Below are 144,179 nucleotides of genomic sequence, written 5' to 3'. Positions count from 1 at the left end.
TCAGATCATACTGGAAGGTTGTCGGGAGGAATCTGATCCAGCTATCATTCCCCTCTGCAGTCACAAGTGGGCGGCTTCTGCATTCTCCACCGGATTGTGGGATAAAAGCAAAAACAACTCATACACTCATTTCAGTTTATTCATTTACAAAAAGCAAAGTGAAAAATTGTTAATCAAATGAGCATCAAACTCTAACCTCACTGCAATATGCACAACTTTTTTATGTTTTTATGGTCATATTTGGCAAATACAGTGAGCAGATACATGGAATCAGTCTTGCACTGGTCCAATGAGTCAGAAGCAGCCAACAAGTCATCAACGTGCAGAACCAACCTAAACCCTCCTGGAAAAAACAAAGGTATCCTGGTCTTTAAGCACCTGTGACAAGATGGAAAACAAATATGTGTAGTTCTGGGAGAGCCTTCTCCACATAGGTTGGGACCCAGAAAAATAAAAGCAAAAATAGGAAAAGGCAGAGCATAAATGAATAACCATTAACCATGTGGCTTTCGCAGGTATGTATGACAAAAATAGTCGCTGAGTCTGGTGCAACAGCATTTATGGCGGGCACCTCTTGCACTAATCAGTAGGGTCACTTTTTTATGTGTTTTTACAGGCAAAATTGGAGTGTCAAAGATGCTTACCAAACTCTTGTTATATCAGACCAGCAATAACTGGGACTCGAAAGGAAAACTTGCTGGTTATGAATGTGATCAAAGGAGAGAGGCAAGGGAACATGTAATGTGATGAACAACACTTGTGTTAGAAAGGTCAACTGAATGAATTGTTTTGCCCAAGAGAGAAAGAGTAGAAAATGTTGAGGCTTTCTAGCCAGTATCAATAAGGCATTAAATTGGCTTTCTGTTAATGGCATATCGCAAGTACAGCACTTTCTGATCTAAAGGGATCAAGGCATATAAAGAGCAGTCTGCTGCCCTTGGGCTGTCCTCATTTCTTTCTAGTCACATTTTATTGGTTTTAATAGAAACTTAGACATTTGTAAAACAGTAGAATAAAAGTTTGCATCCATCCCACCCACTCAAATTCACATATCTCCCAAGGAGCCCACAGCATTACATAACTATGCCTGTGATATTCATCAGTCCATAAAATTCCCACCATCGCCACCATATCTTCTGATGTTTTTCGACGCATATTTCAGTTCTTCTTGCTTGGTGCACCAGTCCACAGCTGTCCTCCAGTCAGTCAGGGTAGGCAGGCTGGGAAAGTCCCACCTATGGGAATTTCCCTTTTGGCAATGATTGTTGCCGTACCCACCAGTGCAGGACCCCTTGTGCCACTCACGTCCTCCAGGAGACCCAGCAAAGCCGATCTAGGTGATAATTCAATTGGTCTTTCCAACACCTCTAGAAGGATGGTGACTATCCGTTGCCAGTATGTGGCAACATGTGCACACTGCCAAACCATATAAAAAATGGCCGTTCCCACGAACACGGAGCGGGTGCAAGTGGGTGCGGCAAGGATACTTGCGAGCCAAAGATGTTGTGGTGTGAGTTAAGTCATATGTAGATAATTCAGCTGAACTAGCTGCAGCCGGGAGGAGATCATGATTTCTCTGGCGGCCATACATACTTCTCTTTATTCAGTATCCTCCAGGGTACCCAGCCATCGTTCCCACTTATGTCTAAGGTTCTCGAAAGTGTCAGGGGTGTTGCAGACCAATGAGCTACATCTGGGAGACTCCACCACTTTCAAGGTAGCCCATCAATAGCTTGGCCTCCATCAGTCTGAAGTCCGGTAGATGTAAGCGTTGTAGTTGGTAACTAGCCTGGATGTGCTGGAGCTGCAAATATGTATTAAATTGCATGTGCAACAGGAGAAACTGGAGCTGTAGGTCTTGGAATGATTTTATGTGGAAGCCACTCAAAATGTCCCCCAGAGTGGGAATCCCTATTCTATCCCTCTTCCCAAAGCCCTCCAGCCGGGCAGTCTGATACAGCCAGCAGTCATTCAGAGGGAAGTTTGTTAAGTCAGCTTTTTATCCCACCCTGTGAACCTACTGGCAGCCCGCAGGTCAGAAGAATCATTTTCGTAACCTCCAGGGTGCAAAACGGAATGCAGCCACCACATAACAGATTCAACACCTTATCAAGGCCCAAAATGCCCAGCTTTAGCTGGTAGGCGGGGGTCACTTCATCCCCCAGTAATCCAGTCATTAATGGATACGAGTTGAGTACTGCTACACAAAGAAAGTTTTAGGAGGGTCCAAGGGAGAGTTTATAGACCTCCAAAGAATTGTATCCCCAATTCTATACTCACATACAGCACAGAAAATCCTTGGGTCTGAAGTAAAGAGGTAAACAGTGAGAGATACTGAAAAAATCACACAGAAATATCCGTGGGATGATCCCTTTCAGGACGTAATCACTCACCCACCAAAGGTGGCATGCTTCATCATCTGGGATTCTCCTCTTGGTGGAAAAGCTTAGTCCCACCAAGGGCTACATCCCCCCTCTCTGAGAGGGAGGAGCTCAAGGATGTTTTTTGTATCTACTCTATAAAGGATATTCTAGATCCAACAGATGAGAGGAATACGTTGGGTGAGGGCACAGCACAACAGAAAAGTACTGTTTAGGAAGTGATGTTAAAACTAGTGAAAACAAATTATGTGCTTTACTTTATTACAGACCCAAGGATTTTCTGTGTTGTATTACGAGTTGAGTAGCCCAACAGTACAGCCGATGTGTACGGCCCATACTCCTCCGTCATAGACCGATCTATGGCACTTGTCCAGTGTAATACGTGGAGGTCGACCCCTCCGAAGGAAAGACCGAATCAGAGCTGCCACGCTGATAAACCAAGAATTATGGATGTGAAATGTGGAATTCTGTTATAAATACAGGAAATGAGGCAGCACTATCATTTTCACCAGGGCAACCCATCCCAATCGGTTTAACAGGAGTTTAGACTAACTCTAAAGGTCTGTTCTGGTTTTGTTAAAAATAGGATGGAGATTAAGACTTTTACATAAGGTCTGGCATTGCAGATATGTGTTTCAGTAGGTGTAGGAAGGTGGATATCTGACTATGGTTACCCCCAACTTTTTGCCTAGTGTCTAGCTGGTTTTTCGACTTAGTTGGCCTGAGATCCTGCCATTCAGGATCTCAGCCTGTCTGCTCTCTCTTTAAAATGGACTCCATGTACCCTAGGTACATACACAATTGGTAAGGATCACCTTATTGGACCCTGTACAGTGTACCCTAGGTACCCAGGGCATAGGTGTACCCTAGGCCTCCCAGGGGCTGCAGCATGTATTATGCCACCCCTGGTCTGGCCTTCCAATTTGACACAACTGGCTGATCACTCAGCTGGGGTAAGATGGTGTATCCACCTCTTACTTAGGTGTAGTATACCTATACCTAACCTTAGATGGAACACATGTTAACCTATAAGTCACTCCTATGGCAGGCCTTAAACAATCCTGAAGGCAGAGTGCTTGGTTTCATGTGAGATGGTGCTCTGGCATGAGCTGAGCCTGTCTGCAGTAGTCGGAACAACTTCCTTCTACCGTTTCCAGATATTGCCATACCATATACTCTTAAGTGCATTATGAACCTCGCGGTTAAATGCTATCTTTGGTTTGGCTTTATCAAAACATGTCGAGTAAGGTGTCATAAGAATTGGAATACTAACCCCTCGCCAATTCTGGCGGCGGGGTTAGCATTCCACCCTTCTAGAGGGACACGACATGTACAGAACCTGAAACCCGGGTAAAATCAGACATAGCCTCAGCTCCACAAAATGGACGCTGCCACCACAGACACAAGTCTGCCCTCCTGCTGCTGGGAGTCCTTCCAGCTTGGGAGACGTGGACAAAGGGTTTCCTGCCAGGGGAGGTGCGAGCACCACCCCAGACAGGATTTTGTGTATTGGTCAGGTAGGGCTTGAATAGAAACAGACATGCCTGAGGCTCACAAGGAGCCTCGGTGCATATGCCAGTTCAAACCGGTCCTGGGGCACACCAGCCCCGGACCTGGGGCGAGCTGGACAAAGGATTGGGGGTGTAACCACCCCCCTTCCTGGTCCCACCCTTAGGGAGGGACCTAGCAGGTAGTCCAGCCCCTAGAATCCGCTTAAAGGTAGGAGCTGTGTCCTAAGACTTCAGACATCCTGGAATCAACTTGAAACTAAGAAGAAGACAGGAACTTCGATGTTCTGCTGCACAGAAGACTGAAGGAAATCTCCCCTATGGTCAGGGAGTGACCATCTTGCTAACGCAAGCACCATCCAGCAAATCGACGTCTGCTTTGCCGCCGCCTCCCGCCGGAGCCCGAGCTCAGAGACCAACAAGAACTGGACCTCCAGACCTCTCACAGCCCGATCCACAGTCCCTGCAAAGAAGGAACCCGTGGAGGCACCGAGACACGTGGAGCCAGCCATCTTGGAAGTCACTTGACAAGCTGCAAGCGCAACAACAGAGGCTCCCTCCAAGTTGTGCTTTGGGTCCAGAGAAGCCCAACATCCGAGCAGCATCTGCACCAAAGGTGAGCCCTCCAGCATCTCCACGATCTGCGTGGTGCCCCTCTGCACTTTGCGACTCGACGCCCCTGCCCGGTCCCTGGCCCGTTGGCTAGTGGCCATCTTGGCGGACCTTTTTGAAAACTACAATGCTGGTCTGGTTGCTCCAGACTGGCCCCTGCTTCCCTCCAAAGGAGCAGCCCCTCTGACCTTGCTGGTCAGAGCTAACAGCTTTCTTCGATTCCTGCGACTCCTGCTTTTGCCAAGGCTTGTTTGCTTCTTTTGAGTCGCCGACACTACCGACAGTGAGAGCCTGCGTGGGACAGATCGTGAACCAACTCCTGGACGTCGTCAACCTTCAGGGACCACGTGGCTGCAGAGACAAGCTACACCTCTTCACCTGTTTGCACCCGACATCACCTGGTACCTACCTGGTGCCACGCCGGTCACTGGCTAGTGACTGTGAACACTGTCCCCTCTGCTTACAGGTCTTCTACACTTCCGATCCACCCTTGGATCCACCGCATCTCTTCTGGACCGACCGCCTGCAGCATCTTTGTCATCAGGCTCCATTGAACAGATAGACGAAACCCGACGCACTTCGAGCCCTATGCACCCGCTTCCTGTGGGTGAGGTAAAGCTGGCACTCCGGTGCACAAGTGTAGAGTAACATCTCTAATGTCTAGGTTTGAAGTCTTAAGTTCGTAGTCCATCCAGAAGACCCTTCTAGCAGTAACTTTTGAACTTTTACGCACCCATTGAAAACCTATGGGCGCCCGCGTGTAACTTTCCTCACTGTACACGCGACCCGTATACCTCCTGGTCACCAACTGAAGTTAGCTCCTTGTAGGCCCAGCGATTCTAGAGGCCCTAGGCCTTTTCCCTTTCCTGTTCGTGGTACTTATACCACTATTTTAGTATATGGTTTGAGCGGCCACTAGGGCCTATCCATATAAAGTGCAACTTCTGTATATTGTGATACTTTCTTGTTTAACGATTTGTGCTCCTGTGCTCATAAAGAGTCTAGGGGATACTTTGAGTAATAAATATATATATATTTTGAATATATATCTGTGTGGTGTCATTTCATTGGTATAAAGGGGGGTTACATATGGTAAAACAGCCTGCTTAACATGCCTAAACGAGTTTAGCCTGAAAGACTGCTTAGCCTACGCTACCACTAAGGCAGCTAGTCTGAAAAGGTTGACTTACAACCACACCATAAGGGTTGCTTGGCATGGTACAAGGTGGTCACTTTAACTAGTGAACATCATGGGGGCGTGGCCAAGCAGCATGGCCGACAGGACGTGAGCTCCGCCGGCTCCCGACACCTTGGCCCTGAAATCCTGTAAAAGAGATCCTGCCAGGGCCCCTGTGCCGAAGGTTGGAGGGCGCATCGACCCCCTACGGCCTGGGGATCGCCCCGGTGGGCAGTGGAGCGGGAATCTTGCGGAGACGCCGAGGTACGGCCCCTGCAGTCGTAAGCCCGGATACGGGATCACGTGAGGCCGGGGTCTGGGGCCTACTCCCGGACGCTGGAGAGGGCCGGAGCATGGCTAAAGGCGGAGATCCGGAGGTGGGGATGCCGACGCCTTGACCGGCAGGAAGAACATCCTCGCGCCTGCACGGGAGCCCGGGACGGGTGCGCCGGGGGCCTCCTGTCGCCCGGCGGACGAGTCGGAGTGTGGCGGGGCAGCTGGCGGATCTGACCCGGCCTACCTTCTTGACGAGGGCGACATCCTGGTGCAGAGAGTGGAAGGGGGCTCGCGGTCAGGAGCCTGCACGAGCAACTGGCGGGGACGCCGGAGAACGGACCCAGCACTTCCCAGCCTGGGTACGGGACGACGCGAGGCCGGGGTCTGGGGCCTACTCCTGGACGCCGGAGAAGGCGAGACCGCAAACCACGACGGAGAGCCCGAGGTGAAGGCACCACCGCCTTGGCCGGAAGGAGGCTCACCCTCGGGACGCTGCGGGAGGCCGGGACGGGCGCGGGGGGCCTCCGGCGGGCCTGAGAACGTGGTGGAGTGAGGCGAGGCGGCTGGTGTGTCGGATCCGGCCCACCACCATAGCGGGGACGGCAGCCTGGTGAGGAGGTTGGCGGGGAGGCCCGTGGACAGGAGCCTGTGTATGCGGCAGGAGACGGCGTGGAGGGGCTACCGGGCCCGACCGGAGAAGAGGTGAGGACGGCTCCATTGCTGCGTGGGAGTACCTGGCGCCTGCACTTGGCGGCGAGAGCCCGGACCCGTGACGCCGGGGGGTCCTGCGGTGCAGAGCTGCAAAGGGGACTTGGGATGGCCTCGCTGTGGGGAAGCTGGCGGTTCCCCTGAGCCGCGCTCTCACCGGAACGCCCGGAATAATCCTACGTCTGCCCCAGACCTGAGAGGCCCAGTGGGGACTGACCGGCGACGTCCGGGCCGGCTGGGAGGGCATTGGCGCCCCGGGGGTGAGAGACTTGGCCGCTGCGGGAGGAGCGGGGCCTAGCAGTGAGCGGCGGAGCACGCAGCGTGGTGCCGGGAGACGGCCTGCTCCGGATACTCTGCCTGCCGCCTGGTTGCCACCGCAGAGGTGACAGATGAAGGAACGGCCGCTGGGTTCGGGCAGTGACTCCCGGGAGTGGAGGAGGGGGGAGTCAGTGCAACCCCCGGGGACATAAGCCATCAGACAGCGCCCGAGCACCTCACACGGTTGGGAGAGCGTAACGGCCTTGGGCGCTACCGGAGGCATCGGGGATGACGAGAGGTAAGATGTCTCGTTCGACGCAACCGAATATGATCACGCAATATACCACACAGAGACTGCCATCCCAGCGGCTCACATGGCAGACGGGCCTGGGCGGGGCGGAGGACGACCCTGTGGAGCCCTCCCGAGCGGAGTTGCTAAAAGCAATACAGGGTTCCCACTCGACACTGGAGCGACAAATCGAAACGGTCTCAATAGATGTGAATTTGCTCAGGACAGACCTCCGGAAAGTAGCGGATAAAGTGGCTGATGCAGAAGGGAACATAGAGCAACTAAAGGGAGAAGTGACGACCCTCACACAGACAGTCGCGCAACTCAGGGCTACGACAGGTGCCCTGGAACGAAGGGCAGAAGTTGTGGAAGGGAGGGCACGCCGCAGTAACATCAGGGTCGTTGGTGTACCGGAACGGGCGGAGGAAGGGAACACGGAGCGGTTCCTAGAACGCTGGATTAGTACGAGTCTGTGCCCGAGGGGGCTGTCGGAGGTTTTCGTTATCGAGAGGGCACACAGGGTGCTGGTGCCGCCGCCAAGACAGGGGGCCCCTCCACGGGCCATCATCGCCAAAATCCTTAATTACCGCGACAGGGACTGTATTCTAAAGGCGGCGAGGGAGGGGGCGAATCTTATGTATGAGAACAGCAGGATCTCCATTTACCCGGACTATACACAGCAGGTGCAGGAGCAACGAAAGTCATTCCTGGGGGTTAAACAGAAACTACGGGTGATGAACCTGCAATACATGCTGCTCTATCCCGCCAAATTGAAGGTACTGTGTCAGGGTAAGGCTCACTTCTTCGAGACCCCGGGAGAGGTTTGGGAATGGTTGGAGGCCCGGGTAGAAGATGTCCCGTTGGGAGCGGGGAGAGGCCCCCGTGGGGCGTGGGGAATGCGGCCACCGAGGAAACGTCCCAACAGGCGCAGGTATTCAGCGGGGCCGGTGGCAGGCCAGGATGGTGGCAGAGTTACAGTGGGAGCTGACGGGGCTCTGCAGTTGGGACAGGCGGGAGCAGAGGAGGGGCCGGAGCCTTCCGCAGTGCGCCCGGCGGGCCCCGAAAATATTTTAGTCCCGGACACGCTGCTGGCCTCGGAGGGAGAGGTCTTGGCCGCAACCTTGGCGATCCCGGAAACTGTGGGGGTTGGGATTCCTGGCTGGGGGGAGCCCTCTTGAAGCGCAATGTTGTCCAGGCTTGGAGAGTCTGGGATGGGACAAGACACTACCCGGGGTTGAGGTGCCTGTAATAGGAGGTGTGGGGCTAAGACATGGACCCGAGAGGGATTTGCCGTTCATGTGGAATTTGAGCAATGGGGTGGGAGTGTGTTAGGTGGGGGGAGTGGGTGTATGGGGGAGATTCGGTCAGGTTGCGCCTGGTATGCATGGTTGGTAACGGGGTCAGAACGGGGGTCGGGGCGGGGGGGGAGTGGTAGTTTTAGTGAGGGGGAATAGTTTGGGTGTGTGAATGGGGTGGCTGTGCACGTCCTGGCACCAGCGGGGAAAGGGCATATGGGCATGTTTGGTTGTTGCTGGCATAATGCTCGTGGGTGGGGGGAGGGGGGCATTGTTGGGGGGGATGTTGATGGGGTACGTTGATGGCATCAGTTGTAATGCAGGCTAGGTATCGGAGTGGGGTTACGTTGGGACAGGTTGGCCGAGGTGGGGTGGAGTGATTAAGAGAGCATGGGATATAAGTTTTTGAGCTGGAATGTGAGGGGGCTCGGCACGTGCACGAAGAGATATAGGGTCCTCTCCTTCCTCCGACGGCACAAAGTATCGATAGCGTGCCTACAGGAGACCCACTTAGTGGATGAAGGGGCGCAGAAGTTGGGGAAGAAATGGCGGGGACAGCTGTTTCATGCGCCCTTCTCTACATACGCCAGAGGGGTCCTGATTTGGGTGGCACCGGGGGTGCCGTTCGCCATCCAATATATGGAGGCAGACATCGAAGGCCGATATCTGCTCCTCCGGGCGCGATTAGATGGCAGGGACATAGTCATTTTGAATTCCTATGCGCCCAATATAGATGACCCCGCATTTTTTAGGGCCTTGCAGGACGTTTTGACTTACGATCTGGGGACCCCGATACTCTGGTGTGGAGATTTCAATTGTGTCCTGGATCCGGTACTGGACAGGGCGCCCCCTCGGGAGGGGACGAAACCACGTATGACTGACCAACTCAAAAGGGTGATGGCAAACATAGGGGTGGTGGATGTTTGGCGCCAACAGAACCCCACACAGAAGGTGTTTACCTACTTTTCTCCCACGCACAACACCTATAGTCGGTTGGATCGGGTCTTGGTGGCGGAGGAGAGGCGGGGTATGTCAGTGGAGGTCACACACCTGGCTCGCTTTTTATCGGATCACTCGCCAGTGGCATGTGTGGTCCAGTGGGGACCTCCGGTGGTCCATCTTCGTACTTGGAGGCTGCCGGCGGACCTCCTCCGGGATCAGGTGGGGAGGGAGCGCGTGGCGGCAGCCATAGGGGACTATGTGGCCCTCAATTGGGGAGCGGAAGACCTGGCAGTGGACTCAAAGTGGGAAGCCCTAAAGGCAGTTGTGAGGGGCGCATGTATGGGGCTCACCTACGGGGTCCGGAAACAGCTTCTCCGGGATTTACAAAAAGAGGAGGAGTTCCTCCAACAGATCCAGAGGGTGGGGGACCCCAATGCGGCGCAACAGCAGGAGGAAAGGGAGGCTCGGGCACGGGTGCAGGACACCTTAGATAGGTTGGACAAATTCACTCTGGGCCAATATAGGCAACGCCTCCATAGAGAGGGGGATAAATCGGGACGGTTGCTGGCATGGATCCTGCGGAGAGAGCAGGCTCCCGAGCGTATAGTGGACCTGCGGGATTCCACCGGACGCGTGGTGTACTCGGAGCAGGAGCTACTGGGGGTACTCCAAACTCATTTGCGGCGGGTGTACGAGGCGGCCCCAGATATCTCGGAGGCCCAATACTTGCCATATTTACAAAGGCTGAGTATGCCGACCCTGGCGGACTCGGATCTGGAAGGTTTGGAGGAGGGCTTGTCATTGGCGGAGGTCCGCGGAGCGCTGACCCGTTTGCCGCATGCTAAATCACCCGGCAGTGATGGTTTTCCATCAGAGTTTTATCAAGAGTTCACGGATGAGCTGGCCCCGCTCCTGTTGCAGGTGTTCCATGCGGTGTTGGAGAGGGGTGACCTCCCACGGACCATGGCCCAGGGTGAAATTTGTATGATCCTCAAACCAGGGGGTGATAAGTATGACCCGTCGTCCTACCGCCCGATCACCATGTTGAATACGGACGTCAAAATCCTAACGAAATTGTTGGCCACCAGGCTGGCTCCCCATATGGGGCATTTAGTGCACCAGGACCAATGTGGGTTTATCCTGGGGAGGAATACGGCAATGAATCTTAGACGCCTGAACCACATCCAGCATGAAGTGAGAAGTCGGGAAGAGCGGACGGTGTTGGTCTCTATTGATCTCGCCAAGGCGTTTGACACCGTGGATTGGGCGTACTTACAGGAGGTCCTTCGGAGGGTGGGCCTAGGACCCAACTTTCGTCGGTGGATACAGATCTTATATAGCGCTCCGAGGGCAAGGGTGCGCCTGGGTGCTGCGAGATCGGAGGAGTGGCGGCTGGGACGGGGCACGAGACAGGGATGCCCCCTCTCGCCGCTACTTTTCGCGCTGGCGATTGAGCCGTTCGCTGTCACGATCCGGGCGGAAATGGAGCAACGGGGAATTCAGGTGGGGGATACGCGTAATATCATATCGCTCTATGCAGATGATGCCTTGTTTTATTTGAGGGCACCGACAGAGGCACTTCCAGTCTTGCTGCACCACCTGGACCGTTTTGGGGAGGTGTCGGGTCTGAGAATTAACCAAAGCAAATCTCTTATATTCCCGCTTTCGGGCTTTGCTGCAACGCCCTGCGAGGACCTGCCAGTGCTGGGGTTGCGCTGGGAACAAGCAAGGTTCCGGTATTTGGGTATTTAGGTGGCCGCCACGGAGGGATTGGCGCTCGCACGGAATATAGATCGGGTAATTGCCTCCCTTCGGCAGTCTGTGACGTTTTGGAACGCCCTGCCGCTTTCCCTGATGGGACGCTTGGCTGTAGCCAAGATGGTAATGCTGCCACGGACTTTGTACGTCCTTCAGAATACGCTATGCCCTCTCCCTCCTAGGGTTTTCCGGACCCTCAATTTACTGCTGACCTCCCTGCTTTGGGCGGGGGGACGCAGCAGGGTGGCCCTCAGGACGGTCGTGCGCGCCTATGAGGAGGGGGGATTGGAAGCCCCACGCTTCGATTTATATTATTATGCAGCGCAGCTCCTCCCAGCAGCCAGATGGTTTGCAGACACAGATGTGTGGGAGACGCGATTACTGGCGGGCAGGGCTACGGCGAGGGACCTTCAATTGGCTTTGATGCGGGGGTCGGGGGCGGACGCTGCGTTGCCCTACGTGGTGACTCATACGGCACGGGTATGGCAGCCGTTTGTCGAGCGGGTCTTGGATGCGGCACCCTTCCATAGGGATTTACCAATCTGGATACTGGCCCCCATGGTGGAACTAGAACGCCAGGTGTCCTACCGGGAATGGAGAGAGGGGGGTTGTGAAGTGTTGGCAGACCTGTACCCCTCGGAGACCTTCCTGTCATTTGAGCAAGCGGAGGAATTTTATGGCCTTAGTGGGGGACAATACCTACACTATCAAGGACTGCGTGCGGTGGTGCGTTCGGTTTAGCCGCAGTGCCCGGAGATGCCCCCGATGACTCAGACCCTTAATGTAATCCTGACGTGCGGCCGGGGCCGCAGATTTATTGCATTGTTATATGCGGCAATGAAACACGATTCGGCTCCTCCGGAGCCTCCGGCGTGGGCGGCCTGGGAAGGGGACTTGGGAGAGCCATTAGATCAAGGGCAAAGAACGCGAATCGGAGCCTTGACGAGGAAAGTATCCTGTAACGCGCGGTTTAAGCTCACCCATTTTAACTTTATGCATCGCACCTACCTTACTCCGAAGGCGCTGAGTAGATTTGGAACGGGCAGGGGAGACGACTGCCCTCGGTGCGGCGCAGCAGGGGCGGGATTTTTACACCTGGCCTGGGACTGCCCGCTGGTAGAGAGGTTCTGGGTAGGAGTGGTAGGCCGCATCGCGGCCGCCACTGGTCTCCGCATCCAACGGACACCCCTACACTGCCTGTTAGCCCTGGTTCCCAAGTCGAGGAAACGGAAACTATCCTATAAATTGCTGCAGTTAATGCTGGTTTTGGTGAGGCGTAGGGTCGCGATAACCTGGATGGGACGGAAGGCCCCGGAGCTTGATACTTGGCTCAGGGATGTGAGGGAATGGACGCTGGCGGAAGAAACACATATGCAGTGTTCTAGGAGAGACGAAAAATTGCAGGAGGACCTTCTGGCGTGGCGAGTTCTGTGTATGGAAGGGTTGGCGGAGGTGGGGCAATCGACGCAGAGTGAGTCGGAGGGAACGAGTGGAGAGTTGTATTCCCCGCTAACTTCTGAGGGGGAGGGGGGAGGAGAGGAAGACGAGGCTGCTCCTGTACAGCACTGAGCGGGGCTGGGCCGGATACCCTCACGTTATAGCCGGTGACCTGTCTCACTCTAAGGTACTACGTATGTATATGTTTTCTGATTGGACCGGTATGTACTGCTTTTCTCTGATGTCGGGGGGAGGGGGGAGAATTAAGATTGTTTGTTTTAAAACGAAAAATAAAGTTAAAAAAAAAAAAAAACTAGTGAACATCATATACCAGGCCAACTTCTCACAGTAGGTACTAAAAACTTACACGATGGATGGGAATAGAGATCTGCTAGTTGATGGTATCAATGTCCCCTTGTATTGGGCTCAAGAGGGATTTGCCCCAATTAGCCTGCGATGTATGGAATTAATTTGGAGCCATGCACCCACGTTGCCAACCAGTACAGGACTTGTCGCTTTTATCTCATTCATATACGTGCATGATAGAGGCTCTCAGCGCGAGCTTCCGTAATGAGGCTTGATCAAGCTCAAATTGCCTATGAAGGAGTACTGAGCTGTCTGAGGGGCATTGTGCCTCCAGCTCGAGAATATGAGTTTCTAGTTTAGCTAGTTGACTATTTTTCTCTGCTGATATGCTTAAGGTATGCTTTGACTACGCCCCTGATCATAGCCTTGCTGGCCGACCCAGTACGTTCCCGTCGCTTCTACTGTCGGTGACTGCAGTTGGGGTGGTACATAAATGCTTTAGATGTTGTAAGGTCTTCCCTCCAGCAAGCCTTCAATTCCTACACAACAACCAAGTTGGTCTCAGAAGGTGTACATCACCATAAGGCTGAAGAGTTTGTGTATGAGGATGGCTACCCACCTGCTGCCCCTGGTGAAATCTGCGTGGAAAACTGTCATAGCCGAATCTAATAAAGAAGGGGCAGTTAGAGCCAAAAGAGGTGGGTTTCCTGCATTAACAGTATCTCAAGTGTGATTTGCTTTGCAAGGCTGGCAGTGCGCTTTAAGTGGCCAGCGATTGTTTAACCTGGTCAACTAGAATCAAGCCATATAGCAACACATATTAGCAAGGTGGCAGTTGGGCAATACCGATTGGATTGCTAGGTAAGAAGCCGCTTCAGTGGAAAATCAAGTATATTGAATGACTTGAGTTTCTTGTATGGTTAAAACCTTATCTTTAATAATTTCAAGGAGGACCCATTTTAAGGAATACTGTGGGAACACCGTTACAAGCAACACCATAATAAATATGCTGTCTTTGTGATTCCATCGTAGGTGAGTCCTTGTGTTTTTAGAGGAGCGTATTTGAAATGAGAACAGTATGCCCTTTGGGTTAGGGCAAATATTTACAATTTGTGTCTTTGCCTTGCAGATATTCTCTACACTCTACCTCAACGATTCGGATTAACTGTATAACGTGAGAAATCAATTAACGATGTTAAAGTGTGTGTCGTGTAAATTCTATCGATGACCACATAGGTGAGTGATTTAAAAAGATCTTTATAGATCCTGCTAAAGTACGTCAGTATCTGGGCAACAATGTAATAGCTCTCTATCTTTCTGTAGATTCCCATGATCAGTGGACCACAGGATGAACTTTGTCTAAAGATTCTTTGTAAAACTTAACTTTTATGAACAAGGGTTAGGAGGGATTCAGTATATCTGCAATTGTAGGTGGATTGTTTGAATAGCCAAAATAAATGTGAAGTTAAAATACAGTTAATGTTGCTGTTTCAAGAATTGTGTTGCAGATACAAAATGTCTGTATGTACTCATAGTTTTGAAATTAAATGTTTCTTATTGTCATTTAGATAAAATGAAATAATTTCTGTCCTGAAGAAGGCGAATAAACTTTTTGCCGAAATGCCACGTCGACAATTTCTCCGTTTTTTAATGTGACATTTTTAAATCTGTATTTTTATTTGTTGTTCGAAATAATGAAGTGAATATAAAACATTATACCAATTTGTTAAGAAAATCACTGTTTTGAAATATACTGGTGACTATACGAATTTGCACTTTATAAAACTGCACTTGTAGGATTTCGAGACAATCTGGTTTTTGTTTGTGTTTTTATAAGGGTTTTAAATAAATAATTGAAACTTGAGTACATTATTGATCATTGAGTAATTATTGTTACACATGACAGCAACTTGTAATTTCATCTAAAACGTTTTGTCATTTCTCTCTAGTGACAATATTAGTAGTTTTTGGCCTGTGATACCACAAGTACTTATACCACATGATCCAAACCTTGGGTAAATTTTAACATCTACTTGCATATCCATTTTGTTTATATTTGATCTCTTTGAAAATTGAATTCTTTTTCTTTGTGTTTCACGGACCCGTCCCTTTTCCTAGCATCAAGGTACCTCCCTTATATTATTGGAACATGCTTGGAAGTTAGCAAAGGGAACCATAGGTTAGTAAGGTGAGTGGACGATTGCCCAGCCGGAATCCCAGGATGGATGCAAATACAGGCCTCTAAATGGAAAGAACTAAAACGTACAAAAACTAAAAACGTCATCATTTTCCCCAAGCCCCCTCCCCACAATTCCACCCCAGAAGCATCTGTTGCCCCTAACCACCCCAAAAAAGTATTTGCAATGCAATTGGTCTCGCCTTTGTGAAAGTTGGAGCTATTTGCGTTGTAAATATTGTTTTTTACTTTAGCTTTTTGTTTGTAGTGGAGTGGATGTATGTTTGTAGTGGAATTATGTGGTTTGCATTGGAATTGTTAGTTGTGTAATTGTGTGGGGTGGAATTATGTGGTATGTAGGGTATTTGTGTATCGGAAATATTTGGCATGGGGAATAGATAGGGGTGAGAGCTATATCAAATAGATGGAAAGTAAGATTGAGAGGGATAGTTAGTTTGTATATGTAATGCTGAATGAACTCTAGATAGAGTAGTAGAAAGAGTGTGTGAGAAAGAGAGAATGAAGGGGAGAGAAGGTTATAGACGCATAAAGAGATTAAACTTGTGTACAAAGAAGACACTGAAAGAAGAGTAGAGAATGTGTTTGCGGTTTGGATTATCTAAAAAGTTATGGTAAATAAACTGTGCTGAAAGACCTGAAGTGAACCAATATAAGCAACGCTGTATGAGTGTGTGCATTGGAATTATGTGGATAGTAATTATGTGGTAGTAAGTGTAGTGGACTTATGTATAGTGGTATTGTGTGTTGTGGAGGGACATGTATTGTGTGGAAGTATGTGGTGTGGTGCTGAATTATATGGCATGATGTGGAATTGTGTGGTGTGTATGGAATGTATGTGGTGTGTAGTGGAACTGTGTTGTGAAGTGGAATTTTCTGCAGTGGAATGGAATTGTGTGAAGTTGAATTGTGTTGTGTGAAATTGTGCGTCATTGAGTGAAGAAAAGTAGAGTGAAATTATGTGCCTGGGTGTGGGTTGTATTTATGTGGAGTGTTACGTGGAATGAAATAGATTTATGTGGAGTGTAATTATGTTGTGTGGTGTGGAATCGTGTGATGTTGAATTGTGTGGTGTGGCATTGTGTGGAATTGTGTTGCATGGTGTGAAGATATGTGGAGTGTAAATATGGGGCACATTGCGGAGTTGAAGTTTGTTGAGTGTAAAACATGTGTTTTGGAGCTGAGTGGATATATGTGGAGTGTAAATATGTGCTGTGAAGTGTAATTTTGTAGTTTGGAGTGTAAATATGTGTAGTGCAATTATCTGGAGTCGAATTGGGTTGTTGTGGAATTGCGTGGTATTTGATTATGGGATGGTGTTGAATTATGTGGTGTTGAAGGATTGTTGTCTTTGAAAGACCTGAAGTGAACCAATATAAGAAATGCTAGATGAGTGTTTGCGTGTGTAATGGAATTATATGGATAGTAAATATGTGGTATTAAGTGTAGTGGACTTATGTGTAGTGGAATGGTGTGTTGAGGAGTGGTATGTATTGTGTTGAATTGTGTGGTGCTGAATTATGTGGCGTGATGTGGAATTGTGTGGTGTGGATGGAATGTATTTGATGTGCAGAGGAATGATGTGTTGTGGAGTGAAATTTTCTGCGGAAGTTGAGTTGAGTTGTGGTGTGTGGAATTGTGTGGCACTGAGTGAAAATATGTACAGTGGAATTATGGGCAATGGTGTGGAGTGTATTTATGTGGAGTGTTATGTGGCATGAAGTAGAATTATGTTCAGTGTAATTATGTGGTATGAGTGGAGTGTAATTATGTTGTGTGGTATGGAATTGTGTGGTGTGGCATTGTGCGAAATTCTTTTGCATTGTGTGAAATTATGTTGAGTGTATTTATGGGTCACGTTGCAGAGGTGAATTTTGTGGAGTGTAAATATGTGTTTTGGAGCTGAGTGAATATTTTTGGAGTGTCAATATGGGGTGTGAAGTGTAAAAATGGAGTTTGGAGTCTAAATATATGTAGTGGAATTTTTGAGAGTTGAATTGTTTTGCGTGGTGCATAATGGAATTATGTTGCATGGTGGTATTATGTGAAGTGGAATTTTGGAGCATGGAGAGGAGTGGGAATTTGTGAGTTGAATTGTCATTATGTGGCATATGGTGGAATGATGTAGTGTTGAATTGTGTGGCGCAGAGTTGTGAGATGTTGAAATAGTTTGTGTAGTGGAATTATGTGGTGTGCATTTGTGTGTTGTGGAATTGCGTGGTATTTAATTGTGTGGCTTTGTGTTTAAATATATGTATTTGAATGCGTGTTGTCTTTATAAGTAATGGTGTTGAGGTGGATGACGTCAATACTTTAAATCTGAGCCACATGGACTCCTGCTGGAGCTGCGATTTCAAAAGATTACATGCATTCTCCTGGAGACCAAGTTACAGATCTCTCTGGTACTAGCAACACACACCAGCCCGTCTCACCATTTGATACTGTAGCCGCTTCAGCTTGGCTTTTTTAGTTGGAGAGGAAACGCAGGAACAAGATTGTGTGTAAGGATTGGGTAGATGTGACTCTTTGAGAGTCACGTTCTTGTTTAGCCAACCTGTTCAAAATTGAAAATGTCTAAAACTGGCTCCGTCCTCATGGCATTTCAGTTTAAGGAAGAAACAGACGGGCCCCGTTTTTAGGTCTCGCCTGAGCCAGCGCATGCGCTGTCACAGGCGAGAAATTTAGCATACGGGATTTCAAAGTGCTACCAGCACTGGCTTAACGCTTGCGTTCACGCGAGCGTGAACGTGCACAGCTGCCAGCTTTCAGCGCCAACTGGAGCGTGATTGCATTGCTTTCACTTTTGGCAGTGCTGCTCGCGCACCACTCGTGTGTTTGACGGCACGCGCGCATGCGCGCACCCCTGCAATGCTTGTTTGTAATTATGGTGGCTCAAATACAATGATTAGAAATATTGCATGCAATGCAACAGGATTATATTCCACTGGATCTGGAGATTTCACCAAAAATGCTATTCTGTCTGTTTGTAATTTTTGCATGATGCTACTCATTATAAAATCTCATCTATTTTGATTCTACTTGATTTACCCTAATCCTTTCACATTGTCGACCATTGTTCTTGCCATTTCTTCCTTCGTTATCTCTAGAAAAATGTTGCATTTATTTACTTCTTATTTTTTATGTGCCCTCTTGTATCTTATAAATGCCCTTATGTTACTTTGGCGCTGTCATCTACATTTTACGTTTTCACTCTAAATATTCTACTTTCATTCTTATTTCTTTATTTAGAAGCAAGGCTCATATTTATGAAGGCGATTCACAAATATGTTTTTTTTCCTAATTATCTGCTTCTTTCCATAATAACATGTCAGCTTGATTGTGTCCTGCTTGGCATCTTCTGTTTTTCAACCTGAAACAGAAGAAAACTGATATGCTCTTTTTCTTGTCTCTATGAATATATTGCCACCAGATTCTGTTTTCTTTTTTCCAGCTCAACTGTTTTTTTCAGTGTCTGCTCATACTGATGGTTTTGTCTTTAATTCATTTATGAATATATTTCTCTTTGGTTACTTCAGTTGAAAATGTTTTACCAAATCCCATTTTATTTGCTTTTTTGCCTCGGGACCCGTGTTTGCAGCAGGATGCTGCGTAGGAAGACGAATTGACAAAAATGAGCTTTACTGATACTCTTAGGGACTTTATCTGTATTTATATTGAAAAGGGGAGTTGCTTCAAAGTCATTAGGGTGCCTGTGCCTTATTTCTGTGGCAGTCCAACACTGGCCCCATCATGTAACTGATAAGAGGGGTCATTCAAAAGGTATTAATATGGGATTTACCTTCAAGAATGGTGGCCTGTTCCACTGCACTCTCCTCATGGTCGACATGCACATATGAACTTCTTTAGTCCCTTAGCATATGTCAGATTAATTCAACGTGCATCTGTCTGATCCATGCAATGCAATTCATTGAGCCAATCCGGATTAATTATTGGGCTTCCTCTCAAATCTATGCCGGGGGCAGCTACAAGAAGGGTCCTGACAAAGACCCCTTTGAATGCTCTTGAAACGTCAGTGATTTTTGTTTGCACTGACTTTACAAATTAGTAAAACTAAAAACAAGCATTGACAAAGCCAATAGATTTCGCCAACACAAGACTCGGTGACTTTCTCAATGTTTTTTTTTAAAATGTTCCACAGCAGCCCATGCTGCAACATGGCTCAAAATAAATAAAAACAAAATGCTATGGCGTCCAGCATTGATGATGCCATAGCGCTTTGCTTTTATTTATTTTAAAGCGGTACAAAAGGGGGTGGTGATGGACGGAGCATCAGAACCAATCAAACACTTACACCCAGTCAACAGATCTGGGTTTGATCCATCACCGGTCTTTAGCCCACTCTGCCACCCCAGTTCAGACATGGATATATGCAAATCAGTCTGACCCTGTGCCTCATGGGAACAGTCCAGCCCGAACTGCCAAGCCATGCCTTCTCTGGACCGGAAACAAGTTCCTAGGACCGGTTTCTGGCATTTCAGCCGTCTTCAGCCAGGCTTGCTTGAATCCAGTGGCAAAGTGAGCAAGGGACTCACGTCTGAGCATATGGACTGTTCCCATGAGGCACAGGGTCAAGACTGATTTGCATATGGCTGGGTTCAAACTGGAATGGCATGGTGAGCAAAAAAACGATGGATTTAGGCCCAGATCTCTGTACTGGGGTGAATGTATGACATTGTTCTGCATTCTGTCCATCAACTGTTGTTTTTGCATTTGTCACCCTGAGTGGGACGGGTATGCTCAGACGTGAGTCCCGTGCTCTCCATGCCACTGGAATCAAGCTATCCTGGCTGAAGAGGGGTGAAACCCCGAAACCGGTCCTAGGATGCCTGTTTCCAGTCCAGGAGGACCTGGCTTGGCAGTTCGGGCTGGACTGTTCCCATGAGGCACAGGGTCAAGACTGATTTGCATATGGCTGGGTTCAAACTGGAATGGCATGGTGAGCAACAAAACGATGGATTTAGGCCCAGATCTCTGTACTGGGGTGAATGTATGACATTGTTCTGCATTTTATCCATCAACTGTTGTTTTTGCATTTGTCACCCTGAGTGGGACGGGTATGCTCAGACGTGAGTCCCGTGCTCTCCATACCACTGGAATCAAGCTATCCTGGCTGAAGAGGGGTGAAACCCCGAAACCGGTCCTAGGATGCTTGTTTCCAGTCCAGGGAGGACCTGGCTTGGCAGTTCGGGCTGGACTGTTCCCATGAGGCACAGGGTCAAGACTGATTTGCATATGGCTGGGTTCAAACTGGAATGGCATGGTGAGCAAAAAAACGATGGATTTAGGCCCTGATCTCTGTACTGGGGTGAATGTATGACATTGTTCTGCATTCTGTCCATCAACTGTTGTTTTTGCATTTATTTATTTTAAGCCATGTTGCACAACAGCCCACGTTGCTGTACAACATCTTTAAACAAGCATTGGCATAGCCAATAGGTCTCGCCTTTGGGACCTTATAAGTGTTTAGTTATCCAGCACAGTATCCTTGGTGCAACAACATCAAGTGTTGCATGGCTAAACACTTATAAGGTCCCAAAGGCAAGACCTATTGGCCATGCCAATGCTTGTTTATTTATTACGTGCACACCAATTCAGTGTGCAAAATTATGTACCCGAAGGAGCACCAGAGGTACACCAGCCCTTGCACTGAAGGGCAATCCTTTATGGCGGCTGTAAAGATGTGATTAGAATACCATGTTACTAGGAGTGCAAAAAGAGAACAGTTTTGTGTCGGTTTTATGTTTCAAAGTTTTGTATGACCTGCGCACATCAGCTTTATTATTCTGTGTAACATGTCTTCGCTTCCTCATTCTTGAGGAGGAAAAGTGGGGAGACTAACCAAGTTGGGCAACTCAGAGAAAACGGAAGTCCTCGTATCCACCCCCTCCGCGTGGGCTGACACCTGGTGGTCCCCCTGCCAACCCTCCCACACCCACGGATCACGCCCACAACCTCTGCATCATGCTCGACTCCTCCCTCACCATGAACCGACAGATCAACGCTTTATTTGTCATGTGCTTAAACACACTCCGCAAGACCTTTAAATGGATCACACCTGAATCTAGAAAGACAGTCACTCATGCACTCATAACCAGCAGCCTGGACTACGGGAATGCCCTCTACGTCGGAATAAACAAATATCTGCGCCCCAAACTCCAGACCATCTAGAATGCCGCAGTCAGACTCGTCCTCAGCATCCCACAAGAAGACCACATCACCCAGCACCTACAAGACCTGCACTGGCTCACCATCGAAAAGAGTGACTTTCAAGCTGCTCACTCACGCCTACAAATCCCTCCAACACCGGACCCCAATACCTCAACAAAAGAATCTATTTCTACTTCCCATAAATACCCTCCGCTCCGCCGACCTTGCCCTGGCTGAAATCCCTCACATTCGAAGAGCCTGAATGGGAGGGAAAGCCTTCTCCTACATCGCAGCCAAGACCTGGATCAAACTCTCCCTCCGCATCAGGCAAACCCCCACACTGCAGGCATTCAGGAAGAGCCTCAAGACCTGGCTCTTCGGCTGAATCTGAGCTGCTTGAATTCCCCCTCACTCCCCAACACCTTGAGACCCTCACGGGTGAGTAGTGCGCTTTACAAATCCCTGATTGAGGCAGTATGCAGGTGACATCATGGTGTGCCAACAGCAAAAGGAGCAAATGAAGGACGGAATGCTGAACAATGTAAATATTCACACCCGGTCACAAAGACCTGCGTCTAATCCATCATTCTTTTGCTCACTTACCCACCCCAGTTTGGACCAAGCCATATGCAAATCCATCTTGACCCTTATCCTCATGGGAACAGTCCAGCCTGAACTGCCAAGCCAGGTCCTCCCTGGAACGGAAACCAGCCTCCTGGGACCAGTTTCGGGGCATCACCCCTCATCAGCCAGGTTAGCTTGAATCCAGTGGTGCAGTGAGCATGTGACCCATGTCTGGGCATACCCTTCCTACTTAGGGTGACAACAGCAAAAGAAACAAATGATGGAGTGCTGTACACCATGTGACATCTCATGTGGCATCGCAGGAAGTTGAATCAGAGGAAGTGACATCAAAAGCCATGCCTTTACCAGGAGTGACATCACAAGAAGTGAGATCAGGTCGTAAGACCTCACACATGTTTATCTGGTCTTTCATGAGTACATTTGAGGGCATTACGAGTATACAAACAAACACTCCCGATTTAGCAGAGGACTTGCATTTTTGTAAACTAAACATAAAATGATGTTGCCTTTTTTGTCAGCGTAAAGCTTCCTTTACCTAAGGATTGAACAAACTAACTCTACTGCCAGCTTACCTCACCGGCATAATATTCCATATGCAGCAAATGTCCATGTAGATGTGATTGCTTTAGCTACCCGTGCTCTCCAGAGGTGAGGCTGCTCTTCAATGCAAATTATGCTTACTCAGCACAACCCACCACTGATCAGGCCTCGCAAAATCATACAAATGGTACTAGAACTGCAGGTCTAGTGACTTAAATAATCTACTTAGTTCATTACCAGCATTGCCATCAGGGCGGGTGGCAGGAATGTTTCTCAAATTTTGTTTAAAAACTATCACTTTTAATAAATACATAACTAAAGCATGAAGTGTTAGCACACTGTCATTTGTAATCAGCAGATTGTACATTGAAATGGTGACAAAGCTTCCCATTGACATGCATCGTCACTGATTAAAACTATTTAGTGTACAAACAATATCTGGAAGTAGTTTCTGTAGATATGTGTCCTTTGCACATCACCAAGTAAAGTGTTCTGGTTTGTTTTGCTCCTATTTAACTCTTTGCATCACACTTCTTAATTACAAAAAATGTGCTTTTATAATTCCTGATATATTCTGAAATATTTACAATATTAATTTGCAGGCTATTTATTTAAAAGTTATGTGTTAGAGAAAAACGATTCACATCTTCAGACATCTCACTTGCAAAAAACACCCAACTCTAGTAAGAGAGAAAAATAAACCTAATTTTCATTTGACCTCTTTCCTTGAACAGACAGCAAATGCGTCAAGATAAAAACAAGATTTAATGGCATCTTTATTGCTCATTCATTTTCTGAAAGAACAGAATACCTGTTCCTTTCCAGCTTAAGTTTACTAGCCAGATGGGACCAGTAGGTGCTAAAAATAGCTCGACCGGATAAAAGAAAACTTGCAATTGCAAGAGGGCAAGTAGATTTTTCGGGGCCTGGTAATATGTCTGTGGTGGGCACCTGCACTCATTTTAACAGTTCGGGGCTCATTACATCAATAGACCATTACCCAAAACAAAATAGAAAGGGAAGCAAGAGATGGGAAAACAAGGCAGAAAATAGGATTAAAAAAGAACCAGCAAGTGTAGAGTAGTGAAAGATAAATGTTATGACAATCTTGGCATTCAGCAATAGGACCCTAAGAAAAAGTTTGGACCTCTGCATTTGTTGATAGCTCACCCTGGAATCGGTGCAACTAGAATACCCACACAAAGATTGGACCGTAAATTACACAGTAAATGGTATCCACTTCGCATCACAGTTTGTGTAAGCCACTCAGTATCCAGAGATGAGAAAGAAATGGTGACAAAGGTAACCAACAAGAAAAAGGCACATGCAAATCCGGTCCTAACTAGCACTTGCAGAAAATATTGGCTTCACAAGAAAATCTAACTTTTTTGATTAGAAAATCTGGCCGAGTGAGGAGATGTAAGAACAGCAAGAAATGCCACAAACTATGGCCAATATTTGTAATCTACACTAGACTATGCTCGCTAATAAGATATTGTCATATCCCAGACATGTTACACTGCTAAAAAGGTGCATTGGAGTTGGCCTCTTTGTTTACAGTAATGCTGACCTGTCGGCTCACCTATTCACTGTAAACTCGTCAAATAAGCACATATTATCTTTAATTTCGTACATGGCAGACCTCAATTACATACATTTCCCATCATAACAACAAAGCTACCCTGTGTTATAAAACAGTACATAACAGACTTTGCAGCATCACCGCAGTATGTAGTCGTGAGAAGGGCAAAAAGCGAGACCATCCATACCCTGGCAGGGTAACAAAGTGGCAAAATTTAACACAGTCATATCGCTTAAGCGGCAATAATTTTAACGTCGTTCTTGATAATATGCCCCCAAGATGTTTTTCTGTACTGTGACTGTTCCTAATATGCAATTATTGACGAAGTCACTTTGTATGTAAATGCCTGAGGCTTGGAAATCTGCTGATATCCAACCTTTTACCCACTGAAATTTTGTATATAGATTTAATTTTGTGTTTCATATTTGTGCACTTAATAAATACATTGCCTCTCCATTTGGAGATTTCTGACACAGATCTAAAAACGGCTCTGTGTAACATTGGTTGTATGGTTGTTTGAGGGACAGCTGTCTCTTATAATACATTGCTCACCCTTGGTCCCTCTCGACTTATAGGGTTAACTTGTCTCTTTACAAATATAGTCTACAACTAGCATGTCATGGCCATTCAGAGCTCCCATGAAGTAGCAGTTTGTGGTAATATTGACTATGATCAGAATCTGAAGAATCTGGGTGCCCTCTTCGGGATTTCGGCCTCCGCTGCAGTTTAGACGGCCTCAAGCTGTTGGCTGCCGATGGCTAATCTCCTCCAACACTGAAGGCCAGGGGGTCATGACAGCAAACTTCCTGTGTCCCCATGGCCCATTCCCAGGTCTCCTTCGGGGTTTCGAAAAAGTAGGATTTGCTTGGAAGAGTAGCATATACTGAAAGGACAATTCCCGTAACTTCACTTTGACGGCATCAAATGATTTATGCTGCTATTGGATCAGTGTGGCGGAAGCAGGAAATATCATGATACGGGCAGACTGGAAGTTGAACATTCCATGATTGCCCGCTGCAGTACACTGTTCTGATCCTGATAGTTTTGTATTTTAGTGATCAGAGGGCATGGAGATGCTTCCGGCGGTGTGTGCTGGGCAGGAGATCAATCAGCAAGCTCAACCACAAGCCATTGCGATAGAGCACCTTCCTAGATCTAGGATTTGACCCAGTTCCAAAGGAATCTTTCAGGATTTGGGGTCTGAGATCCCTCGAAAAATCCCACAAAGCGTAAGTTATTGCGCCAGGATCTATTCTCAGCATCCTCCACCCTGGTATCCAGCACACAGGTAGTGGATATCAGGCCGGTCAATTTCGCTTTAAGGTCCACCATATTATCCTCCAAGGCTGAAATTCTCCTCTCTGCCTCCGTCACCATCCCAGCCACATTGCGGAGATCCTGACGAAGAAGGCCAATATCCGCTCGTAATTCTGCAATCTTAGCTTCAACTGCCTCGTGAGAGGTTTGGATTGCCTGCAAAATGTTTGCTACTTCTGTGGAATCTAGGCAACCTTAGCCCAAGGGTGTTTCGGTAGTCGATCGCACTGGACCCGAGGAGCAGGCAGTGTATTGGTGTATCTTAGGCTGGGTATGTAGCTGTGATCCTTTGTCTTTCCCCATGCCAGCATGAGGGGGGCGGAGGCGCAGTTCTCAGCCCTCAGCCCGTTGGTCCCCCAAGGTGCCCTCAGTCACAGGAGGCAGTAGGCAGAGGTGGTGGCTCATGCTTATCTGAGTGGATCGTGTTGTCCCTAGGTCCACAGGCCCACCAGCTAATGTAGATGTGGGCCCAGTCTATCTATGGCAAAGGGGTTTACCGCATTGGAAGCATGAGAGTGACTTCAGCCCAAGGCAGGGTGTCCACGCCGCCCAGCCCGCTTTCCTCCAGAACCACAGGGAGGCAGCATGAGCAGCCAGGGCTCCCTGCCTGCACCACTAATGATGCTACTTCAGGGCTCCCACCACTGACCAGTACATCTCTGGAGCTCCTCACAGGTATATGAGGTTGTCAGCCTCTCTTACAAGCTTTAGTGACTCTGGAGCTTCTCTCTATTGCCCATAGGTCGTGCTTCTGGAATATTGCCCTGGTTGGCCATGCCTGCCCCTCCACAGCAGGGGCAAGACAAGGCGCTTGAGTAATCCAGAACCATGTTTAAGGGGGGGGGGGAAGGTCCACAGTCCATCCCCCTTGGATTCACAAGGGGGGGGTGTCACAAGCCAGCCTGGGGGCCCGCTTCTTGCTGCCAGTCTCACACAGCCCCGGGGGCTTAGTGCCTGAGTCCATAGGCCAGCAGTGCAACACTTACCCCTGCACTGCTCCCCATGGAAAGTGCCCCACAGATGAGAGTTTCATGTCCCGGCACTGCACTCACAGCCCCTGACTCACCCTGGGACCTCCCGGACAACTGCTCCACCAGGCCAGTACACTCCACAGGCAGCCCACACCCTAGCTGCTCCCAGACAAGTCACTCATGGGCCGCGCTCATCCAGAAGGCCATCAAAGCTTGCATCACTGCATCTGCTCCTAGTCTGCTGACCCCTGCAAAAATTCATGCTGCCGCCATCTTGTTCGGCTCCTTAGCTGCTGACTGGCCTGCACCAGTAATCCTGCAGGATAGCTGTCAAGTGTGGTTCACAGCTCGGACTTCAGTCGGGGTGGAGTGGGGTCCCCCAAATAAGGGTTGTGGAGCCATTAGGGAGACCTAGACAGCAGGATGAGGCTGGATAGCGGAGGAGGTCCAGGAATGTCCCCAGAATGTGTCTGCCATCTTGGCCGCCTAGGCCACACCCCGGACTGTCCTAAAATTATGGGTATCGATTCGGCGGGGAGGAGTGAAATCTGATTGTTCAGGTTGTTTCTGTGAATCTTGCGTTAGGTTCAAGCAATCTTGCTTCTGATGTCGTCGTTGACCACAGTTGACACATGAGGAGCCACCACGCAGAGCAAACACACCCTTTGCCTGCCTTCCATTCTGCCCCACTCTTTCTATCCATCCTGCCCTCCCTGCTAACTCCCCATTTTTCCCTTGCCCCTCCCTCTAAACATTGGCTGGAAGCACTGCAAGTGTAATGACTTCGGTTTAGATGTAGTTGATTCTATCTTATACTCTTGTAACACAATGATTTGCCACAGAGAGTAATTCTCAAAAGGTTCTTCTTTTACCCACTAATACTTATTGTTCTCAAATGCTCCTGTAACTTGGCAGCAACCCTTGAATGAATGCAGCTGCTGTTGCCTCTTGTGCCACATGAGCAACATTCATAGCACCAGAAGAGCAAACAAGGACAACTTTCAGATGAATAAGGAAACCAGAAGGGGCTTGTGTTGAACTATTATCTTAATCCACTCAGTTTTCACTGGACACACCTCAACAAGAGCATTCAGCAGGGCATCTCTTGCAGCAAATAAAACAAAATAATTTGCAGGTAGTAGTTGTGGCCCATTGGCTTTGAGTAGCAGCTGGTCTTTTACTTTTCCCGTCATAAATACACAGATCACTTGATTGACATCAGTCCTGGTAAGATTATGACGTGCAAACAACGTTTGCAATTCTTCTCAAAATTTCTGAGCAATGTTCCATATTTTGGGGAATTATTGAGTGATATTAAGGTGGTCAAATGGGGTGGTCAGGATACTCGTGCAAGGGTAGAAGCTCACTAAAATTTGTCACCATCCTAACCTCTAGGTGAAGAGGCTCATCTTTCAGACCGGGGTACTCTTTCAAGATCTCTTGCCCTTAGTTCTGCATTCAGTCTCAGACTCTCTCAGGAAAGAGTCGGATTCCATGCCTGACCTCTCAGAACCTGCATTTTGGATTGTTGAGGAAAAGACCAAATTTATCAAAAAAATGGTGAATCGGGTGCCAGCCTCTAATCTCACTCATAATTTTCAGATTACCTTCATATGAGTGGCCTTAACTGTGTTTACCGGGCTTGTTTGCGCACTTTCTGCTTGTGTCCCTTCCACCATTCCTTGGCTAGTGCTACACATTTTCCAGGCATCACCTGCGGTACATCTCCAGAGACTCCTGTCGGCATTGGAAAACTCAGAACATCCTCCTTCTTCTCTTCTATTGTTTCTGGCATATCACTAGTCATTTGGGATAATAAATAAGACGAAAGTGGTGCAGTAGAGGTACAAGCGCTAACTCTATCCTCAAGTGTCTAATTTGAAAGCGGAGTTTCTAGGCGTGGTCTTTAAATTCCGGCACCTATGAATCTTCTGCATTTCGTGGCTAACCCACACTAATTTTCGAAATCCAATTATTGTCCTGGAATAGGTTTATTTATAGGTTCTTTCAAACTTTTCTTAAGATTATTTGAGTGTTCAATAGCAAAGGTACCTTCTTCTGGAAAGGAACATTTCCCATTTTCACAGGTAAACTTTACCCAATTCTCTATACACTGGAATGTGCATTTATCATAGTGGTAGTAATAATCCACATTTGTAATAATCCACATTTGTAAAGCGCGAACAATCACCCGAAAGGGTCTCTAGGCGCTTGGGGCCCTCAAGAAGATTAAGCAAGCTATTGCCCAGAGTCACAAGGTGCTGGGCTAATCTGCCGCCGGCGCCAGGGATCGAACCGTGATCCCCAGATTCCGGAGTCAGTCGCTCTGGCCGCGGCGCCGGGGATCGAACCGTGATCCCCAGATTCCGGAGTCAGTCGCCCTGGCCGCGGCGCCACACCTCTTCCCACGGTAGTACATAACATGGTCAGGAGATCCTTTAGCTGGAGTCTTATTCAATTTTGATTTTTTTGGAACACCATTCTCTTAGTATTTCTTCATTCACAGCCAGAAAAACATAAAGGTAGTGTGCCGCCTTATGCCACAGTTCCACCTGTGGATAGGGTGGCTAAGGAGGGTCAGAAAGGAAAGATTGGGTCTAAAAACTTGTCGGGCCAGTTAGCTTGGAGAGGGCGGGGTACCTTCATATTTGTCTGCTGGTCTCTTAGTAATCAAAACAACTATTTAGCTATCTGATTCGCTACTGGGGCCACTTTTATTTTGGTGTCTGGGCCTGTTTTCTGTCCCAGACCGACCCTGTCTCCATTACTTATGACTTCATTGTGGGTCGCACAATGAGGCTGCTGTTACAAAACCCCGACCCTCCCAAAAGGGACAGTGATGCAAATTTTGTGCATACAAAAACTATGGGAACTGTGATCCTGAGTACAATAGAGGCAGGGTCAGAAATGTGAGTAAAGAGGGCTTGGCCCCCTATTTTGGCAGCATCAGAGAAAACCGGACACTTTGTACACTACACCTTCCCTGGCCTCCCAAAGGCACTCCAGCGGCACCTCAAGGCACATGCATTTGCTATGGACACGTGCCCAGGGCTAGTCCCACTACTTTTCAGCAACCCTTGACAGGGGTCAGCAGCTGGGCCTAAACAACCTAACTCCTTCCTAACCCACACCATAGTGGCATGAAACACTGCCCCTCCTTTCCAGAGGGCTCCACTTCATGAGGCACAGACCTGACTGCCCCACTCCATTTTTAGCAGACTTGTGAGCAACATGAGGTGTGGTCTTCTCTGATTGCCACAGTCTGTGCGAAAAAAGACTATAGAGAAGAGAAGATATATCTGTTTCAAAACTCCCAGCTCCAGGTAAGGTTCAAAAACATTTTTATGAGGACTTCCTCTGCCTCTTTTGCCTCTCTGATTTGAGCCACATTTAGTAAAATGTTTTAAACAGAATGCAGATAAGACTGAGGTTTTGCTCTTTAATCGGGGGTTTACCACTGCCATCCAATCTCTGGTGGCCTGAGGTATTGAACCCCCCTCTAACACCTGCCAAGTCCGCAAGAGATTTGAGTATTAGGTTTGATACCGATCTCTCTTTTATGGCACATATCCGACAGATTTCGGCCTCATGTTTCTGGAAGTTATGATTCTTGAGGAAAGTCTTACAAGTTCTGCCGGAGGAGAGCCATAAGATCATCATACACGCCTTGGTAACCTCCTAGTTGGACTATGCGAACAGCCTTTATTTTGGGCTCCTAGCATATCTGGTTCACAGGCTACAGATTGTTTAGAATGCTGCAGCAAGGCTGATCTGCGGGGTGCCTTTTCGACATCACATTTCCCCTCATCTGAGATGGTTACATAGACTTTCGGTGGTCAAGAGGATTGAGTTCAAGGCCTTGCCTTTGGCCTTTAGATCCACAAGAAGCCTCGGCCCCTGCTATCTCAAGGAGCGGCTCAGCCTTTATCATCAGGATCGCAAACTGAGATCTAGGCACTTGTGTCTGCTTCGTGTGCCACGATATTTCAAAGAGTGTCAAGGGGGAAGGTCCTTTTCGGTCAGGGCACCTAAACTCTGGAACGCCTTGCTCCTCAAATGCACCTGATCAAGTCAGAACAAGAGTTCAGTAAGGCCCTAAAGAATCTGCTCTTTTCGCAGATGTAGAATTCTTATTCTGAGTTCTGCTGTTAGTCCACATTAGCGCCGAGACACTTCCGCTGAGGTAGCTGTTGCGCTTTATAGATGCACAGTGATTGATTGATTGATTGACAGTACGTTTAGATTAGTATTGAAACAAGTCTTTTGCAACTAATTCATTGCACCTTGACACTATAAATTGGGATTATCAACGAGCAGTCAGGTGAGTAAGATGTATTCTTCTGACCATAAATCCAGTTAGGAGCTGCTTCTCATAATACATTTTGTCGTATTTTATCTAAGGGAGAGGATGTGACATTATAGCCAGAGATTAAGACTTTGGAGCTGAGGAATCAGGTTCAAGGGCCTCATTAAGATTTTGAATGGACCGCCACTGAGAGAGCACATTATGCTGCATCGGTCAAGGAGCCTGTCGGCCTGATGGTTGGATCGTATTCCCTACAATAGGGGTGGTGCCGCAGAGATTACAATGTCCTTTCCAGACAGCCTTTCCATGGTGAACCGACCGCCATGGAAAGGCTGACGGAAAGATACTTTGGGGAGCCCTAGCAGGGCCCCCATCCCCCTCGGCCTCCACTATGAGTACTGGGGGGGGCAACTGTGGTGCCCCCCCAAACATCAGTACCCTGTGTGCCAGACACCACATGGTGCCTGGCACACAGTGCATGGATGTTTGAAAACATCCCTTTTTCCATTGTTGCTTCGAGCTGCAGCTCGAGCAGCAATAGAAAAAGCCAGGATTCCAGCCACCTACACGGTGGTCACATCATAATTTGGCAGGTGGGACCTCCAACTACTTGTGGGTCGGTCGTAATCCCGCTGCGATGGCGGTCGGATGCTTGTCCGACTGCCATCATAATTGGGCCTCAAGTCTTAGTATGAGCTCATCATCCTTAGATTCTGGGCAAATCACGTAATCTTCCTGTGCCTAGAAAAAAAAGATTGAATGTGATCTTGTGTAATGCAACTGGTGCTGATGGTCTCCAATACCTTTGGGTCAAATTCCCGCTATATAACACTGCAAAACAAAAAAAACAAAAAATATGTTTTTCTCTGCTTATGAACTGGTTCGAGCCATGTTCTCCCCACCTAACAGAACTGAAAATTACAGGTGTTGATATTACATCAACCCAGTAGCACTCATGTTATGGTAGGAACCTTGGAATAATGAAAAGCAGATCCTGCAGAGATTCAAAGGTTGACCTCCAGGTTGTGTTTGACAGCAGACACCGCGACTCCTTGTGCTACCGTACATTAAGCTATGTTTGATAAAACTGCATCTGAACTTTGTATAAAAAATAGCTTATTTTAATATCATTATTGCACTTCAAAACTTTGTTATTGTACATGTTTATCGGAGCCAGCATCATGAAACAGGTGCGCAACGGCAGTAGGGCTCAAAGGACTTCAGCCCCACCCCTATCCTGTTTGTCAGCCGAGCTGATACAGCCTCCTGGACACACACACACACACAGACAGTTCTCGAGTTGCTGTGGGAAGGTGGGTCTGGCGTCTTATCGCTGTCTCACACGGGTATTTCTGGGTAACAAAACCAGGTGAGAGCCAGACAAGTCACCCCATCCTGTATTCCCCTGGGTTTCTAGTTTTCAAAAATATATTTGCTACGTTTCCCTAGGGGCCGGCGGAGCTAGGGTTCAAAATCTACAGCTAGGCACTTTGCAATAAAGGGTCCGTTTTCATTGTGAAAATGTGGTGTGTCCACATTGCGTTTTGGGCCGTTTCCTGTTGCAGGCACTAGGCCTACCCACACAAGTAAGGTACCATTTTTCTCGGAAGACTTTGGGGAATGTGTGGTGGGTGCAATTTTGTGGATCCCCGCAGATCCCAGAACTTTCCATCACAGAAATGTGAGGAAAATGTGTTTTTTTAAAACAAATTTTGAGGTTTGCAAGGGATTCTGGGTAACAGAACCTAGTGAGAGCCACACAAGTCCCCCCATCCCGACTTCCCCTCAGTGTCTAGTTTTCAAAAATATAGAGGTTTGCTATGTTTCTCTAGGTGCCGGCTGCACTAGGGTCCAAAATTCACAGATAGGCACTTTCCGAAAAAAAGTCAATGCCTAGTGGGCTTTCTGCCGCGCTGGGGATGGGGGAAATCGGGGGCTATTGCCCTGATATGCCTTTAAGTGGGGCAGAAAGACTGTGGCAATTCGTTTGGGGGGTCTGGGGCATTGGAATGCCCATTCTAGTCAGCCTACACCCCTACGTTTAAAAAAGCCAGCATAAATGCTGGTGCATAGTGGGCTTTCTGACCCCCCCCCCCCCCCCCCGGGGGCAGATCAAGGGCTACTGCCCCCATCCGCCTCCTGGGAGAGGCAGAAAGACTGTGGCATCTTTTTTGGCTGTGGATGGGGGCATTGGCATGCCCATTCTTGGCAGCCCCCGCCCCAAACTTTGGACAAAAAATCCCTGGTGGCTAGTGGGCTTTCTGCCCCCAAGGGGTGCAGATATGGTGCTATTGCCCCATATGCATCCCGGGGGGGGGGGGGGCAGAAAAACGGTGGCATTTTTGGGGGGGGCTGGGGACATTGACATGCAGCCCCCACCCCGAACTTTGGAAAACAAAATCCCTGGTGCTTAGTGGGCTTTCTGCCCCCCTCCCTCCGGGGTACAGATCAGGGGCCTTTGCCCCCATCAGCCTCCTGGGGGGGTCAGAAAGTCTTTTGTTTTCATTCGGAGGGTAGGGTGGGGGCATTTGCATGCCCATTCTGGGCAGCCCCCACCCTGGGACTATAAAAAAATATTCTCTTGCATCTAGGGTGTTTTCTGTCCCCTGGGGGTGCAGATTGGCGGCTACTGCCCCCATATGCCCCCCCCACGGGGGGGCAGAAAGACTAAAATTTTGTGGGATGGGTGGGGTGGGGGCATTGGCATGCCCATCTTGGGCAACTCCCACCCCTACATTCATAGGGGGGAAACCTGGTGTCTAGTGGGATTTCTGCCCCCCCGGGAGGGGCAGATTGGGGGCTACTGCCCCATCTGCCTCCCAGGGGGAGCAGAAAGATTGTAATTTTGGGGGGTGGGGGCATTGGCATGCCCATATTGGGCAGCCACCACCCCTAATTTGCATTTAAAATAAAATCCCTGGTTTCTAGAGGGTTTGCTGCCCCCCCGGGGGGAGCAGATTGGGGGCTACTGCCCCCATTATCCCCCCGGGGGGGCAGAAACACTGTACTTTTGCGGCAAAGGGGTTGGGGCATTGGCCTGCCCATATTGGACAGCCCCCACCCCTAATTATAATTTGGAGAAAAAAAACCCTGGTATCTAGTGGGCTTTCTGCCCCCCGGGGGAAGATTGGGGGCTACTGTCCCTATCTGCCTCCCAGGGGGGTCAGAAAGACTGACATTGTGCAGCAGAGGGGTGGGGGCATTGGCATGCCCATGTTAGGCAGCCCCCACCCCTAATTCCAAGTTTTATAAAATCCCTGGTGTCCAGTGGGCTTTTTGCCCCCTCGGGGGGGCAGCTTGAGGGCTGCTGCCCTCATCTGCCCCCAGGGGGGGGGGGCAGAAAGACTGACTGTGCCCATAATAAAATGGGGGGAGCAAAGGACCTTTCCCAAGGGGCTGCTCCCTCCTCCCTGGTGCCTAGTGGGTGGATCCCTGCAGTGGATCCCTGATTGGGGATCGCCCTCCTGGGGCGATCTCCAAGCAGGGATCCACAGAGGAGAATTCTCCCCTTTCCAATGATACCTCTCCCGTCTTTCTAGGTGCTCCGGAAGCTGAGATAGCCCCCTGAGCACGTAGAAAGCGAAACTGAAGTGAGCCTCCTAGCTCATTTCATTTTTGGTTTCTACTGAAATGACGTCAGCGCGATGTGTGCGCTGATCGTCATTTCAGGGAAACCGTGCATTCAGCCTCTGGATCTGGGGAAGCTCTTCCCCAGCTCTGGAGGCTGTTGGGGGGGTTAAGGGAATCCCTCTGGTGCCCGCACCAGAGGTATTCCCTGTGCCATTAGCGAGGACGGCTGGGGGACGTCTGACGCACATGAGCACTGGTGCGTTGGACGGCCCCTGGCCGTCCGACGCACGGAAGCGGTTAAAAACACATGAGCTAAAAATCTATGCTTAGGATAGCGTCCAGTCACCAGGTAGTTTACTGCTTCTGTCATTGCATATAGATATATAATACAACAAGTAAAAATACACCTACAAACCAGAATTATTGGCTTTTTTTTTTTGCAGATTTAAATAATGCGAACTCGACCCGAAGGTATTGGAGCGCGTTATATGAGCACCAGTTACGTTACACAAGGACACATTCATTTTTGTTTGGTAGGCACAGGAAGATTAAGTGATTTGCCCAGGATCACAGGATGTCGACCCTGTGGCTCAAACCTTGGTTTCCCAGCTCCACGGTCGGCAGTCTAGCCGTGAGACCACATCCTCTCCCCTATTGGCTTTGTCAATGGTTGGTATTTGCCTAAGATTAGGGTGACTAGACGTCCCAGGTTTGCCCGAACAGTCCCGGTTTTTTAAGGACTTTCCCGGCGTCCCGACACTTTCTCCTAAAACACAGAAACGTCCCAGTTTTAAAGGAGGGTTGGGTGAATAGACACATTAATCACAGTGTGGTTGCAGGTTCACCTTTCAGCCGCCTCTTAGAAACAGGGGGCAGAAGTTCATTTGTGTGGACTCTCCTGCTGTGCTGCTTCGCCTCATTCAAGCAGCACAGCAGGAGTTAATGAGTTGTGAATCAGGACTGCAGAACCTGGCCCGGCCCAGCACCCGAACCCCTTCACATGCAGGGGAGGGAATGTGGAAAATATATGTATATATATATAACGCCCTGAGACGTAATAGGACAATTAGTCCTATTTTTATGTCTGCTCGTCACGGTTTTTCCATCTGAAAATCTGGTCACCCTCTCTAGGATGGATAAACAACAACTATGGCCACGTTGTGTAGAACATTGAAAATGCTTCCATTTTGAAATTAGACTGAAAAAACTATAACGAGTCTCTTTGAAGTTACATCAAAGGCATTGAAGGGTAGTGCTGCTGCAGAGTTAAGATTTTTGTCACCCTGAGGGTGAGGGCATAAATGGAGAGCCCGAAAGGGACCCGTCTCAGCACCTGCTTTTTAGGTCTCGCCTAGCGAACGCAGCACATGCGTAGGTTCGCCTTGGCGAGACTCTATTGTCGTCGCTTTCCTTCGCAAAGGGAGACAAACCATGTGCGCGCCCGGACAGGAGATGTGCACGCGTATGGACAGGAGATGTATACTCCGTACGCGTACACATCTCCTGTCCCCGGAGGCTGGCATTACACAGTGCGCGCATCACGCGCTTTCACTTTCCCTCCCCCGGTCAGGTCCACGGAGACAGCTTGTATTTACAGCTGCAGAAGCATCAAAGGGCGAATCTCTGACTCATCATGGCGGCGAGTTGAGCTCAGCTTCGAAAACAACGATATCATTTTACCAGGCGCTTGGACGACCTGTGCTGGAAAACAGAAGAGTGACATTCGTTTCCCAGCCGGAGAAAAATACAAAAATGTATTTACATTCTTGCAGAAGGGGAAGAACTGCTCGTGGCAGACATTACTGAGTAACATGGGGCAGTTCCTGAACAGAGTTCGGGACTTCTCCTAAGCATCCTTCTGTGGGTGTTGTCCTCTAGCGGGGTTTGGATTAGGAGGGGGGGGGAGGTCACATCTACTTTCAGTAGAGCTCAAGGTTGACATTCAGGTCACTTTGGGACAAGTGACGACTTCACGTTTTGTATTTGTGGTCGGAGTGCTGACCCCCCACCCACCCACACATTAGCCCCTCCCCCACACACACACACTACCTCCCATAGCAGAGGCTGGAATCTCAGGAGGGTCTCTTCCGACACGAACCGAGTGAGTTCCTTCACAGGATGATGGTTTGTATTCTGGGGCAGGTGGGTGAGGGTGCTGGGAGCACCATGGCCACCGGGGGGGTCTCTACCAGAGCTTTCAACACAGTCCGTCCACCTCCCCCTCACAACAAGCCATGTTGCTAGCTGCTCACAGCTAGAGGGAGCCTGGCCATCACACCCTGTCCACCCCACTAAGGAAGCCTGCTTACCACCCACTCGCATCTGGAACCAGCCTACCACCATCCCCACGCACATGGAGCCAGCCTGCCTACCTATCCCCTCGCACCTGGAACCAGCCTGCCCACCCCTCACACCTGGAACCAGCCTGCCCTCCCCCTCGCACCTGCAACCAGCCTACCCATCCCCTCGCACCTGCAACCAGCCTGACCATCCCCTCGCACCTGCAACCAGCCTGACCCTCCCCTCGCACCTCAAACCAGCCTGCCCATCCCCTCACACCTGGAATCAGCCTGACCACCCCTCACACCACCTGTGATTTTATACGTTGCTTCACCACAAACTGCGGCCATGCTCTGAGCTTCCCTTGGAGCAGGAGGTGGGCGGACCCCGGGGATCTGTAGAGGGGCCTGAGAGGAAGCGCTGGCAGTAGGACTGAGGGGTCTCAGTAGATGCAAAGGGTCTCGGGGCTTCGTGAGCCAGAGAAGGGTCGCCAATGAGGGCAGTACCGCCAGTCCACCCCCTCCCCCTTTACAGGGCATGGTAGGTCGCGTAACCCCCTAATTTCGGGCACACAGTTCCAATCTGAGGGTCGAGGGGCACTGGGATGCCCATCATAGCCCACCCCCCTTCCTGGCCTGCTGCCTCATATCTTCCCAGTCAGCTCGCCCCCCCCCCCCCCCACCACCCCACACATATCCCCACCCCCAGCCGGCATCGGGTACTCGCTACTCTCAGAAATGTTGAAAGGAGTGACATGGGCATCAAGCACCAGCGACCCCTGTAAGTTCAGTAAAACAATATAGCGCAACTGGTTGCACAAGAGCACACAGAGGGTCCGCAGCGAGCGAAGCAGGAAGAATTGTAAAGTGCGCGGCGTGCACAACACAGAGGGGGGGCTACATCTAAAGAGAGAAGAGGTCCCCCCCCTCAATAAAATGCTTGAGCTTGGCGAGTGCCATGACAACACCTCCCCCTCTCCCCCCCACAAAAGAAAGGTGAACAACAGGAAATACCGACCAGGCCACAGCCCACTCACTGGGGAACATTACTAACAGCAGCCCCAACCAGCCCCGCTTTCAGATTCAACAAAACTATTTCCAAGAAATATATTCTTATGGAAATATTACACTCATTTCTATTTCTTATTTAAAAAAAAGAGAGAGAAAAAACGACAATTTTAGTAACCTAAACAACAATGCACAGCTGTGTCCTTCCGCCACTTGGTTAAAAACATCGTCACTCACGCTTCCCTCTCACTCACTCTGTCTTAAAGCGCCATGAAGCCTTTGGTGTTAGCGCGCTCTATAAATTGCACTTAACATAACATAACTACTATGTGTAGATTATACAATTTCAACGTTTCAAATTGTCCCTACCCAGACCCAAAACAATCCCAACTCAAAGTCCTACATACGTTTAAAACCTTCTACTAAAAATAGTAAACAAGCATTTGCAATGCAATAGGTCTCGCATTTACGCGAGTTTGAGCTATTGACATTGCAAATGATAATGTCTTTTATTTTTGTTTTCAAAACCTAAATAAAAGGCATAGTCATTTACAATGCCAATAGCTTAATTGGCATCGTAAATGCGAGACCTGTTGCATTGCAAATGCTTGTTAGAACTATCGGTGGGTGCTGAGCACGGGCAGGAGCCAGCCCCGTTAAAACCCTGTTCAAGGATCAAAAATCCAAATAAAACAAAAGTGCAACGCAACCACTAATAAAGGGCTGGGAAACCACACGTTGCCTCAACAGAACACGCACAACTGCGGAAACGCGTATGCTGCTAGAAGCGTGGCTTTTAAAACAGTATAACTCTGCTACAATCAAGGCAAGTAGTTCCCGGTTACACACAGGTTACACACTTTCCTTCAGAAAGAATGTGACGGGTACAGAATCATTCGGCTGGGTTAAACCGGTCAAACAGGCCCTTGGTGTAAGCACGCTGGCAACAGTATCAACAGTGGGCACAGAGAGGATTCGGGTTCTGGCAGAGCAGCCGTCAGTAACTGGGCTGTGCTCTGTTTATACATAAGGAAGCAGCCCCCAGACGCCCCCGGGCGGCGGCGGCAGAAGTGCAGAGTCATGCTGACGTCACCGGAGACAAGTGCACGGAAGCAGGATGAGGAGCAGGGGAGGGATGCGCGGGACGAAGATGCTGGGAGGGGAGGAAGGAGAAGCCGCAGAGCGCAGGGCGGAGCCATCTTGAGAAATCAGGGAAGGTTCCACATTCTTTCATGTGTGAGGCACTTTGGGCTGACACCGCTTTGCCTTCCCTCCCCCCCCCCCCCCCCCCACGCAACGAAGTTTTCGTTTCCTTGAGGATTAGCACAGCCATGAATAACCCGAGTTTGCCGTTTCGTTTGCGAGTAAAACGTTCTTTGTTTGACATTATAAACGGTGTCTTTTTTTTAACAAAACGTAGTGAGAAGGAAACGGAGACAAAGGAGCCTTCATGCCATGTATGCAGTGTGTCAATGTGTCATGGACCCTCGTGCACAGGAAATGATACAGCAATAATCAGGGTGCAGTGCCCCACCTCTGGGCCCCGGTGCCACTGCAGCTGCTGCACCAAAGGAAGCTAGGCCCCTCTGAATGGGATGGAGGAAGGGCAGCGCGACGCTCAGCAGGGTGTGTAGCGGCTGGGGCACAAGGAGACACAGACGATGGTGTAGTGAGTTTTGTGGGGGGTGCAGGAGGCTGTAGGAAGACGAAGGCTTAGCCTTAGAACAAGCTATGGGGGTGCAGGGTCACAGACACAAGGCACTCTGAGGCACTTGCAGATTTGGCGCGCTTTAAGAAGCCGCCTAGTGTTAGCATCTTTTCTTGGTATAAAATGCAATTTATCATAGCCCAAAAAGCAAAGCCCAAAACTTTAGAGTTTGATCAATATTGTACCATTTTTAAATTTAAGAAAAAATATATTTTCATTTGTCTTTGAGGTACGTTGCAGTCGTTGACAGAGAAGCAGGACAGAGTAACCACTAAACTTGAAGAGTTGCTGTGCTTTGGTGATACATTTTAGTACTCATAAAGACGGCGCGGATTAATGTCTACTGTGTCTAATATACAGACCATGAATAAAGAAGAAGTGGTCCCACATGCACCAGACATCACAGGTGGGCAGCCACACCAAGCCAGGACGATTTATTCCGGACCATAAAGGTAATCAACATTGGATAAACAAGCACGGCTAGGAGTTCAGTATGATGCAGACATGTAACGAAACCGGAGGAGGTATGGAAAGCAAGAAGCACTGATCATGATTACATTTAGTAAGGACGGGGAAGAAAAAAAGTGGGGCGCAGAATCAGGTATAGTGGTCCACCGATGGAGCAGGGAAGTGGGAAAAGCAGTTTTTATAATAAAACATTAAATATCTTATGGCAGTTTGAACTTCCTAATCACGGAGATTCAATCATGTATATATTCAATGAAAAACACCAAAGGTTAAAGTAACATTATAGTGAGGTATGATCAAAGGATCTGTTTTTTTTCACCTCTACACAGATATAGTGCAATACAAGCACATGAGTTTTGTAAACACTTACACCCTTTAGCTGGACACTAGCCGTACAAAATTAGGTTGAGATGTACTATGATAGTTACTTGGCACTACGTAAACTATAAAAGAAACAAACACACTCATTGGATGATGTCATAGAACATGTCATCAGTGATGTCATGAGAGGTCATAAGCAGTGCATGGAATGGGGCGCAAGTTCTAGTTAGCAACATATTGAAGGGGGAGGGGTGCACGCAGTCTCTCTCCCCAGGCTTTTTAGCCCTGGGACCCCATGCCCAGAGAACCCCTCCCCCCGGGAACATATTGGAGGGACTCACCCAGCCCCCTTCCCTGGGTCAATTTCCGCTCTGGGGACCCCATCTCCCAGGGCCCGGCAACATATTGAAGGGGTAGAAAGGCACGCAGACCTTCTCCCCTGGGGACACCATCCCCTGGAAACTTACTGAAACGGGAGGGGGTATGCAGCCCCACTTCTGGGCCGATTTCAGCCTGGGGACTCCATCACCTTCCATCATAATTAAGGGAGGGGGCATATGGCCCCCCTCCCCTGACCAATTTCAGCCTTGTGGACCCCAGGCCCGTCAACATATTGAAGGGGGCCACGTGGCCTCTCCTGTTAGGGCCGATTTCAGCCTCGGGAACCCCATTCCCCGGCAAAGAAAAAGTATAGTTGGAGACCGCAGGGGAGCCAGTTTAGACAAACTGAAGAGAGACAATAAGGATTAGTACAATGATGAGTCAACAAACAATAATGATCCTAACACAGATTTTCTTTGTAGTGTATCGCAATCTCTTTATTTCATATTTTCTTTTCACAATTTTGTACAGCCAACGCGTTTCGCCCTATAAATGGCTTCTTCAGGGCAGTAAGTACATACAATATAATTTGTTTTAAAAGCTGGTATTAATTACCCTCCCAAAACAAAATTTTGTTCTGAAACTGCTAGTGCTATAAAGTAACCCAAGTATAGTAAAAAGAAGAGGAGGAAGAACCTGGCATGAAAAGTTGTGAAAGAGATGATAAAAACTGTGCCGGAGACCGTGCTGAACTGAGAAAAAACTCTCAGTTCTAGAAAGAGTTATAAAAACAGAGCAAAGTGTGCAGTTACTATCAAGTAAGAAGTGTTCCCCAAGTACGTTCTAGAAAGTCACGGATTACTAAGTGCCAACCGTTTACCAAGAGAATATGGTAAGACTAGTTCAAGCGGTCCTCACAGCCACAGCTGACTCCCCGCATCCAGTGGGAGCCGGCATTGCTCCAGTCGATCGGCAGCAGCTAATAATGCTCCCCCTGCCGGCGGGAGTGGAATTGAGATCTGTTTACCTGCTTGCATCATTGCGGGCAGGGAAACAGTTCTCAAGTCCGCTCCCAGCGGGCTGGAGCATTTTTAGATCGAGCCTAGAGCAGCGCATGCGCTGCTTGCTCGACTTTTCGTAAGGGTTTTTTTTAAAGTGCTACCAGACGCTTTTGCTGGCCTCTAGCTTGCGTTCACGTGAGCGTGCATGCGCGCAGCCGCCATCTGTCTTTTCTCCATCACGGTAATTAAGTGCATCGCAATCACTTTCACTTTAGGCAAGTAAGTGCATCGCGATGCACTTTCACTTTCTCCGCCCGCGCGGCCAATGCTTTTCGCACGCGCTTGTTACTTCTTCCACTTTGTTCTCAATATCTGTCAGTGCAGTTATTTTTTGACTGAGCCAAGTTGCTCTATAAAAATATTACTTTTTCTCTTCATCAACCCACTCATCTCCTGGACTTCTGTCTCCACTTCTCCTGCCAACTCTTGCCTGTGCTGCTTGTGAATATTTTCCTGTCCCTTCTCCTTCCTTCATAAACCCTTTTGTCTTCCTCTCCACATCAGTCTTTCATATTTTTCTCATGTCATAACTTCTCTTAAAACGTACCTGCGGCCTCTCATAATCTGCCCGCCCACTCCTTGTAAACAGCCGCTCGTCTGCGCCTCTTTCATGCATGCAATTAGGTGTGAAAGATTCCATTAATGGACGGAGAGCACTTTGGGTAAAACGTTATTTACATGTGCAATGATAAAAGGCGCCAACCACACAATTTGCACTCTGATTTACTGTCTGAGCCCACTCACTTTATCCAGTTGGGCGAGTTTTTCTCTTCTTTGTTGAAGACGTTGTTTTGTCATGGAGATCGACGGCGACATGGATAGAAGGTGGGTACACAGTTGTTCGCATTTTTGGGCACATTGCCACCTAGAGTCATTTAGCCAACCTGATTTTTTTTCCTCCAGCAGTACACTTCGGGTTACTGAATACATTTTCTTAAGCTCTCTGCATCACTGATTTGGTGCATTGGTGCTTTATCAGTATTTATTCAATTGTAGCCTGGTGCCAGGGAATGCCACTTCACAGCACTACTTAGGTCATCGGACTGAGTGCAGGTGGAAACAGTGTCTTCACCAATGTTTGATCGGAGCACGTCTCAGTGTTGGCAGATGCAGGGGCACTGTGGAGGGTGGTCTATCTGCTTGGTCCGCATTAGATAGAAGCCTTCTATTGATGTGCATGCTGCCAATGCGGTGGGTTTTAGGATGACACTTGTTATTTGAGGGGTTTGGTCCCAAGATCTGCGTGGCATGTTCACGTTCTGCCTCCCTTGTTGAAAAGGAGAGTTTCAGGGCTAAAGTTGCTGCCAGCTTGCTCCATTAGTGGGGCTTTGATAGAGTTAATGTTTCTGCCGGCATGTTTCTGCTGTCTACTTGGGCTCAAACATGTGGCCAGGTTGTGGAGGCACTGGGAAAATTCTTGAATTCAAAGATTGTCCAGAAATGGGCATTAACACGTTTCCATGGAACATTTCAAAGATACGCTGGCAGAAAGCTCTGTATTTTGCCATCGAGTAGCCTGGTTTTGATTGTACCAGCTCACCAGCTATGACATCATTGCAGCTTGCAACCTATTGCACTAACAAGCTTCAAATGGGTCACAAAGCAAACATGGCTGAACCCTGAACATCTCTGAGACAAGTTTGTCTTGTCAGATAAAACCCTGTTTGCCCTGTGCAGTTGTGGGCATGGTTAAGATAGAACAGCAAACTAAATCCATTGACAATCTGAAAAGGGAAGCCTATGTTAGAATTTTGGGCACACTCCAGTGCTCAAAGAGGATTCTCTTTCTACAGTGGTACATTGTTTTGCAATCTGTTGGAGCTCCAGAGTGAAGGAATCAGCCAGGGGTGTGTAAAGATTACAAGCTGCTGTCAATCCAAAGGGAAGTGACCCCCAAAATTTGGGGTACCATGATGCTCTCCCTGTCATCAGCAGGGCATCCACCACGTTGGACTTCAATTCACCAAAATGCCAGAGGTAGCGGAAGGTACTTCACATGCCCCTTGACCTTCACTTTCACTCACACATACATATCCTTGTACATACACTCACATTCACACATACACACACACTCTGCCTACACATGCACACACACTCTGTCTTACATAAACATACTCAAACGGCAAGCAGGCACACAACATACATACATTTAATAGTATTTTTTTTTTACTTACCTCAGCTGCCAGGGATAGTAATATTCCCACTATTGGCAAATAATGTAATGTTATTCACTACTAATATAATAAGAAATTGACAAAAAAAAACGAGGTGAGTGTAGCCCCCACTCACATCCATAAGGACGAGCTGCTTCTGTCCTGCCACTGATTTTGCCACTGCTGACGCTAGGGGTCACAAAGACAGTGCAAGGGGTCACAAGGGGAATGGTAAGGGCACAGTAGCGACCACTAAATTACGTCCATGTCGAGCACTGGGTGCTGCAGGTGGCTCGATTGGTTGTTGCCGTGGCTCATCTTCCAACAGTCATCACAGAATTGACCGGAGTTCGTGTCGGAGGCGTTGCATTGAACAACCACTCTTATTGGATCTCACTTATAAGGTGCCACCACATTATAAACAAGCATTGGCATAGCCAATAGGTCTCGCCTTTGGGACCTTATAAGTGTTTAGCCATGCAACAGTTAATGTTGTTGCAGTAAGGATATTGTGCTGCATAACTAAATACTTATAAGGCCCCAAAGGCAAGACCTATTGGCTCTCTTCCTCTATCTCTACCTCTCTCTCTCTAACTCTCTCTCTCTCTACACCCCTCTCTCTACACCCCTCTCTACATACCTCTCTACCCACCTCTCTCTACACACCTTTCTCTCTCTCTACACACCTATCTCTCTCTCTCTACACACATCTCTCTCTCTCTCTATACACACCTCTCTCGCTCTACCTCTAAGTGGCAGCCGGAGCCTGATAGCACTGCTTGTCCTTTAAAAAAACAAGCATTGGCATAGCCAATAGGTCTCGCCTTTGGGACCTTATGTGTTTAACCATGCAACAGTTAATGTTGTTGCACCAAGGATATTGTGCTGCATAACTAAATACTTATAAGGTCCCAAAAGCGAGACCTATTGGCTATGCCAATGCTTGTTAAAGCTCCTGCCAGGTGGGAGCGGACCTGGTCTTTGCTCCCGCTTGGTGGGGGATTTAGAATTGCTCCCACCAAGTGAGAGCAAACACAGGTTTTGAAACAGATATATCCCGGGGGGTGCACCCCGGGCCATAGCTGCTGCTCTGGCACCTGGGGTGGACTCCCTGGGGCCATGATTGCTTAGGGAGGATAGCCGTGCGGCCCCCACTCCCTTAAAGGAATCAGCCCCGGGGTGGGCTCCCTGTGGTTTTTCGGTCTCGGGAGGGAAGGTTTATTGTTCCCCCCTCCCCCAATTTGTGCATTTTCAGCCTCGGGGGTGAGCTCCCCAGGCATTTTCAGGTTCGGGGAGGGGCCGCATGGCCCCCTTCCCATAAAAATTAATTTTGGCACCGGTGATGGGCTCTCTGGAACCACTCGGGGAGGAGAGCCGCACCTCCCCCCCCCTCCCTCCCCATAAAAAGTCTACTGAACGGATTTACACCAAATCACAAAAAGCACAATCTGCAAACCAAGATCTAGCTTCCTGCCAAATTTGGTTTAATTCATTTAAGTAGTTTTTGCTATAACCTCTCTTAAAGAAGTCTATGGAAAATGCAGGGAGATTTTAAGTTTTGAGACTACCCCCCCCCCCCCCCCCCCCACACACTTTTTCGCAGACCCCACTTGACGGATCATCTTGAAACTTTCCAGGAAGGAGCTGAGGAGGTTGAACTTTTCACCCTAAATGGGATGGGTATGCCCAGACGTGGGTCCCTTGCTCACTGTGCCACTGGATTCAAGCTAACCTGGCTGAAGAAGGGTGACATACCCCGAAACCGGTCCCAGGATTCTTGTTTCTGGTCCAGGGAGGACCTGGCCTGGCAGTTCGGTCTGGACTGTTCCCATGGGGCACAGGGTCAAGACTGATTTGCATATGGCTGGGTCCAAACTGGGGTGGCGTATTGGGCAAAAGAACGATGAATTTAACCCAGATCTTTTGACTGGGGGAGAATGTTTGCATTCTCAGCATTCCGTCCATCATTTGTATGCTGTAACAAACATGAGTCAGGGGTGTTCATGGAGTGTTTACATTAAAAATTGCATTAATAGCGCTTACTGCCCCTGACAAGGCAGTTATGAAGCACAGAGATATTCCAGGGGTACCCTGATACATACCAGTGGGGCATAGAGTCAGAGAGGTCCCGTGGACACTTTAAGAGGTGTGGGACGGGGTCAGTCAGCAGGATATTGGGGATACAGGCAGGGAAGGTATGTACGGGTGTAGATATAAAAAGAACGTACAGAGGAAGCAGGAACATAGTCGGTGTGTGCAGACAGCTAGCCGGGATGCTTGGAGATATGAGGAAGGTGCAACATAGGATAACATTTAGGGATAGGTGCAAATGGGGAGTTGAGGAAGACAGGGAAGGACAACAAAGGGCTCGTAGAGGGGTGGGCGCCCAGGCTGGGCTGGAGGCGCTGTAGGAGGCGAGTAGGCACTGCATGGACGGCACACGCGCCGCGTTGAGTTTAGTAACTCGAGAGCTCTGTCTAGTCATGGCGACGGAGCATCTGGGAAGCGCCCGGCGGGGGCTGGGGGCGGAGGGGACGAGTCTGTCTGCGAGCACGGTGAGATGCCCGGGAGGCGAGGGGGGCGGGGAGGCGGGTGAGATGAAGGATGGAGGTGGGGGCAGGGGAGGCGGCCCGCAGGGAGGGCAGGCCCCGCTTGCGAGTTCTGCCTCCTTATAAAGCCGAGCTCGGCCGGCAGCCCGGCCCCGGTGACAGAACCTCTGAGAAGTAGAGACCGCGTGGAGCGCAGGAGCCGAGGGTGAGTCTATGGATGCGTGAGGGATTCGAAGCGGGGCTTAGGCCGCCATCTTCTGCCCGCGAGGGAGGACTCGCGCGACCTCCCCCCGGCGCGTGCCGGCTCCCTTCACCGCGCCTGACGACTCCCTTCACCGCGCCTGACGACTAGCGCGAGGGGCTCCGAGCCGTACTAACTACGGGGGGGGGGCGGGGGTGAGGTGCACAAATAGAATGAAACATTCTACGTCAAGGGTCGCCCCCCCGAGCCGACGGTATCTCCCCCGCCTGTGTGCAGGTGGTTCAGGCCCTTGGCATTCCGAGACCCCCCCCCCACCGACCCCGCGTGGACTCCAGCAACAGATACAAAACGATAATTATCCACACAAATACAACCGCGTGAATGTGATTATCCTATAATTGCAGGAAGGCGCCCGCATATGTAAAGGCATGGGTGAAGTGGAGCCCACTCTAGGTTCCTTTGTTCGTAGCCTCGCAGGAGGCCCCCCATACCCGCGGCACCCACTCCCGCCTGTGAAGGTTGTATTGTAGCGCTTCCTGCTCTTAGGTGAGGCGCTGCAGCACCGCCTGGGTAGCTGTGAAAGGATGGGGCGTTGTACGGTGTCGCTGGGAGTGCCGATTCTGGCTAGAATGGGGTTCCATGCCACAAGTGATGGCATGGGACGCACCAGACACCAGTGATGTGAGGGATAAGGTCCAGATTTACGGCTTGAGTTATGCTGGCAGCGTTCGTTGATTCGGCAGGCTCCTTTCTAGTAAGCTGCGTTTATAAGGGAGATCCCAGTTGCGTGTGTGTATATACACTTGAAGATGAAGGATCACAAGAAAACAGCCAGCTGTGCATAAATCTTTTTCTTAGCAAACCATCTTGTACTACCTGAGGAAGGAGGAAGCTGAAACGTTGTAGTGGAAATATATCTTTTTTCCTTAGTGTATCCATTCTCGTGTATGTGTAACTCTTTTTTTCTTGCTGCCTCCAGCCCCGCTCTGCTACTATTTTATGAAGCTTCTGATTGTTTGATGAAACAGCAAGGTAACCCACAGTAGGAGTAAACTCTGTGTGATCTTGCTAGGGGCTGCTATGGTATTGACTGAACCGTTTGCTAATCTCCAGATAAAAGTTGCCCCATAGATGCAGCCACACACCAAAAAGCTATACTTGTGCCTGGGTTTGGCTGATGTGTTCTGGGTTTCTAGTATTGCTTGTGAGAATAATTGTATGTGCATGTGGTACAAAGAGGTTATCACATTTGAATGTGGTGATTCTGTAGCTGTGCCTACACTTATGTATGGAAGAGGAGTGCAGGATGAATTGGGTAGGGCAGGACAAAGAACCATCTTTCTGTAAGATGGCCGGAGTAGGTCTGAGTCATTTGTTTGGCAGCAGCCAGTTCAGAAAGATCTGCTTGTATACTTGCAGGTGTAAAGGGTTTATCAACAAAAGAATGGCTTGTGTGACTGTGGTTGTCAGCCAGTTTCACCCTAGAGATCTGTAGCAGTGCTTGTTCACTAAGGGAAGGCAAGACCCATTTGTTGAATTTCACAAACTATTCCACAATGAAGCGTCCATTCTAGAGTAAAACTAAAGGAGCATGCTGCTGTCCAAAGATTTTTCACGAGAAAGAAACCATCTACATTTAGAACAAGAATGTAACCAGCATTGGCATAGCCAATAGGTCTCCCCTTTGGAACCTTATAAGTGTTTAGCCATGCAACAGTTGATGTTCCAGCACCAAGGATATTGTGCTGGATAACTAAACACTTATAAGGTCCCAAAGGCGAGATCTATTGGCTATGCCAATGCTTGTTTTTGGAGAGAGTGGATGTATGAACAGACACATCTGCAGCACTGCCTAGAGGACTTAGAAAAAAAAGTTACAGATGAGACCAGAGAAGCAGGTAGCATCACTGTGTAGAGGACTTAGGATGTGGAATTACCGATGAGACCAATGAAGCAGCTAGCAGAGCTGCCTAGAGGACTAAGAATGAGGGATTGCCACTGGTAACAGAGACAGAGCTGCAGCACTGCCCAGAGGGCTTAGAATGTGGAATTACCAACAGAACCAGTGTAGCAAATAGCAGCACTGCTTAGAGGACTTAGAATGAGGATTTACCACTAGGACGAGAGAAACAGCCAGCAGCACTGAATGAGGAATTACCACTGTGACCAGAGACACAGCTGCAGCACTGCCTAGATGACTTAGAATTAGGAATTACCAACGGAATCAGATAAGCAGCTTGCAGCAATGCCTAGAACACTAGGAATGATGAATTACGACTGGAGCCAGAGAAGCAGCTAGAAACACTGGCTAGAGGACGAAGAATGAGGAATTGCCACTAAGAACAGACGCTGCTGCAGCACTGCCTAGAGAACTAAGAATGTGGAATTACGAATGGGAACAGAGACCTAGTTGCATCACTGCCTAGAGGACTAACAGTGAGGAATTACCAACAGGACCAGAGTAGCAGCTAACAACTACCTAGAGGGCTTAGAATGAGACATTACCTAAAGGACCAGAGAAGCAGCTAGCAGCACGGTCTAGAGGACTTAGAATGAGGAATTACTGACGGGATGTGAGAAGCAATTAGCAGCTTGCCTAGAGAACTAAGAGTGAAGAATTACCACTGTGATCAAAACCCAGCTGCAGCACTGCCTAGATGACTTGGAGTGAGGAATTACTGTTGGGCCAGAGTAGAAGCTAGTTGCATTGCCTAGAGAACTTATAAATGAGGAATTACCATTGGGACCAAGTAAGCAGCTGCAGTTTTGCTAGAGGACTTAGAATGAGGAATACCACTGGGACCAGAAGAGCAGCTGAAACGGTGTGTAGAGGACTAAGAATGAGGAATTACCACTGGACTAGAGAAGCAGCTAGCAGCATTGATTAATGAGTGGTTTAACGGGTTCTAACACGTGTGAACTGCTCCTCTCTTGTTACAAGAAGAAACAAAAAACTGTGAACGCTCTGGCATTTTTAAGAGCCAACGCATGCCATTAATATAGAAGTGCTGATGGCATTTTTTATTTATTATGTTTATACATCACTGTCATACAAAGCCCAAAGCAACTAGTTGGAGGAAAACGCCTGCCAAAGCAGGGTGAGCTGGCAGTTATCGCAAAATGTATTTTGGAAAGAGGAACACAAAGTAGAAAAACCAAGAATCAAAGAACAGTGTGAAATGAGAACGAAGCACAACAGGGTGGTGGAGCTTTCTTGTTACTAGTGTGTAACAGAGGAGGGAGAAGTTTCTCCCAGCCTGGAAAACTAATCTGAATGGTGCTGCTTCTGCGTTTACTATCCAGACGAGACCGCTCCCAGACTTCTGTGGCAGCCTCGCTTTGGAAGCTTAGCTGGGGAGACCTAGTCCTATTTTATTGCTCCTTTGCAATTGTGAGAACTCTGAAAAAGATGTTGCGTAAAAAAAACACTAGCATGGTACTTGCAGGCTGCCACTCTGAGTTACACGCATGGCCGGAGATGAGAAACTCTGGATCTCACTGGTGAGCTCCGATATTTTGGGGCGATATTGTTAATGTTTTAATGTGTCAAAAACACATAAATTAAAAATGTGTTAACATGGATTAGAGGGCGCAGCATCTCCGGTTGTGTGGACGCATTGCGGGGAGAAGTATTAAGCAGGTGTCCTGGAGGGCTTTAAGTGGGGTGAAAAAACTGCAAGGGTCTCTAAGGGGCATGGCCAATGTGATTAAAATGTTGGCTTAAAACATGGAAACTGAAAATCTGTGTGTAGCATAGTGTGCCGCCAGACTGGTATTTTGCTGCTCCTGTCACTGCATCCAGATATTTAATACAACATGTAACATTACACCTACAACAAGCTAGGCCTATTGGCTTTGTAAGTGGTTCTCTGATGTTCTAAGGGACAGTTTTGCTTATCGGGCTGCACACAGGCTGGACCTGGCAACTACTATGTGCTCCTAATAACCAGCGGTGATGAAGTGGCAGACTGGGTTTGCAGGTCATAAGGTGACCTGAGGCAGCGCCAGTATGCAGGTGGTGATGGTCTCACTGCATGGGATTGTTACAACTATGAAGGGCACTCATGCAGAGCAGCTGTGGCTCCCTAAACCACTGAGGACTGCAGGGGGTGCTGCAGTGTCACTGCTCCATGCAGTGGTGGGATGCGGCTGGTCGGGGTTCCATACCCGTGTCCATGCTGCTGGTTGAGGCTGTGTGATCGGTGTAACCGGTCAAGGTTCTGTGAGGGTGGGGGAGCCGGCAGGAGAAAGATGCTGGCCACGCTCCGAATCTTCATCTAACTCCATTTGTAAGTTATTGGCAATACTTGCATTCCAATCATGTCAATAAAGCTGGGATTTTGAACTGAGTGAGAGGGAGGCGGCCAAGCGCAGGGGGCGCGATACGGCAGTGGGACGTGTCTAGAGAGGCAGCGCAAAGAAGGGAGACAAGAGATGCTCCCTTGATATCCAAACACTATCGCTGGCATAGCACATGAAAGACACGGGTAGATTAAGTGACTTGCCCAGAATCACAGAAAGTTGAGTAGATACCGCGACGCGAGACGGAGAGGGCGGAGCGAGTGAGTGGTCGGGATGTGTGGGCGAGGAGTGAGAGGCACGCGCTTGGGAGAGCAGTCTGTTCTTTTTGGAAGCACATACTCGTGCTTGTGGCACGCCCCTGTGAGCTCCTACAAGGTGGATGCCGCCACAAGCACAAGTTTGTGCTTCCAAAAAGAGCAGAGCGACAGCTAAGGGTCCTCCTATGCAGCGCATGGGCGCTGCTTAGGCGAGACCTAAAAATCAGCTGAGCAAGCAAATCGCATTTTATCAAGAAGTTTTGCTGCTTTTCCGGCAGATATTGCCAGAAAAGCAGCTATTTTTCTATCACACAATCAACAAGGACACGCTAACATGCGTTAGCACTTGTTTCCTTGAGATAGCAGCCATTTTTTTGCTGCTATGCATGTCAGTGATATTTATCGCTAATGATATGCACAGTAGGCGTTCCTCACTAAAACAACATGGAAACAGTCGCAAACACAACTTCCCTCTATTATCAAAGTGGCCCCGGACCCGCGAAGCGATAAAGTCACGCTAACCACGATTATCGCTGGAATTTAACACCTGATTGAAACCTGACTTAACCTAACAATCCACCTCCCATTGACAAGCTGGCTAAGTCCACACTTGCCCATTAGCAAGCTTTACATTAGCGCCATGAAAATAGCGCTGGATTTCTCACACTGTTGCTGGTTTTCACCGCTGTCGCTGGATTTTACATCGCCTCTGAGCAAAGCTTTGCTAATACGCCGCTAACACAGAGACGTAATCCAGCAATAGCGCGCTAAGTGCACTTTGCGATAATTATCGCAGTCTGTTGATTATATGCCCCTAAGTTACTATTGTGCTGGGTTGCTTCACTTTTGTGACCTCGACACTGAAAGCCATTGGATGCCAGTAGATCCAGGTGAGAACCCTTTGCTTTTTCAATGCTTGTATCAGAAAATGAATCGAAACAGTGTGACTTGTTGCTGCGGAAGTGGTAATGATCAAAATAGAAGTTGTAAACTGCTCGAGGGACGAGGAAAATGGCAGTGAAGAAAGGGTGAAACGGGGCACAGCGTAATGCTAGGTTATCAGGGCAGGGTGAAAGACCCTGGCCACCTTCATTCTCCATTCTGCTTTTAAAAATCCTCGGCGGTGAAGGTGCAGGCTTTCAAAGACAGAGCTGCGGGAAGTTTCAAGGCCACATGCAAGTTCTGCAGGTAACCTGTAGCTCTTTTCACCCATGCCCCCGACCCACCCTCCATTTCCTGTTAAGTTGTCAACACCTTAGAGCTGAAAGCGATCATGAACCCTCATTACATTGCTCTGTTTTGTGCCTTGGAGCTTGCAGGGACTGGAAAGTTTAGGGTTGTTTCTTGGTAAAGCTAAATGGAAGTTGACAAGCTCGCACTGAAAGCGGCCCCCAAATGCTAGTGTTGCACTTGTGCACAGTAAGTACTTAAAACCACCACAGGCATTTAGCCACACGCTCTTCTGTTTCACTTTGAAGAGTACTCCCTCCTTCAAACAATACATGCAACAACTGTCTCAAAATGAGACCACATTAAATGCCTTTAAATCCAGAGGGACGTGTCTGGAGTAAATACCCTAAGAACGATATCTGCATTTATAAACCTAATCTCTGGAATGGAAATTTCAGCACCCGAAACAGGAACAGTAACTGGCGAAGACGGGCTTCCTGTAAAAGGAAGTGCTCTTGGTTTCTCCTGGTGTGGGGACTTTCCTTTTTGGGTCGAGTCTGTTTCTTGTTCATCAACAAACTTCTGGGTGCGGCAGGCTGGTGTTTCCCAGGCAGCCCTGCCCTAGTGTGAAATGTTGGCAGTTCTTGGTAGCGAGGACTGCCCTTGCTCATTGTTGGTTTGTCTGTATGCGCTCTCTACAGCACAAACCTAGCCATTAAGCAGTGGAGTGCTGTACCGTGCAATGCACTCCAAGGTTCACAGGTACCTGCAGAGGTAGCTGGGCTCTGGGAGCAGGAGTGAGGTAGTATTCTTCAGAGGGAGTCATCAGCGTGCTCCTAATGTAAAGCAAGAAGGGGAAAAAAAGAATGCGGGATAAGAAGGCATATTCAGGGGGGGTAAACGACGTTTACAACAAACCTTTTTTCTGCAGGGCATCACAACACGGTCGTTACAACGACCGCGTTGTGATTCCGAATACCATTACTCAGCAAGTCGGTTCAACGACTTGCACAGGGTGGGGGGGAGGGGTTAGATTCAAAATCCAACACCTTCCCTACTGTCCGCACAGACTGGAGTTGGAATAGTAAATTATACTATTCCAACATCCAGCGCCCCCCCCCCCCCCTGCGAGTCGTTCCGACTTGCGGAGTAATGGTATGCGGAATCACAACATTGTCGTAACAACCGCGTTGATTCCCTGCGGAAAAAAAGAATGCGGGATAAGGAGGCATATTCCTTTCCAAATTTCGGAGGAAGCTGTTGATCCTCATGCGATTTACATGGTAGTTCCTTAGCCCTGATGCGGTTGGGACTGATGACTGAACGGTTTCCTGGGCTCACTTTTTGTTAAAAGGCTTTGTCGTTAAAAGGCTCTTTACCCTATCCTGTAGGGGAAATACTGGTGCCATGCGTGATGTTGAAGGCAGGGCAGTAGTAGTGCGTAGGCCTTGGTGCCGAAGGGTGGGTAATGGGGCAGTGTAAGAATACTCCTGTGTACTTACAACCTTATTATAAAAGGTTGTTTTCATTGATGGTGTGTCTGGTCCACACATTAGAAGACGGCACCAGTTGGGCAGGTGCATTGTACACATCAGACTCTTCAGGGTTTCTTCTGGCAGGCCGGGAAGAAGACTGAGCCAAAGAAAGACCAAGGCCATTGAGATGAGCTGGATGGAAGTATGGCGAGTGGGTGGTGGTCATGAGATCCTGTTCTTGTTGCAGCCAGCTAGTGCAATGATTTTTGTAGTTGCCATTTTTTTTCTATGGATTTGTTTCCGGGCTGACATCCTTGACAAGTAGCCTAATGTTTACAACTATTGTTAACGGGTGTACAGGTAGCTGATGCTCGGCTGTCAGTCACTGGACCCTCGATCTATGCCTCCAACCCCCTGGCGATGTCCTTCACTCGAGGCATCTCTCCAAAGCTCTCAAGATCAGTCATAGCTTCCACTCCTAAAGAGGCCAACACTAGACAGTGACATCCTCTCCAACTACTGGCCCATCACTCGCTACATTTTATTGCCAAAATCATTGAAAACTCACACTATGTCCGTGCTGATCACCTGAACGACTACCTGTCTGGCTTCAGATCATGCTGCAGCAGGGAAGCTGCTTCTTTACTCCTCAGGCTAGGCGGTCTTGACTCCTGCTTCCTGATATTGCTTGACCTCTGCCACCTTGGGCAGAATTGACCATCCCACCCTCCCGCGCCCTGGTCACAAAAGGAATTAATCCGCAATGTCCTACACTTATGTTAAACTTAATACAGCATGCAACTCACCCAAGGGGTACCTCTGTGCTGCAGACAGTCTGGCAAACGTGAATTTATTTAGAATAGAAATGATTTGAGCATTTTTGTGTTTGTTGTATTCTTTGCAAAGATGGACATTAACTGAAGCTGTCCAGTGAACAGGAGCCAGGTAAGAGAGGCTCAAACACAGGGCACACTCGGCAATGCTTTCACATGTGTGCTTACATGTGTGGCAGGGAGTTAGTGTTGAGTTTCTGCTGAAGATTACAAGGGCCTTTGCCTCTTAGGAGTTGTAGGTAATGGTGTATATTTTAAATTTCTGCTTTGCTTAACTGCTAGCCAGTGTAAGGATGTCAACCGTGGGGCTGGAGCGGCTCCCGCCGTAAGTTTGAAATCGAGCCTGGCTGCCGTGTTTTGCACTACTTGTAATTTGGCCGTATGTCTGTCTGCTGCCAGTAGTGCATTGCCATAGACCAGACTTCGGATTAGTGCCTGGTCTAGCGTTCTTCTGGCTGTGATGGGGGAGATGAGGAAAGGCTCTTCGTAGTGAAGTGCATGGTATGAAAACAGATACCGGTAGTAGCCCCGATCTGCCCTTTCATAGACCGTGCTTTATCTATTTTTTACACCAAGATTTCACTTCCTGTCTAGGGTTCGAAACTGTGCCCAGTTCGGAGGGCCACCACTCATCCGACCAGCATTTGTTAGCCTTGCCAAACGGCATGCTCTTAGCTTCTTTTCCATCTTTCTCATCGGCACCAGTTTGTACACCTGGTCATGTATAGGTCTCAAAAGATCCCGATCACATGTGAAGTCCCCTAGGGCTCCAAAGTCTCTAATCTTCAACCTGTACATAGAGCGACTTGGTGCTTTACTCTGAGATGCTCCAATATGCCGATGATGCACAACTCTGAGTCTCCTTCTGACATCCAGCGCCTCGGACTGCTTGCACATCATCCAGATCTGGATGGTCAGCGCTTGAAGTTCAACTCAGCCAAGGTAAAATTCCTATTTATCAAGAACAAGAAACGCGATAAACTACAAACCTTGCTCAATGATGTGAACCTTGATGGCTTAAAACCCTGACCGTCATTGAATGCGGAGTCACTTGGACTCACCTTGAACACCAACTTTAACCTTCAAGGGACTCGTTAGCAACAAGATGGTTTGTTACCAGCTTTCCTAAACCATTCCTTCCAGGAAGAGACTTTAGAACTGCTGCTCAAGTCACTTTACTCCACCATCTGGATAGTGGTAATGGCCTAAAACATGACCTCCCACACTGGCACCTCATGGGGGTATCCTACACGCCTGTGCACCCCTCATCATGGCCTGAAGAAATATGATCAAATCACCCCCATTCTGATGGAACTGCTGGCTGGCCCGCACAATCTTCAAAACCAGACGCATCCTTTACAAAGCGATCCAGACCAGCACCAGGCTCTTCTTGCAGACCAGCTCACCAGCTCTGGTGGCTCTCGACACGCCCGCAGCCAGCACACCATCAGACTGCAGACTAAGTGAGGGAAAAAGACCGGCTGTTGAAATCTGTGCCCAGGATCTGGATCAATATCCCTCAAAGTAATCAGGACAGCCCCAAAGCCACTGCAAATTAGGAAGGTGGTGAAGACTCACTACTTCAAAGAACACTACAACACAAAGCATTAACCTTCCACAGCTTGGATTTGCGTACTACTCGTTGACTGTACGCTAGTCTTGGACCATGCACAGTGCTCTGCTGCTTTATGGCTGTTTGTGCAACACAAATATCATATTCATAAGTGCCTCACACAAAGCACACAACCACCGAAAGGTACATGCATAATCCTCCGCTCCATATATGGGAAACTGTTAAACTACTCCAGCCCCTGAGAGTTGTAGGCGAACTTCAGCCATAGGTCCCAGGACCATGACAGCCTGCTTCTGTTCAGCGCTTCTCTGTGGCTGGTGTGCGCAACAGCCAGAAGGCATGTGCTTTGGAACTTGTGAAAGTTTTGTGAATATCTAGGTAATATTCACTAGTTTCATGGGGTGTTTTTACTGTCAAGGTGTAGGTATAGTAAAACATTTCCCGTAAAATTGATGGCGTTTTCTACAATCTCATAATTCGCATAGTCTTCACTTCATCGTGAATGGCCGATTGGCTGCAGCATCTGTCTCTAAACAGGGACACTGTATATTTATTTATAAACTATTGGTTTGTGAGGTTTACATCCATGAGCTGGCTGGCATGTTGTGGGAAGGGCACTGTCCAGTTGTCTGAGGTCACAGTAGACCGTGTCAAGCTTTCAGTAGGCAAAGGCCATGCACCTATAGAAACATGAGTAAATTGGAAGATATGTAATATTTAAAGCCCTGGGAGTCTGGGTTAGGTGGGATGGTTTGGGGGAGCAGCAGAGTAGGGAATGAACAGACTAGGGAATGGAGGGATGTCAAATGCAAAGACAAACTAGCATTGGCAAAGCCAATAGTTCTCCCTTTTGAGAGCTGTGGCCTTTGGCATTGTTATAGTTCTGCAGTACAGCAGAGTGGGTGTTTTCAGTCTGGCTAAAACTAATTTTAAAAAGCAGTGACGCGGCCTGGTTTAATGCATTTAAAAAATGATTTTATAAAATGCATTGGTGCTGGTTGCATGTTTTTTTTGCAAAATTAATTTAGCCATGCTTCATAGTGAGCTGCTCTGCTATACACCATGGCTGCAGATCCTTGCCAAAGTTGGCAAGATCTGTGCTGTAAAGCATGAACAAACTGCAATGGCAGAGCAAATAGTCTAAAAGGCAAGACCTTTTGGGTTTGCCAGTGCTTGCTACGTCTTGGTACAACCCCCTTCCTCTAACCCCTCCTTCCTAGTTCTGAGAATGTTTAATTCCCGCTTGTGTGGGGGGAAATTACATTTGGCAAGAAATCCTATCCCAAAGAAAGCAATTGCACCCATGTCCTAGTGAAAATACATTTGGAAGCAGATAACCCATCCCAACAAAGATCCCTTTCAAAGGACGACTGGGAAGAAGAAAAACTAAGTGTCTCAATTACTGCGGAAGGATGGCCGTGAAGCTGAAGCACTCAGTACTTAGCCCACTCTCTAGCCAAAAGAGTAGATGATGTAAACACAAGAAGGCAACCAATAGTAAAAGGGAAGCCAACAAATGAGCAGAGGGTGGACTGCAAGCCGCTTGTAGACAATCTCTCGCAAGTGAGCACGCATGGTGCTGTTGCAAGCAAGACCTAACCAGCATTTCCAATGCAATGTCTTGCATTTACGAGAGTTTAAGCTATTGGCATTGTAAATGACAACGTTTTCTATTTTTTTTTTTTTTTAATAAAAAGCATTGTCATTTACAATGCCAATAGCTCAAACTTGTGTAAATGGAGACCTTTTGCATTGCAAATGGTAGGCATCACGGACGGCGGGTGTGATTGAGGAAGAAGGCACAGACAACATGGGGTAAACAAGGCAGGATAACGAGAGTGGGGGGGGGGGGGGGCTAAAAAGGTACCAAAGCACATCGTGCCTGCAGTAAGAGGAACTGAATAAAGAAAATAGTGCTCACAGTCTAACACGTACAGTGTAACAACCGAAGTAAAGGGGGCAGTCGCAATGGGAGGTGGAATGAAGAGGAGGAGGTACGAAACGCCTCTTTACGAATTAGAAGCCAGCATTTAGGACAGACCATGACACAAGCCAATATCAAATATGGGCGGAGTGTAGGGCTTCTATTCGCTACTCAATCGCCACAAGTCTTGCAGAGCAGCGCATGCGAGCTGGCTCAGGCTTGACCTTAAAAGGCTAAGAGTCCGAACAGCACAAATTAGGCCGAAAAGTGAGAGAAAGATATTCAGGTGAATGGAAGTGATCAAGGCTAAGCGGGAAAGATACGATCAAGGAAATACAAGAAAGGCAGGGCAAATGGGAGCTCTGCTTGGTGGCTAATTGGAGATCATTACTTGGAAGTTGTCAAAAACGATTAGTACGCCCGAAGACAAATTACTTTGAGGAGGCAATTAGATCTCGAGTTATTAGATGTGAACGTCAAGCTCTGGTTATAAACACAAATGCTTTTTTTGGACGGTGGCGTCCTGACACTTCATCTGGATTCCGAAGTGTGTAAATGAGGATCCTCTGGCGGCTGCCTCCTCGTTGGACCACGCCTGTCTGCAGCGCTGCTCTTAGCCCTGCAGAATTTTAACTAGATGCATGCTGCAAGTGCACCCACGGTCTCGGGCTGCAGAACTGGTTTCGGGCGGTTTCCCTTTCAAACGCGCTTGCTCAGCTTCTCTCCATACATTGCCTTAATATATTACCTAATGCTCAACACGGGGGTGGTGTGGAATCTCTTGCTCTGCAGAGTGCCCAGGATCACTATTGTAGTCTAGTGGAGCAGCTGGGACGGGATCTCTGGTTTTCTGGTTCCAGTTGCTACATTTCCCCTGTTGCCAGTGTCCTTGAGTGCAGGACAACGGTCAGTCCTGGAATTTCATTTAGGTTGTTGAGTCTGGCAACGCTGCAGAGCGCGGTGAGAGGGCGAGGATGCTCATTCGTGTTATGAGCAGGCCTGGCCTGGCATCTCTTCGCCCTTTCTGCCTCCTCCACGTCCAGGATTCCTACAGTGACTCGCGTGTACCCTTTAGTACTCCTTCTAGTACTTCCTGATCCATGTTCAATAACATGGCATCCTCTTGGATCTGACAGACTTGTCTGAAATGGGCATCTGCTTGCTATTAATTAAATGTGGCAAAGGAACTCTTACGGTTAAACCTAGTGCTGCCTTTAAGTGTCATTTTCTGAAACTTGGCGGCATGTTAACTAACTTTTCACGCAAGACGGCAAGTGAAGTTGCGTTGTGCGAAAGGGAGAGAGCAGAACTGCACCGTATTCTCCCAGTTCTGGCGTACTTGTGGCCGACTAGTGCCAACGCAGGTACCCTTGTGTCAAGTGAGGTACCCGCGCTGTGATCCTTTGAGGGCATTTCATTACTGTGCTCTGCAGAGTGGAGCAGCAGTGTAAACAGGAGATCAAAAGATTCCTCTCCATTACACTGGCCCCAAACAGATCATTTTGGTGCAAACCTAAGTTTAGAAGTATTTGAAAATATGGGTCTGCATCTCAGTACATGGGTGGATGCAAGGCAGTGTCCATGCTCCACCCATAAATGGCCTAGGTGATGCAAGGCAGTGCCCATGCTCCACCCATATATGGCCTAGGTGATGCAAGGCAGTGTCCATGCTCCACCCATAAATGGCCTAGGTGATGCATGGCAGTGTCCATGCTCCATCCATATATGGCCTAGGTGATGCAAGGCAGTGTCCATGCTCCACCCATAAATGGCCTAGGTGATGCATGGCAGTGTCCATGCTCCATCCATATATGGCCTAGGTGATGCATGGCAGTGTCCATGCTCCATCCATATCTGGCCTAGGTGATGCATGGCAGTGACCATGCTCCACCCATATATGGCCTAGGTGATGCATGGTAGTGTCCATGCTCCACCCATATATGGCCTAGGTGATGCATGGCAGTGTCCATGCTCCACCAATATATGGCCTAGGTGATGCATGGCAGTGTTGCGCTATTTTACAAATCCATGCAGATCTGTATTTGTGTGGCTTTGTAAATCCCAAGTGTTTTTGTTTTGTTTTTTTGTGCCAAAAAAGTGATACAATCAATTTATTTACCTCTGGTTTTTGATTCTTTGAGGAGACTGCATGTTTGAAATGGCCCTGGGGGACACTTTAAAAAGAAATGCAATTTGGCTGCCTTTGAGACCTCAATAGGGTCTTCTCAGACTCCTGTTTTCCAAAATTCATCCTGTATGCAAGCAAACCGCTTTCAGCGCTCTTCATCCATTGACCAGTTCAGGCGGTAGTCACACTTTCGAATCCCCGCCGCATATGGTGCAGGCTGGTGGTCAGCAGGCTCCAGCCTTTGGCTGTCTTACTGTGAGTGGCAGACTGCTTGTGCATTTCTACTTAATAAAAAAAAAAGTCCACTTAAGTGCCAAGCCTCATGGGTTACTCGCCTTTTGCATTTCGTGTTTAAAAAAAAAAAAAGTAGCTGTATTTTTTAGCTCGGTCAATGTTGAAACCCATTCGTTACCTGGCACCTTTGGACTGGACAGTTTCACTTTTCATAATTTTTAAATTTGAATGGCTGTTACAAATGTTTGCAAAAAAATCGCTGTTTTGTCAATGCCAGACTTGTGTGCCAATGCTTGTGTTAAAATGGCATCAGTTACTTTCCTTTTTCCGGCGAGGTTCTTTTGTTTTTGAGGCACTTGCTTGTCTGCTTATAACCAACGCCTGTGCAGGCTGGCAGAGCCGCCTAAAGGCGCCCCCACCCCCTGTTTTCACGGGGTCGGGGAGGATGGGCGGCGCCTGCTCTGCAGTGCCCGCACGTCCGGTGCCACATAAGCGCCGTGTACAGAAGGGCTCACCGGCTCCCTGGCACGACTGGACTCCAGTCTCCACCGCCTGCACACCGCTGCCGCTCCCCAGTGAACTCCACTGGCTTGTGCGTGTGTTTGCTCGGCAGGATCTCTTGGCCTGTGTGTGAGGGAACACAATAGCTTCTGTTTGGACTGCACGGCTGAGCGGGCGCCAAGAAGGATGTTATTGCTGTTCCAGTGTAACATCTAAACCCAAGGCATGCAATGAAACAGATGTTTACAGCACAAGGGAATTAAACTACTGAGGAGCCTGCCAGGCTGGAAAGCAGGTGTCCAATGCTGTCCAGGTTCGATGCAAGTGTTACAGCACACTTTACACTGGCACTGGGCTGGCATACTGTGCTCTTGGAGGGGTGGGGGCTACAGACACCAGATAAGACTGACCGCATTCAAGCTTCAAGGCTGTGATAATATTGAATTAAAATAACGATGGATTAAACCCAGATCTGTGACTGGGGGTGAATGTTTTGCCAATGTGAAACATTCCGTCCATCATCTTGTGTGTTTTGCTGTTAGCCCTATGTGGGAAGGGCATGCCCAGACGTGGGTCCCTTGCTCACTACGCCACTGGAGTCAAGCTATCCTGGCTGAAGAGGGGTGAAACCCCAAAACCAGTCCTAGGATGCTTGATTCCGGTCCAGGCAAGACATGGCTTGGCAGTTCGGGCTGGACTGTTCCCATGAGGCACAGGGTCAAGACTGATTTGCATATGGCCATGTCTGAACTGGGGTGGTGTAGTGGGCAAAAGAACGATGGATTTAACCCAGATCTGTGACTGGGGGTGAATGTTTTGCCAATGTGCAACATTCCGTCCATCATCTTGTGTGTTTTGCTGTTCACCCTATGTGGGAAGGGCATGCCCAGACGTGGGTCCCGTGCTCACTACGCCACTGGAGTCAAGCTATCCTGGCTGAAGAGGGGTGAAACCCTGAAACCGGTCCTAGGATGCTTGATTCCGGCCCAGGGAAGACATGGCTTGGCAGTTCAGGCTGGACTGCTCCCATGAGGTACAGGGTCAAGACTGATTTGCATATGGCCATGTCTGAACTGGGGTGGCGTGGTGAGCAAAATAACGATGGATTAAACCCAGATCTGTGACTGGGGGTGAATGTTTTGCCAATGTGCAACATTCCATCCATCATCTTGTGTGATAATATTGGGTCAGTGAGTCCGCTCTTCAGTGGACCAGACCACCTCGTGCAGCTTAGGGGTGGGCAACCGAGGAAGCAGGCTTGCTTATTTGAGCAGCTTCATGCATCGTGGGGTGCCCATATTCACGCCCAGTTTCATTGCTTGTTGGAGATGGGAGGTTGCCGGGTTCACAGTTGTAAACACAAACTTGATCTTTGACCTCTTCTCAGTCAAGTATTGTATCCAGCCACACCAGGGAGGTGATGTGGGGACCTATGCTGGATCCAAGGCCACTCATTTGTGAAGCGGCCTGACTGGGCACCCTGTGTTCATCATTTGGTTGGTGACTCTGCAGAGGGGATCTCCATTCTGGCTCTCCTGCTGAGGGCCCTCCGTCACCTTCCTTGGAGAGAAGGCGGACAATGGGCCCCTCGTGATGGAAGACCATTTGTCTGTTCCTAGTGCACCTACACGTGGGTGGTGCTCTCTGGCCATACTTGCGGGGACCTCTCTGCTACAAGTACTACTCTTTACTATTTAAAAAAAAAAAATTGGGGGGAGTTTTATATAGCGCGAACTTGACCCGAATCGGGTATCAGTTTTTACATGGCACCAGTTGCATTACATGAGGACACAAGTTTTTGTTAGGCACGGGGAGAATAAGTAATTTACCCAGAATAACAGGATGTTCAGCGTCATTGCCGAGACTTTAACCCAGTTCCCCAGATTCGAGGTCAACCACCCTCGCCGTTAGGCCCACTCCTCTCCCAATAGTAATTTAGAATTTACTTTTCAACACAATTATGCAACAGTGTAGCTCCTCGAGCGCTATTGTAGCTCCTCGAGCGGACCAGTGTGCAGAGACTGCAATGGAAACCAATAACTACATCCTTGGTGTGAATAGAATTCGTCTGGGTAAAGTACGGGCTATATAAATGCATAAATAAAAACAAGACCAGCATGGAGTGTAAAAAAAAAACGTGCACTCCTAATGAACTCTGAATACTTGATTTTATGTATAACCAGATTTAATCTGTGCCCTTACAGGCCGGATACAGTCTGCTTGGAATACAACTAGAACTTGTTTCCTGGCACTGGTTTCAATAGTTCAGTGACCCTTCTGTAGGTGGACAGGCCAAGAAACCCGAGGAGAGAGCTACCCTGGAGGCCTGACGGCTGTCAGAGCACCTCGTGCCCGACGGCAGAGCTTGGGTGCATCTCTTCTCGGCCAGTGTCTGGATGAGGTTAAAAACCCGCCTCTTCTGCGAGCTGGCAGCGTGGGCCGTAAGATTGGGGGTGGAAGCGTCAGATTACCCGACAATCACTGGCATATAATGTTAAAATACATTCTAAACAAAACAGGGCAAAACGGAGGGGCGTAAGAAGCGGTGGAAAGGGAGAGGAATTCGGAGTGGTAAGAGTATTTAGTGAGAAACGATAGTTTGTAAACATTTTTCAGGGCTTTTGAAACAGAGCGTCAGCCCTGCCAAGTTTCCCAGTTATGCAGGATATGCTGCCCCAGTCCTGGAGTTTTCTTTCAATTCTGGAATTTGTAGTATTAATTATAAAACAGGACTATGTCCCAGGATCGATTGGCAAAAAGCCTGGACTAGAGTAGCATCACGCGTGGAGCTAGGAAACCTGGCAGCTAGTGTTTTTGTCGGTGTGCATGCAAAAATCCCAGGTGAAATCTGACTGACACCTCACTATACCAGACTGAAGACACCTGTAACCACCCATTCATCAGAAAATACATTTTATTGGATGTCACCTCCACTGCCCAGGTTAAGCCACTGCTACTAGGCCTCTACCCCCACCTGTCCTACCTTACACCAAGAACACCCCTGTGTATGTTTGTACTGTACAAGTTACAGACTCCAGAACCCATAGGTACCTTCTAAAAGGGGAACATCAGTGTAGTGAAGAAAGTTATTTGCACAAACCTGAACATCGAATCGCCCCCACCAGGTGGTGTTCTGGAATGTTCACTCTTGTCAGATGGGAGTACTGAGACCGACTGACCTGTTTCTCCGAATGGCTGTCAAGTATTTCTGATGCACCTACCAGTCCTTGGTAGCCTGACTGCTCACCCTCCTTGTGCCACTGCCCTCTTTCGAACCCCCCCCCCCACTAATAAGCCATCCGACTTATCCGGGCCCACCACTGAGCTGAGTCGGTGCCTGTGATTTGTGCCCAGAGCGGAGCCTGGCACAGCTTCACTCTTCAGACAAGCCCCAGGCGCACATTTAAAATGCAAAACCTACAGAAGAAGGTAAATCGACAAAGCGCCCGTCACCTGTTGCACTTGTGGGCCATCTTTGGCTGTGACCCCATAGCACATGCTACGCCCATAGCTGTAAAAGGGTTTGCTGGCACTGATCGTAAGACTGAGCTGGGTGGGGTGGTACGGGTTCCCACAGACTCTTGCTTCTGCTTGCACTGTGGTGTTTTTCTGTATACCAGTAGTGTGGTGTGCTGTCGCAGTCATCTACAATGCAGTTGTATGGTGGTTTCATCCTTTGTTTCTCTTGAACCCATGAAGGCTAGTGTGGGGAGTTGAGGTGTTATCCCAGGTGGTCTTCAGTTGGGAGCTCCACTCTTGTCTAGGGGCACTGTTTAATGTGATCGACAGTCCACCGGTTGAAGGCCACGCGCCAATGGTTCTCCTCCAAGCAAGCTCTGAAGCCAGTGTTGGTCGTTTATGGGTAGACCTGTGGTACGCTCAAGAGCCCCCGAAGGACCTCGTTTCTGATTCTCTTCTACTTTTCTTTCAGTGCATAGCAAGATGTCTGCAGGCAAGGCACAGATTGGGAAACCTGCCCCTGAATTCCAGGCTACGGCCGTCATGCCTGGCGGCGAGTTCAAAGACATCAAGCTTACGGACTACAGAGGTAAGTGAGGTGAAAGGTCGCGGTCGGTTATCTTATCACAGAGAGCTATTGATTGTTGAAAGTAAACCATGGTCACAGCCAAGCAATGATTTGAATGAACGTGTTGGACCTTGAGCGCACCATAGATTGCCTGTTTCTGGGTTGAGGCGAGAGTTGGGTAAGGCCTGCTGATCAGTAGTCTCTGGTCATTGAGGCCTGGGACCCAGTTTGGGTTGAGTCTTTGGTCTACGATTAATTACACAACAAAAAGGCAATTTTTGTCTTTACTACTTGTTTTGGTAGCGTGAATCCCACCCAAGTGTGCTTTGGGTGCTGTAGAGGAGCCTCAAGAGCACGACAGAGAGCCCACCTTGCTGTAACTGGCGACGCACGAGCAGATCGTAGTGCAACAGTCGGGGCTTTAACCCCTTCCCTGTTAATGAGCCACGGGTGCCCTGTGCTCATGACTGGAGTGGTTCTGTCATGCTGCGGCCGTTGGCGCCTGTGCGGGCAATTAGCGCAGTGGGCGGAGTCGTGACGGAACCACTCCGTCATGAGCACAGCTCAACCGTGACTCATGACGGAGTGGCTCCGTCATGAGCACAGCGCCACCACGCTGCCCCCAAACCCGCCCCCCCCAGCGCTGCGGCGGAATTCCTGCCGCAGCCAAGGGGTTAAGTGGGGCTCGTCTCCAGCAATGAGACCAGTCCTCCTGGGCTCCAGGTCCCGTGCTTCCCAAACTTCTTAGAACCACTTCGTTCTGCTCCCTGAATGAATCCACCTAGCTTTAATGGATTGGGGACATTAGGTTGTGTATGTATGTGTGTGTCTATATATTCCTGTTATCCCTACTGCCAAGAGGGGTATCCACAACACGGGTACGGACTACAACGGCACTCAAAGATTAATTCGCAGATATATATATATATTTTTTTTTTCATAGCACCACAAAGTGAATCAGACCAGTGTCCGCCTATATATATAATTCATTCACGCGGTAGCAAATTATTTGCAGACAGCACATTTTTCCATTGAAATGGTCCCTTACTTTGCACAGGCTATTTTATGATAAACTGTACTGCACACAAATGTGTGGAAATCTGGTTTTAGAATAATTCCTGTTTGTGTCCCCAAGTAGTGTCTTGATTTGTTCTTATCCTATTAAAATCTCTTTCCATTACACTTCAGAATTGCAGAAAAGTGCTTAATTTTGCTTTCCTAATTGCTGAATGTGTATGGTTCTTTACAGGTATTTACGTTTTGTTGTAAATGGAAATCTGGAGGCCTGTCTTCTACTCCGTGTGCAGGCTTGCCCCATAATTCCTTTTTTTTTTCTGGCCACAAATTGAAAAGTCTCCGTGTTGAAGAATTAAAAAATATTTATATACAGCAGAAGACCTTGCCTGACATTACTGCAGTCTTTGAAGTGCAGAAAATGTGACACGATAAATATTTTAAAAGCATCTTTATTGCCTGGACTCTAGCGACCCACCAAAAATCTGGTCACTACCACCAGTTCGAGAAACGCTGCTCTAGATTCATGGCCCTATCTGTAGTCAAAATCACTTAATTCCCTAATGTCAGTAAGTCCGCCTCCCCCCCCCCCCCCCTTTCCGCTCCGAAGCCTCCGAGATCTGCGGCGTACCCCAAGGATCATCTCTCAGCCCGACATTGTTCAACAACTACATGGCCCCGCTCGCCTACGTCCCCAGACAGCATGACCTCAACATCATCTCCTACGCCAACGACACACAGCTGATTCTCTCCCTCACCAAGGATCCACTCACTGCCAAAACCAACCTCCACGAAGGAATGAAAGCTGTCGCAGAATGGATGAAGAACAGCTGTCTGAAGCTGAACTCGGACAGGACGGAGGTTATCCTCCTCGGCTCCACCCCCTCAGCCTGGGATGACTCTTGGTGGCCGACCGCCCTGGGAGCAGCACCGACACCCACCGACCACGCACGCAACCTGGGGTTCATCCTAGACTCAACGCTCTCCATGACCAAACAAGTCAATGCTGTCTCCTCCTCCCGCTTCAACACCCTCCACATGCTCCGCAAGACCTACAGGTGGATCCCCACCAACACAAGAACGGTCACCCAGGCCCTCGTCAGCAGGCTGGACTACGGAAACAACCTCTATGCGGGAGCCCCGGCCAAACTGCTATAACAACTACAACGCATACAGAGCGCCTTTGCCCGCCTGATGCTCGACATCCCCCGACACAGCCACATTCCCCCCCTCCCCCCACAAGAGACCTGCACTGGCTCCCCATCAACAAGAGTATCACCTTCAAGCTCCTCACCCACGCACACAAGGCACTCCATGACACCGGACCAGCATACCTCATCAGACGACTCACATTCTACACCCTGAACTGCCAGCTCCCCTCCGCCGACCTTGCTCTTATCACCATCCCCCGCATCCGAAGAACAACCTCCGGCGGCTGATCGTTCTCCCACCTCACCACCAAGACCTGGAACACCCTCCCCATCCTCCTACGGCAGACCCAGGACCTACTCCCCTTCAGGAGACTACTCCAGACTGGACTCTTCGAGCAGTAGCAGCACCCCCCCCCCCCCCCAGCGCTTTGAGACCCTCACGGGTGAGTAGTGCGCTTCACACACAAAGGTCATGATCGATTTGAGCAAACATGCAAACTTATCTGTCCCTATTTGCGTTTTACCTTCTCATGCATTTGCTCAGTATATTTATATATTTTTTTTATGCACGATAGAACTGTCAGTGACCCTAGCCACCTCCAGCTGTTTGGGTGAGTTGAGGTTGTGGCTGTTTTTACGATGGCGCACCACTGAGAGCTGAAATGTAGGTGAGACTGGAGGTTGTGTGAGGGTCTCAGTGCAAGCTGCGGGTCCCGAAGGTTGTGGTGATAGATACACATGCTTTACTCCTTGGTGGAGGTTCCGGGTCCTCTATCCCGATCTCTTCCCCTTCATCCCATTTTCATGGCTAACCGCTTTCAGCGCCTTGACTCCTCTGGGCATTTGTTTTGCGCTCTAAATCTTTCATTTCACATCCAAAGCTTGGCCTCTCTGAAGAGCACAAAGCGAGTTAGAGCTGTATTTGTGACAGTGTGTAAAGAAGGTACAGAGCTGCCACAATGCAGCAAAAGAAAAGGGAACACGGTGCTTGGAGTTGAGTGGGTGGCATTTGTGGGGTACTAGTGACGTGGAGGAGGTGAAAGGAAGTTTGGTCAGAAGATGAGTAATGTATAGATGGAAGACTTCAGAAAAATGTGGGAAGAAAAGGGTGGAATTCCATAATGTGGTGAGAACAGGAGTGAAGGATTCTCTGAAGCCACCGCCCCTTAACTTTAGTAATTCTCATTTTCAGAATTGAAACTTTTTTAGTTCGGATTCTTAACAAAATCACTGTTACTAGTTTATCCGATACAGGTAACCCACATCTGCAATGTCAATATGGCTGCTTTTTAGATGTATGCGCTTGTGATGTCAGGGTGCAATGACCGTTCCTGTGCACCCTGGGTGAACCACAGGCCTTTAGTTTCGGTGTTTTAAGCCACGCCCTTAGTTAAATCAGCCAGGCCACCTGGAAAAGATTAATAGTAGTGCTTCGACCACGCCCCTTTCAGACACAATCTTTTTCATCTCACTTTAAGCTCTTGGAGCATTGGTCCTGAATTAGAAGGCAGCATAGGTTGCAGTGTTTGAAGTGTAGATGTGTTGGGTTTTTTAAACTGTAAACTACAGGTTCAGCATCAATCTAATACAAACCTAACCGGGCACCGGTTAATATGGAACACAATACAGCCCACAAGCAGGGAGGGATTGTTACTTGAAATCTCGCTCCCAGGCAGCAAAGGAATTGCAGGTGTGATCAAAGCAGGTTGTGGCTTAGGAATTCTGGGAGTGTTGCCAGAGAATAACACTTTCTGGAACAGTCCATGCTAGAGTGGAGATATTGATACCACTCTGCAGCTTTGAAGCAGTGTAAGATCAGTCAATAAGTGTTTCGCCTCTTGCTAGTAAGCCAGGGACTTCATCAGGGTAGAGAAAATATGGAGGGGGTGATGTTCGTTCTGCTCCTTGAATGAATCCATACAGCAGCGCATCGCATCTTGGTGGTCTGGCTTCTCATAAACGTACCCCCCCCAATCAGGTGGTCGCTGATCTTGTACCGGGATCCACAGAGGGCCCTCCCGGTTGGACTCTGTAAAAGTGATTGGGACAATTCTCCCTCCTCCACATTTTAGGCTCAAGTACCATTAAATGGGCTCTAACCCATGTGAAAGACACAATTGATGGACGGAATGCAGAACATATCAAAACATTCACCCCCAGTCAAGAGATCTGCGTTAAATCCATCATTCTTGTGCTCACCATGCCACCCCAGTTTAGACCTGGCCATATGCAAATCAGTCTCACCCTGTGCCTCATGGGAACAGTCCAGCCTGAACTGCCAAGCCATGTCCTCCCTGGACCAGAAACAACCCATGTGTGCATACTAAGACAAATTCTGTGTGGGTCACACTGCAAGTTGCATGATCCTGGGTATTGTATTTAACTCCTTAGAGTTAAATTGGCTGACACTGTTCTAGCTAATCCTATGAACTGTGCAACTAAACACAAGGTAGAATAGACGCCACACCACCTTGCAACCACATCACATTTCTACCTGCAGGCCTGAGCCTGTGTAGTGATTAAACTTTCAATTAATGCTTAACCACAGTCTACTAGTTCACAACTGGGTCCACAAATGTCTCGCCACAGCACTATATCTGCAAGACACCAGCTGGACCAAATGTGGGTCAAAACTCGAACTTGGGAGCTACCAAGATTTAACATGTGAGATGGCTGCCTAAAGCAACGAGCTTTTGCAATGCAATTTGTCTCGCCTTTGGGACCTTATATGTATTTAGCTATGCAGCACATTAGCCTGGGTGCTGAAACCTCTACTATTTAACATGGAGGGAAAGTAAGCACCAAACTGCGTGACATGCCAGGTTATGGGAACACTTGGGAGAGAAATATTGCCTTCCAGCGGGAAATGCTATAGTTCAAAGCTCCATTTTTAATATAAAATCAGTGCCTTCGGTGGTTATATCTCTGAAAATACAAGATTTGAAAAAAATTGTCTACGGGTGCTCGTGGAAGACCATTTCTATGGACTGGAATACAGAATGCTAAAGTGATTTTGCTATTTTACTGTCCTCTAGAGGCAGTTCCCAGAAAAATAAAGTCCCTCAGCAGAAAGCAATTCTGGTATTTTACTGGCCTCTGCTGGTCGATTTCCATCAAGAACGAGGCAGTTGAACAGAAAAAAAGTCCCTAAGCAGAAGCAGACCAGTCCTAGGGCTGATCTCCGGAGCCCACAAAGTACATACACATAAAAGTATATACAAAAGGTCTCGAATGCTCGACCTAAAAACTGTCCTGGGAACACCCTGTTGCAGGCTTTTTGGGAGAAGTGGTGTGCAGAGGTTTTAATCTTAATTCCTTGCACCAACAACCTCAGTTTTTATTTAGCTCCCACATCTACCTTGTGTGATGTCATTGGACACTGAGCACTTGCTAGCATGAGTAGGTCCTCGAGGGAAACCATTGACTAGTCCAAGGAACACCCAAAACCTAAATCTGGAGCCTGTTCTGAGCTGCGCACCTCGCCTTAAACAAAATTGCGAGCGATGGCTGCAGCTAAATTCTACTTGTGTCAGGCAGGTCCATGACGAATGACTGGACTGTATGCCTTCGCGCCCGTTAAATTTGCAAACCAAATGAACACTGCTCAGTTCAATTTCTGGAGTAACCCTTTGGAATTCCAAGGTTGAAACCAGAGGGACTATGCTGAATCCCTCAAAGTGGACATGCAGTCCCACCCCTAATACGCTCAGGATAGTTTGGTCTCTGGTGGATTTTACCACCCTGGATTGCCCGGCACTCGATAGTACTGGGTTAGAAGTAAATTGTGGCTGGAAAGACTCATCGTAGATCACGTCCTTGTCCTGGTATGTGCTCTTGCACAATTTTATTTCACCTTTGTGTTCACTCGGCTGGCAGTGTGTTCCAGGACTGGCTCTTAGATTGTCATTGCTTTTGGGTCCTCCCTTATAACTGGGCGAAGGGGAATGCTTTGGGCCCAGTGATGTTTGTTGGAGAGGACGATGGCTCGTTGGCCCACTTAAACCTTGGATGGAATCTCCATCGCTCAGGATCCGGGTGTACCAGTGACCACTAAACTAAGAGCTATTCACATTGAACAGTGGTGGTGTCCTTTGCATACGGCCCGTAAGCTGTAGGTCACAGCTGTGGGATGGCAGTCGTTTGGACAGTGTACCATTACTTCCACCTTGGGACAGTGATATAGTTAATTGGCTCACTTACTTGATGGACCTTTTTTCAGGCGTTCTCCATTCCGGAATCGTGGAAGCCTTGCTCTGTGGGGGTGTGCAGGTTTTGTCCCACCCCCAACATCTGCTTGGAGTCTTGCCTGGTATGTTCCAGTGGCTTCTGTGCTCTGGAAATCCTGCTGTCTGTATGGTGAGGCCAATCTGAGGACGTCTGGCTACTTACCAAACATGTACAGTGGGGGTTCCTGCCTGGGTGGCCAGGACGTGACTCGCACTGAAATGTGGAAGTTTGTCCGTTCTGATCTGTGCAGCTTTCAACTTTGCCGTTATGGCCACCCCTGTCTATGGGAATGGAGATGAACCTGTGGAAGATTTAGTTGCCCCACCAGTATTTTGAAATCTCCATCCTGATTAATATGAGGCTCGATGGCCGTGTGCCCGCTTGTGCCCTCAAACACCCCTCCATAGACCACATCTACACTGGCATCCGAAGAGCTGCAGTTGAATGATAGTTCTTGGTGGCTCTCAAAGTTGTATGATGCTGGGATCTAGGAAAAAGATCCTGTATAGATTGGTGACCTTTTAGTGTAAGGTTGCTGAACTGAAGCGTGACCCTTCTAATTTCGCAGCTGGCCTTTGAATTTTCCATCTTAGGATATATGCACGCCTTTGGCCGCTTCCTTGCAGGAACATCCCCATGCCAAAGTGGAGTGGACCAGGCGCTCTCGTGTGCTGCACTGACTCCTGGCTTGGGGTGAGGGCCTCATTTCTAGAACCCTCCACACGGCTCCATCCTTCAGTGGAAGCTATTGATTGACCTGGTAACTGTTTTACAATCGCTTACTGATAAGAGGCTTATTCTTGGGTGAAAGTCTACATCCTCTTCAGGGAGAGGCCGATGACGCGAGCTCATGAGCCATGGGCCATCTAGTCTGAAAGTGCAGTGTTGGCTCTTGTGAAGATAACTTGTGAACTTTGGTAAATCGGTTTCTTGATAACTTGGTGGCTAGCCTTCGAGGAGGAGTTGACTAACTTGAGCCAGGACATTGATCCCTCAGACTTTAAGACTGAGTAAGGGATTTTCATCTTTCAAGTCAGTATTGCAGTCTAGTACACAATACTGTACACGCACATGCTGTGTGGTCTCATTCCTGTTTCGCAGTTGTGGGATAAGTTAATGCATATAAAGCACATTAACCTTGGAGAGACGGTGGTGGACAATGGGCCCCTCATGAGGGAAGACTATTTGTTGTCGGTTGCTAGTGCACTTGCACGTGGACGGGGCTCTGTGGCCGTGCTTGCGAGGACCTCTGTCCTAAAAGTTCGACTCTTTGCTATGCAACAGTGCTGCTTCTCAAGCAGCACTGTAGCTCCTTGAGCAGACCAGATTACAGAGGAATGGGAACCAATAACTACATCCTTGATGTAAATAGAACTTGTCTGCATTAAAGGATGTGAAGCTAGATAAATAAAAAAGCACGTTAAAAAAAACCACACACAAGATGATGGACAGAATGTTGCACATTCACCCCCAGTCCAGGGAGGACCTGGCTTGGCAGTTCGGGCTGGACTGTTCCCATGAGGCACAGGGTCAATCAAGACTGATTTGCATATGGCTGGGTTCAAATTGGAATGGCATGGTGAGCAAAACAACAATGGATTTAGGCCCAGATCTCTGTACTGGGGTGAATGTATGACATTGTTCTGCATTCTGTCCATCAACTGTTGTTTTTGCAAGCTAGATAAATGCACAAGACTGCTTGTCTCACCCATAAAGCCATTGACACTCACTACCTCAAGATATCAGGTGGCTCCAGACCTTCACGTAATGCTGATTCTTCTTTTTGAACCTCCAACTTTCATAAGGGAAGGAATTATGGTGCAATATTTTATTGGGTAATGAGACTAGAATTTGGAACTTGCTACCTTCACACTATCGCCTCTTTCAGGATCCTCAAAATAAACCTCAACTTCTCTTCCAAAGACCTTTTTATCAGTAACTCTCCCTACCAGGCATATGCCCCACCATTCTATGGCGTGACCTTGATTGTTACTTGACACTCACGAGGTATTGGGACCTTTGCCTCAACTCTGTAAATATCTGTGCAAACCCTACTTGCAAATATGTAACTCGTAACTCTCGCCATGACTAACCGTAGTAGATATTGTCACTTACCATGCTACTCTGAGTTTCTTATGTAAGTTTCTTAGCTCTATTGTAAAGCACTGACACCTCATAGCGGGTAAAGTGCACGCTATGTAAAGTGTCTTTGAGACTAAATGAGTCCTGGCAGCAAGCACCTGGTGGATATGGGCCACCATCTGTCTTACTGATGGTCCCACTTTAACTGCTTGCCTCGCTGGTTCTTCACACCAGTGGTTGCTTATGACGTGCACCCCTTAATAGGGCTTAAACTCGAGCCCGCTCACTAAATTGTGCACTAATAGGAAAGTGACCGCATCCTGTTATAATTCGGATGGTTTTTGCTAATCTGGCCTTGGAGACTTTTGTAGGAATCCAACAACCTTGTTTTGGGGACACCTACAACCCAACATTTACCATGATGGACAGTTTCTTTATTTGTTGTTGTTAGCTTGTAGAGCTCAGGGCTCAGGGCTCTGGTCTTCTGGCTGGCTGCCACAATGTGTGGGAACCCTGGCATTATAAGATTTCTACAGTCTCTTTGCCTTAATGAGGGTTTAAATCCGTGATACTCCCAAGTATGGCCGAGGGACACATGCCTGACCTTTCCTTGCAGCCCCTGGTCAACAGCAGCACTGGGCAGTTCATTCCAATCATTCCTAACATTAAAAAAAAGTCAAACGGGCAAACAATGATTTCTTTATGTAAAGGTTATAAGTTAAAGGATATTAAAAGGGTGTCTTGCACCACATACCTTTAGGAACACCTGTCCTTTTTTAAAGTCCACTTGCAGCAAACCTGTAATATGATAGTCTTCAAAATTCAAAAGGTGTATTTCATGAACCTGCAGAACCGTTTCACTTTAGTTCATCAGATTAAATACGTGCATTGAAGTACTTTTTAAAGTCTGTTTTCAAACCTGAATTAGGAAGCATTCATGCTTCCCCCACACCCTTACAATGCCAATAGTGAACTCGGTGGCAAGTCAGTTGTCACGTGGGTGGCCTAGGTTGCTAGTGTATATGGACAACATGGTTTATTAAATAAAACACTGGAGAGGGTTTGTACAGCTCACACCCTGAAGTAATGTATTTCAAGATCCTCTCGTGTGATGATGAAGAAAAGTGAAATAAAACAATTGCCTGGATAGCACAGTTTGGTTAAGTTGGGAGGTTGGGACAGATCCAGGTCTTAGGGTTTTATATTGTGCAATTAAGCCAGTAGATGTACATGCTTCACTTCCCTATACCCACCTTACCCCACCCCCCTCCAACCACCACCATGCTAATCCATGCAGCCCTCAGTCATGCCACTGATCAAACTTATTGGCCCCTGGGAAAATGCTTGCTAGTACCCATGGATTAAATGTGGCTACAGATCGTTGAAAAGTACTAAAAGTACTGATGTTGAAACTCTTAGCCACGGCCTTGATATTGAATATGGGAGAAAGGCAGATTGCAATTTACTCGATTGTTCTACATGTACTGCTGGCACCATTTTTCTTGAAGCACTATATGTAAGCGCTCTGAAGCTTCCTGGAAAGCCAGCTTCCTGACAGACATGGGGTGGTGGAGGAAGTGGGCGATGCTTGCAAGGTTTCCCTTTTTCTAGTGTTGAAAGCCTGAAACTGTCCTGGGCAAGTCTGTGTTCCTCAGACCGGTTGACTGTAGGTCCTGGAAGCTTGCTTCAATTTTCGATCATGTCTTCGTGCAGCCATGGATCTGCTTCTGGCCCTTTCCCACCCGTGGAACCTCCTAGTGGACAGGCTGGAGCACACCCCAGGTGCAAAATAGCCACCAACACAGGGGTAATTCCAAACTGCAGTTGACGGTGTACTGCTGGATTCAGACCCTTTTGATCAGCCATATTCAAACTGGCATTAAAACTGGCCTTTCGCCTCAAGTTGTGAAGCCACAGAACTTAAAATGTCCAAGGGCGTTGGAATGTAAATGGCTTGGGGGATCGTATTAAGCGTGGGATTGTCCTGCAATTTCTGAAGCGATGTACCCCTGATATTGTCTTATTGCAAGAGACGCACTTGATTGGTAACACGTGCTATGCACTCAATCGGAAAGGCTATAAATTTGTCGCACATTCCGGGTTTTCCTCGGGGTCTAGAGGGCCGGGAATACTTGTCAGGTCCTCTCTGCTATTCGAGGTTGACTCCACTACTGTTGACGATAGGGGACGCTTTGCGGCAGTAGCGGGGCGGTGGGAGGGCAGGACGCTGGTCCTGGTGTCGGTTTATGTCCCCCCTGCACTGCAGCCCTCTACACTTGCGGACTTAGAGAGGACATTGTTGGATCCCCCAGAGGGAATGTTGGTGGTGGGTGGCGACTTCAATGCGGTTGGCTCCGGCTTGCTCGACAGACACCCGCAGAGGAGTTCGGGGGGGGATCAGAAGTGGCTTCCTGATTTTGTAGATACCCTTGGGCTGGTTGATTGTTGGAGACTGTTGCATCCCACACAACGACAATACACTTTCCATTCAGGGGCGCATGGCAGTCTCTCCAGAATTGATTATGTCCTTACCCTAGCTGCGCACGCCTCCTTTGTCTCTGAGGCCAGGCATATGGCACGGGGTATTTCCGACCATTCTCCGGTGTGGATCTGTATGGATGTTGGTAGAGGAGTGGGTGGTAGGGTAGCCCCAATTAACCCGTGGTATTTCAGGGACCCTACGACTCGTAGGGCGGTACTGAAGGCGGTCGACCGTTATTCCAAGAAAACCTCGTCTCGGTCACGTCGGCGGTGTCCTTGTGGGAAGCGTTCAAAACAGTGATTAGGGGTGAGGCCCTCTCCTTGATAACAGCGGCCAAGCGTCGGAGAGACGCGGAGGTCGCCCAGATTGAGGCGGAGATCGCGGATCTAGAGCTGGCTCTGGAGGGGGAGGTCACGGCGGAGGCGCTGCACAATTTGAGCCTTAAACAATCGGAGTACAGGGCCCTCGTGACGGATGCGGCCAAAGCCCTGAGTAGGGAACAGCGGGGCCGTCTGTACGACGTCGGGGACAAGGCCGGGAAGTTGATCGCGTGGCTGGATAAAAAGGAGCGGGTCAATCGTGTTGTGCCGGACCTCGTGACGGAGGATGGCGTCATGGTCACGGAGCCGGATGGCATAGTCCAGTGTTTTGCGGATTACTTCCACACGGTCTATACCTCCGTGTCGGACAGGCCAGTGGAGGATTCATGTGAGCTCCTGCGCGATCTTGCTCTGCCTTGCCTCTCCGACGTGGACAGAGACTATCTTGATGGCGACATCACAGTCGAAGAAATTGCGGGGGCTATCCGTTCTTTGCGTCCGGGCAAGGCCTCGGGTCCGAATGGCCTGCCAATTGAGCTTTACAAACTCCGACCGGATAAGATCGCTCCGCATTTGCAAGCTATGTTTGTGGAGGCGCGGGAGACGGGCTGCCTCCCGCTCGATCAGCGCCTGGCAACGATCGTGGTCATCCATAAAGATGGCAAGCCCAGGAACAGGTGCAGCTCATACAGGCCGATCTCGCTCCTTAATGCTGAGCCGAAGATCCTCGCCAAAATCCTCGCTAACCGGGTGGTCGGTGATCTGATCCACCCTGACCAATCTGGCTTTATCCCGCATCGTAATACAGCGTTGAATCTTAGGCGCATCCACGGAGTGATCGCAAGGGTGGGGACGATGCGGGAGCCGGCCATGGTGGCTGCGCTCGACGCAACGATGGCATTCGACACGGTAGAGTGGGCATACCTGTGGGCTGCGCTTGCGAAATTCGGCTTCGGGCCCGGATTTGTGGGCTGGGTGAGGCTATTATATGAAGGTCCTCTCGCCAAAGTCGCAGTCAACGGTAGGGCGTCCCGTCCCTTCGACCTGGGGAGGAGTACCAGGCAGGGTTGTCCTGTCGCCGCTGTTGTTCGCTCTCGCCCTTGAGCCGCTGGCGGCCTGGATACGATGGCACCCAGATGTGAGGGGAATTCGATGGTCCCCTGACCACGAGGACCGCATTTCCCTCTATGCCGACGATATTCTGCTCTATCTCACTTCACCCCGGAAGTCCCTTATAGTTGTCTGCGACATCTTGACTTCCTTCGGGAGGAATTCGGGACTAACCATTAACTGGGTTAAGTCATATCTGTATGCCCTGTGTGGAGACGTCCCGGTTCCCCCGCGGAATTGCCCGATCCAGATCGCCCGGGAGGGTTTCATGTATCTTGGGATTTATATCTCTGCCGACCCAACGATACGGTATGTGAGGAACCTGCTCCCTCCGTTGGCGCGCCTGCGGCGGGACGTGGCGGGCTGGCGGCGGCTGCCACTTTCCCTCCTTGGCCGTGCGGTGCTATTCAAAATGATGTCTCTTCCTCGTTTTCTCTATGCACTGCAGAACACCCAGGAGCTGGTTCCGGCCAGCTACTTTCGGGAGGTTGAGAGTCTACAGTGCTCGCTGCTGTGGGACGGCCGCCCGCGTATAGCGATAGCAAAATTAACTCTCCCTTGGTACGATGGGGGTATCGCGCTTCCCGACATCCGAAGATACTATTGGGCCTCCCAACTGAGCGCGATCAATCATGGAGTCTACGGTCCGGCGCTTAGCCCTGGCTTTGCTATGGACCGGTGGTTGCTGCGGGGTGGTGGCTACTATAGAGCGCTTTATTCGAGGCCCCCGGCTGGGTCCCTCACGGGGCCGACCGGGGTGGCGGTGCACGTGTGGAAGACAGTCACGAACTCACTGGGATGGAAGGATAGGCTCACCCTCGCCACTCCGTTGTATGACTCAGACATGCTGGGGAAACTCTGGCACTCTAAGGGATTCGACAAATGGGATCTGATTGGCATCTCCAGGGTGGGGGACATGCTGACCAAGGGGCGGATTAAGTCGTTTGACGAGCTGCGGACGGAATATGCGCTGGAGGGCACGGAATACTTCCGGTATGCGCAGGTGCGCCATGCGCTGCGGTCGGTCCTCGTTGAAGGGGAAAAGGTGCCTGAGTCCTCTCCATTGGAGGACCGGATCCTGGACGGCCATATGCCGGAGAGCACAATCTCCCTAATTTACAAAAAGCTTGTTAACGTTCGGACCGATCTCCTCCTGGGGGTGCGGGATCAGTGGACTAGGGACGGCCTTGAGCTGGACGATGAGGATTGGCAGTACGCCGTCTCCTCCCCTAAGGAGGTTGCAATCCCCGCCAGGTTGCGGCTGGTCCAGCTTAAGATACTCCACAGAGTCTATGTCACTGGGCCCCGGTTGGTCCATATGGGTTTCTCTGAGGATGGGCTGTGTAAGAGGGGCTGCGGGATGGTGGGCACCTTTCTACACATTATATGGGAGTGCGGTGTGATTGCAGAATTATGGAAGCGGATTCACGTTGTGATGCAGGAGGTCACGGGTATTGTACTGCACCCAGAAGCGCGGCGCTGTCTTTTGAATGTGTGGGGTCCTACAGACTACGACGCTGCGCAGACTCAATGGGTGACCCTAGGCAATATGGTGGCTAAGCGAGATATTGCAAGATTGTGGGGATCCCCTAGCCCGCCCACCCTGGATGCGTGGAAGGACAACATGGACTGGTGCATGTTTCGGGAGAAAACGGTGTATAGTGCGCGGGGGAGGACCAAGAAATGGCATAAGGTATGGGGAGGTTGGAACCAGTATAGGGGGTGCATATGTTTGCCTCCTGCCACTGAACCACCAGAGGAGCAACGTTCCCCCTAGCCTCACTTCCGACCTGGGTCTTTCTGATGCACCTCCGTTAGAATGTTAGCGCCTCTGCTTCTCCCTCATCCTCTTGATCGGTGGCTTTGATCTGATGTTGGAAATGGGGCTGCCCCCTCGTTGGGAACTGACGCGAAATTATGATGTATATTGCCTTGCTTGTTGTGTTCATTTTCAAAATTGAAACCTTTGTTTTTATCCTGCATGAGAGCTATAGATGACTGCATGTGCCGATTGACGAGCTGCTGAACCTCCGGGATGTCGGCTGAATAGCTGTGTATCTGAATTATACGAATAAAGGTTTTTTTAAAAATAAAAAAAAAATGTCCAAGGGCATTTACAACGGGAGCCAATTAACGGAAGCCAAGACTGAAAGAAGGCTGACCACAGTCTATTGGGGTGGTGGGTATTCTCAGGGGCATAGCTCCGGCTGGGGGGGGGGGGGGGGAGGACCCACATCCACCCCCTCCCCCCCAACTAATGTATTCTGGTAAATCGTTGGGTACTGATACTTTCAGTCGGGTATGGTGAGGTGTCTGTTGGATTGCACCAGGGAAATGTATACACACAGACCCAGTCTCTCCCTCTTTTTTTAAAAAGTCTTCAAAAATGTTTATTCAAAAGAATTGTGGTTTCTGTCATTTAGGACCCCTACCATCTGTTTTCCTCACTTTGCACTGCCCCTGAAGCCGTTCTCATGCGCCCTGCTTGTCAAAAATTTATTTTGGCATGATTGTTGGAAGATCTGAAGCTCACACTCCAAACTCACTGACCAAGCTATGCCCCTGGTTCTGTACCAGTCACAGTACTTTATCAGTGATCTGGCTGTTGCAACACTGGGCTTCCAAAAAGCTGTGCAATAAATGCTGACCCTTGCAATGGGAGGGTATGCTGGACTCTGGAGCTGGTGGAAAGAGATGCTTGTGTTGGCTTTAACAACTGGAGGGTCTCTAGGTGGTTTCTGCTTTTCTTGGTGCTTTGAAAGAACTAGCTGAATGTAGCCCTTGGTCCTGCACAGGACAGCCTGGCAGTGGCCGAAGGGCTGATCCAAGAGGTCTGTGTGTGGACCCGTTTTATGGTTTTGTGGTAAATAAAATAAATATTACCTGACTGAATTTCGTACGGAGTCTTAAAATAAAGTAAAATAGCTCAAAATAACAAGAGGCAGAATCCGTGGTATAAGAGGTTTTCTAATGGGCTTTATTCCATTCAAAATGGCCGACTCGAGTGGCGGCCTTCAGGTTCCGTCACCACGAAGGTTCAGGAAGTGAAGTACAATAAATTGTTGATAGACATACATTTTTATAATAAGTGCATTACAATGAAACGAATGTAGAAGGCGTAACATTTGATAAGAAAAATGGCGTAACAGTGACATAATCGAAACTAGGCGTAATAAGGAATAAAAGAAACATGATTGGCTTGCATTATCAGACATAGGTGGATCTATAAGATAATACTTGGCATAGATGCGCGCGCAGCAGCATGACGTGTAATTGACGTGTAACTAGGGGGTGAAGGGGACTTGACATTTAGCTCTACATGTGGAGACGAGAAGTCTGGGGTCAAGTCAACCTAATCCCAAATCATATCTAACATCCTATGTTTAAAGAACTATGTTATCCACAAGGAAGAGACTCTCGGACAGAATCTATTCTATACTGACTATGTGCGTGTACAAGCGTCTAAGTGTCTATATGAGATGCGAGGGGCAGAAAACTTTCCATGGCAGCAGGGCTATGAATCACTTGCATGAAGACAGAGAAGCCTGGCCTTTTGCTTGGTAACTGGAGGAATGTTTACTTAAACTACTAGGCAGGAATGCATCGGCTGAAGAGCAAAATAGATAATTCGAAGGTGAAATACAACTTCTTGGCAGACAGGCGAAAACTGGCCGAGGCAGGCACCGTTAGCTGCACAGGGAGTAGGACAAAGTTCATGGATACAGATGCGAGCTCAAACTGAAGCTGTCAGAGACAGAGAGCAGGGAAAGGCTTTGAGGACAGAATCGGGCCTACTCGCCTGAACTGTAAAAATGGAGTAACTTAGCCATATAAAGTCGGTGGCCTTTTATACTTAGGAATCGAATATCCAGCCCATTGATGGCGGATCTGACAGAGAACATGTTGACGGTAGACACACATATGTTTGCGTCTTAGAAACTGGAACTGGAGGGAACATACATGTACTTGTAACATGCATATAGAACCGTTGGGGTCCAAGATAGGGGACATAACTGACCAGGAAAATCCACATTTCCACATTCCCTCCTTGTCCCCTTCTTGCCCTTCACGAGACATCAATCTTCATCATTCCATCGATTTGCTCATGGAGCATCATTTCTTCTTCCTTCTTCTTCCGGGATCTTGAGCGAAAACCTTGATGTGGAATACACGATGTGACACACAGACCACAAATCGCTGGTCCACATTGCAGGCATAGACAACAACTGAAGAGCATAAGAAGGCCAATACCTAGGAAAGATAGAACTCTCCATCCCCAGGCTGATATCACATTCCAAAACCACCCGGACCACGTCCAAGTGCCTGGATTTTCGTGTATCTGGCTTACAATCTTATGAAGGCGTGTTATAGCTTTATATACAGATGGCGAATTTTCTGGTATGAAAATGCAGCAGCTGGATCCGATGACCCTGCAAGCTCCGCCCCTATCGGCCAGGATGACGTCAAGGACAAGACGATTCTGGAGAACAACAATTCTCATCACTGATTGTTCTTCTGTCAGATTGCCTAGGGCGGCTATAGTCTCGTTTACTACAGCTTCAAGAGTCTTGGTGAGTCTGCGTATCAGCTTACTATTTGATATTGTACCTATATAGGGAAAGATACCTTTATTGAAATCTACATACTTGTCCCATGCCGTCTCAGTATAATCGACAACTGGGAGATCTCTTCGCTCTCTATTGTGTACTAAATGATCATTTCGATAATAATCAGGAGGAGCTAGGAAAACAGGTGGCAGAAGGAATGCTATATAACAGGTACCATCCCAATCTAGAGGCAGACGCATATATGCCGTCTGACCACATATAAAGTAAGAATGGCGAGAAGCTTTAAATGAAGATTTGCCTTGATCACTATATTCTACTGTAGTAACACATTGGCTATGGCCCATATGTATGGAACCAACTTTTCTTACACATAATTCACCCTTTACTGGAAATACTGACATAGTGGGCAGAATTAGTTCAACTTCGGATTTGACATTCAAAATCATAAGATTAGGCGTAAAATTACCTAATTTATACACTTCATTTTCTAAATCAGTTCCTGTTCTACTGGGGTGACCCTCCTTATTAGGGTGACAGACTTTGAATAAAACTAGATTTAGATTTCCCCATATCCAATGTTGTTGATAAACTGCTGTGTCTGGGTCTATGGAATTTAATAAACTAAACCATGCTCCACAGGAGCCATTGCGTGTAAATGGATGTGGAAAGAAAGGCAGAACTCCTTTGTTATTCTGATAGGGAGGGAGTCGGCCACACACCCAACAATTGGTGGCATTACTAGTCTGATGGGAATGATGTAACATACTAATGAATGTGTTATTACGCAGCGCAAGTCTATAGGACAATTCATGTGGCGGTAGGTCACTAAAAGAATGTTCATCAGTTATATTGAGAACACGTTTAGAAACAGGATAATACATATGCAACAATATACTTGCAATAACTATTAAAAAACTCAAGGAAAACAAAATTAATAAAGTCACAATACAGTGGTTACGCAGTAATTTACAATAAGCATGTCGTTTCATTATGATTCTGGACTCTACATCATTCAGACCTAAGGGATACATGTCGGGACAGATTCAACCGCTTCACCTTGGAGAGGACTTAAACAATCAAATCGTCCGACAGTTTAGATCTGGACCTGAGTTTCTGTTTATAGCACTGAGAGTCATTTTGTTCAACAAAAGGAAGTTTTGAATCAGTCTGTGAGGGAGTGCAGGGCACAGTGTCTATATCTGAAGGTAGTCCATGAAATTTTTTTATATGGGTGGAATGCACCCATCCTTTCCGTCCTTCGATCTTCACAGCTGTTCTGGTCGTCAGCAGGACCTGCTTAGGCAACTTCCACCTAGGATCCAATTGGCTTTTCCTATCAAAATTCCGAACCAGGACAAAGTCCCCGGGGACCACGTCATGGGGTTTCACCTCAGTGTTGTCAGGAAAAGCTGCGACCACCTGTGAACGAGAAGATTGTAGTGCAGACATCAAGGAAGCCAGGTAATCTGTCAGCATATTACAGTCAACATCAGTTATTTTACGGGGTATAGGCGTCCCCCACATATTCGGTGGTCTACCAAAGATCACCTCATACGGGGATAGCCCTGTTCGAGAGTGTGCTACCATTCTCATGTAGAATAGCGCAACTGGTAAGGCTACTATCCAGTCCACACCTTTTTCCTGACATATTTTAGACAGTCTGATTTTCAGTGTCTGGTTATGTCTTTCTACGAGACCTGCTGCCTCGGGGTGTCGGACACAGTGGAATTTCCACTGATATCCCAACAAGAGTGATACATGTTTCATTAATTCGGATGAGAAAGGCTGGCCGTTATCTGAATATACAACACGTGGTAAACCGTACCGTGGGAAGAATTCTCGAACTAGCTGCTTGGCAGTAGTCGGGGCAGTGTAATCTGGTACGGGATACGCCTCTGTCCAACGGGAGAGAGCGCAGACAACTACGAGGACATATTTGAATCCTCGACAACGTTCCATCTGAATATAATCCATCTGGAGGACTTCAAAAGGATGGTCAGGAGGCTGAAATCCACCCTGTTCTACGGGAACACTCTTTCCTGGATTAAACTGACAACATATCATACAGGTACGAACTTTTTGTTTAGCTGCTGCTCGTAAATGTTTGTTGAACCAAATGTGCTGAATGCTGTCTAGCATAGCCTTCTCTCCTAAATGTGCTGGACTGTGAACTGTAGCTATAATGGCTTGAACCATGGAATCAGGGAGAAACCATACAGATTTCTCCTTCGTCATCCATCCTTGATCTGTCTGGATCCCTCCTAGTTCAGTCCACTTCTTTATTTCTTCTGCTGTGGCATGTGTCTGTATGTCAATTACGTCAAGTGCGGGATCCTTAATTGTCATACACTGTGTTGGTGTCTGAACTATTGGCTTTGTCATGTCTAATGTGCGATTCTGAGCAGTCTGTTTAGCTGTTCTGTCAGCTAAGTCATTGCCTTGAGAAATGGTATCAGTAACCTTCGTGTGTGCTTTACATTTCATAATTGATATAGCAGTGGGTAGATGTATTGCGTCTAACAAGGCATGAATGAGGGGTCCGTGCTGAATGTGGGCACCATGGGAAGTTAAATAACCTCTCTCTCGCCACAGCACGCCGAAGTCGTGTACAACTCCGAATGCATAACGTGAATCAGTGTATACATTAACTTTCTTATTTGTGGCTTGAATACAGGCTTTTGTTAGAGCAATAAGTTCTGCTGCTTGGGCTGACAGAGTATCTATACAATTTGTCTCAATAACTTCAGTGTCTGTTGTGACTGCATACGCGGCCACTAAATCTCCTGTACTTGTTCTCATGCACGATCCGTCTACATACAACGTCAGGTCTGGATCTAACAATGGAACGTCTGTCAAATCTTGTCTAGGTTTCGTCTTTATTTCAATGATTTCAACACAATCATGAGCTAGTGGGTCTGTTCCAATTACAGGTAATAGTGTAGCAGGATTCAATGTATTACACCGTCGGATCTCTATGTGTGGTTGAAACAATGTCAGTTCATAACCGGTAAGTCTTGCTATGGTCAAGTGTTGCGTTTGTGTTCGGTTCACAAGAACCTCTACTGCATGTGGTACTTGTACTGTCAATGGGTGTCCTAATACTATGGCATCGCTTTGTCTGATTGCTAAAGCTGTCGCTGCCACTGATTTCAGGCATGCAGGCAAAGCCTGAGCTACGGGATCTAATGTACTGGAAAAATAAGCACATGGCTTGCGTGATCCTGCTTGATCCTGAGTGAGTACTGATAAGGCAGTACCTTCGCGTTCTGTAACAAAGAGTGTAAAATGTTTGCTATAACATGGTGTTGCTAAAACAGGTGCTTGACATAAAGCTTCCTTTAGGCTTTCAAAAGCTTGTGTATGTTCCTGAGTCCAAGGGAGAACAGTCGATGTGGCTGCCTCCTGTGTGGTTAACTGAATGAGTGGTTTTGCTAGAAATGCGTACTGAGGGATCCACTGCCTACAATATGAAGTGAGGCCTATAAAAGCCCGCACCTCCTTCTGTGTCTGGGGTATTGATATATTAGCAATTAACTGGATGCGATCTGGTGTAAGCTGCCTTCCCTCCTTGGACAGCGAGTGACCAAGATAAATAACTCGCTGAACACAGAATTGCAGCTTAGAAGGGGACACCTTGTGCCCCTTGTCGGCTAGGAAATGTAAAACTGTCAGAGAAGCTTTTTCACATTCTGGCTCGCTTCTCGCGGTGATCAGCAGATCATCGACATATTGAAGCAGTGCTGTATTGACTGGCATGTGGATACTGTCAAGTTCTCGTTTCAGTGCTTGGCTGTAGATGCTGGGGCTTTCTGTGAATCCTTGGGGAGCGCGTGAGAATTTAAAGCTGCGCCCATTTAAACTGAATCCGAACAAGTATTGGCTTTCCGGATCTATTGGGACGCTGAAAAAGGCATTCTTGAGATCAATTACAGTAAAGAATGTTGCTTCGGAATCAATTGCTGTCAATAATGATGAGATATCAGGGACCACAGGGAATTGTGGTACAATACACTTGTTTAGTTCACGCAAATCAATAACCAATCGGTACACTGGTGGGGCAGTAGGATCAGTTCGTTTAAGAATCGGAATTATCGGTGAATTACATACATTGGAGTCTGTTTCTACAACTACTCTTTGGGCAATTAGCTCATCAATGATTTTCAGCAAAGCCACTACAGCATCATGCGGTAGCTTGTATTGTCGCATTCGTGGTAGTACCACTCCTGCTTTCAGTGTGACTCGATAGGGTGTAATGTTCATGCAGCCAACATCCGTAGGGCCTTGTGCCCATAGATGTACTGGTAAAGTCTGTAGTCGGGGATCCATGTCTCTAGACACATAGTGACCTTTAAAATCACGTAAAAACAACCTTACTCCTTCCGGAGAACAACATATTATGGCTCCTAGTGCTTTCAGAGTTTTAATTCCTAACAAATTTTCTGGGCATGATTTAGTAAGCAATAAATCTGTAGTTCGTGTCAAAGGTCCTATCGTAAGTGGTAGAGGCTTTGATACTTCATTAACAATAGGTTTTCCTGAAAAACCAAGGGAAACATTTTGAGAGCCTGAGAGGGGTGCCCCTGGAACTTCACTACGTTTTATGGTTGTTCGACTTGCCCCTGTATCGAGTAAGAATTTTCTATCTTGACCTAATAATTCACTATGTACATAAGGTCCTTCTTGATCTACAGGAATCTCGATAAGTGGTAAGTCAACTTCCCTCTCTAGGCTGGTTCATGCGTAACGCTGGTATTCAGGGTATTCATACTGTGCAGTCTGATACAGTTGTCGTGTTGCGGTTTGTGTGGCAGTAGCAGGCAACGGTGGTGCAGCTGGCACAAACTGTATGGGTTGCTGTGAGGCTGGCATGGACTGTCCATGCTGCATAGCTCCTTGTTCATTCTGATCTTGTCTAACTAATCTTGGTCTCTCTTTTGTAATGCCTGTAGCTATATTACGTTTCAGGACTGGACAATCGTGTACATGATGGCCCAGTTGTTTACAGTAATTGCAGGTTCCTTTTACAGGAACTGCAGAATCACCAGAATGTGTCACACCCTTTTTGTGACCATCTGCTGGTACTGTCTGAGAAACTAGCATTTTCATTTTTGTATCCTTCATGCGTCTATGCTCGTGTTCTTGTTCATCCCTAATTCTATTGTGATGATACTGTAACATTTGTAGCATTTGCGACGGAGTGTTACTTTGCCAGGTACTCTCGAATTTCAATATTCTATTCTTCACTGGGGGCAATGCATTTTCCACTAATTTTGTCACAAATAAATGTGGATATGAGTCACTACTTGCTTTTATACCACTATTTATACCAAAACATTTTTCAAATCGAGCATAATAATCGCTTGTGTCTTCATCTTGCTTTTGTTTACAGGCTGTGATTGCACCCCAATCTTCCTTTTTTGTAGTTAATAAACGTGGCAGTACCTGTACTAGTAAACCTGGTAACAGTTTAACTTTATCCCCGAGCCCCGAACCTGCAGTTCGGCCCCTTTCTTCCTCTGCTAATGCTGTCCAGTCTATCTTTTGGTCTCCCACTTCCCACTCTTTTTCTTTCAGTTTTTCATAAATGCCAGCAGGCAAAAGCACCTTTAATATCGTCATAATATCAGGAAAGGTGTACTCTCCCATCAGTAACATGTCTTTAATTTCTCGGTGGAAACCCGCTGGGTCTTTATCATGGCTAGGTACTACTTTCTTCATTTCTAATAATTCCATTTTTGATATAGGTGTGTAAACAAATACACGGTGAAACTCATTGTCTTCGCCTTTTATTGGGTGCACTTCTCGTAAAGGATTTTGTCTATCCATATAGTACGGCGTTCTTTCTCTATGGGGCAGCGAGAGAGAATCCGGACTTACAAAAAGGACATACTGTTTACGTGACACTAATATCTCTTTAATTAACTTGTTACTAGAACCTCTCCATCTGTTCGTGAGTAGTTCCGTTAATATATCAGGTAAAGGACCAGGATCAGCATGTTGGCTCTTATATAATATGAGGAGTTGCTGAATCATATAGATTCCAGCTAAACGTTGTTCATCTGTACTGAGATTGAGAAACGTGTGTGCTACGGTCTCATCACCATATTTTTCGGGACTAACGATCCAGTGAACGGCTGATCTGGCTAATTCTTGCTCATCCATGGAATCGAGGAGGTGGTAACCCCTTCGTTCTCGTAGTATTTTATCTGCGGCTTGAAACGAATGTTCAGGAGACTTCAGATTTATTACAGGCGTTGGATACGTTCTGCTATTATTTGGACATACAGAATGTATGGGATCAGAAAAACATCTAGTATTTTCACAGGATCTTCCTCTGCCTACATAGGCTATGGTTTCTGACTGTCTTGCGGAATTCTCTGATTCGGACACTTCATCTTGCTCAAACTCGTCTGTTCCCAATCTCTCTTCATGAATACGTTCTATTTCTTTACGGATTTTTCGGCACATGGCTATTATACAATTTTGCTTATCGTGTCTCCCTTCTGATATATTCTGACTCCATCTTGTAAGAGTAAGCATTACGTTCATGTCTACCCCCGGACGATCTTGATTTCTGATCACACAGTTTATGAGGAAACGTAACAGTTCCCCCTGTATTTCTACTTTTTGGAATTCCATAGCTCTATTAATACATCCTGGATCTCGTCCTGTTTGAACAAAATGATATATGTTATCCAGATGCGTAATCATCCCTGGTAACCTTGCTAAATACTCTGCGGCTCGCCTGATACGTAATGATGCCAGAACCATTTCATCCTCTTTACCAACCACCGGGTCATATCTACAATTTACAAGGAGTTCCTTAAGCGCACGTTCACTTACGAACTTAGGTGTACGTGAATGTGCTGACTCTTGAAAGACAAGTTTATTTATTCTAGGTGGTGTAAAAGTACTGCTAGCACCTCCCGTGGCCCCATCTGGGGCGTCGGGTGTGAATGGGTTCGTTGAACGTGACACAGCAACTATGGGTGTTGTTACCCCTGTAGAGTCGACTGCGGAGACAGATGCGGAAACAGATGTGCTTGCCGAAGCTTGCGTCGGGACTTGCTGTTGCACGGGGACAGATACTTGAACCTGACGTTGAACCCCTCCGCCAGACGGTCTATGTGGTGTGGCGTTAGCATACTCGGGGGCTGCATCATCTAGATATGAGGAAAGGAAAACGTCTTCTGCGGTTCTGGGATGCCCTTTTGGATGTACCTTAATTGGAAATAATGGGGGTGGCAAGTCTTTTGGCATCTCTGGAGCAGCCTTAGGTAGTCCTTCGGCTAGAAGGGGATACATACCATTCATAAGAGCATTACTTTGTCTATTTACTTGTTCTGATTTCACTCGGATCCCTTCCTCAATTAATAGATTTTCTTGAACTTTATTTGAACTTTCTTTACTCCTCTCTTCTTGTCTACGTGCTTTTTCTGTTCGTCTATGAGATTCTTTACGCCATAACTCGATAGCGTCTTTCTGTGACTGTCTGACCTTTCTTTTCCATAACTCTTCCTCCACTTTCATGATGCACTCTGCATCCCAGGTTCCCGCTGCGGGCCACCTTTGACTTTCTGGTAATCCCTTGGTATAATCTACCCATAGATCAAGAAACAATATGGCATCTAAGCCATGTTTATGGTACATGAAATGTCCTGGAGTGTCTCTAGGAGGAATAGGAACTGCTTCTTCAAGCACCCCTTTTCTGGTGGTAATCTGTCTTAACTTCGAGAAGAGCGGCATATTAACAACTGATCTGATACTTACTCTTGAACTTACTTAATACGGGAAACACAATAATGAACAGTGAACAATGAACAGTCATTCATACCACAATATGCAAGACATTTTCTGAATACTTTAAACATTAAACATTAAACATTTAATAATGGTCGACAATGATGACAGTCTGCTTAACTAATCACCACGCTGAATTCTTGACAATAACTGAATACTTCGGAATACTTGATATACTGCTAAACAGTACATATACACTGCTAAACAGTGCAGACCGGATTTGTGTACCCAAATCCGTCTTGACCGGCACAACCTATGTGCACGTCAACACGCCTCCCCGGCGATGGTACTCACCGAGTAGCTCCTTGAAACGGAAGGCCTCAGAGAATGGACAGGACTCGATAACTGCGGACATCGGACCCTCTGGACATCGGACTTTCGGAAAACCTGGTGGGCCTCTGTATACCTCGGATCTTGCTCTCTCAGCTAGGCTCTGGTCGGGATACTTCGCACTTCTCACCGCCTCGTCTGGGTTGATCGCAGCCTCAGTCGCCCCCGCTTGACCGGAGGGAGCTTACAGGAAATCCTGCTGGTACGCGTTTATGGTCCGTCCAGCTGTGGCAGGAGACCGGGCCTGCAACGCACCGCCGGCGCGTGAGATGAGAAAGTGTCCCTGTTCGGGCGCCATTATGTGGTAAATAAAATAAATATTACCTGACTGAATTTCGTACGGAGTCTTAAAATAAAGTAAAATAGCTCAAAATAACAAGAGGCAGAATCCGTGGTATAAGAGGTTTTCTAATGGGCTTTATTCCATTCAAAATGGCCGACTCGAGTGGCGGCCTTCAGGTTCCGTCACCACGAAGGTTCAGGAAGTGAAGTACAATAAATTGTTGATAGACATACATTTTTATAATAAGTGCATTACAATGAAACGAATGTAGAAGGCGTAACATTTGATAAGAAAAATGGCGTAACAGTGACATAATCGAAACTAGGCGTAATAAGGAATAAAAGAAACATGATTGGCTTGCATTATCAGACATAGGTGGATCTATAAGATAATACTTGGCATAGATGCGCGCGCAGCAGCATGACGTGTAATTGACGTGTAACTAGGGGGTGAAGGGGACTTGACATTTAGCTCTACATGTGGAGACGAGAAGTCTGGGGTCAAGTCAACCTAATCCCAAATCATATCTAACATCCTATGTTTAAAGAACTATGTTATCCACAAGGAAGAGACTCTCGGACAGAATCTATTCTATACTGACTATGTGCGTGTACAAGCGTCTAAGTGTCTATATGAGATGCGAGGGGCAGAAAACTTTCCATGGCAGCAGGGCTATGAATCACTTGCATGAAGACAGAGAAGCCTGGCCTTTTGCTTGGTAACTGGAGGAATGTTTACTTAAACTACTAGGCAGGAATGCATCGGCTGAAGAGCAAAATAGATAATTCGAAGGTGAAATACAACTTCTTGGCAGACAGGCGAAAACTGGCCGAGGCAGGCACCGTTAGCTGCACAGGGAGTAGGACAAAGTTCATGGATACAGATGCGAGCTCAAACTGAAGCTGTCAGAGACAGAGAGCAGGGAAAGGCTTTGAGGACAGAATCGGGCCTACTCGCCTGAACTGTAAAAATGGAGTAACTTAGCCATATAAAGTCGGTGGCCTTTTATACTTAGGAATCGAATATCCAGCCCATTGATGGCGGATCTGACAGAGAACATGTTGACGGTAGACACACATATGTTTGCGTCTTAGAAACTGGAACTGGAGGGAACATACATGTACTTGTAACATGCATATAGAACCGTTGGGGTCCAAGATAGGGGACATAACTGACCAGGAAAATCCACATTTCCACAGTTTGGTGGGCCGGCTTTTACTCTTGTACTGCACTGATGCCCGTACCTTGCAAAGTCACTACACTCAGTCTCTCTACAAGATTACCACTGTCTGATTTGATTGGATCGCTTTTTGTAGGTATCTGATTCGCTAACGAGGGCCAGTTTTAATTTAGTGCCCGGCCTTTCTTCTGCCCCAGTCCTGGCCCTGCAAGAAGCGAGTGTGGAGGCGACCGATGGCCTTGTGTGACGATGGTGGAGCTTTCTGCTCATGGGAACCAGCTCTATGCTCCCCATTCAGCCTTCTCCCTCACCCGGAAGCGGTCCTGGCGGAGACCGGAAGCGGTCCTGGCTGAGACCTCTGCTGCCAAGGCGCACACCAGCCTGTCCAGTGGCCCTTGTGCGCCTGTCTTGTTCCAGCATTAACCCTCGGAAGAGCCGGGCGGGACCTCGTAGCTTCGGTGTTCCTTCTGATCAGGTTCCCGAGTTTTAGGAATCTTGGCTGGAAATGGCGAGGCCTGGGATCTCCTGCTGGGCATTGTCCCGTGTCTATACATTAGTGACCTTTGTGTGTTCTTGTAAGAAGCGAGGGAGTCCTGTATAAGTTAATTATTTATTTAAGTGCCAAAGAAAGACCCACTAGTGCACAAGCTCAGGCGTCCTGTCGGGTCAGCTCCAATCGCTTCTGACATTCAAACCACAGCTCATACCTCAGCAAGTTCCACATTACCTAAAACAATTCTAAAGTGATGTTATAATACAAATGACATCAAACATTCTAATTCCAAAATGAACAGTGATAAAGGAAACCTTTACCACCGTTCTCCAAGTGAGCCTACTCTAGGGTAATCATTGTACAACTTTTGAAAGATGAAGGGCGAAGTCCCTCGAAAGGCTGCGCCTATAGCGGACAGTGCCTGGGCACCGATCCCTGCTGTGCCAGGCATACTCACCACGCCGTGAGGGGCGGGGCGACTGAGCCCCACGGCTAAACGCACCCTACATGAGTGAACAGTGACTGGCCAATCAATCGCATGCTGTGCCCGGGGCTGCAGGGAGCCGTCCTATAGGGTTGTATAGAACTCTGCGAATACTTTACTCCTCTCATACATGAGCAGTGTGAAGCTCAGATGCTTTCCTTCAAGAAAGTAGCGCGGTGACACTAGTTAAATGCGAGAAATCTTTGAAAGGAATAACGAGAACAAGGAAGGAGCTAATCAAGGCGGGAGTGCACTGGAGCTGGATTTAAACCGTCTTGATGCAATGGTCCGTTATTTCATCTGAGGGTCAAAAGTCTGACCTCAGGAGGGTTATTTCTGACAGTACCCTCTTGGGAGACCCCCCCCCCCCTCTTTCCCCCGCCCCACCCTACACACACAACCAAACAACGTCTTCTGTCGGGCACTTGCACATTTTACCCAACCTTCTTGAACTGGCTTGTGAAGTGCTTTGGGCCGGCAGGATCGCCCTGCGCTAGAAATCCTAATTTCTAATTCTGTCAAGGCCTTCATCCTTCAGACGTTGATAAAGTGGATACCATAAAATGAGCAATAGTAACAGCCGCTATGTACAGCGCATAGAAACTGCAGAAGGTGCTCTATGAAGCACTGAGTTAAAAAAAAAAAAGCTCATCGGCTGACCAACTGTAATACATATGCAACAATTAAGTAGATTTCAAACTTAATCTTAATTTCTAGTGCAAATCAAGACCCTGGTAAAGGAATCTTATAGGTTCTTTCAGTATATTTTCCAGAGACTTGTAATAAAGGCACCGATAGTGGCTGTAGTTGGAAGGGTCTCTGCCTAGCCCTCACTCTATTTACCCCCAAATAACTGCCTCCAGTGGTGTATTAATCCCTCTTCTGGTGTCTGGGCATCACAGGATTAAGGTGAGCACATCACTCCATGTTAACACAAACACGTTCCACTCTAAATTTTCTAACATCCACCATGGCGTTCCCCAGGGATCGGCAATAAGCCCCATTCTCTTTAACATCTATATGAGACCCTTGATAGGAATTATGAAGGCGCATGGTGTGAGAGTGGTAAATTATGCCGACGACACCCAACTTTTTTTCTCTTTAGAGGGAGACCAGTCGATCTCCTTAGCAACCTTTCATGACTGCATGCAGGATACTGCCCATTGGTTAAGAACTAATTCACTCCAATTTAACTCAGATAAGACTGAAGTCTTATACTGTGCTGTGGGCGAAGGCCCCTCCCCCCCTTTTTCCGCACAATTTTTGGCATTCCCCCAACCACGTCTGTTCAGGTTCCTGCTGGAGCAGTACGTAATTTGGGAGTGAGGCTCGATGCGAATATGACCGTGGAAATGCAGGTAAATAAGGTGGTAGGAAATTGTTTCTCCCTAATTAAGGCATTAAGGAAGATCCTTCCGTTGCTGCCAAAGGCGGCCAGAGCGTTGGTTGTTGGTAGCATCATCCTCAGTAGACTTGACTACTGTAATGCCCTACTATTAGAGGCGCCTACATTTTTGATTGAGCGCCTCCAAAGAGTCCAAGTTGTGGCAGAAAGATTGGCATTGATGAAACCACGGCATTCGTCTGGTTCACTAGCCCTTGCAGAGCTTCATTGGCCCTTGCAGAGCTTCATTGGCCCTTGCAGAGCTTCATTGGCCCTTGCAGAGCTTCATTGGCCCTTGCAGAGCTTCACTGGCCCTTGCAGAGCTTCATTGGCCCTTGCAGAGCTTCATTGGCCCTTGCAGAGCTTCATTGGCCCTTGCAGAGCTTCATTGGCCCTTGCAGAGCTTCATTGGCCCTTGCAGAGCTTCATTGGCCCTTGCAGAGCTTCATTGGCCCTTGCAGAGCTTCACTGGCCCTTGCAGAGCTTCATTGGCCCTTGCAGAGCTTCATTGGCCCTTGCAGAGCTTCATTGGCTACCCATAATGCAGAGGGTTCAGTTTAAGTCTCTGTGTCTGGTCTTTAAGGCTCTTCATGGCCTGGGACCTACACCTCTTCAAGAGATCTTTACATGGTATACTCCAAGGTGTCTTCGCTCTGCCACCGCCTGTTTGGTGAAAGTTCCGAAAATTCAAAGCGCTAGAGCTGGAGGTAGAGCATTTAGCTCAGCTGCTGCCAGGCTCTGGAAGAGTCTCCCTCTAGGATTTAGACAGCAGCATGATCTTCTACAGTTTAGGAAAAAGATCAAAACATGGACGTTTCCCAGAGTTTGATAAACTCTGGAGCTGCCCTATCAGTCTATGCCTGTTTCTTCCCCCCCACCGCTTGATGAGGATTCACGCATTAGCGCCAAGATACCTGTTGGGTGATAGCTGCGCTTTACGAGTACCGTATACAATACAATACTTTTGGGCTTAATTGTGGCAACATGCTGCTTTCTGGGTCCTGTAGTTCTGAGGTGTATTTAGAGTAATTGAGTTCGTAATTGAAGGAAACGTTTGAGTGAAGTATGCGTGGTGTGGTAGTGCACTACCATTACAGGCTGCACATTTGCAATTGAAATGACCATTATATTTGCACCGACAAGCTTTTACTGATACAACCGTGCACACAAACTGTGTGGAAATAGCATCACCTAGTGTAATGATTTTGTTTGATCGTATTGTAGTATTTGTTTCCCGCACACTTCAGATTGAAAATGCTTCATTTGTACTTTCCTTATTGTGTTCTGAAACATTTGCACAGTTCATTTTAACTTTTTTTTTAGCTAAAAAACAAATCCTATATAAGCAAAAAAAAATTAAATTGTAGAACCCACATTACCTAAACGTGTTGCAGCGCTTGCAAAACCCAGAATCTGTCAGAGGCAGAGAAAGCAAATGTAAGAAGCCCACACAGAATCACAGGGGGGGGGGGGGGGAGCCATCCCCCTTCGCACCCCAGGTTGTAATATAAATATTTACTTGTAAGTCAGCGAAAAAAGTAAACACCATGCTCACTCAAGACCGAGCCTGATATTTGACTTCCGTCTTTGAATGCACAACAAATATGACAAGATTAGGAGAAAATGTAAAGTCTTGTTCACAGAAAGAGCAGTGGTGGAAGAATACAGTTAACAAGCTATGCTCTGCAGGAGGGACTAACCTGTTGCATAGCCTAAAATAAAGCCTACAAATTGAAAGCAAGCAAATGAGTTACAATCCACAAAGCTAATGGTAAGCAATGGGCAGAATTCATTCCTAGATGGGCTTTCCAAATGTCCCCAAGATGTCTTTTGGAAACCAGCAAGCTATGCTGCCTTGAAGGCTTCAACCTAAATAAGAGCCTTTGTGCTGAGAAGCATATGACGCTCTTTTCAGCTTCCACTAAAAGGCAGTGTGAGATGACCTCTCACCCCCACCCCTTCCTTATGCTGTGACACCCATGGAGCTATCCCCCCAAGGCTGCATGGAGTGGGAGAAGGCAAGACTGCACTGTTATACTGCTCCCAGGTTAGCTGGGATTGAAGTCTGAAATCCTAGCAAGGGCAGGATTTGCAGACCCCATGGACAACCAGCGTTGACCAAGCCAATGGGGATCTATTTTGCAAGAGCTGTTGGCTTTGCCAATGTGTTGTACATCTTGTACACCAGCTTGGCTGCTGTTTAGCATGGATTGTCGCTGCGCCAAAGTCCAGTCAATAAAGCGGCATATTCTGTGCTTTGAAGACCGGTCAAATGTCAGGTTAGATCTTTGGTTGAAGGTTTTTTTTTCTTTTTTTTTTGCATGGTACTGGTGTTTACAAACTCCTCTCAGTTTGCAGTCAAATTTAAGTAAATTATAGCAATCCTGCTGGACTACATGGAGTGTGAAAGGAAAGCTGGAGGATGTAATTTTTCGTAACACCACAAATTTAAATACCTGTAAACTGTACACTTTCAAGAGTTATGAAGGCAAAAAGAAGCACTTTTTTCCTTTATAAATCTGAAGTGTGATGGAATCAGATTTAGTAGGATTAGAACAAATCAAGAGTGTTCGAGGCATGTGGGCTGCTGAATTCATATCTGTGCATAGATCGCCGCCTAGTGTTGGGTCCGGATGTTTGCACGTTGTTGTCCTGGAAGAGTCTTCGAAGTATCCTGAGATAGGTGACTCCTCCCCTGGACCACAGTGCGCATGGGCATCCTCTCCATCCTCAGATTGTTTTTTTCCGCCATTGGGTTCGGATGTGCTTATCTTGACTCAAGTTAGGAAAATCTAGTTTTCAGGCCAAAAGGCCTTTAGTTTGACGGTACTGTTCCGATCGGTATCGACAGTTTACAGGGTAGTTTAGCGATTTTAACAACTTTTCGGATCCATTAAATCCGACCATCGACCGAACTTCGACGATGGAATCGAGGACCCCATTCAAGCGGTGTCCTGTTTGCCACGTCAAATACCCCCATATCGACGTCCACCCGGTGTGTAACAAAGGCCTCTCACCGGATCATGACGAATCGAAATGCATGGCCTGTGCCCGATTCCGATCCAAGAAGACTCTCCCGAATCGACGAGCCGCGCGACTGGAAGCGCAGCAAGCGGCTCCGGCCCGACCAACATCTTCAGCACCGAGGACGAAGATGTCGAAAGCGTGGAAAATACACCCTCCAGCCCCACTTCCGAACACGGTTCCCGATCGGAAGATGTCGAAGAGCTTTTTCACAGGGAAGAACCTGACGATGAGGTAGGAGACTACGATGAGGCCTTAGGGGCCGAAGAAGGTAGCTCCGGTGAGGAGCAAGGCCTACCCGTCCAAATGGAGGATATCCCAGTGAGTCAGTCGACGGCTCCGGTCGAGGGATCGCCTTCGGGCCTTACCCAAGACCAATCCCGCAGTTCCTCGGCCCCGCCCTCTGGCCCGGCCACGGACATTCAGCGAGAGCCATTGTTACCTAAAAAGACTGGTTTCCCTACCACGAAACCGAAACCAATCATCGCACCGGTTCAACAGAAACCGAAAGTGAAACTGACACTGGTCAGCTCGAGGACCACCACACCTTCCACGCCAGCCAAACCCGTCGGCTCCGACCGCACCAAAAGGGACTTCGGTGCCGAACTCGCTGCAGCCGATGTCGGCGCCGACCCAAAAAGAAAAGCCGTCGGTACCGTCAAAGCGCCTCGGCCCCCGGCACCGAAGCAATCGGCACCGGCCATTAAGGTGAAAATGGCCACTGCATTGCTATCCACCTCGAAGGCAGCGACTAAGGTACCTTCATAGACGCCGTCGACGGCTACTACCCCTCCTCGGCTCGATGACCCGGTGACTTCGAAGAAGTCCACACCTGCCTCTACGGAACCTCTCGGCACCAAAGAACCGTCGGCGTTCCAGGTGCAACAAGTGGCAGCGTCCTTGCAACGCATCAGGGAAAAGGCAGCCCTCCAGACCTCGTCGGGCTACGAACCGAAACGGGCACAGAAGGCACCTTCGGCACCGGCCAACATCACCTTTGGTTTGCCGCCATCCACGGCGCCGAAAATGTTCGAAATCAGAACCCGCGTTACCCAGACAAGGTCCCCATCTACCGAACACTCGACTACTGGGACATCGCCGTCCCACTTCATCGACGCCGACACCGGCAGGCTTATGCTCCGAAAGCGGGAGATCACTTCAGGGCACGCTTTGGACTCTTATAGGATCCCGCTAAAACAAAAAATGCCGGCGGAATCGGAACCAGTTCTTTATGAACACATCCACACCTCTTACACAGATCCATCATTCTCTCCAACGCACTCCGACACGGATGCAGTGGAGGACTACATGGGTGACGACGCCACCTACCCCGAAGACATGGACCCTGAGGGCCAGCAAGACCCTGATCAGGTCTGGGATGACCCCGTGGAGCCAGCTGCCCCTCTGGATACACAGGACACGTAACTTTATGGCGCAAAAACGTCCCCCACAGAGGACACTGCTGCATTCAACGCCCTCATTGAACGTGCCGCAGCCAATCATGGAGTGCAACTCCACTCAGACACTATCGAGGATGATTTCTTGATGGACACTTTCGCATCCTCCGAGAGGACTGTAAAGACTCTGCCCATGTTAAAAGGTGTCCTCAAGCCAGCAAAGGACATTTTCAAAGAAACCACCAGGGCACGGGTAATAAACCCCAGGATGGAGAAAAAATACAAACCCGCACCTGGGGACCCCACGTACATTAGGAGCCAGTTGCCTCTGGACTCCATTGTAGTTGCCAATGCTCGCACACGGGCACACTCGCAGACAACTGGTGATGCTCCTCCCCCGGACAAAGAGTCCAAGGTTCTAGAGACCTCCGGCAAACGGATTGCAGCCCAGGCAGCAAACATATGGCGCATCGCCAATACACAGGCCCTCCTAGCTCGCTACGACCGCTCACACTATGACACGTTAGAGACCCTACTCCAACACCTGCCAGACGAGTACAAAGAGGCAGCGGAGCTCCTCATCAGGGAGGGACAACTGCTCACAAATGCATCCAAGTGTGCACTAGATGCCGCAGACACTGCTGCAAGGGCAATAAACACCAGCGTCATGCTACGACGACACGCCTGGTTACGAATCTCCGGATTCAAACCTGAGGTCCAAAATAACATCCTCAATCAGCCGGTCAACCCCGACTACTTATTTGGACCGGAGGTTGACACCACCTTAGAAAAGATAAAAAAAGACACGGACACTGCGAAGTCAATGGGGGCTCTCCAAACGCAGACATTTTGTAGTGGCTCCTTTCGTCGCCCCGGAAATAGAGGTGCAGGTAGAGGACAGGGGGCACAGCAAACCTACAATAAAGGGGGCACACAGAGTTCCTACGATAAAAACACCCGAGGTGGATATCGTGGCTCCAGTGGATATCGTGGCTCCAGCACCAAGGGCAGAGGACGTGGTTACGGCAATACCAGGTCCTCCCCCAAGAACAAACAGTGACGCCCTCTCCCTTCCCCCCGACCACGTAACACCTGTCGGGGGGAGACTCAAGCGGTTCCTGTCCACGTGGAATTCCATCACCACGGACAGGTGGGTCAAAGATGTTATCCAACACGGTTACTGTCTCGAATTAACCTCCACTCCACCCACCATACCGCCAAGGCACCGTCCTATGTCCTCAGAGCACTTAGCGTTATTACAGCAGGAAGTGCTAAGTATGCTGCAAAAAGGCGCAATAGAGGTCGTGCCCGTACACCAGCAGGGAACAGGGGTGTACTCTCTGTACTTCTTAATACCAAAAAAGGACGGGTCACTCAGACCTATCCTAGACCTGAGACCCCTCAACCACTACATTCTCTCAGAGCATTTTCACATGCTCACCCTACAACAGGTTCTCCCGCTCCTCAGACAGGGAGATTTCCTAGCCACGCTAGACCTCAAAGATGCGTATTTCCACATACCCATACACCCGTCACACAGAAAATATCTCCGGTTCACCATTCAGGGGCAGTACTATCAATTCAAAGTCCTCCCCTTCGGAGTGACAACAGCACCCAGAGTTTTCACAAAGTGCCTAGCTACCGTGGCTGCACATCTACGGAGGCAACACATTCACGTCTACCCTTACCTGGACGACTGGCTTGTTCAGGCAAAGTCAGCCCAGCAATGTGCCAGCCACATGTCCCGCACCATTCACCTTCTTCACAGTCTGGGATTCTCACTAAATTACCCAAAATCACATCTCCAACCCGCACACGTACAACAGTACCTAGGTGCGACCATAGACACTCTGGCAGCCACAGCTCAGCCAAATTTAGTGAGGATCAACAGCATGCAAATGCTGATTTCCAAGTTCAAACCCCAACACTCCCTTCCTGCGCGAGTGTTCATGCAGTTGATAGGCATGATGGCCTCCTGCATTTTCATAGTCCCACACGCGAGACTACATATGCGCCCGCTTCAGGAGTGCTTAGCACGTCAATGAAATCAGGCTCACGGGCAATTAAAAGACCTAGTGTTGGTGAGCGGTCGGGCATACAACTCTCTGCATTGGTGGAATCCACAAAACCTTTGCAAGGGCCGACCGTTCCAAGAGCCTGTTCCACAAATAATACTGACAGCGGACGCGTCTCTCCAGGGATGGGGAGCCTACAGTGCAGGGACTATGGACTACACAACAAAAGAAGATGCACATCAACCTTCTGGAACTGATGGCAATCTTCCTGGCTATGAAAGCATTCAAAGTACACTTGTGCAACAAGGTCGTGTTGATCCGGACGGACAACATGACTGCCATGTACTACATACAGAAGCCGGGAGGAACACACTCCACAGTTGTCTCATCTGGCTCAGAGCATGTGAAAGTGGGCCATTCAGAGGAACATATTCCTCATGGCGGAACACCTCCCAGGCAAGGACAACCAGATGGCGGATCTGCTCAGCAGACACAGCCACCAGATGCACGAGTGGGAGTTACACCCATCAGTACTCCAACCGTACTTCCAGCAGTGGGGCCATCCAGAGATAGACCTATTCGCCACAAGGGAAAACGCAAAATGCCAAAGCTTTGCCGCCAGGTTCCCACATCCACAGTCGCAGGGCAATGCGATATGGATGAACTGGTCCGGCAGATTTGCGTACGCTTTTCCCCCAGCGCCATTGATACCGCTGGTGGCACGCAAACTGCGACAGCACTCGCTGACACTCATCCTGGTTGCTCCAACATGGGCACGCCAGCCATGGTACGCCACCTTTCTGGAACTTTCCGTGGTGCCGCATCTAAGGCTGCGGATCACACCCGCGCTTTTGACGCAGAACCATGGAGAAATTCAGCACCCAGATCCGCAACAGCTGAACCTGGCAATCTGGCTCCTGAAGTCCTAGAGTTTGGCTACCTAAACCTGCCACCTGACTGTATGGAGATCATTAAGGAAGCTAGGAGACCCACTACCAGAGCTTGCTATGCAGCCAAATGGAAGAGGTTTGTCATTTATTGCAATAACAATGACATTAACCCGCTAGACGCATCCATTCAAAACATAATCACCTCTTACACCTATACCGATGCAATCTGGCATACACCTCAATACGTATCCATTTAACCGCAATAGCAGCCTATCTCCAAAACAGGCAGCACCTCTCTTTATTCAGAGTGCCGGCCATCAAAGCCTTCTTGGAGGGACTTAAACGAGTAATTCCCCCAAGACACCCACCAGCACCAGTGTGGAACCTCAACTTGGTCCTCACCCGACTGATGGGTCCACCCTTCGAACCTCTCCACTCATGTGAGATTCAATTCCTCACCTGGAAAGTAGCTTTCCTAGTAGCAATCACTTCGTTGAGAAGAGTTAGTGAACTCCAGGCACTAACCATTCAAGAGCCATTCATACAGGTTCACGCAAACAGGGTCGTACTACGTACCAACCCCAAATTCATGCCTAAAGTAATATCGCAGTTCCACATGAATCAAACCATTGAACTGCCTGTTTTCTTTCAGAATCCACAAAATGTCGCTGAAAGAATGCTCCATACACTAGACGTCAAAAGAGCCCTCATGTACTATATAGACAGAACTAAAAACTTTAGAAAGACAAAACAACTTTTCGTCGCCTTTTCCCCACAACACAAAGGCAACGCAATCTCCAAAGCAGGTATAGCCAGATGGATCGTTAAATGTATTCAAATTTGCTATCAAAAGGCTAAACGCACATTAACGATTCCCCCACGGGCCCACTCAACACGTAAGTTAGGGGCCTCCATGGCTTTCCGGGGAAACATTCCTTTACATGATATATGTAGAGCAGCCACATGGTCCACTATACATACATTTACCAAACACTATTGTGTAGATGTACACTCAAAACAGCAGGCAGCTGTAGGACAGGCTGTTCTCAAAACTCTTTTTCACACCGCTGCAGCTGGCACTGGTGGCCGCCGCTAATAGGAGGTACTGCTGTGTATTCTATGCACAGATATGAATTCAGCAGCCCACATGCCTCGAACTGAATATGCTACTTACCAGTATGCATCTGTTCTTGGCATGTAGGGCTGCTGACATTCATATCGCCCTCCCTCCTCCCCGGCGCCTGTCGCAGCTGCAGCTCTCAGAATTACTGTAAAGCATGGTCATCACTTACTGTATCTACTCCACCACTGCCACAATGGCGAAAAACAATCTTGAGGATGGAGAGGATGCCCATGCGCACTGTGGTCCAGGGGAGGAGTCACCTATCCCAGGATACTTTGAAGACTCTTCCAGGACAACAACGTGCAAACATCCGGACCCAACACTAGGCGGCGATCTATGCACAGATATGAATGTCAGCAGCCCTACATGCCAAGAACAGATGCATACTGGTAAGTAGCATATTCATTACTTGGTAATGCATGAATACTCGCTAGAAACCCTGACTGCGTTTATGTGCAGTTTTAGTTTGATCTGTAAAACCGTCTGTGCAAACGTAGTGACCATTTCAATGGAAAATTTGAAGTCCACAAATAACAATGTGCTACCACACAAAGCTTTACATTTAAAATAAACACCGATCTCGTGTCCATTAAAGCTAGGTTGGTCTCAAAGTTTGGTGTACTAAAAAGCGTCTGTGGTCTTAAATTTTGGGAAGGAATGGAGTATGAATGGTGTGGTTTTTTTTTTTCTAATACTTTGGTGACCGCGCACTGCCATTAGACCACACATTTTGAAATGAAATGGCCATTACATTTACAGATGTACATTTCTAAAGGTTAAAGTGCTTGTTTAAAGTATCTTGGAAGTCCTGACACTGCGGTCTTATGTCCGGATTATGAGAGAATTGCTGAGTTACATTTTGAGGGTAAACAACCTTTACAACGCAACTTTTACAACGCACTACCATTACAACGAAACTTTTACAACGCAAGTGGATTTACAACACATGCTTTTACAACACAAGTCTTTACATCGACTTGCACTAGATGGCGTGCTAACATTACAAATAGTGTAGTTTACTATCCCAACACCTTCCCTGCTGTTAAGTGGACTGGAGTTGGAATAGTAAATTACACTTTTCTAATGTTAGCACGCCATCTAGCGCAAGTCGATGTAAAGACTTGCGTTGTAAAAGCATGCGTTGTAAATCCACTTGCGTTGTAAAATGTTCATTGTAATGACTCGCGTTGTTACGTCATACATCCCATTTTGAGCCCCTGGCTTTAGTACATATGCCCCTATGACTGTCTAAAATAAACTTGAATAAGTAGTTGCCCTGTGAAGGTTCTTGTGTGCTGCTCTAATGGTCCTCTTGTCTGAAGGTTCTTGTGTGCTGCTCTAATGGTCCTCTTGTCTGAAGGTTCTTGTGCGCTGCTCTAATGGTCCTCTTGTCTGAAGGTCCTTGTGCGCTGCTCTAATGGTCCTCTTGTCTGAAGGTCCTTGTGCGCTGCTCTAATGGTCCTCTTGTCTGAAGGTCCTTGTGCGCTGCTCTAATGGTCCTCTTGTCTGAAGGTCCTTGTGCGCTGCTCTAATGGTCTTCTTGTCTGAAGGTTCTTGTGCGCTGCTCTAATGGTCCTCTTGTCTGAAGGTTCTTGTGCGCTGCTCTAATGGTCCTCTTGTCTGAAGGTTCTTGTGCGCTGCTCTAATGGTCCTCTTGTCTGAAGGTTCTTGTGCGCTGCTCTAATGGTCCTCTTGTCTGAAGGTTCTTGTGCGCTGCTCTAATGGTCCTCTTGTCTGAAGGTTCTTGTGGGCTGCTCTAATGGTCCTCTTGTCTGAAGGTTCTTGTGGGCTGCTCTGAAGGTTCTTGTGGGCTGCTCTGAAGGTTCTTGTGTGCTGCTCTAATTGCCTTCTTGTTATATTACAGGGAAGTACCTGGTTTTTTTCTTCTATCCTTTGGACTTCACCTTTGTTTGCCCCACGGAGATCATTGCATTCAGTGACCGCGCGGAGGAGTTCAGGAAGATCAACTGTGAGCTGATTGCCGCCTCTGTGGACTCTCACTTCTGTCACCTGGCCTGGTAAGCTCCCCCTTGCCTACCAACAGGCACAATGTCCAGAGCTGCTCCCCCAGGTTAGTTTGTAATGCTTCTCCACGGAGGTTGCCTTCTGCACCACTCCACTTGGGGGAAGAGTGGAACTTGTAGACCATGCTTTACTGGGTGCAGATTTGATCTGGGCTGCTGGGCCCAACCAAGGAGGAGGCTCTGGGTCCTTCATTTTTAGCTTCATGCATGGTTCCTCGTTGCTCTCTGCCCCATACTTAAGAAGCAATATAACCCAATTGGTCAGCAGTGGGGTCGGGGGAACGCAAGGGGTGGCTCATGGGCAGAGGACTGTGGAATGGCCACTCGTACCCTTAAGACGTGTTTTAGTCCATCCCCACCCATTTTATGTACAAGGTATTTGCCGTATGGAGCCTACGCTGCAAGACCCTACGCTTCAGTCCATACATCACTTGACAGGCTACACTTGGAAGCGTGACCCAGAGCTGCTGGAAAACCCAAGAGGAGATTGTACTGGTGCTGTAGAGCAGTCATGTGCAGGGTCCGCAAAACCCGTTCTCAACTATTTACTTTTTATTGCACACTGTCCATTTCCTAAACTTTGCCCATATTAAAGTCTTGTTCATGCTGGGGCTGCAGCCATACAGAGTACCGTGCATGGTCTTAGAGCAATTGTTAAGTATGTGAAACCACATCCGTTGAACAGCAACATGATTTTGCTGTTTTAGAGTTGATCATAAAACAAATGGTGAGCCAAAGTCCAGAACTTCTGGCTGCTGCTTTCTTCAAGCCTGGAATGTTTCTTATGGGAGCGTAAGGTCCAGTGATGGACCTAATGAACACGATGCATCCCACGTGCATTGCTAGATGGTGCGATTTTGAAATGTAGTAATTCACAAGCTGTCTTTACCAACCAGATGAGCAGATAAGTTTGGCACAGATGCCGATCATTGGCTTAACACTCTGGCCAGGGCAGCTGACCTTCTCTACCAACCGGCTTATGCCCCACGCAGTTGCCCTCTACCTGTTCAAGCAGACCTAATCGCACTCCGTGTTCTGGCTATATTATACCAGGGGCATTAACAGGCCGGCTGCTGGAAGCTTTTGTGAGGCCTGGGACTAGCACACAGTCCAGCCCCTCTGGAGATTTCTCGTGGTTCTGTCAGGTGCTGGAAGCAACTGTTTTTAGGTAGTAAGTGGTATAAACCTGTAATCTCTTAATGAAGAGGGTGCCCTTGATTATAGTTATATATGTTAGCTCAATCAGTGTGGCCTAGAAAGCGCTTTTCAAATGCTTTTGTTACTGCAGGATTAGAAAATGCACCAGTTTGGCTGCAGTTAATAGAATATGTTGCAAAATATCTGCACAAATACTAGTATCTTGTGCTCATTTCCTTGTATTGAATTCGCTCTAATTGAGCCCGGGTTGTTCAGTGTCCTTGGACCAGGCTTGATGCCAGATCTCATTTTGTTTTCCGTTTCAGGACCAACACCTCGCGGAAAGAAGGCGGGCTGGGCTCCATGAAAATCCCGCTGGTGGCCGACACCAAGCGCACCATTTCACAAGACTATGGGGTCTTGAAAGAGGATGAAGGGATCTCCTTCAGGTAAGTCACTTGCACACCAAAAGATAACCACTATATGCATCCTTCCAAGATCTTCTACACTCTGGTTCATAACACAGCAGTTGCAGAAAGTGCCGTGTTCACCTGCTGCAGCTTGAACTCGAAGGCTGAAGTCCATGTCCTGCCACACTGTACAGAGACCTCTCGTGGCTGACCTCGGGGCCCAGGGCAAGGATTTGGCCAACGTGCTCTGAGTGAGCAGAGGCATTATTGGGTTTTTGGCCTGGAGGAGGTAGACTTGTCTCTTCTCGGTGAGATGGGTGAAGTAATCTGTTGGTTTGCGGATTCATTGCCCTGATGAACTCTCATGGTGCACAGACCTGGGCCTCTGGATGGATGTGCTTTGTAAAATTCAAGTGTGCCCTGAAGTGAAGCAATGAGATCCGGCTGGCCAATCTTAGTGTCCAATAGTGTCCACAAAGTGTTTGTACTGTAAATGGAACCTATAGTAGAAATACTAACCTTTTCAAACCATCTATATGTGCTGTACAATGCAGGGCGCATGCAAAGTTGGAAAAATGAGGAGAAATAAAACCCTTTTCAATGCGCCTGCCTTGGAGGGGAATGTTTGTAGATGTACACATATCCACAGCAGTTGATGTTAATGGCATTCTCCTAATCGCCTTATTAACATTCGCATGTCTCTGCATGTGCAGATGGCTCCAGACTGCTTCAGCTTGCACATGGACGTCCAAGGGGTTGGGCAGTCAACCTTTTCGATGACCCTGCGGCTTCTAGTTACTGTAGCTTGCTTTATACTAGACCTCTTACGTGGAACAGGATTCTTCTATGGTGACGTGATACTGGTTTTATGATGGGGGCCTGTGGAGCTTGAGTTTATTCAGACACCTGTACAGGTTCATAAAAATGCATGGAAACTCTTTTTGGGGAGTAGTAAGAGCAGAGACTGCTGAAGGCGGGAGGATAAGAGTTAAATGGAGGGTGGAGCACCCAGGTAGGTCCTCGACTAGAGACCTGTATCGTGTGTTGAACACAAAGGTGGGTGGACACTCGCAATCCCTTAGGGTCAGATTTACAAGCTCCGTACGCCACTTCTGCTTTTTCCGTGACGCAGCGGCGGCGTAAAGCTAGCACCATGCTGCGGGGTATTTGCAACGTGACGCATCTAGGGAGATGCGTCACGTTGTAAAGCCCTGCGCCACATGAAACCTGCGTCAGGTTTTATGTGGGCGTTTTGGCGCGGTGGGGGCATTCCGGCGCAGGAACGCATCGGAAAAGTGGCTTAGTGAAATCTACAAGATTTCCCTCCATCACTTTCCTGTCCCCCCTGCGTCAAAACCTTGCGCCTGCTTGAAGCAGGCGTAATGCTTGACGCACCATGTTAGACCTAGGCAGGGTTGGCACAGTGCTGGAGTTGCGCCGTATCCGCGACACAACTCCAGCACTGTGCCAACTTTACGGCAGCAGATGCGACACGCATCTGCATTTCCTTGCGCCATGATACGCCGCATTTACAATGCGGCAAATCTGTGGTGGCGCAAGGATTGAGATGCGTATCGCAAGTTTCCTGGCGCATCCCTGCTGATTTGCAGGGATGCGCCAGGAAACGTAAATCTGCCCCATAGTCTGTGCAAAGGTGTAGACTGTTTTGGTTTGTTCACGCAATTTTGGAAACTCCGTTAAATTCATCAGGGTAATTTGTGCCCAGGACGTGCTGCAGGATGGGTCTAGCAAAGTGGGGTGTTTCGCACTCCTTGTAGGACACTCTGAGCAAGACCCAAATCTCTTCATCGCAGTCCGCTTGCAACGGGTGGTGGGGTACAATGTAGTCTGCATGGAGGGCATGGTTGGCTTGCTGTTGGTGGTTGATTGTCCCTGTGTTCTTTGCAGAGGGCTCTTCATCATCGATGACAAGGGGATTCTGCGTCAGATCACCATCAACGACCTGCCCGTCGGCCGATCTGTGGACGAAACTCTGCGGTTGGTGCAGGCGTTCCAGCACACTGACAAGTTTGGAGAAGGTAACCCATCTTTAGCAGTTGACTACAAGCTCGAGCCTGTGGTAGTGTCTACCTGACACGTAGCCTTGTGTGATCTGGGTCTGGGAAATTCCCCCAGATCTCTGAATCTTTTCAACAGATAGCTCTGCTCCCCCCCCCACCCCCCCTTTCATGGAGTTGAATGGTCACAATGCAGTTGGGGCTCGTCTCTTCTGCACCCGAAACTACTGATATTAATGCCCATTGACCTTTAATGCTCGGTCTAGTGGCCAGTTGATTTACTAGCGAAAGCCAGATCTGAACATTTCCTTCTCAGAGGGCACATCAGTTATCCAAATGACACGGTTTAGCCTTCATCGCCTGAAAAGAATGTCCTGTGGTCAACCAGTCCTTACACAGCGTTTAATGGCCTGTGCGAGGGTCCCAGAACCTTAATGGGGACTCAGTTGTGCAAAGGGTGTTTTTTTAAAAATCCTCTTCCATCGTTTAGTTCATTTTTCTCATGGCACCTTGCACATTTCTAGAGCAGCCCACGTCACTGCTACTTCATGCTCATTTGTGATGTGAACACTTTGCCTTCTTTCCTGGGATGGTGCAATCATGTGAGTCACTAGTGTGGAGGAACCCGCTGTGAGCCTACTTGAAGTATAAAACATGCATTCTCCCCCCCCCCCTAAAAATGTAGCAATATTGCAGCGAAGACTGGAATGTGCTGCCCTAATGTTCAATATTTATAAATGCCTCCTGTAGGCCAACAAGAGGATGCATGTGACATAGTTCAACTCTAGTGGTGCCAGCAGCGACCTGTCTTTCTCAAGAATTGTGCAGAAGGCCTTGGAAGATGCAGGTCTCGGAGTCTGAGCTAGCCTGATTGGACCTACTCTTATCTGCGCCAAGCATGAATGCAAGGCCTGTGCATGTCAAGGGAGAGGTAAAATGTGTGAATATGAAACCGCAGCGGGTTAAGCAACATGGTGGGAGTCACTTGCGGAACATTTAAACAGATTGCATGAATTCACGCCAACTTCCTTTAGAACCTGTCCTCTCCCGGAGGTAGCACATGGCCATGCTCCATTTGTGAGTCTTTTTGGTACTTGTGTTTCTCATTTTCCAGATTCATCCATTGATGTCCTGGTTACTGGTCCAATCGGCGAAAATACTCTTATGGTAAAATCCAGGTTTAAAATAAATCTGCATTTGGAATATGGGCAAATATGTGCATGCCCTTAATTGTGGAGTGATTTCCAGCGATTGTGTAAGCTGACGTTTCCCCTTTTGAACCAACAGGGGTTGGCTGATTGAATGAATAGGTGTTCGCTGTGGTGGGACAGTGCCTTGTCTTAGTGGTAGTCTCTGTAATGTTGAGTTGGTGTTTTGTAGTCCAGACTGCTGCCAACTGGCAGCTTCTACACGCTTGAGCCATACTATCTGGGCACACATAGATGGTTGAAACTATTTTATACTTTTCCTTGTAAACATGCATGTATTGCATGTGCAGAGTTGACATCCACAAACGTAATTTCGCACGCAGAGTTGCTGATGATGGGCTTGACAATTATGGGATGCTTCATTACCACACTTTTCCCAATTTCTGCGAGGAATGGGTAATTACCATAGAAAGTGGCTTTTCCACACTAATTTCCTCATGTATTTGGCATTGTAGGTAATTTTTCTATGGACCTTTTCATCTAGGTGTACCATGAGATGTGCCCTTAGTGAAGAACACGGGTGGAGCATTACTGCAGATTTTGGGTGAAACCCTTCACCGGATTCAAAGTTTCAAATCTGGATCTCTGAGATCCTCCTAATGAGGTGCTCAGTGACGTGGATGGAGCAGTCTCATTCGTGGTCTGTGAAGCATCTGCCGGAGATGGTGTGAAAGGTCCATTGTTACGCGAGTCATTCAGGGCCTCCTTTAAGGAGCACGTAGTCCAGCAGTGTCCGTCGCCCATTTGATGTTTTTGCTGTAGGACTGTCACTTGACACCATGGGGTGGTCATCCGAGGAGTCCTTTAGGCTCTGTGGTTGTGATCAGTAAAGCGATGTTATGTGAGAGGGTGTCTTTCACTGGGTCATGGGCCATGTGCTGCTGTGATCATGAGTTATTTGGATAAATCTCACTAATCTATTTAGCTGCTCTGAAAGGCTGTAGGTGAATGTTTGAGGCACATGAGCTGTAGATCATATGCTTTAGCATAGACCGCCATCTGGTGTTGGGCCCGGATGTTTGCACTTTGTTTTTCTTAGAAGAAGTCTTTGTAGTCACGAGATAGGGGACTCCTCCTTTTGGCGATAGTGCGCATGGGCATCGAGCCCACCCCCCCATCCTCGTATTGTTTTTTTTCACCATTTGGTTCGGATGTGTATTGCTGCGGTTCGGTATTGTTTGCGAACCCTTCGACACGCAATCCTCTACCCTCGACTGTATTGTCATTCAGTTGTGGTTTCCCATTTGACGCGTATCGTGTAAATTAAGAAAACCTTTGCTCGGAAACTTCGAGGCGTGCCGTTGGGCCTACTGATGCTGACCACGCCAGCAGTTGATGGAACAAACTCCATTCAGGCTATGTCCTGGGTGTCATGCTAAATTTCCACGCACCAACTTGCACGAAGTCTGCAACCTCTCCTTATCACTGAACACTAGAAAAAGGACTGAAGCGTGTCGATCGTTGGGATCGAAGAAAACCATTCGTGACCGTCCGGCTCGACGCCACGAAATGCAACGCGGCAGTGGATCCAGGCCGGACATCTTCGGCAAAGATTCAGATTTCCACTGTCCAGCCGAAGAAAAGGAACTAGTCTCCGTGTCCGTAAGCCTACTCTGACATGGAAGACCTGAACATCACTCTGGGTCAACGTACCGTTAGTACATATCCCCATGTGCACCCTCAACCAAAGTCTAAGGCTCCGGTATCCCCTTCGCCCTTGGTCTCAGGTCGGCACCAAGAAAGTTTCAGATGCCCCGCCCTCCTGCCCGGCTATGAAACTTAGACAAGCCTTCGGGCTCGGGCTCATGCCTGCCCATTCCAGTGCTGAACTAACTCCTTCGGCACGAAACATAAAACTAAGCATGTGCCAGTCTCCGCACCGAAGACACCTTCGACACCGAAGGCTTCGGAGCCGAAATCCTCCACACCAAAAGCTTCGGAGCCAAAACCATCCACACCCAAAGGCTCGGAGCGGAAATATGCCACTCCGAAAGCTTCAGAGACCACACCGGTTAAATCAAAGCATTTGGATTCTAAACACTCTGCGCCTAAAGACTCTAAACCCAAATCCTTGACGCCAACAAACTCTTGGACACTCCATCCATAGAGCCTCGATCCTTACACACACTTTTGGATCCCAAACAGACTGTTAATTGACCCTGGAACTGGGCACCTTCTGGCCACTTCTTAGAAATGGAAACTGAATCTCAGAGGGTTCCTCTATACCTCTGAAGAAAAAGGACCTGGGTACCAACCCTTCTCCCCCTTACATACATCCCTCCTCCTAATCCCAATTTAATCATTACTCCATCAAATTTACCACCACCCCCACTATCACCTGACCTACAGGATGAAGATGATGGGGAGGAAAATCAGGACATACCACAGGACTCTGATCGCTGGGAAAATTATAATAAAGATCCAGATCAGGATAATGATCCCTCCAGGCCCTCCCCACCTGACGACAACATTGGCGATGTGCAACTTATCAACAGGGCTGCTCAATGCCAAGGCGTAGTGCTTCATACAGACCCTCCAGAAGAGGATTTCCTTGTGGAGACATTAACACTCTCACAAAGGTCTACTAATACTTTGCCAATGCTAAAGGGCATGTTAAAACGCACAGATGAGGTATTCAAGATCCATTTAGAGCCAGAATTCTCACACCTAGAGTGGATAAATACAAGCCCGCTCCTGCAGACCCTAGATATATAAAAGGCCAGTTGCCCTTGGACTCTTGTCATATCGAACGCCAGCAAGAGAGCGAACTCACACTACAGGTGACTCCCCTCCTGATACGGAGTCTAGACTCCTTGATGCCTCTGGCAAGAGTGGCTGTGCAGGCTGCTAACCAATGGCGTATTGCCAATGCTCGGGCTCTGTTAGCACGCTACGACAGGGCTCACTATGATGAGTTGTGAAAACCTATGCAACATTTGCCAGACGAGTACAAGACCAAAGCTAATGACCTCATTCAGGAAGGGAAGTTAATCACCAACACTTCCATCAAATGCTCATTAGATGCGGCAGATGCAGCTTCTTGTGCCATTAACACTAGCGTACTATTGCGCAGACGCACTTGAGTTCGAATCTCTGGATTCAAGCAGGAGGTACAGTCTTCCATATTTAATCAGCCCTTTGATAAGGAGCATCTTTTCAGGCCAGCAGTCTATACCTCCCTAGAAAAAATGAAAAAAAAACAGACTGCAAGATCATGGGGGCCTTACAATTGCCTTCTAGCAGGGCATCTTTCGCTGCTCCTTTTACAGGAGTGGCTCAGTGTCCTCAGAGAATCCCTCCTCCTATTATAAAGGTAGCAACCAGTCTACCTCCTCCAGAGGTTATTTTCAAGGAAGTTACAGAGGAAATAACAAGGAATGAGGCAGAGGTAACGCCGCCCGCACTCCCCCTGCCAAACAGTGACTTCCCTCCGCTACCCCCAATCATTCGACTCATGTCGGGGGACAGTATGGTTACTGTATGGAACTTACCAGCACTCCCCCAACTATTCTTCCAAGAGAACATGCAATGTCACCAGAACATTTCACTCTTAAACAAGAGGTTCTCTCTGTTGCAAAAATATGCGATAGAACCAGTCCCATTACGTCACCAAGGTACAGGAGTGTATTCCCTGTACTTTTTTGATTCCAAAAAAGGACTGCTCTCTCAGGCCTATACTGGACCTCTGACAGCTAAACCTCTACATCAATCAGATCACTTCCACATGGTCACCCTCCGACAGGTGCTCCCATTAATTCAGGTAGGTGACTTTCTCTCCACTCTGGATTTAAAGGACGCCTACTTCCATATTCCCATTCACCCGGCTCACAGTAAATATCTCCGGTTTTTGGTGGATGGATAACCTTATCAATTTAAAGTTCTCCCGTTCGGGGTCACTACGGCACCCAGGGTCTTTAAGTGCCTGGCAGTAGTCGCAGCTCATTTAACAAGGCAACCTATTCACATCTTCCCTTAACTGGCCGACTGGCTAATAAAAGCCAACTCGCAACACAGCTGCATACACCACACTCACAAAACAATTCAGCTGCTTCACGACAAGTCTCCTCTCCAGCCCTCCAACATGCAAGCGTACCTAGGAGCCACAATAGACACTTTCAAAGCTCTAGCTTACCCCAACCCAGTCAGGATATGCAGCATGCAAAACCTGATACCACAATTTCAGCCTCAACACATTAGCAGCCTGAGTGTTCATGCAATTGATCGGCATAATGGCTTCTTGCATTCTAATTGTTCCTTACGCAAGACTCCAAATGCGTCCCCTACAGGAATGCTTAACACGTCAGTTGACCGATCTGGTGTTGGACGGTGGACGGCCGCACCCAACGCTCTTTGCAGTGGTGGAACACACAGCCTTTGCAAGGGGCGGTCATTTGTAGACCCGGTTCCTCAAAGTGATAACAGTAGACTCCTCGCTCACTAGTTGGGGAGCGCATCTTCAAAAACATACCATTCAGAGCATGTGGACCCCACAACAAAAACAACTCCACATAAACCATCTGGGGATACTTGCAGTTAAAAAGCTTACAATGTTAGGAAAAATTGCATCCAGTAGGCAAAGCTGCCTTAGTTTGTACAGACAACATGACAGCAATGTACTACATACAAAGACAGGGAGGACACTCTACAGCTTTCCCAACTAGCTCAAAGTATCTGGAGATGGGCCATACCTCAAAAGATATATCTTGTAGAATACCTCCCAGGAGTAAACCACCAGATTGCAGATCTGCTGAGTCATCAAACACAACAGATCCATGAATGGGAACTACATCCTCGAGTTCTCCTCGCATTCTTCCAAATGCGGGGCTCCCAAGATATAGACCTGTTCGCCACACACCAACGCACAATGGCCAAACTTCATGTCCAAGTATCCTCACCCATTGTCACAAGGCAATGTGCTATGGATGAATTGATCAGGAAAATTTGCTAACGCTTTTCCACCTCTCCCGCTAATTCCATTAGTGGTTCGGAAGCTCAAACATTCCCTGACAATGATCCTAGTTGCTCCCACATGGGCTCGACAACGCTGGTTCACAAACCTGTTGGAACTATCAGTAGTTGTCACCAAAAGCTACACCTCTCCCCATGCTTCTCACTCAGAACCATGGAGAGATCAGATATCCAGATCCCAAGTCAACTCAATCTTGCGATCTGGCACCTGAAATCAGTTTGGCTGCTTAATCTTCCACCAGACTGCATGAACGTCATTAAAGAGGCAAGACGCCCTACCACAAGAGCATGCTATGCAAATTAGAAACTATTTCTAATTTACTGTACAGACAATAAAATCATTCCACTAGATACTTCCATACAAAACCTCATTTGCTATCTGTTACACCTACAGCCTTCTAACTTGGCATATACATCTATACGCTTGCACCTCGATGCAATAGCTGTGTACCTACAAAACGGACATTTGTCTTTGTTTAGAGTGCCTGCTATTAAAGCCTTCATGGAAGAACTCCATCATTCCTCCTAGACTTCCACCCTCTCCACTGTGGAATCTTATAGTCCTTACAAATGTGAATTACAATTTCTCACCGGAAAGGTAGCCTTCCTTATAGCCGTCACATCTTAGAGTAGGGGAGCTCCAGGCACTAACTATACCAGAACACTTTTTACAGATTCACCAAAATAGTGGTTCTTAAGACTAACCCCAAATTTCTATCTTAAGTTGTTTATGCATCTCAACCAGTCTGAGTTACCCATCTTTTTCCCTCAACTGGACTCAGTAGCAGAACATGCTTTTCAGACACTGGATGTAAACAGAGCCATACTATATTATATTGAAAAAACGAAATCTTTTAGGAGAATCAAACAACTTTGTTGCTTTTTCACGACCGCACAAAGGCAATCCAATATCAAAAGCAGGTATTGCAAGGTGGATAGTTAAGTGCATCCAAATATGCTACATTAAAGCTAAGCGCACTTTAACAATTCCCCCTCCAGCGCACTCTACACGCAAACTAGGGGCTTCTATGGTATTCTTAGGGAACATACCCTTAGACGACATCTGCAAAGCTGCAACATGGTCTACACCACACACCTTCACAAGCTAGTGTGGGCCACGCAGTTGTTTTAAGAACACTATTTCAGACCTCTGCAACAGATATAGATTCAGCCACCGCTTAGGAGATAACTGCTGTATAGTCTATGCTAAAGCATATGATCTACAGCTCATATGCCTCAAGCGGAAAATGCTACTTAACCAGTATGCATCTGTTCCTGGCATATAGAGCTGTAGAGTCCTATGCGCCCACCTGCCTCCCTGGGTACCTTTATCTGTTGCAGTATTATCTTACTTAGATACACTATACGTGGACATCTTTCTACTTTCACTAACGCCATCACCCTTACGGCAAAACAATCTGGGGTTGGAGTCGATGCCCATGCACACTATCACCGAAAGGAGGAGTCCACTACCTTGTGACTACAAAGACTTCTTTGAAAAAAACAAAGGGAAAACATCCGGGCCCAACACCAGATGGTGAGCTATGCTAAAGCATATGACTCTACAGCTCTATATGCCAAGAACAGATGCAGACTGGGTAAGTGGCATTCTCCTTTCCACTACCTGGCTACTTGATTGATCAGTTTAAACTTTGGGATTATTAGTTGTTGGTCTGGTTGGCATAATGGGATTGTGACAGCTTGGCTTTTTCATTCTGTAGTTTTGTGGGATTGCTGGAAAACATCTTGGCTGATGGTCAAGATGGTATTTTAAGACTCTCCAAGATTTGAGATTTCTACCCTAGGCAGGCAAACAAAACCTAGATGTCCACAGCTACTGTGCTAGCTGTAAACAAGACTGAGTACTACACAATCCCACTATCAATACGGTGCACAACTCTGCACACGTTACCCACTGATGTGGGGTTTGAAATGCAAAATTGCTTCTCCAGAGAAAATGACTGAATTAGGAAATTGTGCTGTGTAGTGAAGTGTGGTACAAGAGGGGGTGGTGATGGACGAAGCATCAGAACCAATCAAACACTACGCCACTGGAGTCAAGCTATCCTGGCTGATGAGGGCTGAAAGCCCGAAACCGGTCCTAGGATGCTTGTTTCCAGCCCAGGGAGGACCTGGCTTGGCAGTTCGGGCTGGACTGTTCCCATGGGGCACAGGGTCAAGACTGATTTGCATATGGCTGGGTTCAAACTGGAATGGCATGGTGAGCAAAAAAACGATGGATTTAGGCCCAGATCTCTGTACTGGGGTGAATGTATGACATTGTTCTGCATTCTGTCCATCAATTGTTATTTTTGCACGTGTAGTGAAGTGTGGCACTTTCCATATGGCACTATGACCCAAATGGAATGTAGGGAAGTGTACTTGTAGCCTTCCATGCTGTGAGACTGTAGGGGGGGGGGGGTGAAGGGCGTTAATGGAGCATGCACAAGGGGTGGCTTCTTTGGCAAGAGTTTCTGGCAGTGAAGCAAACCACATTTCAGTATCTTACAAATCAGGTACTTACAAATATATTCTCCGTTAATCAAGTAAGTTCCTGCTTTCAGATCTATTATCAACTGACAAGTCCGTACCGTAAGGTAGGTGTCGAACTACAGAAAAAAGTAAATGCCAGATGGCATGGCATCAGTGCTCTGGAGAGCTGTTCACGCAGCTCTGCAGGAACTCTACAAAACCCCATTGCTTGGAACTGCCAGCCCAGACTCTTGTGGCACTTGTTGGGGGACTAGCAAAAGCTACAGGATTCTGAGTTGGCAAATTCCAACTTTATGGGTGCAGTTGCTTGGGTTTACAGGGAGTTGCTTTTTTGCACTTCCCCAGATATTTAAGCACCTTCTGAAAGCAGTCCCTAGCCATTCCTCAATGTGGTATTGCTGTAACTACGTGGCTTTCCTGAGCAATTGCTGGACTCTTTCCTGTGCTCACAAAGCAAGTCCTCATCCTGGTAGACTGCATGGAGTCTTGCTAGGCAATGGTGAAAAGTTGTATTGCTGGACTAAGACTGCATATACAAATGTGTAGCCACGGTATGAGACCATGGTTCTGTACCACTTCTCCAGCCCAGTCTTCTGTGGATGGTAACTTGATCTCCCGACTTCAGTCTTTGCTTGCTGTCTGATTCAGGATTTCACATCAAGTACAGCAACACTGTTCAGTGGGCTCGCCGGAGTATGGCAGTCATTGAATAGACCAACACTGGTATAGTATGGAGTGAATGTAGCCGAAGGTGGCAGCCATATTGGGGTGTCACTTTGAAGAAAACTACTCTTTAATGGCCTAAACTAAGACCTTGGTCTCCAGGAACTGAGTGCTCTACAGGCCTAGTGTTCAGATCCTACTGCAGCTTAGGTTTCGAATATGTGCCCCCGCTGCTCTTTTCAGCGCTTATGCTCCAGGCAGTGGGTAGTGCGGGTTACTGGTTCCCTACAAGTAGCATATGGATTGTTTTTTGTTCAAGGAAAGATTCTAAAAATGTGTGCTTTGTATATTCTATTTGCAATGAATCTGGGTGAGTGATTCTTTAAATTGAGGGCAGATGCCTGGGGGTTTGGCAGGGTATGTGAATTGCGATTGCTTTGCATATTATACAGCCTTGAGATTCAACAGACCTTTATTTAGGTAATGGTCTACATGTGTTAAAGTTTTTACATTTTAATTTAATTTGTCATTTCAGTGTGCCCAGCCGGCTGGAAACCCGGAAGTGATACCATCAAGCCAGACATTTCAAAAAGCAAAGAGTACTTCTCCAAGCAAAAAGCATGATAAGAAGCGTGATAAATGTGATGTACTGTAACCACATAGAATGTCCGTCACGGTCATAGGTGTGCCGCAACAGTATGTGGGGAGCCATGCGGGTCTACTCAAGGCTTCTAGTCAAGGCCTAGGTTTGTGTCTAGTGTTGATCCTAGTTAAGCCTTACAGCTGCTGTAACTTTTGTGCTTGGGCATTTGATAGGACCTTGTCTAATGTGTACTGTAAACGCTGTAGCGGTCCATACAGCACGGCCTCTGATCTACTGTTGTGTATACAAAGGGAGCAGCTATTTTATAACACTATTAAACTTGATTACAAAAAAATGTTTGTTTATTTCTGCATTGAACTATTGGGGTTGGTGTAAGTAAGTTTTTTTTTTTTTTATTAGGTGCTAGGAACGTTACTGGTGTGCATGTTAAACTTTCAATGGTGATTGCCCCACTCCTAGAGCCTTCAATCATTACATTACTTGAGGAGTTCTCTCAAGACTGGTTCTGGACAGTTGACTGACTCTTCTGCTGGCGCGTTTTGTATGCAGCAGTGATCTTTTTAACGCTGACTTCCAACTTTGCCCCTAGACCAGAACTTGGGTACTCTTCAGAGGCGAGTGCTGTGACCTGGCTTGACAGTGCTATGTTGAGGATGCATAATCATTTCTGCTCCCCAATAATCATTTCTGCTCCCCAATAATCACACGATTGTCTTACATGCATGTTGCGTGAACAAAACCTATGTCGAGGTCCATCCTTGATCAAGCAACTGAACAAGTCCAAGAGCTTAAATACTACCCAAGTTATGGACTTCGCCATAGGCCACTTCGGAAGCGTTAGGCATACAGCAGTTATCGAACACACCAGCAGTGCCCCAAGTAGTAAGATATGTTCGATGTAAGTCTAGGACTGAATGAATGTGTAAATGAACTGATGGCTAGCCATGCATCAGTCATCCGACAAGTACCACAGATGCGCCGTACTAGTTGTTGAATCTTGCATCAAATCAAGCAATCTTGTCCTTCATTGTATACACAGTTCCTTTTATTTTAACCATTATTTTGATTCACTATGAACGTTCACTAACTGATCGTGACCTTCGTGGCGTTTCATTTAATCCTCTCCTCTTTGAAACGAGCATTGGCAACACCCATAGGTTTCGCCTGAGCCATTGGCTTTGCTAATGTCCTTTAGCCATGCTCTACACCAGCCAAGGTTACTGAGAAGACCTGCTAACCAGCCAGTTATGAAAGTGACACATATTGCATTAACAAAAGCATCTTGGAGGCCTGCTTAAATGCAAGCGTTAAGATAATGCTTTTAATTATTAGTCGTATCTTTCCAGATTTGTTGTGAACTTAAGAACCAATGGTCTACACGCAAATGTACATTTGGCACAACGGTGTCCCCAAAAGGGGTGACCCATTGCTCGGTCAGTGAAATAACGAACTGCCACAAGTCTAACACTACGTTAAGCATTGAGGTACTTTTTGTATTTTTTTGTCCTATTTTTTAAGAGTTAGTTAGAAATTGGGTCTCGTTGGCAGAGGTATGCACTCTGTCCAAATGGGGACCACAATCCTAGTCAGGGTAAGTCACAACACAACCTTAATTACCCTCTGCTTACCCTCTGGCAGCTTGGCACAGAGCAGGCAGGCTTAACTTAGAAGGCAATGTGTAAAGCGGTGGTTGTCAAACGTTTGACTTCTAGGGACTGCCACTTAATTGTTACTGGAACACAGGGTCCCTCACGGAGTCATTACTGGAAGCCTAGCTTTGTCTATTTCAACTGCAAACCAATACAGAAACATTCGTCAAATGCACATACGTTTTGCTTCTATATTAATATACACCTAATCTGTTGATTTTCTTAGTTGCAGATCCACAGGGGTTCACGAACCACAGGTTGGGAGGCACTGGCATAAAGTATTTGTGCAATAACTCCTACAGTAACACTGTGGAAACACCCCAAAGACTCCAACAGTTTAGAAAATCAAAGTGCGACTTTTTAAATTAAACAAGACACAAATGACAAAATTCCAGTATGCCAAAGTTGGTAAGAATTTGTAAAAAAAACCGAATTCTCTTGCTTAGAAGCAAGTATAGCTAAAAAGGTTACTTGGGTCACGCTGGACCGGGCAAAGTTCAGACTGACAGTGATGGGGTGCTGGCTGGCTACAGGATCCACGCAGGCCCTGGTCAACATAGTACCTTTGCAAACTGCAAGTGGTCTTTATTGAGACCTGCAGTTGTGGGGTGCATCTATCTTTTCCATGCAGTGATGGCTATTCGTCCATTCTGTAGACTGGTGCCAGTCTCGATGGGCATAGAGCGAAGCGCTTGTTTCTGCCGCACAGTGTAAGGGTGAACATCTCATCAAGCTGCAGCTTTACGCTGTCCGATGTGTCTTATCTGGTGAAAAGCGCAGGCTCCAAGGCTATGTACCACTTTTATGGCAGCATCTGGGTCAATGTGCCGGTTCGGCTACAAGCAGGCAGGTGATGCATTGAAACCAGTGCTGCAAATATCTGGCTCATTTCCAGTGAGCTAGGAGAAGGGGTAAAGACTTTAATATCCTGAGGAGGCAAGCAAACAAGTACTTTATCCTTTGGAATAAGGCAGAGTATAGCTTGCCTTCAGCAGAGTCCGAGCAGCCAACCTAAAAGCAGGCCTTCCAAATCCGCAGTCCAGTTGAGTCCTTTGAGCAGCACAGCAGTTCTTCTGACAGGTTGTTGTAGATGGAAAAGTGTTTGCCTTGGAGTCAGAGACCCAGTACTTGTACCCAAATGTGACTTTGAAGGGGTGCAGACTTCAAAGACTGGCTTTGAAGTGCACCAGTATCCCTTTCAACAGTGTTGTCTTCCAGATTCGGAGGGAATGCACAGTGTAATTGTCACCCAGCTCGGGCGTGGATTTGAGATGGGCAGCGAGGCACACAGAGCATAGAAATGCCAGCTTTCTGAAAGTGGCATTTTTTAAAATAGTAATCTGATAGACATCTGCGGATTCATTACTTTAGAATCCTCATCAGGTGCAAGACTGGATCTGTAATCTTTTTCCCAAAAGTGAACTGCTACAGTTGGTGGTAGGATAAACGAGAGGCAGCCACTGGCTTCTCGGGTAGAGCTATGGCTCAGTCAGTTGCACTGCGCAGACATGCGTGGCTGCGTCAGTCTTGGTTTTCAGAGCCTGCACAGAATGGCCTAGAAAATATGCTGTTTCATGTACATTTATTTGGTGTTACTGCTCATTCGGGAGCTGCACGGGGTGATGGACACCTAGATGTCTCTGAAGGAGAGCTGCTTGAATTCTTTCTGACTTGGGTGGACAGAAGGGTTTCTAAATGAGTGAGTTGCAATATGTACTCATCTATTTGTAACCAGCGTGGTGTTTCTGCTTACTGCTGGAGTTTAAGGTTTTTACCTAAGCATTCTATTCTTTACTCGTTTTACCTAACCCTTCCAGTCAATTAAGATTATAGTAGTTCATTTATTCTGCAGAATTCTATTCAGTACAGTTGTATTCTTTTCAGTATATTTCACTATATGTGGCTTTCTGGATTGCTGTTTACTGCTGGACGCAGACTTCAGCTGTTGACCGCTTCAGCGGTTGATTTTGGTTTGGTGTCTGATAATTGATCGACAGGTCTTGCAGTTTGCTTTACTCTGCAGAAGAGATCAAGAGTTGATACCTTCATGGTACGTTCTGTACTCTGTAGAGTGTCTTTTGTATGCTATCTGAGCATTTCTAAATATATATTGGCAGAGTTGGGATTTTTGGCTTGGGCACTACTTGGGGGTGCAGAGTTCCACCCTTTGTAGATGTATTTCTCTAACGTACAATATAGCATTTGTGAAGTTTGGTACTCCTTGTGTACTTTTTATATTTGTTCCTCCACACGAGTCTGTTTATACATAATCCTTGTTGGCCACAAGATGATCTTCTGAGCCTTAAAACACTTTTGCTCTTCAGGTGCGGTCTTGTAGCCATTGCTATTGAGTGGCTCTTTCGCCTCTTCCTGTAGACCTGGTTGGGTTGTACATGTTCCTTGGTCATGATACTTTCTTCCTGGGATTGTCATGATGTTATTGGTATCCAGGGAGACCTGTCTTTCGATTCTATTCCTTCTTATGAAGGGTACTTAACATTCAGGCTCTTTTGGGGCTGTTATAAATTTTTGTCATCTCTATTTCTTCTTTCTGAAGGTCATTCCCTTTTAAGGAGGTGCATTTTTTTCTCTGAAGGTGTTCATACACCTTGCATGAAGGGAGTAGGAGTTAGCCTCCTAGATCCTACTTTCGTAGATGGCTTTTGTTCTTTTCTTACTGGACTGTTGCTGTTCTAAGCAACAACTCTTCATCATTTACCAAACTCTAATTTGTAGTTGGGTTAGGACTTTGCAAAGGGTGGTCCCTACAGGTTGTATAGATTGATTATTTTGTAGATTGTTTGGATTCTCTTTTTTTTAGATCTTTTAAAATTCTCTAGTTTCAGTAGGAGGGATTTTTCTCCATCTTCGATGGATGGGTCTCTATATGCTGTAGGATAACATACTAACCTTGAGTTTCGCTAGCTTTATGGTAATTTTTTCATACTTTATATCTTATTCAACTTTATACTCTTTCTCCACGTATTAAGCGCAGAAAATAGTCGTGGAAAAAACTAATGTTGCGGGGGGGGGGGGGGTTAAATGGACTCAGTTGATGTCCCATTTCATGATGACTTTGCAGTGCCTCGTGGTGCCCTCTTTTGACGTGCAGACATACTGTGGGGGTGTGGATGAGTTCACGGACCCAGTCGGGGAGGATTCTAAAGTAAGGAATCGGCAACTAGATCCTGTCTCTACCAGATAATGTGTTACCGAAGAGAACTAACCTGTTCGTTAAATCTAACTTTACCTGTAAAGAGGATTTCACCATTCCAAAGATGTGAAACCTAATGCAGCTACTCCTTTCTAACCAGGAATTCCAGCTTAAAGTTATTTTAGGGAATTCCCATGTTAGCCTGAGAGGAGTTGGCCTCACAACAGTGAAAAACAAATTTAGAGGGGATTTTCCAGTCAAAAATGTTTAACGTCACCTCAATCTGAGTACTTTTAAATGGCCAAGTGACCACAGCGGTAGATGCACCATGGTTCACAGACAAAGTAGTGTTCATGTTAAATCAAGTGTTGAGAGTGCATCAAATCTATTAAATGTTGAAGCACGATCATTGGGAACAGAAATAAGCTATGACACAATATTTGGTTTATAGGAATAGCCAAAAATGCACTAAGGGAAAAACATTGATCCTGCTTGAAAACAATTGAAAGGGAGGAAAAGTCGACAAAATGTGACGGGCTCACCTTACCAGGTCAAAATGCACCACTGTGGAGCCCCCGTCAAAAGATTTAGGGGCAGATTTATCATAGTGTTTCTTTGCCCTTGCGTGACGCAAGGTAATGCGAGGGCAACGGCACACTGAAGTCATATTTATCAAGCGACGCAAGGCCATCTTGCGTGGTCCTGCAGTGCTAGGTAAATCTGGAGTAACGCAGGCAGCGCAACTCACTGCATGCGTTAATCTGCATGGTGGGGGCTTTCCTTGGGTGGAGAGTGGGTGTTCCCATGCATCCTCCCATGGAATTTGGTTCATTCCCAAATTTACCAGGAGTGGTAGACCTGGGAATGTGTCAAAATGCTACACCTTCATTGCTAAACCTCAGGGGATTTCTTTTGTGCGGGAAGGTGTCCCATCCTGCACATAAACAATCCTGCCTGCCGCGCTTCTCACTTAGTTGATGCTGTGTGTAACGCTGCTGTGTAACTTATGCTGCTAAATGTTATGTTGCTGCTATATTTAAAAAAAACCAAAAAAAACGATTTTAGTACCAATTAAAATTCTTTCACCTCTATTCCTTGGGGCTTTTACTGTTTATCGGTTCGGGCGCTGTGTCTTGGCTCCAGGGGGGTCCGGTCCGATTTCTTCCGATTTCAGGAAGTGAGGATTTTAGCTTTATTTGATTTGTTGGCGTTCTAGTCTTCCTGGACTTCGCGCCCGCCCGGCCCCATTAGAGCCGATGACGCGACTGCGCAGCGGACGTGCCGCAGGCGCACCTAAGGCAAGCCCGTCTGCGGCCGGCAGGGGCCGAGGGCCAGAACCCCTGTTACTAAAGATAGGTGTGCATATAGCGCCAAAATGCTGAATGCCCATAGGAGCCTGGTCAAAGGCAAGTGCTCCCATTCTATGCCTCCGGAGGGCCCTACGATCTATTGTTCTGGTTGTCCATATAAGTTCCTTCCGGGTCTTGAAGGTCCTATAAGTCTTGTTAGCAGTAAGGTCTTTAATATGTGTTTGCTTAATTGTCGCTCGCTCCCTAAGCATGCCTTAGAAATTCGTCTTTTTTTAGAAATAGAAAATCCAGATGTTATTTTTAACCGAGACCTGGCTTAATAAGGATGCTAACCCCTATATTGTCCAGGCGCTCCCACCCGCTTATGCTATACAGAGGCTGGACCGGAGTTCGGGACGTGGAGGGGGGACTGCGATCGTATATAAGTAGGATTTTAAATGTCGCGTTAGCTATGACCCTCTAGCTGACTGTGAAAGCATGCTTTTTACAATTAATGTTTCCCCAGTAAAGACCCTCTCAGGCATTTTAATATATCACCCACCTGGCCCGCTGGGCCTTTTTTGTCAGAACCTCCTGGATATAGCTGCTAGTTTGGCCATCCCTCTCTCAAATTTTACTTTATTGGGAGACCTTCATCTTCATTTTGACCTGTCACTCCCTTCACCCATCCTAGATTTGGCTGAGGGATTGGGGACGTTTCAACTGAATCAAAAAGTGACTGGTGCCACTCATTCCATAGGCCATTTATTGGATCCGATATTTTCTAACATTGACAGTCTGCAGGTTGGTGAGCCTGTCCCTATACCTTGGACAGACCACTTGCTTATCCCGTTCTCATGGCCCTTACAAGACTCAACTATTCCAGCTATAACGACAAAAAACTTACTCGGCCCTGGTCCAAACTCCCCTTGAATTCGTGGGTGGCTATCCTTGAAGATAGTGTGCCCATGCCAGATTCGGATCTTGTTATAGACAATGATAATTTTAATAATTGGCTTGAGTCATCTCTCAAGTCTGTCCTTCCAAAATCATTTACTTATAAAAAATTAGGAATAAAAAAAATGCATGTTATTCCCCGAAATTACGGCAGCTTAAACAAGCCTGTAAGATATTAGAAAGGAGCTGGAGGAAAGACTATTCGGCCTCCAAAAAAATTGAATATAGAGCCGCAATTAAACTTTATAAAGTTGAAATAAAAAGCACTCAAACGCTATACTATCAAGATAGAATTACATCTGCAGCAAATTCCCCCGTGAAATATTTCGGATTGCAAAAGCTTTGGTCACCCCTTACACCTCCCCTAATATCCTAGAGGACACTCAATTCCGATGTAATCAATTGGCGGACTTCTTTTTAATTAAAATACAAGCAATTTATAAGTCTTTCAAAGAGAATGTAGTCCCTCTAATGGATTCCATGGCGGACGTCATTATCTCTATCCAGCTAGGTCCATTGGAAGAATTCCCGCCTTTGGATATGCCGTCTTTTCACGGGATCCTGGACCGTTTAAAATCTGGTTCCCCTATAGACCCTGTCCCACCCTCCATATTAAAACAAGTTAATATGTTGGTATCCCCAGTAATACTGGAACTAATTAATGCTTTATTGAGGACAGGAATTGTCCCCCCTGTCTGGAAGCAAGCGATGGACAAAGCCCTCCTAAAGAAACCCAATTTGGATCCAGAGGAGTTGGCAAACTATCGCCCTATATCCTTGTTACCTGGAGTAGGTAAAATAGCTGAGAGGTATGTGAATTCCATCCTCTCTGCCTTTTTGGAAACCAACAACTGTTTTCACCCTACCCAGACAGGATTTAGAAAGCAGCAGGGTACGCAAACTGCCCTGATCAGTGTGATGGAGGAAACAAAAAGTATTCTTGATGCCGGAGGCTGCGCTGCCATTATTCTTTTAGATCTCAGCGCAGCCTTCGATACGGTGAACCATCAACTGTTGATTCAGCAACTCAGAAAGGTGGGAGTGTCAGGAACTGTATTAAAATGGCTGCAGTCTTTTCTTGAAGATAGATCTTTTGCAGTCCCAGAAGATGACATTATGTCAAACCTGATGCCATTGAATTGTGGGGTTCCTCAGGGGTCTTCCCTCAGCCCCACGTTATTCAATATTTATTTGGGCCCATTGGCTGAAATAGTATTGCCATTTGGGGTTCAAATAATTACCTATGCTGACTATACCCAGCTGGTGGTCTCTATCAACCAGCAAGATAATTCCTCTTCTGGCTTGTCCGCATGTCTTGCAGCCATTTCTTAGTGGATGGATGAATCATACCTAAAGCTTAACGGAGCCAAGACAGAGCTTATGTTACTTGGTAATTCTGCTCCATTGAATATAGATCATCTTTGGCCCAGTCGTCTGGGTCCAGCCCCTATTCCCAAAGAACATATTAAGAGCCTTGGCGTGTGGCTGGACCGTAAGCTAGACTTTAAAGAACAAGCTCGAAAGGTTGCGGCTAGCTGCTATGGATTGTTAAGGTTGATTAGAAAGATCTTTCCTCTTTTACCTTTTGGTGCTAATAGGTTGCTGGTCCAGGCACTGATTCTTTCCCGGTTAGACCATTCTAACGCTCTATATCTGCGAGCACCACTCTCCTCGATTAGAAGATTACAGATTGTGCAGAATTGCGCAGCTCGCCTGTTGATGAATACTCCTAGGCGGCTCTCGGCAAAACCGGCTCTCGCTTCTCTCCACTGGCTTCCAATCAATGAACGTGTCCAGTTTAAGGCTCTATGTACTGTCCATAAAGCGATTACTGGCAAAGGATCTCCTTTAATGCGTTCCCTTATTCAGCCCTATTTCCGTAATAGAGCACTGAGATCTGGAAATAAACGCTTAGTCACGGTCCCAAAAATCAGAAGAGTTCGAAGTGGGGGCGACTCTTCTCGTATAATGTGGCAAAGCTCTGGAATTTTTTGCCTCTTCATGTACACTTAGAGGATGATCACTTGACCTTTCGAAAGAAATTAAAAACCCATCTTTTCCCTTGAGGATTGCCTAAGTGTGGAGGGATGCCGTCGGGTGAGCACGCGCTCTATAAATGCTACTTTCATTTCATTTCAAGGCAGACACTCTTGCACCAATGGCATAAGGGTGCCTGCACTGGCACTAGGCACCACATTGTGCGCCAGCGCAAGGAGAAGAGAGGAATGCGCCATATAATGTTGAATATGGCGCATTCCAGGGACATGGCCTGGCAAGATGGCCGCTTGGATGCTTTTTAGCCTGAGCTCCGATGCCCCAGTGAATTATCCTACAGCATCCTTCCTGCAGGAGCAGCGCAATGCACCCCATCTGAGTTCCATGGACTCCTGAAACTGAGCGCTATATTTTGATAGCTCTTAATAGGGGTTTGAGTGCTTGATCCAGCTACATTTTACCCCTGCCAGTTCGTGCTGTTGCCCAGTAGGGAAGGTTGCATCAGAAAATGGAACAGCGGGTCCACTGCCAGAGATGAAGGACGGTGACAGTGAAGCAGAGCGGCAACTGCTGACTCCCCCGGGCCGTCAGTGGGACTACTGGGGTACTCGGGAGGAGAAAAGGTGATAAAGAGCTGGGTCGCTGGCAGGCTTTGGATTTGCCAACGGGACTTCGAGGCAAGAGAGCCTGTGCTTCCTTGGCCCAGAGCCGCAGCGTTGCAGCGGTGTGTCCTGCCCCCTTCCCTGAAGCAACAACCGAAGGTAGCCTGACTCCCCTGCAACCACTGCTGACAACAGCAAGGCCGCATAGAGTGGTGAACGGGGTTTTCGCCAAGCATCATAGGCCTGGGATGGGCAACAACACCTCTGGAGCATCGGCACGCTCGCAGTGGCGAGCAGCGTGACAGCTGCTGACTCTCCCCAAGCCATACGAGGGAAGATTGTGGTGCCCGTGAGGAGAGGCAGTAAAAGTGCACAGATGAGGTCGGTGGAGGGCCAGAGACACCCTGCAGGACCCTGAGTCATGAAGGGCGGAACCGCCTCGGCTCGAGGAGGCAGAGCTGTGGTGGTGGGTCCTGCCACAACCCCAGGAGTAGCCTGCCTCACCCCTCTGAGGATAGCAGGGTCCCGAAATGTGGTGAGCGGGGCTCCCACGGTGCATTGCAGGCCCTAGATGGATGGCGCCACCCCAAAAAAGTTATGTCCCCTACAAGTTCAGAGAGAGGGGCACAGTCAACAACACGGAGAGACCTGCTTGCTGCATGAGCAGCCCCTGTAGAGACAGCAGAGGGTCCTGAGATCACAGAAGCTGAACTGTGATGCAGCGGTGCCGCGGGCCTGCACGCGAGAGCGGATCGCGGATACCAATCTCTGAAGATGCCCTCCTCAAATGCATCCTCAAAACAAAACCCTCTAACCCTTCTTTGGACCCCATACCTAGTGATATTGCCATTGATTTCTACACCCATACTCTTTCCTATTGGACCAGTCTGGTTAACCTCTTCCTCAGCCAAGGCTCCCCTCCTATTGCCCTTGAAACAGGACAGGTTACCCCACTTCTTAAAAACCCTCTGCTGATGCAAACAACCTCAACAATTTCCGCCCCATCACTAACCTCCCTTTTCTTGAGAAAATCACAGAAAGATGTGTAGCAAACCAACTTTCCCTACATATTAAGGATAATAATCTTCTTGACAATTTCCAGTCTGGTGTCATTTAAAACTGCAGCACTGAACCAACCCTGCTGCAAGTGATCGAGGATGCGCTGTGCATACTCAATTCAGGGGAGTCTTGTCTTCTGATTCTTCTAAACCTTTCTGCAGCCTTTGACACTGTTAATCACAACACCTTCCTTAACACCCTTCAACAGAGAATGGGTTTGGAAGGCACAGTGCTTAAATGGTTTGCCTCATTCCTCTCGGACAGATCCCAAATGATCAAAATAGCGAACAGGCTTGGCGTCCCTCAAGGTTCTATCCTTGCACCCATTTTGTTCAATCTCTATTTGGAACCACTGGGAAATCTCCTAAGTAAATCTGGGATCCTCTACCACCTCAATGCGGATGAGACTCAAATCTACCTTGAGTTGTATTCCGCACACGATATCTCAATACTCAACTCTACACTCAACTCTATTCAAAACTGGACGTTAGCTCATCAACTCATTCTGAATCCTCCCAGAACTGAACTCTCTACCTCACTCTCTTCTCCTCCTGTTCAATCTTGGATAGATCAGCTGAATTTATTCAACAACAAACCTATCGTTGTCGATAGCGCAAAATTCCTTGGTGTCATACATGACAAAAGGCTCAATCTACTCTCTCACATCAATTCCATTGCAAAGAATGCACAATACCAACTGTGCCTTCTCTGGGGGATTCAACGTTTCCTTCCGGAGCAAGACCTAAAAACCTTGGTCCAATCTCCGGTTCTCTCTAGTTTGGACTATTGCAATTCACTCCTTGCTGGTCTGCCCAAATCCCACCTTTCCTCTCTTAAATTTGTTCTCCATTCAGCGGCTCACTTTAGATTTGGGGCCAAAAGAAGTGACCACATCACACCCATTTTGTCTTCTCTTCGATGGCTCCCCATCGAGGCTATATCAATCTACAAGACTGTCTGTATCACCCACAAAGCCTTGCACAACTCCTCCCCTTGATACCTGGCGAATAAACTGAAAATCTCTGGAGGCTACAGACCATCTCACAATGCAGAAAAGTTACTGCATGAGCCCCCCACCTTCAAAAGGGAAAGATCGATGGCTCAATCCTTCTCTGGCAATGCGATGAGAATCTGGAATTTGCTTCCTCCACCGCTCCGTACCACCACCTCTACCCGGACCTTCAAAACTGACCTCAAATCTTTTCTTTTCAAAAGACACTTCCAGAACTAATTCACCCCTTTTCTTGTCCCGCAAGTAAGTTCTTTCATTATTGTAAATTTGTAATCTATGTCAGTATAATCTTCATCCGATTGTGCTTTTTGTGTGACTGCCATCTATTGTTTTATTTTACCTGTTCTTGTTTCTCGTTTGTTTCTGTAACGTGTAAATATGTATTATTCTCCTCTTGTAAACGTACTTGGTTCTATTGTGAAGCGCTTTGACACCTTTGGGTAAAGTCTGCGCTATATAAAAATGCATTAAATAAAATAAATAAATAAAAACCGAACGAGCCTAGGGGTTGACAGGACCATGATTGGACACAAACAGTGAGCTGGGAGGTGACAACTCAGATCGCATTGGTGTTTGGAATTGAGCAGACTGTACATGGCATGCGACTATAATAGCACTGACAATGCGTCTTGCTGGGGGAGCAGGGACCTGACATTGGACCCACCCATGCATCATAAGCCTCATAAATGATAGGAGGCAGTTATGCTGCACAGAGCAAAGTGTGAAATAGAAATGGGGTGACCTTGTGCCGCCTACAATGGCCTGACACTTCCAACAGGGACAAAGACAGGCACAACTTGCCGTGGCATGGAACTGGTGGCCTCAGGGGTCTGCTGGGGGTTCAGATGATGCCTAGAGAACTGGGGTACGCATAAGATACGGGGAAGGGAGTGTCAACATCCCCCCTAGTACTGGGAAAACATTTGGGGGCATATTTACCAGAAAATGGCACAGCATGATGCCGCAAGCAATTCTGCTGCACCGAGCTGCGTCATTTTCTAAGTGCAGGAATGAGCCGTATTACAACAATATGGCACATTCATTGACTCACCCATGCGCTGGTGCAAAAAAAACTGCCTAGTGCCAGTGCAGGCACCATTGCACTATAATGCGAGGATTTCTGCGTTGCATGGGTGATTGTTATTGTGCAGGAAGGAACACCTACCTACACAAAAACAATTATGAATGGCATTTTATTGTGCCACTCTTACCCTTCCCATGAGGAGGCGTACGGTTTTGCCTCTGCCTCAGATTCACAAATCCTTGTAAATCTGGAGCAGTGTCAAGAAGCCACGAGTGTTGCATGGGACGTCCCTTCAACGTAAAAAACTGCGTCGAGGAGGACCATATTTACAAGATGGCATTAAGCCACGCAAAGTGGCTTAGTGTCACCTTGTAAATATGAGCACAGCATCACCGGAGCGTCGCAAAAAGCATCTCACTGGTGACGCAATGCCCATGTAAATATGCCCCTGGGTCTGAACTGCACCAGGCAATGAGATGATTTTGATGAGTTTATGGGGCCTGCAATACTGCGATGGAGGGGGCTCCATTACAGGTGTCAAAGTACATCCTTGAACTTAGGGGGGCCAGACCTGGTCACCCACTGGCGTGCAATAAGCACTGAAAGTAGTTGGAGGCGCAGGTGGGCAGGCTTTGACTGTGGTGGACCTGCACACTAGAGAAACGTAGCACCACCAGAGGAGGCTCGGCGAGTGGACCAGAAGCTGTGGTTTACCGACTGTTACGCCCATAGGACGAAAGTGAGTGTGCACCATAAGTGTCACTCGCTGTGTGTATTGACGTCCACAGCAGGCAAACCAGGTGCAGATGGAGTGGGGCACCCTGCAATCAGCTATAGGGAAGGATAAAGCACCCAAAGGCCAACAAAGCAACACATTCACCCAGTATGTGCTTCCGCGGGGTCTATCGCAATGCCAGACGGGTGCCCAAGCTCCGGAAACGGAGGGGAACCATCAACAGCGGCACTGATGGAGGCAATACAGGGGTCTCGCAACATACTGGAAGGCAAGATAGACACGATGGCCATCGAGTTGGGACTCCTGTGCGCAGACCTCCGCAAAGTGTCAAAGTGAGTGACAGTAAATAAACAAACAATTGGCAGCTTGGACCGGGATGTTGCCACCCTCAAGGAACACATTGTGAAACTGACGGCCACAACAAAAACGCTGGAAGACAGAGCGGAGGATGCAGTGGGCTGGTCCCATCATAACAACCAGTGGCTAGTGGGGTTTGCAGAAAGGGCGGAAGGGAATTCAGCAGAATCCTTCCTAGAAACCTGGGCCCACAAACCAACAGACTTGAAGGTCTATCCCACATGTTCGCGGTGGAGCGAGCACATAGAGCACTGGCTATGCACCCTCAACTGAAGGCCCCACAAAGAGCTTTGGTCACACGGATGTTTAATTACCACAACAAGGACTGCATCCTTAAGGCAGCTCCGGAAGTGGGAAATGCTGAAATCCGAAAATCACAATATTGCTATCTTCCCAGATTATACTCGGTAAGTACAGTACTAGAGAAATTCATTTGTGGCAGTCAAGCAGAAGCTTAGGACAATAGGGCTTTCAAACATATTGCTGTTCCCGGCAAAACTCGGGGGCATATTTTACAAGCCCCTATCTCCACCACAGTGGCACTTTAAGTGACATTGTGGTGGCGATAAGGGCTTCACCTTCTTTACAAGGCAGCGTTCAGGCACTTTCATGCTATACTTAGCGTGAAAGGGGAGGGCAATGGGTGTTGCTGAGGGCGTTACACCTCAACACCCATTCATTTTGACACTGCCCCATATTTACAAGGGTAGCATAAATATGGGGCAGTGCCAAAATTAAAACCATGGAAAACCTGGTCTTACCCTGGTGCAACAAGGAGAAATGTTTAATTTGCAGCACACATGGAAACAGCAAAACACCAATGATTGTTTATATACAGAAAGGCCCCCCCCCTTCCTGCACATTAACAATTATTTGCTGTTTTGCAACTTCTGTATGTGCTACATTAAGCAAGGAAGAGGGACCTTACTGCACATAAACAATCTTCCCCTTAACACAGGCACCCTTGCACTCTGGTGCAAGGGTGCCTGCATTGGCGCTAGGCAACTTAATTTAGCACCAGCGCAGGGGGAACACAGGGCTGCACCATATTCTTGTGACTATGGTGCAGCCCTGCTTTTCTAAAGTGACGTAGCGTGGCATTAAGCCAAGGAGGCTAACGCCTCACTCCGCCACTAAACTTGTTAATATGCCCCTCAGTGTGGCCAGGCAGGGTAGACCCAACATTTTTGATCGGCCAGAGGATATTTGGGCCTGACTTGAACAATGGGACAAAGTGCTGCATGGAGATGGAGGACCCTGTGAACTGGTCGGCAAAGACGGGGGCATAACGGAGAGCCGCCCCATGGAGCATATCACAGGGACAGTCCATGGCAGGAGGCGATATTGAATCCTGCGCCATGGTGCGGGGTACTTACAACGTGACGCATCTGGGAGATGCGTCACGTTGTAAAGCCCTCTGCCACATGTAGGCATTCCTGCGCAGGAGGGGGGGGGGCGTTCCGGCGCAGGAACGCCTCCTAAAAGTGGCTGAGTGAAGTTTACAAGATTTCACTCAGTCACTTTTAGGCCCATGCTGCGTCAAAACCCTGCGCCTGCCTGAAGCAGGCGTAAGGATTGACGCAGCATTAGCAAGATAGGGCCCCCGAGAGCATTGCTGGAGCTGCGTCGCAACTCCAGCAATGCACCACTTTTACGGCACAGATGCGTGACGCATCTGTGCAGTTTTTGCCCCATGGTGCGCCGCATTGTAAATGCCTAGAAAACCAAAGGGGGTTCTGGCTCGTATGGCAGCAAGGCCAAACCAATTATAAAGAAAGAACAAAAAGCAAGCCAATGCTGCGTGTCAATTCACCTACAATTTACGTGACCTGAATAAAACAAGGGCACTGACAACCAATTATTACGTTGGATTTAATCCTGTGAAAAATCTTTTTAGTTATCGTTCAGAAACATTTTTAACTGGAACAGTACATATTCATTACACAAAACATAAAAAAACTTAACTTGAAAAAGACAATATTGAAAACATTTAGACACCACTGTGTTTACTCATACACTCACCCATAAGGCCAACATTCATACTGCTCATACTACTCATGCATCCACGATGACATACAACATACAACAGAAATCTTCAATTAATAGTCTTTACACAAAGGCCATCAGACCACTACTGTGCATAATGATGAGGCTTAATGCTGTTTTTTTACAAGATTGGCCGTAGAAAAAGGAAGGTCTACGTGTTTCGAATCCCTTAGTTGGCAGGGATTCTCATCAGGACCGACATTAGACTGCAAACAAAGCAGAGAAACAAGATTTACTAAGCTGGCCCACTTTATAAGTGAACAACCGCATGGTCAAAAGGGGAATCTTACCTTAGTCTAGGGAACGGAGAACTCAGCCCAAACCCTAAAGAAAGGGAAAGCCGACATTGTTACCTATTTCCATGGAGTCTAATCTAGATCGCCACCTTACATCCTTATTAGTAATAGACACACCCATACAACATAGAGACGACATAAACACGTAGTCTAGTTATTATTAGAGAGGCTTACGGGTGTGTGGAACGGTGTCTGGTTAACTGAAGGTGATTCTGTCAACAATCAGAAACAACCACGGGGTTTTCAGAGCGTTGATAGGTTCAGAACAATATCTGAAAACAAGAGCGACATGAAATGAAGGCGCGTCCTATCGCCAATGATGTGTGGACCTGACATGTTTTAAAAAAGGTCTCCGAGCGCTTACCTCCAAAGGAGGGGAGAATGGAGGAGAGATCTACTGCTCGGTCGTCAGATGTGCAGAGCAGGAACTAGCGCGGCGTGGGTTTCGCCGGCCGTTGTGAGGATTCTGTCACAGTCAAAGTTTCTAAAAGAGAAGAGGAGGCTACGTCAGGTTACTAATTACAGGAACGTCCTACGGAGTTCGTGTGATCTATTTTGAAAGCGAGGAACTGTTACCTGGAGTACCAGCGTTGTCCGTGTCTCTGTTTCTCTGGGAGTTAATCACCCGTTAGGTAGCTGTAATCCTATTGGGGCATCTTTAAGCCATACGCAAAGGGCGTGATTGCAAGGCTTCTGGGAGTCGTAGTCTGACCAGTGGTGTTGGGAGAATTTGTAGTTTGGAATGCATGAGTAGTATGAGCAGTTTGAATGTTGGCCTTATGGGTGAGTGTATGAGTAAACACAGTGGTGTCTAAATGTGTTCAATATTGTCTTTTTCAAGTTAAGTTTTTTTATGTTTTGTGTAATGAATATGTACTGTTCCAGTTAAAAAATTTTCTGAACGTGAACTAAAAAGATTTTTCACAGGATTAAATCCAACGTAATAATTGGTTGTCAGTGCCCTTGTTTTATTCAGGTCACGTGAATTGTAGGTGAATTGACACGCAGCATTGGCTTGCATTGTAAATGCGGCGCATCCATGGTGGCGGAGCTGTGGCGCACAATAACTGGCGCATCCCTGCTGATATGCAGGGATGCGCCAGTTATTGTAAATATGCCCCAAACAATCTAAGGCAGCACACATGGAAAAAACAAAAACGGGGAGAAATAAAGCATTTCTCCTCATTTCGCCAACTTAAGACCAGGGTTTTCTGGTCTTAATTTTGGCTATTTACGCTGCCCTTGTAGGGAGCAGCATCAAAATCAATGGGTGTTGCAGTCGAACGCCCACCGCAACACCCACGGCTCACCCCTTTCACGATAAGCATAGCGTGAAAGGGGGCCTTATTTACAAGGCTGCGTTAAGCCTTGTTAAGTGGCTTAACGCTGCCTTGTAAATAAGGCGAGGCCCCTATCGCCACCACAACGTCACTGAAACCGACGTTGTGATGGTGATAGGGGCTTGTACATATGCCCCTCAGTTCGATCAGTAAAGGATATATGTATTTGGCAATCACTGCTGCTGCATATTGGATCCTGCGGGGGTAACCATTTAGGGGGTTGTAAGGGCAGTCGGGGCGAGACATGGCATGGAACTCTGCCTGTTCTGGGGTGGGGAAAGCGCTGGCATCATTTGCTTCTGCACCTCGGGGGTATAGTTCAGTTTACTGTGCAAGGGTTGGGGACTTTCCGTAGAGACAGAGTTCCAACCAGTTGGGTCACAGTGGGGTAGTTGGAGGGGACATGTGCTCATTTGACACAAGATGGTGGGGGATCACGATTCCTTTGTTTATTGTTATCGTAAGATTGTCAATGGTGAGAGGTGAAAAGGGCGTCTGTAGTTGTTTTGGTGATGGTAATTGTCATGCTATGCTATGTTCGACTGATGCCTGCGAAGATGCAGGATGGTAAGAGGGGACGGTCTGGATTTTGGGGAGACAGTACTGAAATGCCAGAAACCGGTCCTAGGAAGCTTGTTTCCGGTCCAGGGAAGGCATGGCTTGGCAGTTCGGGCTGGACTGTTCCCATGAGGCACAGGGTCAGACTGATTTGCATATGGCCATGTCTGAACTGGGGTAGCAGAGTGGGCTAAAGAATGGTGATGGATCAAACCCAGATCTCTTGACTGGGTGTGAGTGTTTGATTGGTTCTGATGCTCCGTCCATCACCACCCCCTTTTGTACCGCTTTGTTTGCCATAAGTTGGAAGGGTATGCTCAGACGTGAGTCCCTTGCTCACTTTGCCACTGGATTCAAGCAAGCCTGGCTGAAGACGGCTGAAATGCCAGAAACCGGTCCTAGGAAGCTTGTTTCCGGTCCAGGGAAGGCATGGCTTGGCAGTTCGGGCTGGACTGTTCCCATGAGGCACAGGGTCAGACTGATTTGCATATGGCCATGTCTGAACTGGGGTGGCAGAGTGGGCTAAAGAATGGTGATGGATCAAACCCAGATCTCTTGACTGGGTGTGAGTGTTTGATTGTTTCTGATGCTCCGTCCATCACCACCCCCTTTTGTACCGCTTTGTTTGCCATAAGTTGGAAGGGTATGCTCAGACGTGAGTCCCTTGCTCACTTTGCCACTGGATTCAAGCAAGCCTGGCTGAAGACGGCTGAAATGCCAGAAACCGGTCCTAGGAAGCTTGTTTCCGTTCCAGGGAAGGCATGGCTTGGCAGTTCGGGCTGGACTGTTCCCATGAGGCACAGGGTCAGACTGATTTGCATATGGCCATGTCTGAACTGGGGTGGCAGAGTGGGCTAAAGAACGGTGATGGATCAAACCCAGATCTCTTGACTGGGTGTGAGTGTTTGATTGGTTCTGATGCTCCGTCCATCACCACCCCCTTTTGTACCGCTTTATAAGAAGTCTCCTGGCAGTTCCACACTCTATCTCAATGGCCTTCTGCCATCATGAGGTTGGTCTTGACTATATAGAAGATCATATCAAGCTACAACTACTTTTGGTACAGCACAGAATCTGGAAAAACCCAGCAGCCCAACTATGTAGAACAATCTTACAGGATTGTCTGAAGCTGGACAATTGTCTAGACATCCCATGGCTTACGTACATTAAAACGAGTTTTGAATGGCTCGGTGCCCCAACATTTTATTATAACCTGGACAGCTTGTCTACTATTCCGTTAACCCAAACTAAAGCACAGAGTAGGAGGGTTAGAAAACACCATCAGCGGTTTTCCTGCACATTTTGCAGCACTTTATTTACAGGTTATTGTAAATGAAAGACACAGGTTTTTTCTGGCACAGGTTCACAGGTTCATCTCCAAACCATACTTTCAGCTAGCTTTCCCAGTAAAAGGCACATGGTTTTCATCTCTACCTCGTTGTCATGGTTAAGTCCAAGCAGAACAAGCACTATGCACTTTTTACTTTTTTGTACATTTTACACTAAAGAAAGAATGTGGGGGCATATCAGCAAGAACCGGAGATAATGATCTCTCAGCGTGCTTAGCGCGAGGATAATTATCGCTGGCTAACGCTGATTTTTATCGCTGAGATAGCGTGCTATCAGCAACGCTCATCTTAACAGAGATAAAAATCAAGGCGCAAACTGCCAAATGTGCGATTATCGCTGGAAATCCAGCGATAATCGCACAATGTATGGCGAATGCTTGCTGATAGGGCAGGGACAGACTTAGTCATGATATCCACCTTCCATAGGATATCATGGCTAAGTCAGATGAAAAGCAGGCATAAGGAAAGTAGCGATAACCGAGGTTAGCGCTACTTTTCTTATCGGTCTGCAGTTTAGCATGAGGCTTGATAACAGGAGAAATGTCGCTTAGCGACATTTCTCCGGTTTTTCTGGGGAGGAATGCCCACTTTGCATCTCATTAGCGATGCAAAGCAAGGCGTTAAGGGAAAGGGTGCTGAGGCAAGGATTCACGCGATAGCGTGACCTTGCTAATAGGGCGATACAATTATCGCCGCTTTCCGGCCGAAAACGGCCGCTAAAACGCCGATAATTGTCTTGCTGATATGCCCCGTGGTTTGGTGTCCATCTGCAAAACTGAGGAAGATGGGAGCTAAGCCTGGAAGCGAAGAGGTCTATTTGGAAAGGGCCCCAATTGTGTTGGAAATTATTGAAAATAGAAGGATGAGGTCTCCAATCACTTGAATCATGAAGCTTCTGATATTGCCAGTCGGTGACTGACTAGAGACACCGTGGAAGATATTCTGCACAAACTGAGATCTTGTGATCTAGACAAAATTCCCAATTTTTTTTTGCCAATTCTGCAAGAGGGTTGGAATACGTGCCGCGAGGTGTCTGATGTACCTTACAGCTTTGAGATTGTCCATCTGAAGAAGAACGGAACATTTTAACTTGTGTTTTGCAAAACTCTGGATTGCAAAGGAGTCTTCAAGCATCTCTAAACAGTTTATGTGCAATTGTGACTACACAAAAGACCATGTACCTCCAGTCGAGATCTGACCACATTGGGCACCCCAGCCTGTCAGGCTTGCATCTGATTCTAATACAAGATCTGGGGCTGAAGCGAAAATTGTCCTGCCATTCCAGGCATCTTAATGGTCTATCCACCATTGAAACTCTAGGCGAGACTTGTGATCTAAACTTATGAGATTGGAGTAAGCTAAGCCTTCGCAGTGAATTTTCAGTCTTTGGAGAGCTCAAAATGAAGAGGTTCCAGGAAGATGGCCTGTATGGAACATGATAGAAGACCTATAATCCTTGCCAGAGACTCGAGAGAGAGATGGAAGACTTCTGAAGAGTTTGGGCAATTTCTATTTGTATTGATTTTTCTTTGGGTAAGGGGAGGTGAAGAGTCGCACTCTCCGAAGTTATCAAGAAGCCCATTTGTTTGGATGGAAAAATAATAGATTTCTACTTGTTGATGAGAAAACCCAGATCTTGCAAAAGAGAACTAGTAATCTCAATTTGAGACTGGAGAGACTAGAAATGTTGGCCCATTAGAAAGATGTCATCCAGATAGATGATTAATCTGACGAGCTGTGCCACTACCGGTTTCATAATCTTTGTGAGTCTTCAAGACACTGAGGATAAGCCGAAAGGTAGGGAGGAAAACTGATCAATTTTTTCTTTCCCTCTGAAATTGAAGATATTTTCTGAAGTTGTGGTGAACTGGGATTGTTAAGTACGCATCCTGTAGAACTAGACGAACCATCCAATCGTTTTGTAATAATGAGTCTAAGAGGTGGATAATAGTTTCTATCTTAAAATGACGATAAATAATAAAATAGTTGAAATCACTTAAATTTATGACAGGCCTCATCTTTTTATTTTTCTTCTGAACCAAGAACAAAGAGCTAAGGGGCATATTATCAAGAAACGGCATTAAAATTATTGCTGCTTTAGCGGCAGAAAACTGCAGCTAAAGCGGTGATCATGGGCTTGATAATATGCTCTTAAGAATTCCCATAGAAGCCCATGTTCTGGTGTCAACATGGGATTCTATTGGAATTCTCTGCGGCATATTATCAAGCCCATTATTGCCATTTTAGCAGTAGTTTTCTGCCGCTAAAGCGGCGATAATTTTAACGTCGTGCTTGATAATATGCCCCTAAGAAAGCTGAGGGATGGAGAAGGATCTCTTGAATTGCAGGTTTGTGTAGAAGAGTTGAAATTTCCTCGGAGACCAAAGAAGATAGGGGCATATTACCAAACCTCTATCGCCGCCACAACGTCACTTTTTGTGACGTTGTGGTGGCGATAGGGTCAGTGCCCTATTACCAAGGCAGCGTTAAACCACATAACGTGGCTAAAAGCCACGTTAAGTGGCTTAACGCTGCCTTGGTAATAGGGCCCCTTTCACTCTAAAATTAGCGTGAAAGGGGGTGCAGTAGGTGTTGTGGTGGGCGTTCCACCGCAACACCCATTCACTTCGACGCTGCCACGTATTATCAAGAGAGACGATAATAGGTGGCAGCGCCGAAATTAAGACCAGGAAAATCCTGGTCCTAAGGTGGCGAAACAAGGAGAAATGCTTAATTTCACAACGTTTTTGCTTTTTCTATGTGTGCTGCCTTGTGCAGCACACATGGAAAAAGCAAAATGCCAAGGTTTGTATATGTATAGGAAGGTGTCCCTTCCTGTACATAAACAAACCTTTTTAAAAAAAAGCCATTTTGTAACTTACATATGTGCTGCATGAAGCAGCACACATATAAGCTACAAAATGGCATTTTAGGTTTGTTTATGTACAGGAAGGGACACCCTCCTGTACAGAAACAAACCTCCCTGCTCGCAGACACCCTGCACTCTGGTGCAAGGATGGACACCTTCCTGTACATAAACAAACCTCCCTGCTCGCAGACACCCTGTACTCTGATGCAAGGGTGGACACCTTCCTGTACATAAACAAACCTCCCTGCTCGCAGACACCCTGCACTCTGGTGCAAGGGTGGACACCTTCCTGTACATAAACAAACCTCCCTGCTCGCAGACACCCTGCACTCTGGTGCAAGGGTGCCTGCGTTAAGTCGTGAGACTTAGCGCCATTGCAGGGGGAAACGCCAGGCTGCACCCTATCCTTGGTAATATGGTGCAGCCTTGAAGTGGCGATGAGAGGTGTTAAGCCAAGGAGGCTAGCGCCTCTCTCCGCCACTTCCTAGATAATATGCCCCATAGTGTTTGAAAATTATAATAGAGCTGGATGATGAATCTGAAAATGAATTGCATAAAGCTCTATAGAATAACCTTGGACTACATTCAACACTCAATGGTCTGTTATTATGGTACGCAATTTATTGAGAAAAAATCTTAAATGCCCCCCTACAATATCAAGGCCAAAAGGATGAGTTACCTGTTAGGTTTGCACTTGTCTGTGGAAACTTCTCATTCTTTTGGGGTAGAACTGTAGCCTGAACTCCTGGCAATTGTAGTTGTTGGAGCCTCTGAAAAGCTTGATTTCTATAGGAGTGGCCAGCAAAAAACCTATTGAGTAAAGACTTTTTTTTTAAAGACTGTTGGGCTTTTTCCGGAGAAGGAAAGGTAGTGATGTATTTGCTTATTTCTTTCATAAACAAATCTCTAAACAGTAAAGCCTTCTGCCTTGACGCCAGGGTCCATAGTTGCCAAATTAGCATGGATCTAATTTTAAGAGATGGCCTTTCCTTCTCTCATGAGTAATAGCCGATATGGCATTCCCCAATAAACAGAAGGCCCTTTGCGTCCACATGGATAATTCCTCTGCACCAATTGACAGATTTTTCAATCTGTCTCTACTAGATTTAAAATGGGGGAGAGAAGGCCTACAATATTCAATATTTTGTCCTGCCAGGTTGATCATGCTTTGTCTACACTCTTCCTTGGATCTTAGCCAAAGTTGTTGAAGAAAGTCAACATATTTGGGTCGATAGAGGGGGTCAAAGTGATATCTAATTTGTCTGTTTATCTAATGGTAAGATTAACTTACTGGAAATATATTCCTCAACATGGTCAGAAGGAAGTCATTCCAAAGAACTAGGCTGGTAGATTAGCTTAGAATCAAACATGGGGTGACCTTTTGAATCTAAAATTGTTTTGAGTTAAAAGGATCACTTTGACAAGCTACAAAAAATTATTTTTTTTACAACCCAACCAAAATTCCGAAATTACCAAATGCTCATTATCATCATCAGAGTTAGAATAGAAAGCATCCTTGTTAGTATCCTGAATATCTGAAATCATTAACTTTTTATTCTTGTTTGTATTAGACAGTGACCGCTCCTGAATTGGAGGCCTTGGAGAAACATTGTCCTCAATCACCTGTGAGTGAACCTCACCGACCAACAGCGCGTTCTTTTATTTCTTAATGGGCACCGTCCCCCCCTCTGACGTTGAAGAGTCTTCTGTAACATTTGATTCCCTAACTGTCGCAGCTTTGTGCTTTCTGCCTTCCCCCGCAGACACAGCCAAATACTTGGACATAATATTGAGGACTGTATTCTCAATATTGTTTGTAATTTTTGAAATAGTAGAGGGTACAGCTGGTTCCACAGAAAATTGCATAAACCCATTTCAATGACTGCAAAACACCTTCCAGTCATCATTTGTTTCTTAGAATACAGACATGTTGCCTAATTCCATGACTTAGAACTGTCTGGGAAAGAAGCTTCTGTGGTAAAATACTTGCATAATCTGGGTTAATTTTATTGGGGATGGCAAAGGAAGAATGCTCCTCCCATTCAGGGGAGAGACGTCCGCTGTGAGGAAAATAGGAAGGAAACAGAAGAGATTCTGAGGCGAACCACGCCACTGGCTCTGAGGTAGGTGAAATGCTGACCGGTGCAAAGCAATAAAGGAAAGGAGACTGCTGGATTGCAGGAGTTGAAAAGAGCTCTGAAAAGGAGCTTCTTTACCGCCTGAACCAATGTGGGAACTCCCAGAAATCCGCTAAACCGTTGTCACCCATCGTAGAGGGAACAAGTGAGTGCAACTGTCAAATACGGCAGAGAAACTCCTTGGAGGTGCGCACAGCTCTGTCGGCAGAAACGAAAGCACAATAAGCAAGTAAGGCTAAACAGTAACAAAGGGGCAATAAAAAATATCATTAAAAAAGTTCAATATCCGATGACTAGATGTAATTGTAAAGAGAACTAATATTTATCTTGACTGCGAGCAGCAAGAAAAGAGTACAGTTCGAAGTCAAGATATTATATGGGTTCTATGGGCCTGATTGGTTAATCTTAGTACTACTGCTTTGCTCCCGTTGGCTTACTGGTGCTAAGCCTTATGGGACTTGTGGTTGCTCTAATGTTTTGACTGCTGCTGTTTAAGTTAAAGCAAAATTAGAAAGCATAATAGGAGCTACTGGTCTTGCCATAAAATTGAAGGAGACCAATCGCTAGTCTTTCACTGAGGAAATGTTCACATTTAAGGCCTCACAGCTGTAGTTGAAAAATGAATTATTGATAAACTGGAAGAAAGCTCTTTCAACTCAGCGGGGGCAAAAATAGGGGCCCTTTTGTCCATTTTGCAAGAGTTTAAAAACAGATCAAAGAGAGAGGGCCCTGTTCGGCCTCGACTGGAAGTGGGCCGGTGCAGACATACCCTTGGCCTGATCTTTGTCTGGGAACAGCCCAAGTGCCTTCTGGGGCAGCAGGAGTGATGTTGGTGCTATATGCGCTGTTAGGCAGGCCTCCTCTTCCCCTTCTGCCCGCAATAGCAAAGGAGCATGGGAGGACACAGGCCTTCTTCCCAGGCAGTTAGACAAAAGAGGCAGTCTTGTGTGCATGAGGCAGTCTTGTGCCCATGAGGCAGTCTTGTGCCCATGAGGCAGGCTTGTGTCCATGAGGCAGTCTTGTGTGCACGAGGCAGTCTTGTGTCCATGAGGCCGTCTTGTGTCCTTGAGGCAGTCTTGTATCCATGAGGCAGTCTTGTGTGCATGAGGCAGTCTTGTGCCCATGAGGCAGTCTTGTGCCCATGAGGCAGTCTCGTATCCTTGAGGCAGTCTTGTGTCCATGAGGCAGACTTGTGTGCACAAGGCAGTCTTGTGTCCATGAGGTTGTCTCGTGTGCACGGGGCAGTTTTGTGTCCATGAGGCAGTCTTGTGTGCACGGGGCAGTTTTGTGTGCATGAGGCAGTCTTGTATCCATGAGGCAGTCTTGTGTCCATGAGGCAGTCTTGTGTGCATGAGGCAGTCTTGTGTGCATGAGGAAGTCTTGTGCCCATGAGGCAGTCTTGTGTCCCTGAAGCTGTCTTGTGCCCATGAGGTAGCCTTGTGCCCATGAGGCAGTCTTGTATCCATTAGGCAGTCTTGTGTCTATGAGGCAGTCTTGTGTCCATGAGGCAGTCTTGTGTGCATGAGGCAGTCTTGTGTCCATGAGGCAGTCTTGTGTCCATGAGGCAGACTTGTGTGCACAAGGCAGTCTTGTGTCCATGAGGCTGTCTCGTGTGCACGAGGCAGTTTTGTGTGCATGAGGCAGTCTTGCATCCATGAGGCAGTCTTGTGTCCCTGAAGCTGTCTTGTGCCCATGAGGTAGTCTTGTGCCCATGAGGCAGTCCTGTATCCATTAGGCAGTCTTGTGTGCAGGAGGCAGTCTTTTGTCCATGAGGCAGTCTCGTGTGCACGAGGCAGTTTTGTGTGCATGAGGCAGTATTGTGTCCATGAGGCAGTCTTGTGTCCATGATGTCCATGAGGCAGTCTTGTGTCCATGAGGCAGTCTTGTGTGCATGAGGCAGTCTTGTGTGCACGAGGCAGTCTTGTGTCCATGAGGCAGTCTTGTGTCCATGAGGCAGTCTCATGTGCACGAGGCAGTCTTGTGTGCATGAGGCAGTCTTGTGTGCACAAGGCAGTCTTGTGTCCATGAGGCAGTCGTGTGCCCACGAGGCAGTCTTGTATCCTTGAGGCAGTCTTGTGTCCATGAGGCAGACTTGTGTGCATGAGGAAGTCTTGTGTGCATGAGGCAGTCTTGTGTCCATGAGGCAGACTTGTGTGCATGAGGAAGTCTTGTGCCCATGAGGCAGTCTTTTGT

At 47.6% G+C, this 144,179-nt stretch overlaps 1 protein-coding gene across 1 annotated transcript; it reads left to right on the top strand.

Annotated features, from left to right (window-relative positions):
• The first annotated feature begins 46,083 nt into the window (after positions 1-46,083).
• On the top strand, positions 46,084-117,607 carry LOC146835277 (peroxiredoxin). Its single transcript, XM_085602857.1, has 6 exons — positions 46,084-46,253; positions 64,579-64,695; positions 103,896-104,049; positions 105,519-105,641; positions 107,511-107,641; positions 117,488-117,607. Exons 2-6 carry the CDS (start codon positions 64,590-64,592, stop codon positions 117,574-117,576), a joined length of 603 nt encoding a protein of 200 aa, XP_085458983.1. The 5' UTR covers positions 46,084-46,253; positions 64,579-64,589; the 3' UTR covers positions 117,577-117,607.
• Positions 117,608-144,179: the final 26,572 nt, after the last annotated feature.

This window comes from Triturus cristatus, chromosome 4_2 (genome assembly GCF_964204655.1).
Source record: "Triturus cristatus chromosome 4_2, aTriCri1.1, whole genome shotgun sequence".
NCBI classification, from domain to species: Eukaryota; Metazoa; Chordata; class Amphibia; order Caudata; family Salamandridae; genus Triturus; species Triturus cristatus.
This window is presented reverse-complemented; position numbering and strand designations above follow the sequence as displayed.

What these genes read in the sequence shown, in the direction of transcription:
- LOC146835277 (XM_085602857.1), top strand. Translation starts at nt 64,590, where the DNA reads ATGTCTGCAGGCAAGGCACAGATTGGGAAACCTGCCCCTGAATTCCAG. An exon ending in CAAGCTTACGGACTACAGAG is followed by an intron (nt 64,696 to 103,895) that starts GTAAGTGAGGTG and finishes GTTATATTACAG; the next exon opens with GGAAGTACCTGGTTTTTTTC. An exon ending in CACTTCTGTCACCTGGCCTG is followed by an intron (nt 104,050 to 105,518) that starts GTAAGCTCCCCC and finishes TTTCCGTTTCAG; the next exon opens with GACCAACACCTCGCGGAAAG.